General features: G+C 54.5%; 5 protein-coding genes across 5 annotated transcripts in view; 3 read left to right on the top strand and 2 right to left on the bottom strand.

Moving 5' to 3' along the window:
* LOC119102485 (retinoic acid receptor RXR-like) overlaps positions 1 to 6,057 on the top strand; it is a 25,626-nt gene extending 19,569 nt beyond the window's left edge. Inside the window, 7 exon segments of the mRNA XM_037225855.1 lie at positions 423 to 575; positions 2,170 to 2,335; positions 3,448 to 3,594; positions 4,597 to 4,806; positions 5,176 to 5,317; positions 5,663 to 5,829; positions 5,831 to 6,057. Coding sequence (XP_037081750.1) covers positions 423 to 575; positions 2,170 to 2,335; positions 3,448 to 3,594; positions 4,597 to 4,806; positions 5,176 to 5,317; positions 5,663 to 5,829; positions 5,831 to 5,926 — 1,081 coding nt within the window. The 3' untranslated portion in view covers positions 5,927 to 6,057.
* Positions 6,058 to 37,581: 31,524 nt separating this feature from the next.
* LOC119103952 (sestrin homolog) lies at positions 37,582 to 68,957 on the top strand. Its single transcript, XM_037227663.1, has 8 exons — positions 37,582 to 37,740; positions 43,655 to 43,813; positions 59,970 to 60,152; positions 60,560 to 60,701; positions 66,270 to 66,571; positions 66,808 to 66,998; positions 67,689 to 67,833; positions 68,418 to 68,957. Exons 2-8 carry the CDS (start codon positions 43,706 to 43,708, stop codon positions 68,502 to 68,504), a joined length of 1,158 nt encoding a protein of 385 aa, XP_037083558.1. The 5' UTR covers positions 37,582 to 37,740; positions 43,655 to 43,705; the 3' UTR covers positions 68,505 to 68,957.
* A 2,500-nt stretch (positions 68,958 to 71,457) lies between these two features.
* On the bottom strand, positions 71,458 to 88,142 carry mal (molybdenum cofactor sulfurase). Its single transcript, XM_037226614.1, has 15 exons — positions 88,093 to 88,142; positions 86,646 to 86,741; positions 86,042 to 86,198; positions 84,951 to 85,495; positions 83,330 to 83,453; positions 82,818 to 82,894; positions 81,209 to 81,408; positions 80,823 to 80,939; positions 80,125 to 80,241; positions 79,508 to 79,889; positions 78,636 to 78,845; positions 77,406 to 77,524; positions 73,763 to 73,867; positions 72,467 to 72,593; positions 71,458 to 71,489 (listed from the first exon to the last, which is right to left on the bottom strand). Exons 2-15 carry the CDS (start codon positions 86,710 to 86,712, stop codon positions 71,458 to 71,460), a joined length of 2,379 nt encoding a protein of 792 aa, XP_037082509.1. The 5' UTR covers positions 86,713 to 86,741; positions 88,093 to 88,142.
* Positions 88,143 to 106,835: 18,693 nt separating this feature from the next.
* LOC119103773 (cytochrome P450 3A29) lies at positions 106,836 to 110,886 on the top strand. Its single transcript, XM_037227421.1, has 2 exons — positions 106,836 to 107,011; positions 108,022 to 110,886. The coding sequence occupies exons 1-2, from the start codon at positions 106,932 to 106,934 to the stop codon at positions 109,529 to 109,531; spliced, it is 1,590 nt and encodes a 529-aa protein (XP_037083316.1). The 5' UTR covers positions 106,836 to 106,931; the 3' UTR covers positions 109,532 to 110,886.
* Positions 110,887 to 117,528: 6,642 nt separating this feature from the next.
* LOC119103163 (protein krueppel-like) lies at positions 117,529 to 118,111 on the bottom strand. The gene is made up of 2 exons (XM_037226613.1): positions 117,780 to 118,111; positions 117,529 to 117,562 (listed from the first exon to the last, which is right to left on the bottom strand). The coding sequence occupies exons 1-2, from the start codon at positions 118,109 to 118,111 to the stop codon at positions 117,529 to 117,531; spliced, it is 366 nt and encodes a 121-aa protein (XP_037082508.1).
* Positions 118,112 to 142,621: the final 24,510 nt, after the last annotated feature.

Genomic DNA, 142,621 nt, shown 5'->3' with positions numbered 1-142,621 from the left:
ACGCCAGGTGGGCCGTGAACATTTGCAGCGTGCATGCTGCCTGCTGTGTGCCCGCGAGGCGCCCACGTGCAACCGGCGCCGGCGGGCGGGGGCCGCGTGACAAATCGAGATGAGTTTGGCGGAGAAGTAACGACTGCCGTGTTTCTTTACAACGCCGTTGACTGGAGGGAATGGAATTCAGTTAATTCATCCCGCCCATACACGTTTTCATTGCGTTCACCCCATGGCTCGTTGATGGGACGCTGTCTTGTCTCCGTGCGTGTGACGTTGTACATGATGGCCGGCCGGCTCGCCGGCGGCTGTGCGTTGGGTATGAGCACGGCCGCTGACCGGGGTGACGTTGGGTGTGAGCACGGCCGCTGACCGGGGTGACGTTGGGCGTGAGCACGGCCGCTGACCGGAGTGTCGGCTGTCTGTTCCAGCATGGCGGCCCAGTCATACTCGCTGCTTCCGCCGGCCTACCTGACCAACGCCCGGATGCCGCAGCTGCCGCCCAACCACCCGCTCTCCAACTCCAAGCACTTCTGCGCCATCTGCGAGGACAGGGCCAGCGGCAAGCATTACGGCGTGTACAGGTACCGAGTGTGGCGAGCGGCTGGCGTGTGCCGGTGCACCTCGGGGCCGAGTTGCCCTTTTCGCCCTTTACGGGCAGAAGCTGTCAGACGATCTCCAGTACGGCAATGTGACAGCTCTGGCGGCTGATGTGCTCTATCGCTGGCTGCCGACTCTTGTGCACCGCGGTACGGTGCGGACCTTATGAAACGCAGCGTCAGGCGCTGGAAGGACGGAAAATGGCTGTGGATGCCGGGCGCCCGAAAACCTCAACTATCGTTATCGCACGGACCGCGCGCGGTCACCTGCACACACTCCTGACAGACGTACTCGCTTTGTCCCCGCACTGTCCCACTGCCCGGGGGACAGCCACGGAACTCAGCTCTCTTTTTAGCTGGGTCACGCCGCAGGCCGGCGTCTCTCGGGTCCCCAGTAGGTCGTCAGCGGAGCGCGCCATGTCGGCCGTGACGTCAGCGAACGCGATGGTGCACCTGACCCAGATTGATCAGCTTGTGAATGTAATGTGAGTGGGGCAGGTTTTGCAGGGAGCCCGAAGGTTAGCACCCCGTCAAGAAGGTGGTTGCTAATGGTGCGGCTTCACACCATACGCGAGTTTTGTAAATCTTATTCTGGCCGGTGCCGGGACGTCATTGCAGCTCAGTGGATGCGACGTGGCGTTTTGCGTACGCCACCATCACAGTATATGGGTGTCCTGCGCGCGGGACGCCTGCGGCAGAAGCAGTCTGCGCCACTGCCGGTGCTCATGATGCCGTGGCGGCAGTTATGACACCAGCGAACATGTCTCGGTCGGCGCCCTGATGCTCTTCGGGGGCTGAGACAGTGGAGGTGTTGTTTTCCTCCCCGGCGCAGGGCTCGGGCGGCCCCACGGCCGGGATGGCATCCGCCGGCGCCGCGTGGGTGAACTCCCCGGCCGGGAAGCGACCGCCAACCTGTAGTTGTTGCGCAGCTGCACCTATGCTAAACACTGGAGTGTTTATGGCCTGACGCCGGCGGCGGCTGTCCTGGCTGGTGATCGGCGACAGGTCGCTAGCAGTGCCCGGCTGTTTACCAAGGCAGATATGGATGGCCGGGCTGCGTTCTGTTCGGAACCGGCCGGCGGTGTCATGGCTCAGTGTAGGTCGCAACTTTTCTGCTGAGCGGATCTGTTCTCACGCTCTGACCCAGTGCAGTGTAATCCTTGTTTTAGTGACGTCACGCTTCCAAACGTGACTTTCCTGAGGGTAGATATGTCGGCTTTGACAAGGTGGCGGACGCCTGTCCCTGCAAAATCAACTACCACCTGATGCAACGTAACAAGCATGGCCATATGGTTTGTGACGGTGGGTCGCTGTCGACTCCAGCCGCGGTTGATCGGCGCCGCGTCCGTCGGCGTGCGGCGAGACCGGGCAAGTGGCGGACCGGGGCGAGCCGGTCGAGCCCGGGGCCGACGCCGTGCGCCGCAGCGCTGCGAGGCAGCCCCGCCGACGCGCTGCCCTCGCCGAAACACTGTCCCGCTGTGGGCGCCTGCGACGGCCCAAATTCCGGAGCGTTTATGTGTTTTGACGGCCGTGGTAGTGAAGCCACGCTGGTGAGCAAGTGTATTTTTGCATCTTTCAGCTGTGAAGGCTGCAAGGGCTTCTTCAAGAGGACTGTGCGGAAGGACTTGAGCTATGCGTGCCGAGAGGACAAGAACTGCGTGATCGACAAACGGCAGCGGAACCGATGTCAGTACTGCCGCTACCAGAAGTGTCTGAAGATGGGAATGAAGAGGGAAGCAGTGCAGGTCAGGCGCTTGCGGTGTGTGGTCGAAAACGGTGCCGGCGCACCAGGCATCCCCATCGCGCAGTGTAATCTAAATTGCAAGTGGTGTTGCTGCCACTGGAGGTCATCTTGGTTGCATTGCATGCTCTCGACCTTGCCGGTCGTCCGCCGTGTGCTGCGCGGCGCGACCCGTCGGCTCGCTGCGGGGAGCACGGCATGCCCGTCTCCGATGAGGGTAGTGCGTGACCGGACCCACTCATGGCACGGACCTGGTCAGACTGACCAGGTCCTGATCAGGTCTGCGACCCCGTCGGCGCGCTGCGGGGAGCACGGCATGCCCGTCTCCGATGGGGGTAGTGTGTGACCGGACCCACCCATGGCACGGACCTGGTCAGACTGATGACTGGCCAGGTGGCTGGACGCTCTCTGCCCACTGTGTCACGTGACCTAACTCTGCTCGGTCACTGGGCTGTAGAACCGGAACCTAGCGGAGACGTTTGAACTGACGCTGTCTGCCCTTGGTTGCATCTCATCCGACCGCGTCCCCTTGCGGCGACATTTACCTAAACCGTTCGTTCATGATATTTAACCTGGCCCTCTGTGGACGTTGATATATTGATACCGACCATGCCTGCCCGTAGTGACATTTGGCCCGACCCTGTACACGCGAGCTATATTTGACATGACCGTGTGTGCTCGGGGTGGCGGTTCTTTAGCCTGTGTCCGTTTGCTTGTGGTCATTTGACCTGAACGTTGCTGTTGTGGTTGACGTGGTTGGCCCGGCTCTCCCCGCACATACGTCATTTTACCGGACTATTCGCTCGTGGTGCCATTTGACTGGAACCTTTTCGCTCGCGTAGACATTTGACCTGACCGCGCCGGCTTATAGTAACACGGACGCGACCCTGTCCGTGGTATCGGTAATATTTGACTGGACATTCCCCTTATCGATGGCTTTGACCACATTTATCTGCGTACGTGTGAGTTGTCTTACAATCGTCTGTTGTTGATGACGCTGGATTTGCCTGCTCGTGGTGGCACTCGCCGTGTCCCCGTCTCCTCCGATGGCACTTGACCCTGACTCGGTTCTCTCGCGTGGACATTTGAGCTGACCGCGCCCGCTGGCCGCGACAGGAGGAGCGGCAGCGGTCGCTGGCTCGGGGCGGCGAGGATCAGGTGGAGTCGACCTCCGGCCAAGCGTCCGACATGCCCGTGGAGCGGATCAGAGACGCCGAGGCGGCCGTCGAGGCGCGCGACAAGGAGCTTCCCTCCCCACACACGGTCAGTGGGGTGTGGGACAAGGAGCTGCCCTCCCCACACACGGTCAGTGGGGGTCTGGGACAGGGAGCTTCCCTCCCCACACACGGTCAGTGGGGGCCTGGGACAAGGAGCTGCCCCCTACACACGGTCAGTGGGGGTCTGGGACAGGGAGCTTCCCTCCCCACACACGGTCAGTGGGGGCCTGGGACAAGGAGCTTCCTTTTCCACACACGGTCAGTGGGGTGTGGGACAAGGAGCTGCCCTCCCCACACACGGTCAGTGGGGGTCTGGGACAGGGAGCTTCCCTCCCCACACACGGTCAGTGGGGGCCTGGGACAAGGAGCTGCCCCCTACACACGGTCAGTGGGGGTCTGGGACAGGGAGTTTCCCTCCCCACACACGGTCAGTGGGGGCCTGGGACAAGGAGCTTCCTTTCCCACACACGGTCAGTGGGGGCCTGGGACAAGGGGCTGCCCTCCCCACACACGGTTAGTGGGGGCCTGGGACAAGGGGCTTCCCTCCCTACACTCGGTCAGTGGGTGTCTGGGACAGGGAGCTGCCCTCCCCACACACGGTCAGTGGGGGCCTGAGACAAGGAGTTGCCCTCCCCTCACACGGTCAGTGGGGGTCTGGGACAAGGGGCTGCCCTCCCCACACACGGTCAGCGGGTGTCTAGGACAGGGAGCTGCCCTCCCCGCACACGGTCAGCGGGTGTCGGGGACAAGGGGCTGCCCTCCCCACACACGGTCAGTGGGGGTCTGGGACAGGGAGCTTCCCTCCCCGCACACGGTCAGCGGGTGTCTGGGACAAGGTCTCAGCTCCCCTTGGGGGGTGTTCTCGGTCGTCCACTGACTGCCAGTCCGGCCGCGGCCTGCTCCGTGTCTCAGCGTCTGACGGCGAGCAGCCGGGCTGGACGCCGCGGCGTGCTGCTGTATCGCCACTCGGCCGACCGGCCGTGTCATACCGGTCTGCCTGCACTCGTGCCGCCCGGCGGTGACCCGTGCGCGCGTGTCGGGCCGGTAGGACATGCCGCACCAGCAGGTGCGCGCCGCCATGGACCACCAGCTGCGCCAGCTGATCGAGTGGGCCAAGCGGATCCCGCACTTCCTGGAGCTGCACCGTGCCGACCAGGTGGCGCTGCTGAGCGCCGGCTGGAACGAGCTCATCATCGCCAGCCTGTCGTACCGCTCCGTCCAGCACCCCAACACTATCCGGCTGGGTAACGACCTCAACGTGAGTGCGCCGCGCCCGTCCGGCGGCGCTGGAGACTGCTGCGCGACGGCGGTCCGCCGCCAGCTACCTGGATGACCGGCTGTTGTCTCTGGGGGACAAACTGAAACGCTCGGTGGGCTATTTTACCTGCGAATGTGACGCTTGTATTGATGCAGGTTTTTCAGCTTGTTCTGAATGTGTGAAATGAGCAGACTTCCAAACCATCTCCTCAAGTCAACGCGTTTGTCTTGTATTCAGCTTCCCTCCCAGACGTGCTGTACGTATCTGTATAGAAATGTACCGGCACGCCATATAGGTGGCGTTTCGTTACGCCTAGCTGGTCAGCGGCAGTCGCAGCGTGACATGCGAGCGTGCTCGCCGTGTTCGCAGGTAGGGCAAGACCTGGCCGACTCGGTGGGCCTGAAGGACATCTTCGAGCGCATGCTGGTCGAGCTGGTGACCAAGATGCGCGACATGAAGATGGACCTGGTGGAGCTCGGCTGCCTGCGCACCATCGTCCTCTTCAACCCCGGTGCGTGCGCTGAGGGAGACAGTGGCGGGACGTATCGAAACGCCAGCTGAAAGTGCACGTGTGTTGTTCACGGTGTTACAAATGGCGCATTACTGCGCGGATTTCTTTGACTTGCGTGATACGTTACTGACCAGTGTACTTAACTTTTACCTATCGCATGGTCCTCAGTCGCTGCCGTCTCGAATATTTCCCGACTTGTCCCGCGTTGGCCCGTCTTAACCATGTGTAGCGTTTGTCAGTCATTACCGGCACTGTCCGTTGTCTGGACTATCGGTTTCCTTGTTTCGTCGAGAGATGGCGCGCGGCGAGGCGGCGCCCGACTGACTCGCACCCCCTGCTCCCCAGACGCCAAGGGCCTGAAGTCCGTGGAGCTGGTGGAGCGCCTGCGGGAGCATGTGTACGCGACGCTGGAGGACTACGTGCGCCAGGAGTACCCGCGCGAGCAGGGCCGCTTCGCCAAGCTGCTGTTGCGGCTGCCGGCGCTCCGCTCCATCGGCCTCAAGTGCCGGGAGAAAGATCCTGTTCCTCGACCTGCTCGGCTACGGCCAGTCGATCGAGTCGTACGTCTCGAGCGTGCTCGACAGCGGCTACGTGCGGCCGGATGCATGAGCCGCTCGGCCCTGCTCAACGGGTGCCGGCGTCGGCGCTCGCACCCGCGTCCGCGCCCGCCCGCGCCGCCCGGTCCCTGTCCCTGTACAGCATACTTCCGTCTAAACGTCTCTCCCTTCGTCAGACTCGGTGGTGTGGGCTATCCACTGGTGACGTCACCGGACCGCGTCGGCTGATATTACGCGACGTCTAGAGGTACCTGTGCGGTGTGTGTCGGCTGCCGCTCCCCCTCCCCCGCCGCCCCCGGACGCCAGTGAAATCGGTTAGGTTTTTTACTTAGATATTGGGCCGACTTTTCGTCTTAGTTTGTTTGCGTAAGTTAGGTAGCTGTGTTCAGTGGATGCCGACACACGTCTGGGGCGACTTGCTGTGTGTTGTGTGCTTGACTTGGCGGTAGCCAGCCGTCGGCGCCCGTGCGGGCCCCACGGTGCGCCGTGGCAGGCCGGCTAGACGCCACGAGGGGCGCCCCAGCCCTGCATTGCGTGTGTCGCGTGCGCCGCGCGTGATGCGTGCCTTTTGAGAGCCGGAGCTCTGCGCTGTTGTCTGATGCCGACTCGGGTAGTGAGGGCATCTTAGTTGGGTCGAGGGGTGTGCCGTTCGCCTGCGTTTGCCGAATGTCGGATGAGCTCTGACGTCACCAAGCTGTCGGCGTTGGCTCGCCGACAAACCTGATTCGCGCACGAGTTCAGTTGTTTTTAGCCCTCATGGTGTGTTGGCCGTTTTTACCAAAGTGCAACGTGTTTAGGGTTCTGTGAGTGCTTCCTTTCTGCGCTGTCTTTGTGGGGATGATCGCTGTCCGTCGGCCGGATTTTGAGCAGGTACTGACGACGTAGAGGTTGTTGATGTAAGTATGTGGTTCATAGATCAGCGACACCAGGGCGGTGTCCTTGGAGCCAACATCGAAACGTTGACGTGTTTACAGTCGTTTTGTTTTTAACGTTGACCACGATCTGAAACTTTTTGGAAATGCGGAATATTTCCAGCAGATGAAATTTGATTTGGTTTGTCGATCTTATGTTCAACCGATTTGGTATGGTTCTCATTAAATGTGTTTGAGTGGATCGGTGTGTTTTTGATCGTACATTCAATATCGCTCGACTAAGGTATCGTGAATAGCATGTAAATGATGACTGGTGTTTCATTTTCAGTAGATATCTAGATGATAAATACATGGCAGTTTATATACCGGCTTTGATCGAAAATGTTGCCACTGTATACAGATCACTGGTAACATAGCCACGTTACCAAATCATATTTCCGATGTCGCGAAATCGGCGCTGAGTTTCGAGCATCGCCAATCATTGCTGATTGTGAGCGAGCCGCAGCCAAGCGAGTCTGACTTGAACAGTGGGAACACCTACAACTGTAGAGGCCCCCGTCCCGACAGCAGGCTTTCTGGAAGCTGATATCTTATCCTCCGCGCCACTTATCGCACCTGCGAACAGGTTTCAGCAGTCAGGAGCGCAACTCTAAAAAGCTGCGGTAGATCAACCTCGAGGTGCTTGCACAAGCATGGTTCTTCAGCCACGTCCATGCGTGAGGAAAATATATTTCCTTTTTCTATCAACGTTGGAACCCTGAAAGCTGTTATTTGCAAAGGAACCACGTGACCCGGGTCCACATCGCGCCAAACCGCGCTGCGCCCAAACGCTAGCGGCACATTTGAGTTTCGAAAAAGAGAAATTCCGTGGCGGAAGTGCAGGTCAAAGCATCGCCGGGGCTGCCGCGCGTGCCCCAACTATGCAACCGTCCGGCCTCGGCTGATGTAAGGATTGGTGTTGGATCTCGGCAAACGGAACAAGCAAAGACGGAACCAGCGGTTTGGTGCAGACACATGCACCGTGCTTTCCTCCCAGAGCGGTCTCAGGACCGCCCGACCCACAGCCGCACCACCAATTGACCGGAAGGCGATTAGTCACCCCTTTCAAGGCAAGTCTCGAATGTCGCCCCCCCCCCCCCCCCCCACCCTGCTCCGATGTGCCCTAAACCGAGATATATTTGACTATGAAGTCTGCACAAGCGCGCAGTTTTCTATGACCAATGCTCACCCAACACTTTTACGTTTCTTGCAATGCTTTGCCCATTCACCAAAAACGTTGGTCAATACGAATGCATTGTTCATTGGACGGAAAACGCCCAGCCTGGTCAGACGCCTAGACTGCAGGGTTTTAAGCAGTGGCCATTCTGAATGAGTCTCCGAAAGCCACGTTCCTTTTTTTGCCTCGAAATAAAAGACGACCACCGTCACTAGTAATTGTTTCGCAACCCGAGACGTGCTCCCCAATAACGTTCTGTAATTAACTGGCCACGAAAAATAGCCACGACCAGCTTTCAACGTTACATGGAGGCAGATTTGTGCATGCAAAACAAGATGCCGAAATATATTTTCCCACAATGCCGGCTATGCAGATGGTGCTTTCATAAAGGGGGGCGCAGCACCCGTGTTGTTAAGCACAAGCTCATCCAATGATGCGAACGGCCGGATAATGTTTTTGTCCCTATTAACTGCATAGAAATCGACTGTCGTGAAGGGTATTCCATTTGACAAGATTTCGTAAATATTCACCAGTGTATTGCCTGCCCTCATACCTTTTGCAGTTTGTCCATATTTATGAATTTTGATGACAGATCAGTTGGTATTGATGTTGAACATGAATGCTGGTACAGCACGAAGCATGAAAATACACAATTTTCAGTGTCGTCAAAGGTGTAGCCACTCCGAAATTTGCAGCGCTCAAAGCACTAGCTCATAAAAATGTTTACGTATCGCCGAAATGTTTCGAATTATTAATATTAATATCGTGTATTAATGCTATTAATTCATGAATCCTTTGATATGGGTTGCTAAAAGTATCTGACTCCATTCGCTCAACTAAATGTGCTCCATTCCGCAGGAGCTCAGTACTCAACTTACATGCCAACTTGGCTACCATTTGAGCGAAAGGCCTCTTTATTGCGTAGTGACAACTGTTTGCTTGTTATCGTTGGATCTTCGGCGCGCGTAGGCTGAATTAGCGTGGTTGGAGTGTACCGAGAAAAACAGCTGCTTTGCTGAAAACTGGGCACATTTCAGCGAACGTTGACGCTGCCGCTGTTGCACCTGTCATGCTGCATTCACTACCTACGCATAAGGGTTACTATTGTCAGCGGCATGGCGGCAGGCCCGGTCGAGCCGTGGTCTGTGCGGACTCAGCTGCACAGCGTCTGCTGCGGGGTCTGACTCGGTACACAGCGATGATCAGCAGGCCCGAACCGTTGACCTGGACCATGCGACGAGCGCTCCAAACCTCCAACAGGCTGAAAAGGCATCCCCTTTGCCGCCTGCGCCGGGGTGGACATTGTGCCCAATAGCTCGGTATCGAATATAGCGAAAATAAAACGAGACAGCTAGAATTAGACCGAATGTGTACATCATTTGGTGGTGCCACCATGACGTTACCCGAGAAGATCACGCAATGGTTGTGACGCTGAGTCCTAAAGCTCCCGACAAGCTGTCATGCCTGACACCGCATGATGACATCCAAGCTGTAAATGACAGACCACTATGGAGGGATCTGTCATTAACGATAGCGACACATGTCGTTACGAGTGGCCCGGACTCGCCGACCGCCCGGCGGGTTCCCTGTGGGGCCAGTTCCGTGCTGTCGGGCCCTGGAGCACCCCCTCCCCCCTCCCCCACTCGCGATGACTCGCCCGCGGTGTGCACGCGTCACTCGGCGACGCGTGAGGGCGTTCCCGGCGGGGGAGTGGCGTTTCCACGCACGCGGTGGGAGCAGGTCGGCGGCAGGAGTGGTCACGGTGTGACTAATGAGCACGTGTGGGTTCGTGGTGAGGCACCGCGTGAGATTAGCGGGCTGCCGACAACCGGTAACTCACGGCCGCGCAGGGGCGGCGCCACCAGCCTATTGGCGGTGGCTGACATTTCGCGTGCGGTACTCCGCCAGATCAAGGGCCTCCGCCAATCAAAGGGGATTCCTTTTACAGAGCGATCTATCACACATGCAATGGCGTGATAACTCTGCTAATGCGGTGCATGTCGTATATTATTTTTGTAGAGTGCACGGGCAGCACCTCGAACTTTTTTGGCAGACCAATATGCATTCGTGGATATCCGTCGTAAAGACCGCAGGATAAGACGTTCCCAATGCAACAGTCTTCCTATGTATGGAACCATTTCGCAACTCAGGACCTATTATGCGTGTGATGAATTTATAGCAACACTGACTATGACGCAGTTAATCACGTTTCCTGGTATGAAAAGCATCCATCGGTGCCTTAAAGCACGGGAGAATTTTTGCAGGTCGATATCAAAACCAAGGCGCATCTAAGAAGGAGGAACAAATGACACATTTTTAAACGCTGAAGGAAATCCAAGCATTTCTGACAGGGAGAAACTGGCTTTAGAATCCCGCTTGAGGCAAAATGTAACAATATCTGATCAGCTTTTTTGGAATCCGTACACTTTTTAGTTCCGTCCTCCCAGGTCGGGGTTACCCCTCCCCTCTGCGACGTTTTGGATGCGCTCTTGTATGAAGTGATTAATTACTTTAGTGATTAATTAATAAAGTAATTACTTTACTTTAGTGATTAATTAATTAAGTGACGAATTACGTGCCTGATCCCACGATTTGAGTAAAATCCTGCACTCATGCTTATGTTCATCCCTGCTAAGTTTCACAAAAATCATCCATAGCGTTTGCATGGATGTTCCCCCTATTACTGTTACTTCTCAGAATCACAACAGGGGCCTCTTCTTAGTTGCGTCTGGAGCCATCTCCTGGTCATAAAAGGGCTTCCTCTTAGTTCAAAGCGGCCTGCTCCGTTACCGCGCCTTTTCGCCACCAAACTGTTGTGTATGATTTCGGAATCCGGTGATTAGGAACTATTTTGGTTTTGAATATTATGCACACTTCGTTGGGTAACAACGACCAGCAGCCTTAAGTTAGTAGGTCGCAAGACTAGCGGAAAGCCGAGTGAAAATGTACGGTGCACAACTGAAACAAATGGTGCATAACCGGTGCATACCAACAACGATAGCTCATTGATACGCTGGGTACCGCACCTATTAGCGTGTGTGGGACCTGTTAGTCTGTTCGCAGTGCATGGGTTCTGTCAACAGGCTGGAACTTGCTCTCGAAAAGATAGCCTCCCGTCGCAAATCATGCCCCTCCCGCGTCGCAAAGCCTGGCTGGCACAATAAACCCGCTTCAAACAACATCTTTGTAGCATGGGACATGGACTTCTCTCCGTCGTGACAGGGGCCCCCTACTGTGCCGTGGCCTTCAACCACGTAAGATCCTCACAGCAATGAGGAATTATCCCATCCATGATAGGAGATATTTCATGATACCTCTTTCAGCAGCGATCACTCCCAAATCCCGACCACACTCGGTCTGTAACTGGTGATAATGCAGGGGCCTCCTATCGGGATGGCATCACGTTGCTGGCCGTGGCCGGACCTCCTAAACTTATTTTTGTCACCAACCAGGCGCATTGGACCACTCACGGCGTTCGAAGGGCCCCATAATGCCAACCGGACAAAAAGTCAAAAGCCAAGAAATCAAAGGACAAAAAGCCAAATGAGTCGAGGTTTAATCGCAAAAAGTCAAACAGGATAAAAGTCAACTGCCAAATAGGCAAACAGGCAAAAAGTCCAGAGGGCAAAAAGTCAACTGGCAAAAGTCAAAAACATAAAAGGCGAATGTAAAAAGTCAAAAGGGATAAAAGTCAAACTGCAAAAAATCAAGAGCACATCAAGCCAAACAACAAAAAGTCACCTGCTTAGAAGTCGAAATATAAAAGTAAATTGCAAGAAGTCAAAAAAATGAGCACAATGTAAAATATCACAGGGGTGAGACCCAAAAGGGATAAGGATTATGTCAATACTAGGCTTCTCACTTGTCTCCCATTTCCCTTGTAGCCTTCCCCACTCGTATGTAAATGGGGAAAAGACGAGTCTAGGAAATCCAAGTCAAAATGAAAGAGGTGCCTGGGAGCCCTGAAGCAAGAAAGATTAAAAACGCTTGTCCACTGCGCGGGGCATTTCCAGCTCAAATCCAGGGAACTCCCTGCGCTATGCACAGCGGCGAGGCCCGCGCGTCTCTTTACGTTCATTCTGGGCTATGCACAGCCGCGAGGCCCGTGCGTCTCTTTACGTTCACCCTGGGTTCTGCGCGGCCGCGAGGCCTGTGTGTCTCTTAACGTTCACTCTGGGCTCTGCACAACCGCGAGGCCTGTGCGTCTCTTTACGTTCACTCTGGGCTATGCACAGCGGCGAGGCCTGTGCGTCTCTTTACGTTCACCCTGGGCTCTGCACAGCCGCGAGGCCTGTGCGTCCCTTTACGTTCACTCTGGGCTCTGCACAGCGGCGAGGCCTGTGTGTTTCTTTACGTTCACTCTGGGCTCTGCACAGCCGCGAGGCCTGTGCGTCTCTTTACGTTCACTCTGAGCTCTGCACAGCGGCGGGGCCTGTGCGTCTCTTTACGTTCACCCTGGGCTCTGCACAGCCGCGGGGCCTGCGTGTCTCTTTACGTTCACTCTGGGCTCTGCACAGCCGTGAGGCCCGTGCGTCTCTTTACGTTCAGGCTGGGGCTCCTTGATGTCAGCACGGCTCCTTGCACGCCTGCAGTCTTTGCACGCCTGAGCACGCCTTGCACGCCTTTTTGTCATGGGTGTGGTCAGGGACGGCGCAACAGAGAGGGAGCAAGGGACTTTTACCATCCAGATATTTGAGCTAGTAGATCCAAATTTGTGCTTCTGACCCTTTTTGCATTAATTCATAGATTTGACTGAGGCTTTCACTAGATGCGCCTTCTTACAGAGTCCATGGAAGACTGTTGCTCATCTCATCTCAATATCTGGCTATACGATTATTAAGACCTTATCACTTTCTCGGACACCTTGATAAAACCAGCCGAACACTTTTAGCAGTAATTGTTGCTTTTTGCTGCTTAACATGCGCTCGGGTGGGGGTCAAACTGTCCCTCACCCCAAAGGTTTTTTCAGAATGGTTTCCGAACGGCGCGGCGTAGCCGCGCCAAAATTTGCATAGCTGTAGGCAATTGAACAGCGGATCGTTTGAAATACAAAATTGAGATGTACCTTGTAAGGTCCTCTGACCTATGGCAGGTAAAATTCAGGTCATGGTTTCAGCGAAGGCAATTTCTAGGGAATCGTCCAATCTGATACAACAACGGAGTGTTTGACAAGGCCATAAGTCCTCTGAGATGGTTTCTTGGGCACGAAAAATATTGAATGAGCAAATTTTGTTGACCTAAGGTCATCTATGAGAGTCAGACCAAGGCCAAAACCAACCTGATTTATTTCTTTAGGGCTTGCTGTATGGGATAGTTTGTGGTGCTCATTTCGAATTTGTTGACAGTAGGAACCGCACTGTATATCTTCCATTGACTTATTGGAGGACAGAACAGGTCATTGACCTAAGATGACCCGGCTGACACTTTGTTTTAGAAACATGCTGCCTAGCGTAATCTTTGTCGCTTATTCAAATGCAAAACTCCGAGCAGTCTCGTACGATTTTGATCACCGTGACCTTCAAAAGGTCAAACAAGGTCACTGACCTCAAATGGGTTTGTGGCCTTTTGCTTAGAAACAGTTGCCTAGGTTCTGGGGGCACTTTGGATATAAACCTAGAATTTGACCTTGTTTGACCTTATTCAGCCTGAATGTCATGACCTAGGAACCTTAAACTTTGACTTAAGTGAGTTCACGCACAGGTCAAAAGACCCTGTAGATTTGGTGTCTCTAGCTTTCTTAGTTTCCGAGATATCAGGGGGTCAAACTGACCCCCCCCCACCCGAGCGAAGGGTATCTAGCCGGCCACCCGGGCGCGTGTTAAACCTTTTCAGTCACAAAACTGGCTGCTAACAAACAACAAGGTACCTTTAAAAATTTTAGCTGACACCTGATGCGTATTTTTTTCTTTCATTGGTCTCAATAATCCAACAAATGAGGTTACCTGCACCTCTCCAAGACCCGAAATCACTGAGAAACGTGGCATACACTTTATCCAAATGAAGGAAAGTAGGACACTTTTCTGAGGGGATGGAATAGAGAATGGTGATAAAGTTATAGTGCGGGTTCCTTTATCTTCTTCCCATCAAAGTTCAAAAGACCCATTAGATAGCCTCGCCCAGGAGGATTCCTTGTGAGGAGACTCCATTTTGTCTAGAGTGCCCGAAACCGCCTGAAAAGTTCTTCCATAGCTAAAAATCCGTGGCACTGCTCGTCGGAGAACAATGTTCTTTGAGGGTCATGGTCTTCTTTGTTTGAAGAGATCTAAAGCAGTTAAGCCAAAAAGCATCCCGCATGGATATCCCGAGAAAATCAAAGCATCCCGCAAAAAGCATCCCGAGAAAATCATCGGAAGCTACACCCTTATCCAAGGGTGTAGCTTCCTATTCAGTTGCTACAAGACATCACATCGCGAAAAATAATCGTGAGTTAACGCGCTTACTCAAGGGTGTGGTTTCATATTCAGTTGAGGAGGGGTCTTCAGCCTCCCCCCCCCCTGACTTGGGCTTCAGTCCCCCAAAACTTTGCGTAGAAAGTGGAACAAGTCTGAGGATAAACCTAAAGGCATGTTTCGGGGTAAGTTGGATCACTTTTCACAGTTCAGTCCCCGCAATCATTTTGAGAAACTACGCCTCCACACCTCCATCACGCGAGGGGTCTTCTTTCATCCAAAGCTGGGGCCCGGCCTATGCTTCTTTTGCGGAGTTACAGAGTCGATAAATGGCTTATTGCAACTGGCTAAGCGGGGCGGCCTCTTCAAATTCTGCCATCCGTCCCTTAGCCCTCCCCGCAAACGCTTAACCGAAGGCCCGCGGTGTGTTTTGGAGCCCTGCTAAATTCAGGGAAGTGATTTTTATAGCCTGTTCGGCCGCTGTCAATTTTACACTCAACCGTTTTGACTTTTTGGTAATTGACTTTTGATTTGGACTTCAACAATTTTTGACTTTTATTCGTTTGGCTTTTTGCCCGTTTGGATTTTATCTTGACTTTTGTGTTTTTGATTTTTATGTTTTTGACATTAATCCACTTTTACTTTTTGCATTTGACTTTTATCGTTTCGACTTTTTGCCATTTGACTTTTTGTCGTTGTGACTTTTTGGCTTTTTGCCATTTCTGCATTTGACTTTTATCCTATTTGACCTTTTGCCATTTGACTTCTACCCATTTGATTTTTTGTCCTTTGACTTTTTGTTTTTGACTTTTTGCCTTGTAACCGCCGTAACATGTCAGGGAGCGTATGAAGACAAGTTCGGCCGCCAGGTCTGGCGGCAGGGTAGGCGGCTGCGCGTCTCGCTCCCCTGCCGCCGCCGCCCCTGCTGCGTGCGTGCAAATACTGCTGCTCGAGGAAAGACTGGTGCCTGGAGGGCAGCCTCGACTCGTCTCTTTGGCATGCGGAGGGTAGCCTCAACTCGTCTCTGTAGCATGTGGAGTGGCAGCGCAGAACTAACTTGCAAAGCCTGTATCCAGAAACATTTCCGACGGTGCTCTAGATCACTCGATCGCACACGCTGGTTTGTGTTCCCGTGTTAAGCTGGACTCCTTGTTTAAGGCAGGCCCGGGTGCGATATCTGTGTGCAGCAGTGACCCCTGTGCGCAGGAGTGACTGCACCTCCCGATGGTGGACCGTGGCAAAGGCCCACTTGCACCGCAAAGAAGAAATGCGGCGCCGTTTCATTTTTGATAGGTCGTTATGGATAAGGATAAGGGGCTGAGGGGTACCTTGTCATTGAAGAGGCTCTATCTGGATGTCTCAGATGGAAAAGACCCCGCCTTAAACCTCGTTAGGCCACTCCTCTTGCATATCGTCAACGCTACAGATATGACTATCTACGACTGTCTATCTTTGACTATGGCATGACTGACCGCTGCTTTTTAGTCAAGAACTCGGTCACATTCGTTGGTGCTATTTAGCGAATCAAGAACCGTGTCAGTCTATGGTCAACCATCCGTTGAACCTCCCGAGCCGGTGCCCGTCAGCCACCACAGTGGACTCTCCCGCGGTCATATCTGCCTCCCCTGGCCGGGCCGCCGGGGGAGCACGGCAAAGTCACCGCGGACATCAGCTGACTGGCCGCCCACCGTCAGCTGACGCCGTTGCTAGGCCGGCTCGGCAACCGCAGGGCCGGGCTGGGACGGTGCAGGGGCTGAGTCACGGGGGCGGGTGGGGAACGACCGCCCGGCCGGACGAACGCTCCCGCTCGCTGGCTGTAACGTCCGATGCCTTTGTTTGCCGCCCCACGACCCACGGAGCTGCTTAATTGCCTGCCACTTCGGCCGGCGTCCCCGCTGCCGGAGGATGGGTGCCTGGGGCCGTTACCGCCCGCGCGCAGCCGGCGACGCGCGGGACGTAATGACACACCTGCGGTTAACGCGCCTGGTGCTCTACCTCGCTCGCTCGCTCTCTCGCTCTTTGTCTCTGTCAGTTTGCCTGTCGGGGACAGTGAGATGTGGAGGGGAGAGAGAGCAAGGGAAAAATATGCAAAGCCTTTCCTCCTCTCCCTCCCGCCTAACCTACCAATGTTTCTGCTGTTTTTCTGCCCGTTTCCCCACCTTCCCCGCTCTCTTCCTCCTCTCTCCGTCTCTTTGTTCCCTGCGTGCTGCGGCTGCCGTGAGCCGTCGCGCGGGAGCGTATGTCTGTCTGTGCCTGCCTCTGTATGTTCCATTGTTCGCGGCGCCGGACGGTTGGCAACAGAGCAGGTGGACGCCGCCGGCGCCCGGCCGGTTCACCGTGCCGACGGCCTACTGACCGGCCACCCCACGGCCAGCGCAGTCCGGCTGGTGCTCAGCTGGTCCGAGGGCCGTTCAGGCACGGCGTGGGGGAGTGAGGATGATGGCAGTGGTGGGCGCCGGGGCGTGGCGCCGCCGCCGGGCATCACGTTAGCATGCTGAAGGCCAAATGCATGTACTTGTGTCGGAGAAGGGCGACATAAGCTGTGCATGGTGTGTGTAGACTGTGGAAATCTGGTGTGATTATCTCAGATTTTGCTGGAATAGGTCTCTGTCCCACTAATTCTGGTCCTAAAATCAACATTTTTTTTCGCATTCCCGCCAAAACACGACTTGGGTGACATCGTTACCCCAGATCCGCACACATACAGGCCCCTGCCTCTACCTTGGGTCGGGGTTACGCTCTTAGAGCTGTTTGGCCCAGATGCGGGTGCAGGCCGGCCTAAAGTTCAGCACTGAACGCTGGGAAACAGCGTTAATAAAGGGTGTCAGTTAAGCTGGTGTCAAGAAGATCACACAAAACCGGAATCGTGTTCGGCGCCAATGTATTTTTGACCAGATGGCAATTGTATTCATGCGTCCAGAAATAACCCCTGCAGCGCATGTCGATTAGCGCTATCACCATGCGTCTAAATCTGGCCTAAATCTTATTCAACAATTATTACTAATCATTCAATATGTTCGCGATGGGCGTGGCGGACGGTGTTCCCACGACTCCACCCACTCCAGCTCCAGAACCATGCGATGATCTATTCACCGCCGAATTATGATTTCTCGTTCGCCGTCATCTGGAGGCCGCCTAGCCAAGCCGAGCCGCTCGTGCGTCACGAGTCCCGCTGCACCGCGGAGTGGCGACCCTCGAGGACAACTCGCAGTTGCTTGTTGGGAGCCGTAGCGGTGAGCAGTGCGATGATGGCGAAAACTGAAGTGCACACACGTTGCGCTAATAATGGCGCAATAAAGGGTGAAGGGCAAAATGCACGGTGTTTCAGTGATAGCTTTGTGACGAAATTAGCACGCCAAGCTGGAAAGGTTCTCAGCATGCGTCACGAACAGATCAGATTTCAGTTATCAGTTTAGACAAAGTCCAACGTGAAAAGCGCAGGCCTATTTGAACACTGTGGAAAAGAGAGAAACGGGATCTGGCACGAAAGCACGGCCTGCTTTTTTAAACGGGGACGCGACAGCGAACGGGATTCGGTGTTGGTAGGTAGGTTGCTCCACACCATTCATGTTTGGTTTGAATGTCTCTGCAATCGAGTGAGACGATTGCGAAAGCATAGAACGACAATACGACGTAAAGATCATGTTGGGTCTTTCTCATGGCGTTCCTGTACTGGAGTAACGCCATGATGTGTTTGAGTATGGGTATGGTGTCGTGGATGGGATGGAGGAATTTGAACAATGGGAGCCTGAGGAAGTTGAACAATGGAAGCCTGAGGAAGTTGAACAGTGGAAGCCTGAGGAAGGTGAACAATGGGAGCCTGAGGAAATGAACAATGGGAGCCTGAGGAAGGTGAACAAAGTCAGGTGTTCGTCATATTATATACTGTAACAGCCCAATGACATCGTCATGTACCCACGAAAAGCATATGTCGTTGGTAATGTTTTAATGCAATTGAAACATCTCTATCGGGCAGAGCGAACCCAGCGCGATACCAGTTCTTGTGATCAAAACGGTGATATGTTCCTGCAGCTGCAACCCGGTGGGAACGTCAGCCGAAGCGTGCGCGTGTGTTTTGGTGTTTGAAATTGGCTGACATTCAAACGGGATGGGGAAGCTCATTCGCCACTTGTCCGACTGAAAGCACTTGGCAACGCAAGCAATCTTCGGATACTTGGGCAGCACCGGCAAGAGGCATCACCAAACACCTCAGCTTCTCGGAGACCGGTAAACTCGGGGTTTCTAATTCTATCTCGTTTCTAATTATGGAACTTACAACATGGTAAATCCGTCAGTTCACGAACATCCGATTGGATGGCATTGTTTCGCTGCGCTATCCAAAATAGCTGCCTTAACTCCCTTGCGCACTTGCAGGCTAAGCCATAGCTTTCGTTCCAACAAACGTTCATGATCCCATGACCGATAGCTTGAACACAGTTTGGCCATGACATGTTTATTTTACCTTTCTTGGAACAGTCAGCCCGCTAACATTGTCACATCTGCTGACTTCTGAATCAGGTGCAGTTTTTTTTAGCATCGGCCGTCCTTTCGCCCGCACGATTCCCGTCCGGGCCAGGTGCAGCAGGGCGGTGCGACCGCTGCGGCCACCGATGTGGGTCACAAGCAACCGACGGATGCGGTCCAGACGTGTTCAGTACCGCCCGACTAATCCACAGAAAAATTCAGAATAAAAGCCGTCGTAATGTTTCAGCGGATCAGCGACACGAAGCAACGCCATTGCAATGTTCGCACCTTGTGACGCTTTCAAGAACGCGCCCATCACATGACGGACGGAATGATTGTTCGGAATATTGTCCTCGTCTGGTGTGTTGACGTACATTTAGGCACATCGGGCTTTACTACACATCGCCAGCAGGTAAAGGAACGGCTAAAATATCACGAGAGTAAGACGGCCATTCAAAGACAAACGCTGTGAAACACACGCACAGGCACACCAGTCGCACAACAGGCACGTGGCATCGTGGCTTTTCGGAGGCATCGCATGTGCTTACGTCGCACAAACAGGTCATGGTATGCTGAGCTGTCCTACGAGATGCCGCTTTAACTACGCTGGGAAAGAGACTGCCGGGAGTGGTCGAAGGTGGTCCGGAAGTTCGTTATACACCTTATAGTTATAGCTATAGTTATAGGAAGTTCGTGTTACACCTTATAGGTATAGTTATAGGAAGTTTGTTACACACCTTGGGTGCGCGAATAGAAAAACGTCGCTTTCCCATCTCAGTACGCCACCGAGTATTAACAGTCCCGTGGGTCGACCGAGCACTTCGAGCACACGAGCACAATAGGATGTCAATTTATCACTGAATTTGGTTATGACAATGGATCGGACAGATTGGACTCTATATAACATTTTCTTTCTTGGCGACCCGACATTTTGAACATCAGTCATTTGCAGCGTAATTGTTCAAAATCCCCAAACTGACAGTGACATACCAGTTTACGCTGCTGGAATATTCCCTGGTCAGCGGAAGTGTGATCCCTCACAACTCGCGAGTTAAGTTTTGGCAGTGGCTGGCTATGACTCGTCTAAACAGAAATGTCACTGCGTTGGCAGAGTGACAAAATTACTCTGCACGGGCTGTCTGGACCCAGCTTGGCACGGCACGTCGGCACGTCACGTCAGAACACCACACATGTTCTGGACCCAACTGAATGGACCCTCCAAGGGCTAAGATTTGAGGTATTTGGCACGCAGTCCGTCCCAAAGATTTGCTTATTGTCCCATTCGTCGCTTTGCTTATTGTCCCATTCGTCGCTTTGCTTATTGTCCCATTCGTCGCTTTGCTTATTGTCCCATTCGTCGCTTTGCTTATTGTCCCATTCGTCGCTTTGCTTATTGTCCCATTCGTCGCTTTGCTTATTGTCCCATTCGTCGCTGCCCCAAGTGTGGGAAATGGAAGCATCCTCAAAGTGGAAAGAAAGTTAAACTTAATGTAAATATATCCCGTGCATCACCACAGGTTTTATGTTGTTTAACATTTTTGCAAACCGCAGACCATGGCCCACCACCCCAGCTGCAAGGCTCTGCATCATACCATTGACTTGACGCTCTTTTTCTGATGACGCCCAGCTTTTTTGCCTGTTTTTGCCTGGTGGAGACATGGACGTGCTGTTGGGTGTGATATGGTAGGCTCGATGGGCATAGACGTGCCGTGGGGACGTACTCGGTGGGCATATACGTGCTGTGGGAACGTACTCGGTGGGCACTGACGTGCGGCGGGGACGTAATCGGTGAGCATGACAATATTAATGCGATCACATGAGCGTGAGTGTAAATGCTAAACCACATTTTCAGATCACGTCTTTCTACAGTAAGAATGATAGAAAGAAGAGTTAAAAGTTGAGTTATTCTTTGTTAAACCAAATCCAAAACCATTAAAAGGCTGCACTTGGTGAAAAGCGAGTGATCCGGTTTCACATACGCGCCTCCTCGCCAGCTGCTTTGCCCAAGGAATTGAAACAGCACAACGTGTGACAACAAACAAAGAGGTGAACTAGGTCGGCATCTTATCATCGCCACAATCGCGTGGCTCGGTGAGGTGCCGTGCCCAGTTGAGGATGCATGCGAGTTGCTGGCATGGGTTCATGGATTGATATGGATTGCTAAGGCGGCATGGGCAGATGTAAAATGGCCGCCACTGGTGTTTGGACAGCTGACGACAGCATGGAAAGCGATATGAGTCGAATACGAGACATCCTTGTGCCAACACTTGGATCAACAGACAAGTATAGCACCGCTGGCGGGCATAATCGCCGCTATCAGCAGGGCGAGGGCGGCAGCTACCTAGCGGGGGCGGCCGTCGAGGACGTTCACTGGAGATATAACGGCACCGGAAATGGTCGGTGACGTATTTTAATCGGGGCGAGCCCTCCGTTTATGCTCCGACCATATCTGGTTCGTAAATATGTGCCACCAAGCCGCATTAAGCTGCATGAAGGCACTCATCCAAAGTTGACCCTGGGATACAAATCTAATGACGTTGCCCTTGAGGTTTTTTTCCCAACGCATGGGAGCAAGGTGATGTATCGTTTGTTTCGTAAATATGTTGTTTTTGCGTGACAATCCATCAATTTTTTGCTGCTTTGACAGGCTACTTGCTTTTTTGCCGTCCGTTTGCTCAGTATGTAACGTTGGCTTCCATGCTGTGCTGCTCCGGGTATGTACATTACCTTGTCTATCATAATGGTTTTCACAGAGAGGCCCTGACCGTCATGTGCTAGCGCATTGTCACACAGGTCCAAAATACAAAGGCTGAAGGCTGGATGACTGGGACAGAGGCTGGATGACTCACATCCGACGTTGACTGGAAAGACGGTTTTTGATTAGTTTTTAAGAGTTCGGATTGTTCATCTAAAATGACGATTCCTGCAGAATCCATGATCAAACTCTTTGTTTATTATACGATGTCAATGTGAATATCTTGTCCGGTTTGGAAAGAAGTGCTCCAATTTTACCCAGTCTCTGCGAAGCATGCTTGTTCACAAGGCGGTGCGACCAAATTGTTTGTGCATGAAATCGTATGACGTACAATACATTGTGTCGATAACATTGCGCTATTCAAACATTACAATCTAGCGGGATCGAGATGCAGTAAGGCTCAGGTGCCTTCATAGCTAACTTGGTTGCGACTCGGCTAGCATGTGTAATGTATTAGCAGTACCTGCAGAGCCCAGATCAGACGCATTGCGGCGCACTGAATGGGGCCGTTCAAATGTCCGTTCCGTGATTTGGTTACTGTGCTTAACTCCTTGGCACATTCACTGCACATCGCGACCATTCTTTTGTCGGTCGCTACGAGCATAATCAATCAGGGTGCCATATAATCTTTCATACATGTAATCTTCCATACATAGAATCTTCCATACATATAATCTTCCATACATATAACCTTCCATATAAGATCACAGGAAGGAAAGGTCACAAGGATAAACATTTAGAGATGTTAGTATATGGCTGGAATGGGATGAGCAGGCATGTGGAAAAACCCAGAAATAAGTATGAGCTCAAGCCAGAGATTCAGCAAGAACCAGAACCCAGCACCCAATTCTGCTAGGAGTACCAGTAAGAACCAGGATTGAACTCAACGGTAAGCCGAAAGATCTAGCAGGAACTAGGATCCAGCTTGGAATATGCGACAATTCAGCAAGAACCAATGCTCAGCCTTAGTTCAAACACGGCCAGGGGTTTAACAAGAGCCAAGATTCAGACCAAAATTTGGACGGAAATCCAGAATAAGTCAAGGTCCAGTCTGGCATTGTGCCGAAGTCTCATAATCCAGCAAGAACCAAGTTCCAGTAGAAAGCCAAAGGAACTAGCGAGAACTAGGACCTTACCTGGAATTTCTGTCAGAAATCCGTACGCAACCGCATGCGTAGCGTGCACTTACGCAAGCACGTACTTCATTTGCACGCACGTTGTGCAAGTAAATGTTGAAAACATGCGCATGATATCTAGTATGTCAGACAAGAAACTTGTCTTGGTAGATTGCACAAAGGTTTGTTGATCTGTGGACTTTTATTCCGAATCGTAAAGATTTTCTTCGTGGGAACTCGCGTGTCATGATGGCAGGTATTTTCAATACTCGTTCACTTGTTAGAGCAGCTTCAATTAGCTTGGGCCCAAACTTTACTCATTAACATGCGCTCGGGTAGGGGATGAAGCTGCTCCCCCCACCGCCCCGAGTTTTTTCCCGGAATGGTTTCCGAACGACACGGCACAGCTGCGCCAAATTTTGTATAGTTAAAAGATATAAATAGCGGATCGTGAAGTATCAAAAAATTGAATGCACCTCGCAAGGTCGCTGACCTACGGCAGGTCAAAGTCAGGTCATGGATTCGGCGAAGTCAATTTCAAAGGAATCTTTCAATCTCATGAAACGTCGGGGTGTTAGACGAAGCCATAAATCTCTGAGATACTTTCTTTAGCAAGACGATAATTGGATGGCCAAATTCCATTGACCTGGGGTCAGATATGAAGTTCAGACCAAGGTTAAGACCAACCCGTTTTATTACTCGAGGGCTTGCTGTGTGAGATAGTTTCTGGCGCGCATTTCGCATTCATTGATGACAGTAACAGCATTAGACATATTTCATGGACATCCTATAGGCTAAAATAGGTCACTGACCTTAAAAGACCCAGGTCAGCATCTCGTGTTTAGGAACATACCGCCTAGCATAATCTTTGTTACTTATTCAATGCAGAGCTCAAAGCAGACTTCTATCATTTTGATCACCATGACCTTAGAACGATCAATCAAGGTTAATGACCCTGAATGAGCATATAAACTTTTGCTTAGAACAAGTATCTAGGTTCTGAGGACACTTTGAAAACCAACTTGGAGTTTGACCCTGTTTGACCTTATTTGACCCGACGATCATGACCTAGGGAACCTCAAACTTTGACTTAGTGAGTTCACGTTCAGGCCAATGCACCATGTGAATTTGGTGTTTCTAGCCCTCTTAATTCCTGAGATCTCAGAGAGGTCAAATTGACCCTCACCTGAGCCAAGGGCATCCAACCGGCCACCCTGGCGCGTGTTAATGTATCGGTTGACTTAAATATTGCCAACACATCAAAACCACTGCGCTAATCATTCCAATCATATTTCCAGAAAGTCTTTCACTCTCGATTGCGACCGTGGCCGTTCTAGGACGGGGTTCAGTACTTATTAGGCCTACAACAGCATGACACACGGCACCTCCTGCAGTGAGCCTCGCACTGATGCGTTTTCACAACAGAATTAATCGCTTTTCCGTTCTGCCCGTATGAAGAAGGTTGGTTTCATGCTTGAAAACAATATTACATAAATTATTTTTTTAATACACAAGTCTATACACAACAAGGCGTTGAGTTGAACCCTGTTCGCGTAGACGCGCGAGGCGTCCGCGCGAGAATCTTCGTCTTGGTGTACGCCGTGAACTAATCTGCATATTCGGCTCTGTGGGTTTTCATGGGATCCGCTGGTCACAATCCTCCCCCCCCCCCCCCCCCCCCGGTTGCCGTCCAACCTGCGCCCCACAGACCGGTTCAAGTGATCAAGCCCGTGTGTCTGATACCAGCGAGGACCTGACCATTCTGACCGGCGTCCGGCCCTACAGACCATTCTGACCGGCGCCCGGCCCTATAGACCATTCTGACCAGCGTCCGGTCCTGCAGACCGTCCTGACCAGCGTCCGGCCCTACAGACCATTCTGACCGGCGTCCGACCCTACAGACCATTCTGACCAGCGTCCGGTCCCGCAGACCGTCCTGACCAGCGTCCGGTCCTACAGACCGTCCTGACCAGCGTCCGGCCCTACAGACCGTCCTGACCAACGTTCGGCCCTACAGACCGTCCTGACCAGCGTCCGGCCCCACAGACCGTCCTGAACAACGTTCGGCCCTACAGACCGTCCTGACTAGCTTCCGGCCCTACAGACCGTCCTGACCAACGTTCGGCCCTATAGACCGTCCTGACCAGCGTCCGGCCCTACAGACCGTCCTGACCAACGTTCGGCCCTATAGACCGTCCTGACCAGCGTCCGGCCCTGCAGACCGTCCTGACCAGCGTCCGGTCCTGCAGACCGTCCTGGCCAGCGTCCGGTCCTGCAGACCGTCCTGGCCAGCGTCCGGCCCTACTGAGCGCCCCGACCAGCGGCCGAGACGGCCGATGTCGCCGCGCCCAGCCCGCCCAGCCCCAGCATGCAGCACTAATATTTGTTCGATCGGACGAGATGCTGGATGTGACGCAGGCTGTGGCGTGACAAGCTGTATATTTGCTGATGATTCGGTGGCGCCTGTCAGCAAGAAGGGTGGCCGCTCGTGTTCCCCGGCATCAGCCGCCTAGAGGACTCCTCGAGCGTCACCTGGGCCGTCCGCAGTCCTCAGGGGTAACCATTGGGGTGCTCGGTAGTGACCGCCTGGTCAACCCACCGATGCAACCGTCAGCTCAGGTATGCGTGGCTTCGAGTTGCTTTAAGCTTCATAGGCTTCACGCCTTTTGTGACGTGATATTTTCTCTAGCAGTCTGCATTGTTTAGTTTTTGGCTCATTCTGTACGTTTTGGAATCCTCGTCAACACTGACGCAGGCGAAGAAAAGAGAAAGGGAAGGGCAAGCCATTTGTTTTTTGCTGTGCGTTCTTTTTTGTTTTTAAATAAAAAATTCTAGGCAAATCATCGTGCACCAACGTAAACGATGTGCACCAAAAGCAGCTAAGCCTGTTTTGACGATCAGCCAACGTCGCTAACCGCCGTTTGACGCCACCAAAACGCTCCATGGCTTTGTTTCATTGCTCTGCAGCACACTGCCTGTATAAAATGATTCACAGTCCGCAGAAGTGCATGATTCAGCCGGCGGCGTGGATGTGGATCACCGCTGTGGGTGACGTGGTACGAGGCCAGCAGACAGGCCCGGCCTGTTTACCGGGCACATAGCCTCGGTTTGCCCCGGCGGTCCCGTGAGCCTCTGCGGAACTGGACCCAGAGCCCGACCCAGCCACACGTCGGCGGCAGCGAGCTCGGTGCCCGCCACGTGCGTGGGTGGAAGACGCGGTGTGGCAGGTGTGGCAGCGGCCACACCAACTTTCCTTGAATGTGGCCCATTGTAAAGGCGTGCCATTGAATCATACTTGCTCGTGCAGCGTTACCGCACCCTTCTTCTCGCCATGCTACGTACCCTTCTTCTCGCCATGCTCCAGCAGTGCTGCATGTTTTCTCACAAACACGATGACATAATTGAAGCTTTTGCAGGCTCCGGCTGATGCAGTTAACTGTCAAACGTGATCTCATGCTCTTAACTTGATGTTCCCGCCAACAGGGCCTACGCCATGGAAATATCTACGCAGGAACATCGGTTGTTCATTCTCGGGGTTGACACAAGAAGCACACTCCCTGTTGTTTTTTGTATTTACTCCCTGAGCTCAGTGACATTAAGTTCGAATCAGTCTAGCTTAAATCAGGTTGCACCCAGACTGCATGTTTCGAGTTCATATCATGTCAGGACTCCAACTTATGATCGCGTTTTCAAGGCTTTGACCGGCGAATGTTCGGCGAGTCTTCAATGCCAACGCATTTTTAGCTCCATGCACACCACTGTGTTTTTTGTCCAGTGGTTCTGAAGGTGTGAAGTGGTCACACCATGCACGTATTGAATACCAATAACGTTTTTTCCAGGCTGTTCTAGGGTAGCAGTGGTAGCAGGTAAGTGGTAGCAGGTAAAGCCTAAGAGATTATGTCAAATCGGCCTTTGAACCGAATATCACGAACCAAAGTGACGGAGGCGCATCACTGGTGATATCAAGGCCGTTCAACGTCAAGATCACCTCAGGTCAAGTTTTCAAAATCGACCAAGTTGTGTCAGGTAAATCTTTCGCAGCATGCTGCTGCCATCATCGTGCATGGTGATAGCGCGCGCGGACTTGTGCTGCAGCGAAGCCCGTGGCCTGTTCAAATGTCGGTGTTAAATTACGCCTGGCGATTCATTGATGATATTAGAATAGGGCATGATAATCCTCTTGCGTAAGGCTGATTCTAGCCACTTGGTGTTTTGTCCCTCGGCCGACACTGACGGCAGTTTAACACACTTTTTTCGTGCTGCAGTTGCCTCCTCCTTTAACTTCCGCGGCCGCCAGATTCCACGCCCATGCCGACGTCATGTGCGTGACAGCCAGTGTGCGTGTCAGTCGATGTCGCGAACACATCGCGCAGGAGATACCCGCGCTCAAAACCTCGCATGAGATGCCCGCGTTAAAAACCTCGTGTGAGATGCCCACGTTAAAACCTCTCGTGAGATACCCGCGTTGCAAACCTCGGAGTGTTTTTCGTAAAAGACGTCATCCAGTGCCCTCACTGCTTGCCATAGTCAAAAACGCATCAAAAATGCTTATAAAGGCTTGAATTATGCGCGTCATCCTATCTTCACCCTCCTGGCTATCGGAACCCAGTTGGTCCACATCTCGCCAGCTTTACAAGCCACATCCGCTTAGCGCTCAACTTTCTCTTTCAGATTCGCGCTACCGGGGACTTACAGACTGTCGCCTCTTGCCTCCGTGTCCACGCTGTACTCTGCTCTCTATGTGCTCGTGGGAACGCCGATTTAGCTCTCTCGCGCGTCAGGACCGAAGCTGGAAACCGAGGCTTTTATGTAATGCCGTGGAGCCACACGACCATTTTCCTTTAAGATTGTCGCAGCATGATGTCGGCTTTCTCGCTGAAACGAACATTATGGGCAGTTTTAGATTATGACGTGATTGACTTAGTGGTGTGCGCGGGTATGCGGTGTGTTGGGGGAGGGGGAGCATGCACTGATTGTGGATTTCACGCGTGTTTACATTTCAACCTGGGCGAGAAACACGAACCAGTCCTTTTGTGTGTGTGTGTGTGTGTGTGTGTGTGTGTGTGTGTGTGTGTGTGTGTGTGTGTGTGTGTGTGTGTGTGTGTGTGTGTGTGTGTGTGTGTGTGTGTGTGTGTGTGTGTGTGTGTGTGTGTGTGTGTCATTGGGGCTTTACGACGCACTCAGCTGCTGAGGCTATATGGCGTCGCCTGCCTTTCACCCTGGCAGGAAGGGCGGGCACCGCGGGGAATCGAACCCCGTACCCCCGGTTTCCCAGACGCGCAGTGGTTAACGCAGACGCGCTGACCGCTACACTACCGGCACCCCCGACCAGTCCTTTTGGTATTGGAGTTTGGGTACTGTCAAGTGCAACACAATAGAACTTTGCCCAGGTCCTCAAATCTCCAGCTCCTTGTCGCTCATGCAGAGGCGCATCCATAGGGAGGGGCCCCTGAAAGAGTTCATCTGGTTGATTTTTAACAGAACGAGAAATGCATATTGTCAAGTGCATTTGGGAGGAACATTATGCACTTAGATAAGACAGCAATTGTGTGAAGGTTTCCATTTTGGATTTGCTTCTGCTATTCGTCTCAACAAAGACGTACTGTCGGAATATCAACGCACTCATATCTCCCTTCTTCTGGCTTTTCTACGAGGAATACAACTATTACTACTGCGTTGTCTAAGAACCACAAGCGCCCGAAGCCAAAGGCTTGAGCTGATCGGGAGACAACCGGGACCCGAAAATGGGTCATTGGGCTTGGGTCGCACGTGGGCCCTGAAATGTGCAGGGGCCGTGTGCGCCGGTTAGGGGCACTTCGAGAACTCCTCGAGCCCGCTGTGACCGGATGCGCTTCTCCTGGAACGTACCAGAGACTCACTGTGGCCGCCAAGGGCTTCCAATGACTGTCAGGGTCGTGTGCAACGGGTAAAAGGCGCCTTGTGTGTGGTCAACACCTCCCAAGAACTGGGGAGTAAGGGCTTAGGAATCATGATTATTAAAGCCCTTTGGGGCTGTCCTGAGCACCCTGAACAGCGCGCCCTGACAGTGGCGCCTTGAACAGCCAAGGTGTCCATGGGACCGATAGACGTTTGTAACTTTTCAAAGATGTACGTGTCACTCACACCAAGCAGAATACGTGTGACCTTTCGTAAGGTCCCTTTAAAATTGCCAAGTACGCACTGAGGCCAGCAAGGTCCCCTGATTATTGCCAGGGGCACTCTACGACGGGTCAGTGGCCCTTAGGAACTGCTAGCGGCCCTTGGTGACTAGCAGAGGCCCCATTTGGTCTGCAAGAGGTCGTTTGCACTGGCCAAGACCCTGGGGGGGTTTGCTGGGGACTCTGTGACAAGCCAAGAGCCCTTTAGGGACCCTCAAAGGCGCTCTAACCACTCAGGACCCTAAGGACTGCTAATAGTCTTGTTTCTGGTCAAGGGTCACTTGATAATACTTCGTCCAGGAACACTCTCGTAATTGCCACCGTCCCTCAGACACCATGGAAACCCGCGAATGTGATGCTAACATGACTTTAACTATATTAGGGGAAAGCACTAAAGGGTTCCTTAAGATAAGATGGCACAAATTAGGAAAACGTATTAAGCTTATGCTGGGATGTGGTCCTGACTTCGTGTTCCTCTGGGCCAAATCCCGGTTCAGGCAATTACTTGATTCGTGGCCACGTGCTTTGAATAAAAGCTCGTTTGGTGAAACTGGTATTATGTCAGTCAATGCCGAATGCGTGATTCTGTTCAATTTGCTTCAGTATTTTCCAAACTTTTGATTTTGTTTTTTTCAATCTTTCCACATTGTGCGTTTGAGAGGGGATTTTGGTCCGAACACAAGACAGCACATATTTGTTCACTGAAGAGGGCGGGGAAAAACATGACCCCACGGCATATCGCGAAATATGACACCGAGCTTGGGGCATTGCATGACAGGACATCCCTTAAAGCACCAATGATGCTTCCCAACCTTTGAACCGTTGAACAGATGTAATGGTTTAGAGGCTTCAGAGATTCATACGAAACCGCGGAGACGGCGTCCCCGAAAACGCGTGCAGAATCCATGCACTCTTTTACTAAGACGTTTTTCCAACCGGAAAGCTGCAACATGTAAAAATGAGGCAAGTTCCATGCGTCAGAAAGCATCAGAGATACGTTTCCAAGAGTTTTGGAATGGTCTTGCCGGCGTTTGAAAGCGTTTATTTTTTACCAGAAGAGCACGATGGGACGCACCAGCCCCGCCTCGCTTTCTGTTGTTGGTGGTCTTTCCAAACCGCCTGGAAGGAGCTTATCGCTGCACCAACCAGTTTTAGCCGCCGGTGTTCAGCGATTCCGCGAATTGTTTGCTGTGAATCCACAAAAATGCCATTTTAGGTCAGCACAGACCGCAAATCTAACCCCAGACCAGTGTGCCACGCAATCTGTATACCTGAGCAGATGCCGCTCAAAGCTTCCTGCACGGGGTACTGAAACAAATATCCATCATACATAACCTAACCAAATGTCTTTCCCCATTAAAGAAGTCCACTTCGTGTGCCGCGGTTGTCACCGTCACAAACTGCATTTTGACGCAGAGGTCCGAGAGAGAGAGAGAGAGAGAGAGAGAGAGAGAGAGAGAGAGAGAGAGAGAGAGAGAGAGAGAGAGAGAGAGAGAGAGAGAGAGAGAGAGAGAGAGAGAGAGAGAGAGAGAGAGAGAGAGAGAGAGAGAGAGAGAGAGAGAGAGAGAGAGAGAGAGAGAGACCGTCTCCTCCGCACAGATATTGATGGTTTTGGACTTCAACGTGAGAAAGGCAGATCATCTGTGCCGCCACTGATGTGGTCCGGTTCACGATCGTCTGAGTCCCTTTGTTGTCAGTGTTCATTCCACAGCACGACCAAACCCACCATCCGCGCTCCTGCTGTGGGATGTGGCGAAAACTGCCAGCCACTCGGGATTTCCCAGGCTGCATGACATGGTACGGCATCAAAACAATTGTAAGTTTGTTGTATGTGGCTGCGCTCCTATCAGAAAAGCTATCCCGTGTTGCTCAAGGTCGGTGCCTGTCTGTGTAGTTCAGGACTGGGGCGCCTCAAATTCGAACATTCGAGCTGGCGTTGTGTTTGGTTAATTGGAAACAAATGGTATCTCTGGTGATGCCATTCTGTGTCGTTCTCACAGCAAAATACAATGCAAGGAACACATCACAGTGCATGTAAAGTGTATCACCTTACAAACTTTTTACACTTGATACACTTTATACACTTAGATACAATACATTCAAAGTCAATGCAGACTTACCCCCCCCCCCCCCCCCCATTAATATTAGCGAAGCATGAAAGCTGAACAAAAAAGCAGGACATTCTCTTGCATTTCCATCAATTGCCGGTACCCTAGTTATCCTGACTACATCACTATTAGTTTAATAATTATGTTGCACCAGAAAACACCCTGCAGGTGCCTTATATGCGTCTATTATTCCAACTCCCTCATACCTTACACCAGTCTGCAAATATTATCAGATTTTGATAAGATGTTACCTGAATCTGGGGAAGAAACGAGCTGCAACTTTTGGCGGTTTTTAAGTATAATAGGGTGTCTGGTCTTAAAGAAAATTATTTACATTTGAAGATATTGAAGCCAGCATCAGATATTATGAAACAAGCTCACTTCTAACTATTGGTATGCTTTTTAAGTGAAACGATTGCTCTCGATAGCACATTACCGTGCTTGATAAATATGCTTCTCAATGCGTCATGGTTTGATTACGTCATAATACCTTGCACAATATCGATTGAGAGCCAATTGACGGCCGTTATATCTGGAAATCGCCCTCACGAGCGCCAGATATGAACATGTTTTTCTTGGCCTTGATCACCACATGGCTTATGGAATGACAGGATTGAAATGATGTCATCATGGTGTCATGAATGTCAAGGTGAGCATGTAACTGTGCGATGCTGCGCTAAGAGCGTGCCTAGTTTTTTTTATAACCTAAGCGTAAAAGCGCCGAAGACCCAAGACGACGTTTGCATGTTCAGCTTTGAGAAAAGACCAGGACTGTGCAACAGTTCTTACATCATGAGATTTGTGTGATATTTTGCTGCTGTTAAAATTCCCGCTTTCAAGTTGGTGTTTGTTGCACTGCGCCTCGCTGTCGAGTATCAGGCCACGATACGTTTGCTAAGTGGGTACGCGCTTTCCGTACCGCGCGCTTCCAATATGTTCGAAAAGCTTCATCGCAAACCTGATATGTTGTTAACCAGGGGCGCACGCAAGATTTGTTTCGAGTGTATGAGGGAGAAGTGCGACTGGATACCTTCCATGATCGATAAGCGAAGCCTTTTTCCGGTGACCATATCGGATCTTTTACTGAGCTATTTTCTTTGAATTGCACCCATTTGTAAGGTTCTCACTCACATGGGCCTGAAATGGGAGGCAATTCGTCCGTAAGGCAATCTTGTATCGGCCGTCTTTGTTGCAAGAACTTTGTATCATTGCCACCGGAAACGCAAATAAAGATTTAAGAGGCCGAAATCGAGGTAGAAATCAGGTTTTGGGGGTAGATTGGGTCAACCTTAATGGCTGAGCCTCCAAGCCATTTTAGAAGTTGGCACTCCTGTGCCAGCGTAATCTCTGGGACTTCCTCTCGAGCCATAAATAAATGATGTTTTAAAAAAAACCACCGACGAACACTGCCTTTCATGTGGTATTCAGGCCTTCTTGCTATGTTAAGGAAGTCTTCCACATTTGCATGGGGTTTTGAACTGAAGTAGCCATCTTGAAGATCTTTCCGCACCGTTCACAGCCCTGCCCTCCTTAAGATCTAGGATCCTCTAGTTTCCGAACCACACGCCCGCGAAGATGTGCGCACTATTTCGTGCGGACTATTTTAAGGTCACTTAGGCATGCATGACACACTTAAATACTGCCATCTCATTGATCATGCGACGTTCAAGGCCAAGAAGAAAATAATGGTTGGGTCGCACATATCTGACTTTCGTGAGGACGATCTCCAGATATAACGGACGTCCACTGGCTCTTAATCAATGTTGTACAGGTAATCCCGTTTTGAGCTACATAGTGCAAGAGGCCGGGCATGGATACTAGTTATTACGGAAATAAGACTTGTAAGCACATAGGTTAAAAATAGCGCCATAGCCGAGTATGTGAATGGAAGTTAATAAATCAAACTCAGACAATATGCTAGGACACCTCGAGAAGGAGCCAAAACACGAACCCATAAAAAGTATTTGCTTCAGCAAATGCGTCCAGCACCGCCGCTGTCAACTCTCAGTGAGTTAAAGTATTAATAGTGAGTGCTGGAGTGTCAATCTCGCACGGCCAATTTGGCGGCACCTCTAACGTCATACGAACGTTCCATAACGCAATCAAAGAATGACGTTTTGGTGCCCATATTCACAACATAGAAAAAATTGGTTGTCGTTGTCTACAGCAATCGTTTCCCCTCTAAAGTATACCAATAGTTATAAGTGAGCTTTTTCTGATAATTGCTTCATTAGCCTCAAATGTGGAACATTCCTTTTAAATAGATGCTTTGCCCATCAGCCGCATGGTGATATTTCGAGAGCTGAGACATATTTGTGCTCAGTCTAGCCGGAAACTCCGTACGAAACTAATCCATATTAACTATCGTGCAGTGATCTGTACTGATGCACTGTTGGCATCTCATCTCACTGTCAAAATCTTCCCCGTCTTTCACATTCCTGGTCATCGAGATTCCTCGTCCCTACCGGTAGATTTTCCACTGGCGCCGGGCGTAGGAAGGAGAAAGCTTCCTCTTCCTTCAGTGTGCATACAAACGTCTCCAGCAGTCCTCAGTCACAGATGCCCATGCCGCTGACATATGTGAGCTCTTTATCCCTATGGCATTTGCGACTTTGCGCCTGACATCTGTGATCCCTACATCCGGCATGGCGCACGTGATCTTGCTGACCTGCCTGCTGGAAGGCCTCTGTCCTCGCTCTCCCTGGCTTGCTTGTTTTGTCATGCTTCGTTCGCTGGCTGCGACCGCGATCGCTTGTTGGTTTTGTGGGGAGGTGGCATCACATCTTCCTCATTTCTATGGGAAGTGCCCTCAGGTCGAACGGGGATCCCAAATATAGATCGTGCGAGCCCTACTAAAAGGGCGAATGTCCCCGCAGGTAATTTTGGTACGTTAGAAAACCTGTAACGAGTTTCACATCGACCGGTCAAAACTCGAGCCTAACGAGAGAAACGTTCCGTTTGGCTGCGTTCGAATTGCCGTCAGCACCTTTGTCAGTACCGGTCACAGTCCAATATTCGCCCTACGTCACATCATGAGACTACAAACTCACATGATCTGTGACATCACGTGCCAGCTGACGATGATACCAGATTTTTTGTCAGTCCGTCAGCATGGACAGAAAACGTTATCAAATTTTAAAAACCGTTCTGGCAAAGAAGCGTGTGTTTGATTTGATAGCTTTTGCGTTGGCGAGTACGCTAGGTGAGGTGAGGGCACTCGTATCTAATTTTGAGAGAATGCACCATATGATAGAATAGAAGGCAGGTGAACAGCCAAGAGTAGCCATGAAAAGGTGAGTGGCGGTGATTGGTGCGGTGTATGGTTACGTTCCCCAGAAGATTAATAGTGATGGAGCGATCGCAAAAGATGGAGAACAGTAACGAAACGCCACCGGTTTCGAACTGGGCTTTACTAGTACAAACTGGAGTTCAATGAAAGGATGCAAACACAAGTAGCAGTGAAGGATCGATAGACCGGTTCTACACAAAAATGAGTGAACAGTTAAAATGAGAAGGGAAGAAATTGAAATGAGATGGGGATGGGAAGAAGCAGTCATTTTACAGCTGAGATGGATGATGGGAATATCAGAACAGAATCCACACTTCCAAACACCACTTTACAGAAAGTGTGTTATGGTCGGCGGTAGGCCGGAGTTAGTTGTGGTCTGAAGTAGTTAAGATGTAAGGGGAAAGGTATGTAGAGTTAAAAAACTTTCCCGTCAGCCCACACATCGAATGCTCAATCAGCACGCATGAAGTCACGGATTCTACCTAGCAATCGCGCTGACGACAAATCGAACGGGGCACCAATCATGGCCCAGCATTCGCGCTACATCACGTCACGTGACCTCAGAGTTACGTGGCTTTTGAAGTCACTCACCGGCTGACGATGTTGCTGGGATTTTTTTTTTAGCCCATCAGCATGCAGGGAAAGCGCCACCAGATTACAAAATCTCTGTGACTGAAGCGGGAGTTTGATTTGGTAGCTCTTGTGTTTGCGGGTACGTCAGGCGGAGTGTGAGCACTTGTTTCTAGTTTGGGGTAAAATGCGACGTAGGATAGATGAGAGGAAATCAAAATGCCAAAAGTAGCCATGAAAAAGTGAGTGACAGTAATTGGTGTGATGTGTGGTTGCATTACCCGGCTAAATTAATACGTTATAGGTAAACATCTAAAGCGAGACGGAAGAAACTGAAATGAATTCGAATTGGGAACAAGCATTCAACACACGTATGGGAAAGATGGTGGTAATACCGGAAAAGAAGCCACACTTCCAAACACCGCTTTGTACGTAAAGTGACATGTTCGGCCGGAAAGCCAGAGTTAGTGTGTGGACTGAAGTAAAAGGTAAAAGAAGAATAGAAACTCAAGTTTAAAAAACTTTCCAGTCAACTCACACATCGAACGCTCCGTTGGCACGCATGACGTCACGCTTACTGACGTTGCGTCCGATGTGTGGGATGACGGTAAAGTTTTCTTACTTTCCTCTCCCTTCTTCCTTTATTTTTACTTCAGAGCACACACTAAATCTGGCTTGCCGCCGACACACTACCTGCAAAGTAGTGTATGGAAGTGTGGCTTCTGCTCCGGTATTGCCACCATCTATCCCATTCGTATGTTGAGCGTTTCTTCCCATCTCTAGTTCATTTCAATTTCTTTCCTCTCATTTAAGTGTTTAACTAACGCTTTTAACTTACTAGGGAACGCAACCACACACCATACCATTCACCATCAAACTTTTAATGGCTTTTCTTAATGTTGCAATTCCCTCCTTATCTATCTCACGTCGCATTTACCCCAAAATTAGAGACAAGTGCCGCCACCCCACCTAACGTACTCACCAACGGAAGAGCTACCAAATAAACTCCCGCTTCAGTCAGAGGGATTTTGTGATATGGTGACACTTTCTCTCCGTACCGATGGTGAACAAAAAATCCTGGCATCATCGTCAGCCAACGCGTGACGTCACAGGCCAGGTGTTTTTTTGGTTACGTGACGTGACGGTCGGCGAGTACTGGTTCATGATTGGTGCTGATTAACGTGCTGACCAACGTGCTGACGGTAGATCGAACGCGGCCTTTGTCAGCCCGTCAGCATGGAAAGGAAGCGCTACCAGATTAAGAGTCACTCTGACAAAGAAGCGGAAGATTGATTTGGTATTCCCTGCATTGGCGAGTACGTTAGGTGGGGTGGAGCACTTGTCACCAATTTGGGGGGGGGGGGATGCAGCGTAGGATAGATAAGAGAGGAATTCAAGCACCAAGAGAAGTCATCAAAAGGTGAGTAACAGTGATTGGTGTGGTGTGTGGTGGCGTTCGCCAGCAAATTAATGACGTTGGAGTGATGTTAAAAGATGGAGAACAGGAACGAAACGCCGCGGGCCTCGAACATCGGCTTTGTCAGTACAAACTGCAATTCAACGAAAGGATGGGCTTAATGCCGGCACAAGTAGCAGCGAAGGATCGATGGACCGGTTCCACACAAATATGAGCGACACTCGAAATGAGAAAAGAAGAAATTGAAATGAGATAGAAATGGGAGGAACCACTCAATTTACGGACAGCATAGATTATTTAATATCAGAGCAGGATACACGCTTCCGAACACCACTTTATAGGTAGTGTGTAACGGTTGGCAGAAAGCCAGAGTTAGCGTATAGTCTGAAGTGGTTAAAAGGTAAAGGAAAAACGGAAGGCAAGGTTAAAAACTTTCCATCAGCCCACGCATCGTACGCTCCGTCAGCACGCATGACGTCACGCATTCCAGCTGACAATCGTATTGACAACAAATCGAAGGGGACCTCCATGATTTCCTGCGCTGCCATTGGTCCCTCTGCTCCCCTCCCACATCACGTCCCATTGGTTTCCACTTCCATCAGAGATATAGCGAACTCGCTCTGGCGATCCGCACCCGGACTTCGGCTCTCGCGCCGGCCAGCTTCACGTCCCGAGCCGTCTGTGTCTGGGCGGCGGTTTTACTGCCGGGGCTTCGATCTCGGTCTCACCACCGATGTTCGGAGTTCGGCCGGGCGGCTGGCGCCCATGCCGCAGCCTCTGCTGCCAGCGGCCGGATGATGCTCCTGTTCCGCTTGCGAGCCGGTCCTTCTCCCAACGCCCGCACTCTTGGACACAGATACTAGATCGATAGAGGCAACGGTCGACGAAAACAGACTACTTTTCACCGCACGTGGTAGCTCAAGTAATTAGCGTGGCAGCTTCTGCGTCCGACGCTGGTGGTCGCGATAGCGCCAACGAACCAGGACGTAACTCACTGGCTCTGGACTGAGGGCGCGAGTTCCGGAGAGGAGGGCGCCCCTTTCGACCCTGCCGCCATCCCATCCGGCTTCCTGGCGCGCCTCGCACTGCCGGCTTCTGAATCACCCCCTTCCCCATCGGAACCCGGATCCGGCTAGACCCTTCGTATCCGGATCCGCCGGCGTCCGGATCCAGCCCCCTTTGTTCGCCGCCTCCGCCTGCTCAATACGGGCGCCGGCCGCGCATGTGGCACCTGCGCCGCCTGACGAAATGTGGCCGCCCGGCCGACTCAGACCGGCGGCGGCGGCGGCGGGCGGGCGCGCGGCCGGCGCCCGGCGCCCAGCGCCGAGCGCCGAGCGCCAGTCGGGCGGCGGGAGGCGCGGGGGTAGGGCACGGCGCACGGCTCTAGCCATGGTCGTGGACCCGGAGGTGGCGCCGTGCGCGGGCACGCTGCCCGAGTCGGCGGACTCGGGCGCCGCGATCGGCGCGTGCGAGGTGATGGACGAGCCGACCTGCCGTACGACTTCTGTATGACGTGAGTGCCCGGTCAGCTGACACGGAAACACCAACGTGCTAGACGGCTCACCGGTACAGTTGTGGCAAAGGCGATGGATGACGGTAGGTTTTGATGAAAGCTGAGGGTGATGAAAGCAGGAATCTGTAGAGATCCCTCAGGTTTTCGAGAGGGAGGAGATTTTTTCCGAGAGGAAGGAAGGAGTCTGTCCCCAATATACCCCCTGGAATATCGAGATGCGACGCTTCCTGGTCTCCCGACCTCCATCTTCTATAGCAAAGTTGTATACTTGCTCGGTCTAATCCTCTATTAAACACATTTGCAGGGCTTGCGGAAAATACAACCTTAGTATGCCATATGCTTTGCATAATATTCACAGGAAAATAAATACACCATGACTATGTGGTTTGAAACTGGTCTGATAAACTTCGATCTGGTGATCTCGGTGGTCTAGGCCGCCACATCAGCAGTGCGATGCTCGGAATATCGGTTTTGTGCAGCATTTAACTTTCAGCACACGCCTGAGTTTGTGAAAGACGTGATCAATAAGGCATGGATAACATCATTGTTCACATTGATAGGAGGCTCCCGGCGCCGTGCTGCACTGTATCGGATGTTTGCGCCTTAAGTCAGAACCTTCAGGCTTGGACGGCCCCAGACCAGTCAGTCAGTAATGCATGTTAGATGTCCTAGTCTGCGGGTGCGCCATGCAGACGTGCATGCGCTCTGGACTCTCGCTTCGTTCGTGATTACTTGCTTCAGTCAAGGAACGTTTTTGCATTGCTTTTGCACGGTTGCTTAGAGCATTTTAAAAGGTCTAAGTCTAGCACAATCAGCCCCGCAGAACGTGGTGGCTGCTTCACATAAATGAATCGGCCAAATTCCTTTTCTTAGAGAAGTTTGTGGCCACAATTTGGCCCATAGTGGTGCGCTGTGTCGCCTTTTGTTTTTTCTCATGGCCAATATTCTCTCAAGAACCGCCCGGACGTTCAGCACCTCAAACGTCAGGGAAGAATGCATATTGGGCGCTTTTGTCGTCTTGGACATAGAAACAAGAAACGATGGATGTGAGCGCAGAGCTGCGTGAGCGTAAGTGAAAACAGTATCCCGTTTTTTAATGAAAGGTATCGACAAATGGGGGTCACTTGACTGAAATCCGCTAAACACATATGACAAGATGGTCGCCTGGCCCTGGCCGACTTTGGGCCACAGACAGGGTGTGATTGACTCCCCATGGCTGAGCAGAGCTCCGTTACCGGTGTCTCCCAGCGGAGCTCGGCAGTTCGCATCAGGCCCCAGTCAGGCCCCCAGTCAGGCGCTCAGGCCGCACATCCACTCGAGTCGCGCCGGCGAAAACATGTTTTGTCTTGCCGTGACTCGCAATCTGCTGGCTCCCGAGCGGCCCGCGGCCGTGGAGACCCGAGATAGTCCTGGCCAGTCCGAAGTCCAGTCCCGACTCGTCAAAAGTTCCAATAAGCCTCGGCCAACTCTGGCGCTCGCAGCTCTTGACCAGAAGGAGCCGCAGACACCTGAGGTATTTCGGGCTTGACCGCGCGCGAGTCTGCTCGGAGTGACACGGGGCGACGGCGGCTTCCGCTGACGAACGCGGCGGTCCACCGGACATCGCGGACGGGTCCGAGCGGCGACGAGCGCGGACAAGGCGGTGGGACGCCGCGACGTCGTGCCACAGCCGACCGCGTCCGCCGGACATGGCTGACACACCCAGGGGTGACACACCCAGGGGTGACACACCCTGGGCGGCGGTCGCCGTGTCAGCGTGCCCGTCCGCCCTCGTGTCAGCCTGGTCATGCCAGGCCTCAGGTTGACATGGGCAGCTGGCACCGGTTACCGGCAGCGGGTGGAGCTCCGCAGCGGCTTGAGCTTTAGGATTCAGTCTACCCTAGCGGGCAACACAGAATCTGATCCGCCAGTTCATCGCCTTTTTATCTTTCTGAATGTAGCAATGCACCTTTATGCCCTGATCGCTTCAAACAGCGCGACGGCTCGTTTCGTGTCAAGTAAATTTTTTCCCAGATGGAACCGTATACCGCGTCGGTACCTGACACCATAGTTTCATGTCCTGCCTGCTCAGGCCTTTCTTCCTGTGCACCGTCGCAGGCTTTATGCTGAACTTAAATTATTGGGGACCACTCCGTATGAGCATGAACATTAGTACCGCTCCTACCTCACATAGTTTCTCGAGTCGACCTATCAGGTTCTCCAAAAGTTATTTGGCACGAAATCGTTCATACCAGCAATGCTCTTTTAAAAGAAATCGATGATAAACGACCAATTAAAGGGTAGGATGTTCCCTGAGCATGGGCTCGAGCTTCCGAAGCCTTCAGTCACAAACGGCCAGCCTTGGATGCGCTGCGATACCATTTACAGCGTCAGCATGTATCACTCCGTGAAAAATCTACCGGCACTCGTCCGGCGAGTGTTGGTTTTCTTTATTGCATGGATCCGTACGGCCTTGCCTGGCGTCGAGCGTCCCCGGGCTGTTCGGGCACGCGTGTCAGCGCCTCGCGCGGCCGTCGCAGCCAGTGAAAAGCGCTCCAGCTGCATGCGTCGGGCTATGTCGGGTTATGATTGGCAGATTCTTAATGTTTTTTTCCGCCTGCGGAGCATCTGGCCGCCCAGATGGTCAATTGACCCTGGCCCGGGCGGCCACGGCATGGCCAGGCGAAGGCATGCACAATAAATGCGCTTCCAGGTGCGAAGGAAGGACCGCCGTATGCCGGAGCCATTACGTTGACATATGTCGGCTGACATGAAAAGGACCCCATCGCATTGCGTAATTGGGCACGTGTGCACAACGTTATTGAATGTTTGTGTCGGGGAGGCGAGGAAGATATAACTTCGGCATGCACATCAGTGACTCATGTCATGCCCAGGCGTGCCAGATGCGCCGAGTTCCCGCGCTAGCTACAGGACTCAGCATCACCCACTAATCCCGTTACGCTAATGGCTTACGATGCGTGGTGATATTCGTGTGGCTCTATTACGTTCCCAACAATGAAGCAATTCAGCATCTCTGAACCCCATTGTTGAAACTGTTGCCAGATTCCATTGTGTTCCCTGTACCGGCGCCGTGTTCCCTGTACCGGTGCCGTGTTCCCTGTACCGGTGCCGTATAAGAAAATGATAATCACTGACATAGCTAGCTGCACGTTGATTGCTGGTTAAAATCGACATGGAATGTATTCAAGGGACAACTACCTTGACCTTGTCTGTCGAGTGCGATGTGTTGAATAACATATGTATTGTCGCGATTATCGCACTTGAGGAGTATGATAAATTTGTCATCAGGCAAACTCTAAAACGATGTGTATGTCGTTCATCGTCAGCTTTTTGTCTTAACGACTCGTGTACCAGGGGAGCACATCTTGTAGCAACGTTGAGTGCCCATTTTCATAATTTGCTTTCGTTAGCTGAATTGACCCACTTGTTTGCTATGTCTCTATTTATCAACTGCCAAGGACTTTGGTGATTGCTGTTTGCATTATCTTCTTACGGGAAGCATGTAAAACCTAATCTTACTGGGACGGTCTCCGCACCCTATTTTAGCTGCATAGCTTTTAACGTATCCTCCTACACGGGGAGGAATTGCAGTAACCCACGTAATGATTACTTTCAGCCCGTGCGAGTTTGATGGAAGGCTGACTGGAAGGCAATGCCGAGTAGTAGTGTTACCCTGACCCAGCGCTGGAGCAATAAATGTCTGCGCAATGGCGCAATTTTTGCATGGTGCAGGCAGCCGTTTATATTAAGGGAACAATACTGAACCGGAATATTGCCCTATTAGATCAAAGTAACTTGCTGCGATATGAGAGCCAGCCTAATCCTTGGACAAACAGCCCGCTATCGGCGGATTTCTCCAGCCGACAGAGAGATGCAGCACGCAGCTGTTTCCCGCACCCCGACAGCCGTGGCCGTACCGGGCAGGCCTGCCGGCCGGCACTCCAGCTGCACACGGCGCCAATACATGGCCGCCGCCGGCCGCCGGGAATCTCGGCAGCATCGATCGCTAGGCCCCGGCGACGGGCCGAGCCGAGCCGAGCCGAGCCGAGCTGAGCTGAGCTGAGCCGAGCCGAGCCGAGCCGAGCCGAGCCGAGCCGAGCTGAGCCGAGCTGAGCTGATCTGAGTTGAGTTAAGTTGAACTGATCCGATCAAACTCGGCACAGCTCAGAGCTGCTGCAGTCGCTCGGCACAGCTCAGGGGTCCGGCAGGCACAGCGTCAGAGCGCTGAGTGAAGTCATGCTGCGATTTTGGCCGAGCTCAATGCCCGCCGCGCATCACGAGCCTGACATTGAAACGGACCTATCCGCCCGGCACTGCCCTCGTTAGCTGGTTCCCGTTCCTGGTCGACTGATCTCGGCCAGATCGTGCGGCCCTGTCTGTGGCCGCGATGGGCCTCCGTCGATGACCGCCGGTGACCTCCGGTGACCTCCGGTGACCTCCGCCACCATCGCGGCCCGGCCGGCTGATGACCTTGACCGTGATGACGTCGCCCGCCGTGGAACTGGGCCGGACGGCGCCGGCCGGCTCGCGCACCTGTTGCAGCTGTCTTTGTGCCGGCCGGGGCCTGTCGAATCCGGCCGGCCGGCTGAAGCGCACGTGCGGTGCAGGTTGTGGCCGCCGCGGGCGGGGCCGCCGAAGCGCGGCCGATGACAAGCCGCGCCTGGCGCGCCACATTTGCGCGCGCTTTTTCGGACGCTGAGTTCATCGGCCGCGACGGCGCGAATGCCTTTGCGGTGATGCAAGCAGGCGGCATACTCTCCTGTTGCCGCTGCGGTTGCGTATGACGCACAATGGGGGAGCGAGGAACTTGAAAACTCAACACCAGTGGTAAAAACCGAGCTGGAAGATCGGTAGCGTGCATACGCAGACACCACTTGCAACACCGAGTTGTTTATAATTGCTGCAATGCCGCCTTCGACGTTGCGTCATCACGTCCCAAGCGATACTTCCCTGTGCGCTGACATTATGCCTATCACTGTTTAACTGGCTCAACGTGTTTTTGGTTTCGCAAGTGTTGGTGGCTTGGACCTCAGTGAATTGAGTCGCATATCATTTTTGCGCAGCTGTTGCTCCAGACATGCTGGGAACAAGTGTTCTTCGTACACCCCCCGGCATAGCTAATAACATCACTGCTTATGTTCCAGCATTATTGGAATAGCGCCGATCGATTATCAGAAATTTCTCGGTACATCCGCTTCCAAGGGCTGCGCCAGTCTCCGTGTGTACGTTGCCGGCGCGGTTGTGTTTGTGCACCTGGCGTTTGTGGGGAGCGCCTCGCTCGCGGAGCCTCGCGCAACATTACCCGTCCGGCCTCCTGCGCTCTTTGTCGAGCTGCATCGATGCCGCCGTATGAAGGTGTTTGCTCCGATCGAGTCGGTCACCATGCTGAGGGAGTGGCAGGACGCCGCGTGAGTCTGTGGTTATTTGCACAAACACGCGCAGTTGAAGTTGCGCCATAATGCCAGTTTGGAGCCGCTCTTGGGTAGCTTTTGCTGATGTTTTTAGTGTCACGTGACTGGTGCTCTTCAATCGTGGACTTGGGCTGAGTGCATTCAGCGATTTGGCAGCTGGACTGCATCAGTCGTACCGGTTGGCTGTTCACCCGTCCGGTGTCGTCGGCCGACACCCTCTCCATGTGGTGACCTGGCTTTCCTCTTGACTGTGATCTGTCCCTCATCGTAACCTATCCTCCGTCCGATCTGGCCGTGGCGTTCTGCACTAAAAAATAAACCCAATCTCACGTCTCGATCCGTTCCTTCCTCCCAAGCCAACCATTTGCAGCCGACGCGCCTTAAACTCCCCACAGCCACCCCAGCCTGTCTCGTGACCCGGCCCGGCCCGGCCCGGCCCGAGCCCGGCCTGCAGCAGCTGGCCGACGGCCCCTCAAGTGACCGGCGCCACCCCCGTTCCGCAGGTGTCGGTGCTGAGCGACGTCGGCGTCTCGCAGGACCCGGCGCTACGTCACATGTGCTGCCATGCCGAGTACCTGGCCGTCTTCACGCGCACGCAGCACTTTATCATGCGCGGCGACGGGCCGCTACCGTTCGACGTACGCCACTACATCGCCATCATGGTGAGCGCCGCCGGACGCTGCCGGGGGTCATCCTACGCGCCGCGCGACGGATGGCGGATGCGAACACGAACGGGGAGGGGGCGGGTGGGGGTGGAGAGGGAGCTCAGCGCTGTGTGCGGTCGTCGTGTCTGTTAGCCCGGAAGTGTGAGAGCTCCTCAAGTCGGGACCGAGCTCGGCGGCGACGGGCTGCGGCCGGCCGTCTCAGGGTGACCTGCCCGACCCACCGATGGGACGGCACGGCTGGGCGCGGCTGCCGAGCCGGCCCGTGGTCCGGCCGAGCCAGCCGACTTCGACGTGCACGTTCTCGCGCGCTCCATGACGCCGGCTGTGCCGTCTGCTGTGGTGGTATCCAGGGCAACAAATAGAGGCATTTACAGAGAGGCCGTCTCACGCGGGGTTCCGACAGCCGCGGCCGGAAGTCTGCGTCGAGGCAGCCACCTCGCCCGTCTGGGCCGGGCGGGTGGCCGGACAGACTCTGACCCCTCCGCCGCGCAGTGCCGCCGCGCAGTGCCACCCGAGCCCGCGCAAGCGGTATACAGCTGGCAATGAGGAAGTGAGCTCGGTGGCGGCTGTTGCCGCCAGCGTTCCGCTACCGCTGCGTAAGCGCCGTCGTCTCCCTCATGAACCGTCCAGATCCGTCCAAGGTCGCTGGTTCGCGCGGGGGAGCGGCACCGGGGCAGCCGTCCTCTTCATTAACAGCAGGCGACAGCAGACAGTGGCTCTGGCCGTCGCGCGACCGCAATTTGTCCGTTTTGGTGCTTGCTGCACAATGGGCTGTTCTTTAATCCGGGCCAGCGGTGGGAAAAGAGCTGCACAGCTGATTGGATGATCTAAGAAGCGGTGGGAAACTTTTGCATGGTGGATTTGTTCGCCTTTGTGCCACGCGCCTTTTAAAACCGCGCGCATTATCCAAATGTGGTACTCCAGCCTCTCTTTGTAAACCGTTGGCTGCAGTCAGCACCCAGCCCCTGCCCCAGTCTCCTTCTGTGAGACGCTGGCTGTACCCAGCACCCAGCACCCAGCTCCCGGCCAGCGCGCCGGCTTGACCCACATGTCGGCGCCTCCTTCCGTATGTTTCCAGACGGCCGCCCGCTGGGTTGGGGCCGGCGCCGCGGCCGCTGATGGGTCGTCACCTCGCAGGCGGGGCCCGGGCTCTTTTCCACATAATCATCTTCGTCATCATCATCATATCATCATCATGTCTCACTGCGCCGCCGGCCGGAAGACGGCCAGGCGTGCTCGAAAGCCGGCCTAGTTACCAGAGGGCTAATGCCGGCGGACGCTCTCATCACCCGCTCGAACGGGGGATCCTTTGAAGGGTTATGGCGGACGAAAGCGCGGGTAGGGGCGAATGTGATTTGTATATCATGTCATTTCATGCAGCGCCATACGATTGGTGTTGATTTTGGAGTGATATGGGGTGAGGCACAGGCGCGGGCGCTGGGTCCCACTGCCCCCATTAACCCGCCGCCACTGACTGGCCGTCAAGGTCATGCCGACACCTCGCGCTGCAGCGCGGCCATTGACCCCCACCCGGGCCCCGCCTGTCGTACGAATAAAGGCCACGGACGCGAGAGCGCTGCCGCCTGACCGCCCCGCTGCAGCAGCCGGGCAGAGGGTGACGGACGGGTCGCCGGCTCCCCAGCGCGCCGGCCGCTCGGCGCGCCGCCGGAGCAGGCAGCACGCCACCCTCCAGCGGCCTTCACTGAGAGAGCGAGCCGACGGAGGCCGCTTGGCGCCGGCCCCACAGAACGGCTCCGGGCCGACCTCCACCTGAAGTCGCTTCGACAGCGGCGCGCAGGCGGCCCGCATTCATCGTGCGCCACGCCACCACGCCGCTCTCTTCTGGAGCCAGTGACGCGCGCTGGCAGCGCCGGGCGCCAGCGCTGGCGCCAGCATCAACAGCCGCGTCGGCACGGCGGCGATGCCGGCGAAAACACACCTCGGCCTGCAGCAGACACGTGCGGGCAGCGCCGTTAGAGGTCCAGCGACCTTGACCCGGCCGGCCGCCGCCGGCGCCGGGGTTACGGGCGCCGCCGGGTGCCCAGGGTCCGCACCGAGTGCCCAGGGGCCACCGTAAAGGTCGATGAGGCAGATGGGGCCATCAGCCGCCCGCGAGGATCAGGGGTGGCAGGTCAGGAACGCGTCATTGGCTGGCAACGCCGTGGGACGTGAACTGGGCCGCTTTCTGATGAAAATGGCAATTGTTTGTTGCTTATGCCCGAACTTTTCCACACGTTGGCATTTCCTGCCTGATGCCTTCGTCATTTCGAGGCAATTGACTGCATTGTCGGTTCACTGCGGCGGTCAGCGAAATTGCGCTCATCATCTTTCATCGCCGGAGTCCAATTCTTGCGCGCCTGGCTGCGACTGTCGGCGGTGACAGCCGCTGTCGCGACGGCGCTCGACGCTTCACTCGGCCACAGGGAGGGCTGCTGATAATGCCAGGCAGGCTGGAGTGATGCCGGCTGATTGTGACCGGGCTGCTGATAATGCCAGGCAGGCTGGAGTGATGCCGGCTGGTTGTGACCGGTCGGTCGCCTCAGCAGAACTGGTTGGAGCGTCTGCCGGCTCGAGTGGGCCCGGTCACGGCGCCTGGCTCCAGCGAGGACAATTGGACGGACTCCTTGGACTCTCAGCTGTTATTGACTGCGCTCAACCTGTTGCTTTGAGCCGTCAGCTCTGCTAGCTTAGGTCGCGTGCCTCCTCAGGTAGCTGGGATTATACACTCCTGCGGGCTAGATGGATTTACTCCTGCTGGTCGGGGTCGGTTGCGCCCGCTGGCCGGAGTCGCGCTCTCCCGCTGGCAGTGCTCGTTTGCTCCCGATGGCTGAGGTCGTTCGCCGCTCGTAGCCGGAGTCATTTTTCCCTGTCCTGGGGTCGGACGCTGAGGCGGGACGCGGTGGCGCGCGCCCCACAGGAGACGGACCGGGCTGGCTCGTCGGCGCCGCCGCTGGTGGAAATTTCCACTGGTGCCGGGTCGGTGCGGCCCGACCGATGCGGCCTGACCGGGCGGCCGGCCCGTACAGCTTGGGAGCTGAGCTCTATCAGATGCCGTGCGGCTCTATTCAAAGTCAGCTGTCAGGAACGCACGGGGCGATCGAGCCGGCGCAGCAGGCTCGCCGGCTGCGGGTCCGGCCGCCGGAGACGGCTCAGCGGGCGGGTCCGGCCGCCAGAGACGGCTCAGCGACGGGCTCGCCGGCTGCGGGTCCGGCCGCCAGAGACGGCTCAGCGACAGGATCGCCGGCTGCGGGTCCGGCCGCTAGAGACGGCGCAGCGCGCGGGTTTGGTCTGCCCGCCGGCCGCAGGGCGCTTCAGGCTAATTGCTGTTTGCGAGCATTCGCAATTGGGATAGTTTGGGGTGCGGGTGAATCATTAGGCTTATTTGCCGCTCCAGGATTGGGAGGGGAGTACCGGGGAACAAAGGGCGGTGATGCCAGCCACAGACGGTGGCGCACGTTTGTGAAACAACGGCGATCGCAGCTCTCTGACATGATTTTTTTTAGAATTCATCCCTGATGCTGTCCATCCTCCATCTTGTTTCAGTAGATATCAATCGTGTATTCAGACACGGATCTGTCAGGGGAACGTGCTGCCTTTCAAATATAGGACTTCCTGGAGATCAGGAGGGGGGGGGGGGAGAATAAGAGGGTCTTAGGTCCTGAATGTCAATCCTGAAGGCACCATGCCTACCTATGGGGGCCGATGCTAAAATTCAAAAACATCAATGACCCCATTCGCCCCCCCCCCCAAGGTCAGTGGTCGCCAACTTGCCAAGTATCTTGCCAACGGCAGCCTCCGCTATCTGACATGCTGGAAAAACATCCTGAAATATCTCCGACATGTTGACAAACAGGAATTTTGCCAGACGATAGACAGAAACATTTATTTCGACGCGTAAACAAATCAGGTGCAGCGCGTTGCATGGACTGGTGGCACCTGGATGTTATCCATATATCAAAATTCATTTACATGCTGTTTTTACACGATTATGAGGCATTATAAGATGCAAGTGCTTTATGTGATTTGATATCAAATGGCTGAAAAAAACATTGAGCTTGACGGTGCGGGCAGAATGACACTACAACGCTTGCGCTACAAAATAGTGCCATAACCACTTTTTCCCCGCCATCTTGATGCCATGGATGGACTTAAATGCAGCCATACACTCACAACCCTGCACATCGCCGGGCAGGATCTCACTGCCCTGCATACCGCCGAACAGGGCCTCACCACCCTGCATACCGCCAAACAGGGTCTCGCTGCCCAGTATGCCGCCGATCAGGGCTTATGGTCGCCCTATGAGTCGACTGTATGGGATTGACTCCCGGCGCGTGCCCGTGGTGCCAGGTCCGCCACCTGTCACTTAGCGCCGCAGCTGAACGCGATCCGGGCTGGTTTCCCGCTTTTGTTTGGTCTGACCTGGTCTAGTCTGGGTTGTTCTGATCTGGTCTGGTCTGGTCTGGCCCGGTCTGGTCTAGTCTAGTCTGGTCTCGTCCGATCTGATCTGGTCTGGCCCGATCTGGTCTGGTCTGGTGTGGTCTGATCTAGTCTGACCTGGTCTGACCCGGTAATCGGTCAGTCCTGCGGGCCGCCCGCCAGCGTCCCGCGAGCCGCCTTCATGGCCAGCCGTCATGCTACTCTGCGCACCAGTGCGGCTTTCTCCCCATATCACCCGTTCCAGCTGCTCAGGACAGCCGTGCAAAACTGGTTATTTCGCAGTTTCCCGGGATGCCGGGAGTGGTTTGGCACGTCGGCCGACACCCGGGCAGGCGGGGCCGACTGCAGCCGCTGCAGTGCTGGCCGCAGCGGCCGGGCCGGGCCCAGGCTGCACGCGCCGCCACAGCGCCGGTATCGCCGAGTCCTCCCCGTGCCATCCGCATCGGGGTCCTGTTTATGACCAGCGGACGGCGGGCCGGCTGGTGGCATGCGGGGGCACCGCTGAGCCCCCATGCAAATAGCGCACCACATCACCGCACCTAGTACACCGCATCATGCAGTCCACGGACAGCATAGGCCTGGGGCCTCGCAGCTGAGGCTGGCGGAACGGGCTGTTGCCGGGGCCCCTCCAAAGTCGACAGCGACGAACGCGGACGGGTGGGTAGGCGAGCGGGAGGAGTTCGGTCCGCGACGAACGATGTGGGGTGTGGAGGCGAGCGGGAGGAGTTCGGTCAGCTGTGGTGTGCCTCCGCGCCGTGACCGCTGGCTTATGGGCATGTAACCTGACGACCACAGCACGAATGGCCGTGGTGAGCGCATGACGTCACGAACAAACTACCGCGCAGAAGTAATTCAGGTTGATTGGGAAGGACGAAGCGGTTGGACTCAGTTCCCTCTGTTTTAATTTGTACGTCGTCATGCGTCTCGTGACTGAGGTTGGATGGACCCGATGCTCGTAGTCCCATTTTGGATGGAGCCTTCATAATGGACACCTTGAGTGACGTTTGGCACGACTTGCCCCGTCGTGGTCTGATTTGGTCAGGATCGCGTGCTGAGTGCGGCCGTGGGCCTGCCTGTTGGCGTCGGCCTGGTGTTCACCCCGAGCTCGGCGCGTCCCCACTCCCGCCGACGTCAGCGCTTCAGTCCGACCGTCTGGTCGTGCCGTGTGCCTACGATGGACGCTCGGGCGAAGGACTTGCGACCCGCGCCTGGCGACTGCCAACGCCACCCGGCTGACCCGCGTCGCGGCCGCCGCAGGGCGATGTGGTCTTTACCATGGCCGTGCGGACTGGTGCACGGCGCCGGCTGCGACCACAGGCATGGGTCAGGGGTCAGAGGGTCCGCCGGCGGACGGCTCGACGGCGGCGCCCTAAAGTAGCCCACCAGTCGATGGTCCGTCGCCATTCTGCGGAAAAGTCCCGTCCTGTCACGAACCGCCAAGCAAACAAACGTCACTGAAGGCTTATCGGCGTTTCCGGCGAGCCCTGTCGACATGCAGCGCGCACTGCATCGCTGTGCGATAGACGATTCATCGGCCAGAGCGGCCAACGCCGCGGCTCGGCACTATCGCGCCGGGCGAAGCGCCGGGCCGTATTTCCATCGGTCGTCGCGGCTAAAGGTCGCCCGTCTTCCACCCCGTTCGCAGGTGGTCGACTTTGGCGCGTTCGCCGGCCAGCCCGCCGCCCAGCCCACCGTCCGCTGTCGCAGATGGCCAACTCTGGCTGTTGGGGAGCTCGCGTCAGCGCCGGCCGCCCCGCTGAGCGCAGCGGAACGGCGCGGAATAGTTGTCCGCCTGCCAGCAGGGTCAGGAGCGGCCGGCGACCTTGCTCGCTCACGGCCGGCGTGTCGGCTCCGGGGAGGGAAGGGGGGGGGGGGGGACGGGGAGTGAAGCGCCGACGCGCGATACTCCAGGCTGAGGTGCAGTAGTGCCCTCTGCTGACGTGGAAGATTCTGGGCGGACGCGGGTCAGGCGCCGCTCCCCCCTCGCACCCATCTGTTTGCCCGGTTTGCTCGTCGAGCAGCTGGCTCTGCGGGCGCATGTGACGGTGTGTGCGTGCGCGTGTGCGTGTCTGCGGCCTGGGAGGGGACGCTGTTGCCAGGCGGAGGTTTCAGCGCGCACCACCCGCCTCGCCCGACTCGGGGGAGGGGACGCACACCAGGAGGGCGCGTGAGCTGGCACGCAGCTGGCGGTCGGCCATGCTATCCACCGGCTTAGCTGGGCAGCGCAGAGGCGCGGCCGCAGCGTGGCTCAGTCTGGCACACCGGACGTGGGTTGGATGAACGCCTGGGTGCGCAGGACAGACGCCGGCCTATGACGAAGACGTATTGGCCGCATTCGACCGACAAATAATAGCCGATAATTGTCACCATTTATGTCATGTTCGTGGACGCCATTTCAAATAATTGTACAGTATTCCGAATAGTCTTCCGAAATTACCAATCGGCCGAATGCGGTCCTAGACCCATAACAACACACACACACACACACACACACACACACACACACACACACACACACACACACACACACACACACACACACACACACACACACACACACACACACACACACACACACACGCACGCACGCACGCACGCACGCACGCACGCACGCACGCACGCACGCACACGCACGCACGCACGCACGCACGCACGCACGCACGCACGCACGCACGCACGCACGCACGCACGCACGCACGCCGGATAATGACAGTAGCTGACACGGACAGGGCGACACCAGACGCTTTCTAGGCCACAGAAGGCACCGACCTGTACCGATCGGAGCTGAGGCTGGCGGCGGAGGCTACATGGGCACGGACGTTGTGACAGAGTAAGCGGACGCAGACGGGACCGTGGGCCAGACCACTGGCGGAAAAGAAATACATGTGATGGCGTCAACAGCCAAGTCAGAGCGACGAGGTCGACGAAAGATCGCCGCAGGTGGGACAGCGTGCGCGGGGAAGGCATCAGAGGACGTGCGGGGAAGGCATCGGGGAGATCGCGGAAGAGTCGAGCCCCCATTCCCTGTATTGTTCCGCAGGTGTGTGAAGGACTTCATACAATCTTGCGCTCATCAGCTGAGGAAAAGTGTCGTAGTAATTCCTAATCCGCTCTACAGCTTGCGATAGGGGCTCAGCGGCTGGATTTTCTAAGGGGGAGGGGTATAGCGGCTAGGTCGCTCGGCTCTGGACCTTGTCGGTCCGTGGTTGAGCCCCTGCCACGCAACGACCGCAGCCTTCAGGATACCTGAGGAAGGCACCCCGTCTCGAGATGGCCCTGGCAGTTGGTGACACGTAAAGGCCCAATCATGAGTGCAATTCTCCTGTGACGCTCTTGCGAGACAGCGGTGCGGAGGGTTTAGCGTTCCGTACGTTACCATAACATGACCATCCCGGACCAGATCGGTCTTCTTCGGCTAGGTGTGAGCTGATTTCTCCTTGCTGGTTGGGCCAAACAATGCCCCCGTTCTGGGATACGTACTAAGCGTCTCTGAACTGTCTCTCCAGCTCCTGTCCCCTGGACCAGAGAGGCGGCAGACAGTGCGAAAATTATGTGCGTGATGCATTAACAGGTTGTTGTAGACGCTGCAATTAGCGTTGCGTATGGTGTGCGAGTCTTCCAGAAACACGTCTTGATGGTGGATCTGAGATGTCTCACCAATCTGCCATGCTCAAAGCATTGCTTCTTTCCCGCCCTGTGAATGGTGACGACAAAAATAGCTGACGCGAGTTTTGCCAGCAACGCAAGGGATTTAAACAACTGCACTTGCATCATGCTCTCCTCTCTGAGCCAACAGTTAAGTAAGTCACAAGTCGCAACTGCTGTCAACTCGCGACTGAGTTTCGCTTCGTCTCTTCCGTTCTGCTCACGCTGCAGCCGCCGGCCAAATTTAGCGGTCACGACTGCAGCGCGATGGATCGGGCGCCGGCCGAGGACGCCAGCTGGGCGCCGGCCAGCTGGCCACCAGCGGCGGCCGTGAGCGGCATGTATCCGCGCTCGGAATAGACGCGGCGAGGCCCAGCGGGCAGCTTCCAGGTCGGGGGCTCTTCCGGGCTGACCGGTGGCAATGACCCCTCCAGCCGTCCTGGAACGAGACGGCTCGCGGCCAGGGAGCAGGCGACAAGCGGGACACGGGACATGGGCAAGCGGCAAGAGGGCACGAGAGAGGGCACGGGGCAGGGAGGAGGGGGCAGGCGGCAAAGCGTAGGGGGCAAGGACAGGGAGCAGGGAATGACGGGCCCGCGTTGTGTCATGTGGGAAAACACCGTGCCAACTTCCGCGGCATCTCATGCGGTGTTGTTCCGGAGGTTGCGGTGCTGGTGGCGCGTGTCGGCCGCCCCGCCGCGGTGCTGGTGGCGCGGGTCGGCCGCCCTGCCGCGGTGCTGGTGGCGGGGTCGGCCGGCTTGCCGCGGTGCTGGTGGCGCGGGTGGGCCGCCCTGCCGCGGTGCGGCGCGCGGTGCGACTGTTCGCGTCGGCGTCGGCCTACCTGAGCGCGCAGCGGCTATCGCGTGCGGCCGCCGCCGACCGCGCCGCCGCTCGCAACTCCACGTGCCTCGCACGTGATCTGGGCTCGGGCTGGGTGCGCGCCCTCCCCGATCGCTGCGGTGTGGGGAGAGGACGGACTATGAGTAATGGAACACCCGCTGAGCCGCTGCACTTTGCACGCTGCATGGCTTGGAGGTCATGTTTTGCATTTGGCAGCAGAATGGCCGCCAAAAACAATAGAACACTGGCGCACGATAATAGAATGGCCCTGCGCCAACTATGCAGCCACAAAGCTCACACCTACGCAGCTACGCTCGCTGCGCTTACACAACTCAACGCTCACATTGTGCGAGGACTTCATCGCAGAGGTTCGAAACCCGGCGGCGCTATGGGCTGGCAGCACCAGCATGACATTCGTCGTATTCCCTTCATTAAAAAAGAAATAAAACGCTCCTCACGTGATGTTTACAATCACAAGTGTCCTGTTGATGACTCAGCAGCGCGGCATTTTGGAGCGGCGCGCTGTTTTCGCGAAACCTCCGCGCCGAAGGCCCGCGCCGCAGCAGGGCACAGTTGACCTGACTCCCCTCGGCCGTGCTGCACCTGGCCGCGTCGTTCCGTGGCCCGACGGCGCTGACGGCGGCGTGGGCAGGCGTCCCCTGAGTCGTCGGCGGAGGGACCAGGGAGCACAGCCGCCGCCCGCCGCCCGCCGCCCGCCGCCCGCCGCGACGACCCGCGAGCCGCGCCCGTCAGCGCTGTCGGCGCAGCTCAGCTATCGGGGCCGACCTCACTCCGGTGTCATCGCCCCCACCCCCGGTGTCATCGGTGTCAGGAGAGCGAGAGGCGAGCGTCGCTGGGGAGGTGTCGCCCGTGCCTCTCGAGGGTGCTGGCGCCTGTGACGGTGTCGGGGCGCCCGCCGCGTGGCGCTCGCGCCGACATACTTGGCGCCGCTTGTGCCGGTCGGCCGAGCCTCGACAGCAGAGCCGGATCATCGCCGCCTCCATCGCCACCAGATCTCGCACCGAGCCCGGTCGTCCGTCACGTGACACGGTCTGCTGACGTCACTGTGGTGCGCTGAGCGACTGCCGACGCCGGCCCGGGAGTGCCTGCTGACGCGCGGCGGTCTCCGAGCGCCGATACGGTGTGTCGGAGGTATGACGTGACGCCCGGTGCGGACCCGGCGGCGGACCCGGCGGGAGGCCTCTCACGAGTGCCGCACCGCTCCAAGTCAGGCCACACAATGACTGCCGGTCGCAAGCGGTCTGTTATTGGACAGCGGTGGATTCTGCGAAGTCAGCGCCGGCCTCCCAAGAGGCTTCGGGTGTCGGGTGAGAGGTCAGGGCGGCCCGCCGCCAAACGAGGGCGGGGTCGGGCGAGAGGTCGGGGCGGTCCACCACCGGACGGGAGTGGAGTCGGGTGAGAGGTCGGGGCGGTACGCCACCGGACGGGAGTGGGGTCGGGTGAGAGGTCGGGGCGGTCCACCACCGGACGTGACTGGGGTCGGGTGAGAGGTCGGGGCGGTCCGCCACCGGACGGGAGTGGGGTCGGGTGATAGGTCGGGGCGGTCCGCCACCGGACGGGAGTGTGGTCCGGTGATAGGTCGGGGCGGTCCTCCACCACACGGGAGTGGGTCGGGTGAGAGGTCGGGGCGGTTCGCCACCGGAAGAGAGTGGGGTCAGGTCACCAGGCGCCCCTGCTGGCGCAAAGCACGGAGCACTAGAGATACTCAGGCGTCAGGGTCTTGTGCTGTACCGAACCCGAGCCTGTATAATTGCTTTCGTATAATAACGTCGTGCGTGCGTCTCTGCAACGACATTGTGCCTTTGCTTGAAGGGGCGGGACCTATGGAAACGCTATTATAATGCTGTTCATGATGCAGCGAGTTGAAAATCCAGAGTTCAGAGAGCGGCTTTTCAGCTGTGATAAATATCGGGCAATGAAGTATTGCCTCTTCCATGCGGTGTTTTTGACCACGACACTATGACTTCTGCACAGAACTCTGAGAATTTTAAGTACCACACAAAATGTGCCCGCTTTCCCGGATAAGACCAAACGTCACGTAATGCTTACGCTGTGGCGTTGTAATAAAGCTTCTTGCAAAAAGAATGTCAATCTCGTGGGCTGCTGCTTTCCCTAATCCTTTTTGTTGTCCTTGTTGTCTGTCGGTGTCACAAGACAACGCCATGAGCGGGAATTGTGACTCAAGCTATCACAAAACGAAAACTGACTTCGAGTCGAGCGACCTTGGACAGACATCCAAAATGTGTTAATGCAGCCATCCTCTTTCTATGCCAGCTTATGAGCTTATGTAAAAGGAATGCACCACAGTTGAAGATATTGGCGCAAGCATCAGATATGACGCAATAAGCTCAATGGTAACTATTGGCATTCTTTTAAGTAGAAAGGGCTTTTCCAGACAACACAATTTCTCTGTTTAGTAAATATGCTCAACGCGTCGTTGTTTGATAACGTCATCGGTACCTGGCACATTGCTCGAGTCAGATGATGGTCGTTTTGTCTGGAAATGATGCTCATGAATGCCAGGTATGAGCGATTGGACAATTGTATTTTTATTGGTCTTGATTGCCGCATGGCCATAGGTATGACAGGATTTGAATGATATTATAGCGTCATGGATACCTGGATGGCCTTAAAATAGTCTCCTCGAAATGGTGTGCACATCTTTAAGGGCTGATGGCTCACAAGCTAGAAGGGCTTATATCTAAAGAAAAGCACAGCTGTGAACTGCACCGAATAATCTGCAGGATGGCTGTTTCATTTCAAAACCGCATACACATATGGAACACTCCCTTTAAGCAGCCTTTCGAAAAGATAGGGGTCCGCCCCCCCCCCCCCCCCGCCTCTCTTCCTGACACTGCATCGCATTAACGGCCGGATGGGACGAGGTCGTCGGAGCACAAACGCGGAAAGGACGGCGAGTCAGAACGGAACAATAACGGGTGGGGGCCTCACCAGAGTGGCCCTACAGGAAATGGGGGGAGAGGGGGAATCCTCGACAAAAGCCACACCGTATCGAGAGATCCCGTCCACAGGGAGCAGACAAAGCCTGGCCCCGGGCCGCGGCCGCCGCCCCGCCGCACCGTCACGGAAGCGGCTGGGGAGGCGCCCCCTGACCAGCGGCGGCGGCTCGCTCGCCGCGGCGGTCGACCGGACTCGCCTCGCCTCGGCCTCGGCTCGCGCCCGGGTGCCGCCAGCAGCCCGTCTCCGGCGCTCTCCGAAGCGACCGGCACGCAGCCCGGCGGCGCGCCAGCGAGTCGCACGCTGGGGCGCGGCTGTCACGCGGCGAGCAGGCCATCGGTCCATGGCCAAACGGCTGGCCTGGCCGTCTCTAGACCTAAGGCTGTCATCGTTCCACGCGTGGACGGCAGGCGGCGACGGAGACAAGGATTTATTGCGTGCATGAATTGTCGTCAGTCGTGCTTCCAACGGGGATGGAGGCGGGTTGGAGGCAGCGGCGTCGTTTCACAAGGAGGGCGAGGCTGAACAATGTAAAATAACCCAAGCTACCTCAGATTATGCCAACGAACAGGGTTTTCCACAGATTTGACCTGGCCCACCTTCCCAAAGTTGCAAGGAGGGGGGTGGGTGGGGTGGGCGGAGGCCAGGATGGGGAGCTGAAGCCCTAAACTGAGCAGGACAATGCTCCCTTGGTTGGGGGGGGGGGTCTTGAGAGCTTCTATGAGGGGCGGCGGGGTCTCATAGCCAGTTGTGGCATCCCGTACGTCTTCGTTCTCGTTCCAAACTTAACTCGAGACTACACGCGTTCTCGGCATTTAGTTCGGCGACAAGAAAGCTGTTTGTACGGCGGACCTTGGCCGGCGTAGCTGTCTCGTATGCCCCCTTTTCATCAGCAACGACCCGTCCGCCCTGTCTAAACACTGCCGCTATGAAACTCCGATCTCTTGAGCCGCCTGGTCACGTGATGAGGCACTGGCGGCAGCCAACCAGCAGCGGTCGCGCCTCCGCCCGGCGTGCGTTGATTGGCGGAGCCGCCGGGTGGCGCGACTCGTGTCAATGTCAGCAGGCGCGTGGCATTGTTGGTCCGTCGCCAGCCCGCTCACGCGCGTCCCGTGTCCCCCCCCCCCCCTCCCCTGGGGGCCCGGCTCGTCCTTTGAGTGACCTGCTGACGGGCCCCGGCACTGTATTCTCAGACGGCGAGCTTGTCGCGCAGTTTGTCGACGTCCGCGATGCCGCGTTCGATGGCTCCTACCAGCCCCTCCCCGCGAGCCGCGCGGACCTCTGCCGGTCCCACCGATCCGGCTCCAGTCCCACCGCAGCCGGGCTCCGGTCCCATCGCAGCCGGGTTCCTGTCCCACCGAGCCGGGCTCCGGTCCCACCGAGCCGGGCTTCGGTCCCATCGACCCTGGCTCCGGTCCCACAGAGCCGGGTTCCGGGCCCACCGAGCCGGCATCACTGATCCGGACCGAGATGCCAGCTGTTCCAGCGGTCCCCACCGCCGGCGAGCCCGTCCGCTCCGTGCCCGATAGAACAGAATTTGACGGGATGGTTTGCTGCATATGAGCTGGGAAGAGTCTGCCACAGATGACCCCATTCGGACCTAAGTGTCGTCCCTGACCCATTATATCTTGTGCCGTTTAAAAATACTTTTCAAAACTCACGCGGGCGACCATGTCAGCCCCACTTTTTTCGTCTGCGCCAGATTCGAAGAACATGCAAGCAGACAGCGGCTTGCGTGCGCGCGCAGCGCTTAAGTGAGCATGCACGGTGCAGCTTCGCCTGATGATGGCCGTTTCTGGAATGAAATCCGGTTTGACTTGTGTACCATGACCCATTTATTTTAAATGCGGCTTCGCAGATCTTTTCGGAGTAGCGGAAGACCCTGTAGGACCGACATCAGCTAGGGAGTCGCTGTGAGTGGTCTTTTCTCGGAGTATATGGCTAGACATATATTCTGGTACACTTCAGCCCGCGCATATCTCGTCATTACTTTTGTATACATAGTTTGGATAACGCCAAAATTATTTCCGATTCTTGTCAGTGACATGGACAGGCTGCATGGCGTCAGCGTATTCTGGTCTGGTGTTGTCCATAGCGACATCGATCTTCTCCCAACCCAGCGATGAACGCGCCGCTACCGCAGTCAGATGTGTATAATGCCGCCGGCGTCTCGTTCGAGCGGCCTCCGCCAGAGGCGCCAGTGCGCCACCCGACCCGAATGTAAACACGTATGACCTACAGCGAACCCGGACGGCTGGCGGTCGCAGGGCGCGCTTCCGTGCCGCCTGCTTCCTGGAGCTCAGGCGGCAACCGACACCGCCGTCTGAGCCATGACAGTGGCCGGTCTGTCCAGCCCCGGCCCGAGCCCACGCGCCTCGCACCTCAGGGACACAGGCGACTTCGGCCGGGGGCGGCCGGCCGGCTGTTGCGGCCGGGCGCGCACCACGTACGCCCATTGAGAACTGGACGGGGCGGGGTGACTGCAATAACTTGGCGACAATTAGCATAAGCCTTTCGGAGCGCTGGAGGCTGCGCCGCAAACGAGCGGGGCGTACCGTGCGCCCTGTCCCACCCTCTGTGAGATGTGCCTACTGCGCCATTGCTGTAGCTCCATGGTCCTTCAGAGGCGCCTTATCGGGCTGGCCAAACACAGCTGTGCGGGGAGCGGCGGGGCCAGGCCTGCCCGTTGCTGGGCGGTGACATGCCGCGGTCCAGTCCCGTTGAGTAACGCGCAATTCTCCAGGAGACCCGCTCTTCTGAGAACGACGAATTCACTTCCACGGCCTTTCCGTACACAGAGATCGGCACTTCAACGCGGGAATCGCTAATTACCGGCAGAGTTGTTTCAAACTTCAGTTTGCTGTCATAATCCTCGCCTTTCTTTTGACAAGCGCCATTGCCTTCATCTCATAAGAGCGTTGGCAATGAACTGCATTGTCTGGTTGCGTGCTTTTCACATTGATAATGGTGTCTCCAAGCGCTGGTCTCGAATGGTACGCTGTCCCACGCCAGGGTGTTGTTTCCGATCTTTCCGAATAGCCCGAAGCTTGATGCCGCCAGACAAAAACTAGAACAAGGTAGTCCAGGGTAGTATTTCTGCCCTCTTCCACTAATGAGCCTTGCTTGTGCGGTGGTAGGGGATATTTTGATGGACAGAACATTCGCCGCGGCCACTATTTTCAATTCTTCTTCATTTGAAGTCAAAAGTTTATTCTTGGTATTGCCAGGTCCACTGTCATGAGATCTTCACCACCACCACAATTGAAATAGTGGCGGCAGGCCCCGTGAAGAAATCCGGCTCACCTATCTCCTCTGACGATGCATTAAGACGCCACATGATATTGATGTCACGTGATATGGGTTTACTCCTTTTGTTTCTACGCAACGTCATATTTCTATGCAACGTCAATAGGGTGAATGCTTGTTTTCCAGGGGATGGGGGTGCGGACGGCGGCCCCTCTGCCCCCCCCCCCCCCCCCGCTTCCGCTGACCATGAACCGACAATGTGTTCCGTTACCTGCACACATGTATTTGACACAAGGGAAACATAGCGCATAATATGTAATTTGTTTCGCCGCGTTGTCGGGGGTGTGACTGCATCCCCCGTTAGCAACCGTTTGTCCGCCCAGGGTGTTTATTTCCACCGGTCGCCGAAACGTCCATCCAGTTTGATCCGATTCCCAATGTCCCATTCTTCGTGATCGATATCGATCGCCGTCCCAGACACGGAAGATTTCAGTGGTTGTCTTGCCTCACTTAACTCCTGTACCGGTTCCCTCGCAGTAGCTTCCAAGGATCGAAAATCCCGCCGCATTACTGGTGGGTGAGCGTTTCCGCCCTTTGCAAAATACATTGGATGACGAGCCCTGGCTCATCACCAGTAAAACTCATTGCTTTCGTGCAGTGGGAAAAGAAGCCGCTTTTAAAGGGCAGCGAAATGGTAAACAATGGCATAACGTGCCGAGGCTACCGCAGCGCAAGGCTTAAAGGCATCAAAAGGAAAAAGAAACGATGGTCGTGAAAGTTTATCTGTTAACGAGAAACATGACAGGAAGAGCACCGCTAACATTTGGAGCGCCCCTCGCGTGCCCCGGGCGCAGGGTCCGGCGGTGGTCTGACCACCTCCCCCCCCCCGTGCCGCTGACGTCCAGCGGAGGAAGCGGACGCCCCGCCGTCACCCCGTGGGGGGCGGGGTCGGTCCAGTTCCCGAGCTTGCGGACCGCTGAGCTTAGGTCCCCGTGTGCCCCGACAGGCGGCCGGCCGGCACCAGAGCTCCGTCGTCGTGGACCAGCTCAAGGACGAGTTCCTGACGAACGGCGGCCAGGCTCAGTGGCTGGACGGCATCCACCTGGCACCGAAGAAACTGCGCGACCTCAACGAGGTCAACAAGATCCTGGCCCACCGGCCGTGGCTGCTGAACAAGGCGCACATCGAGGTGAGGAGTCACACTGTCCTGTTGTGGCCGGCCAGGTGTCCGCTGACGCGCCGCAAATGTGCAAGAAAGGACACTTGGAAACCCTAGTGTCTGGCGTCAAGCGCCATAGATGCCGGGCCGGTTATTTATGCCAGCATCGTGGCTCGCGGCCTTCCTGTGAAGGTGCGTCTGAAGCCGGTAGGGCAAAACCTGGCAGGCTGGGTATCTTCTTTGTTGTTTATCTGTGTTGTACGGCGCGTCGCCTACAATGATCATTTGCGCCCATAGATTAGGCATCTCCGTGAACTCTGATCAGAATGAATCACTGAACTCTGCAAGTCATGCAACATGTTCCCTGTGAGCGGCTCCAGCTGAGCCCGGGTGGCGTCGTGCCGAGACCGTAACACCGCTCGCCGCGTGTGTCGCAGCGCCTGGTCAGAGGGCGCGACAACTGGAGTCTGGGCGAGCTGCTGCAGGCGCTCACCATCCTGGCCCACTATCACGCCGTCTGCTCGTTCGTCCACGGCTGCCGCGTGTTCAGCGACGCCCCGGAGGCGTCGACATCACCCGGTGAGTGCGACAGCACTGGTGCAGTGGTTAGCCCAGCCGACACGAGCGGGCGGACCTCGGTCCGGCCTGGCCGCCAGCCGGCCGCGCCGCGCCCTGCCGCAGCCGCCGCTGACACGAGGTCGGGCACGGGCCGGCTCCGCGCCCCGCTCCGCCCTGCCCGCCACGGCCAGTGCTCGGGGCGGCGCGCTGATTGGTCGACAAGGCCCTGTGTTTGGCCGGCTACGCCGGCGGCTCGTAAGTCAGCGGGCTGAGGTCAGTGCCGGGGGGCTCCGCGGACGCAGGAGTCGGACGCAGGAGTCAGCGGCGAGCGTCGGCTCGGGCCGCTGCGGCCGCACGCGACCCGCTGAGCCCCCCCCCCCCCCCCCCCGGTGACGGCCGCCTGCCACGGCTGCCGGGCTCGGCCGTCCGGGTGCAACGCCTGCACGTACGGGGACGCCGGAATTCGAGTCACGTTTCTGAAAAGAACGCGTGCCTCTCTGTTCCCATTGTCAAGTTATTTTATATTATTTATTGGACTACACTAGGCGGCAGAACCAGAAGGCGACAGACATGTGCTGACTAGAAAGGCTGTGAATCAGCGGAGGCCGCAGCATTTGCACCGCCCGATGTACCAAATGACCGGCCGCCGCGGCGCACTTTAGCTCGTATCGCCGCCCTGATCACCATTAGCAATGCCGCCTCGGCGGTACGCCGCTGCAGCCATGCCGTTACTATTGATAGCTTCAGTGCCGCATCGACCTTCAGTTCGGTCCGATTGCGCTTGCCATTCGTTCGTGCCAGTCAGCAAAAGCCGCTGGATCGGCTCCTGGTAACACGGCGTGGATTCCCGGTGTTAGCAGCGCGCAGGGTGGCGCCAGGGCCGCACGAAACCGGTGGCTGCTGAACCCGGCTGGGCGCGAGGGCAAAACAAGGCAGCATTGGAAGCCGTCTCTCCACGCGACGCCACGCGGCTAGTGCTGGTCTTTTCTCAAAGTTAGGGTGGCCTTGCCTCGGCACTCGCGTATTCCTTCGCCGTTGCGCAGAACACCCCACGACCAGCCCTTGCTTCGCCGTCACGAGCGCGGCTCACGCCAGGGCGCTTTGAGCCCAGAGCGGCGGACTCCCCCGTCCGAGTCCGACGGCCCGGACAGGGGACACGAGCGGCGGGCTTTCCGTCCCGGTCCGACGGCCCGGGCAGGGGACAGAAACGGCGGGCTTTCCGTCCTGGTCTGACGGCCCGGGCAAAGGACAGAAACGGCGGGCTTTCCGCCCCGGTTCGACGGTCCGAGCAGGGGACAGGAGCGGCGGATTCCCGTCAGAATGCGACGGCCCGGGTCACCCTCAAACCGGGCGTCGCTGCACTCGCCCCTGGCGTTGGGAGCCGCGGCCGGGCATCAGCAAGGCGAATCAGGCGTCACCTCTGTGGTGGCGCTCTGCAGCACGTCTGTGCAGCGATGGACCCCCTCCCTCGCGGTTAGTCACTCTGTATCCACCCGGGCTTTTCATGGCGGCCCATGCTGACAACGTGCTAGGATGTAAGCCGCATGCTGGTGCGAAGGGCGCCGCTGTCGATCCTCGGCTCTCGTGATTCGCACAGGATCCGTCGGACGCGGCTTTCGCTTCGACTTTCTCTCCATGTTTTCCGTCATGGCAGTAACGAGCAGAAGCCTCAAGCATATCTATCAACTGTCACCATCCGGCGGCAGAGTTCCGCGGCTCCCGACCTGTCGCTGTGCGAGGCCCCTGTGCCTCAACCCTGCGGAGCCCTGGAGAGGGGAGGGGGGGCACCCCCTCCGGTGCGTCGCGGCGCAGTTCCGTCGCCCGCCAACTTGTGGCACCATCTGCCGCCGGCGGCTGGGCACGGGCGGTCATTTTTCGCGCGCGGCCCGCGTCTGGCGCCGCCCCGCCGGCGGCCGTTTTTTGTCGAGGCGTGTTTGTTTGTTCCGCCGCGCGGTAATTAGACTGGCCCCGCCGGGCTGCCGGGAAGGGGAAGGGGAGGGGGAGGGGGAAGGGGCGGGCTCCGCAGGACACGACGCGACTTGGGTCGGCGCCACCGGCATGGCCTGCTCGGAATATCTCGGTCGGAATATTTCGGCCATGACGTGTACGCTAGACATATGCAAGATGGGGGTGTGCACCCGCGGTCTGGGGGAGGGCGTCGACGTTCGTCGTGCTTTTCGGAAAATCTTGCTTTGGTTGATGTTTCTTCGGGTAAATTGAGACTGGAAGTTCTGGTGGATTGGTTCTCGTGATGCTGCCGCTTGCTTACGTTTTACGGAGACAAGGGTTTATGCACTACGTAGGTTCCTGGCGGGGAAGGTGGCCTCATGAAGGGCATCCTTGACCACGCGCATACGGGGGCTGTGGGTGCTTCTGCCTATTCTTGGTTGCTTATCCGCTGGGGGCGCCGGGGCTTGTCCGTAAGCCACACCCTTTGTCCCCACGGGCGGATTTCCGTATTTGCCCTCGCCGACTGTACGGACGTGGAGGCAGTACCGCACGGGTCTGTCCTCGCTAGGGTCACGAGACCGCAAATCCGTACAGCGGGCCTGCGTCGTGTAAATGGGTTATCAAATGTGTGGGCTCGAAGCCGCCGTAATATCGTTAATTCATGTCCTGGCTGCGTCAGGTCCGAGCTCTCCTCTGTCTGTTTCAAGAACCGCTGTGTTATGTTTACGTGGTTCATGGCCCGCTGATGGAGCATGTGGAAGTCTGAGATGACTTACCCGTCAGCCATGTTTTACGATATGACAGACACGATCTAGATGGAAACATTGCTGAAAAACAAGCCCATAGCGTATGCGTCCTAACCGCAGTGACTGATCGTCCTCGTCCTGACACGCTCCCGCATTTCAAACAGGACGGAAGCTTTCAGCTGCGATTGTTTGTGGTCCAATCAGCATGATCACACTGTGACGGCTGCACCGCCAAAAACCTTGGCAGCTAATCGGGCTCATGTACAGGGCTTAAGTCTATGCCTGATTCAACTGCGCAGCTTATGCGCACTGTGCAATATGAGGGGCTTCCCGCTTCATTGCGCATCGTTAAGGCCGGCCGGCTGGTTACCAGGCCAGCCTCGCACGCAAGTGTGCCGGTTCCCGGCCAACCACTGGGCGTGATCGCTCAGCTTAGCGCCTTGTTCTCGATTCTACCGAAGCGTTATCGCGTTAAATATGCAATAGGAAGGGATGGGCTCTGAACTGGAATTGCCATCTTGAAGACCTTTCGGTGCTGTTCATCATCCTATGCTTCTTTAGACCTAATCCCCTCTAGTTTTTTAGCTAAACGCCCGCGAAAATGGGGATAGGTATACAGGAGGGAGGGGGGGGGGGTAAGGGTATTTCAGTCACCTTGACATTCATGACGTCATGATGACGTCATTCAAATCATGCCATTCCATAAACCATACGGCGCTCAAGGTCAAGAACAGCATAATTGTCGAGGCGCTCATATCTGGTGTTTGTGAGCGGGATTTCCACACATAGCGGCCATCAACTGGCTCTCAGTCAATGGTGTGCAAGGTATAATGACGTAGCCACATAATGATGTATCGACTGAGCATGTACTAAACAGAGAATTCTGCTGTTAAGAGCAGTTTTTGCACTAAAAATCATTCCAATGGTCATAAGTGAGCTTGTTCCATCACATCTGATACTTGTTTCAGCACCTTGAAATGTGAAGCATGCCCTCTAACCAATATCATTAATGTCATTCCCAACCTTGGCTGGCTTGTGTCCCGGGACAATGGTGCCCCGACTGCTCAGGCTATGTCGGGCTACAGGCGTCGCAGTCAGGGCTTCGCCGAGTGAGAAAGGATGGGGAATGCCCGGCTGGAGGCTTGCGTGCGCTCGTCAAGGTAGATCGATAGTACACATTCAGATTCGCGTGTTACATTGGATGTACTCACCAGTTACAATGAAATTTAGATCACAGATGGAGCTGATTACACCGTTGATGAATATATGAGTCACTAAGTGTGAGATCCAAACACAACGGTGTTATTAAAGGTCAAGGTTCAAGGTCGTTCAAGGCGATTACTCACTGAACATTCTTGGACTTCACAGATTTCAACACAATTTGGCTTGTTGATAGGACAAAGCATCAAAATAATAAAATCACACCTCCCAAATGTGGCAATCGAAACCACGTCCGTGAAGAACCGTAGAAGTTCAAGGTCGCTCAAAATCGGACAATTTTGATGACTTTGAAATTTCACACAAGCATTCATATCGTATGGCTCCAACTAGCTTCCAAGTATTAGTGTGGCATTCAAACGTTCGGCTTCCAAACGCTTTCAAATCTGGGAAACTACAGCCTCGCACGTGTTAACATATATACGTTGCATGTCAGCTAAATAGCAGAGAAACTCCTTCGATTACCTTAAAATTTGGCACGAATATGCACCATGTACGCGTACAGTTTTTCACCAAGTGGCAAGTTCTGACATTTGAATTCACGCATTCCAAAGGCTTTCAAACTATGGGATATATGAAATATCTCTAAAACGACACAAACAGCGTCGTAGCATGCCACCAATACCAAGACATGCTTAACAACAGATCTTCAAGAATGTAATTAGGCGTTGCCTCACACATTATGTGAGAGACAACACCCAATTGCATATGTCTTAGAGATACCACATGTCTTTTTAGAGATATATCACATCTCTCATTGTTTGAGAGCCTCTAGAATGCGCAAATTTAAATGTCACAACTTGACACCTGGTGAAAAACTGCACACGTATATGATACGTTTGTACTAAATTTCAAGGTGATCGCGGGAGTCCCTTGGTCTTTTAGCTGGCGTTTTAATGTCACGATCTGATATTTGGAGGTTAGGTGGAGCCATGTGATGTGGATGTTTTTGTGAAATCTCAAAGCAACAAATGTCCGATTTTGAGTGGCCTTGATTTTTCATGGTTGTTTAGGATGTGGTTTTGAATGTCACATTTAGAGAGTGCGATTTTGTTATGTTTGGATGCATTGTTATATCAACAAGCTAAATTGGTTCGAAATCTGTTAAGTCCAGGAATGCTCACTAAGGAATGACCTCGAATGACCTTGAACATCGATTTTAAATAACTCCGTCATTTTTCGATGTCACACTTAGCGACTTATATAATCGTGAATGGTGTAATTAGCTCCATCTGTGAGCTAAGTTTCATTGCAATTGGTGAGTAGGTCGAATGTGACACGCGAATGTGAATGTGTAATATCGCTCTAACTTGAACGTAAAATTATGCCTCCTAACGACAGCGATGGTCGTATGTTTTAGTCGTCCGGCTCTCTCCCTTCAAATCAGTGGTTCACCCTCCCCAGAGAACCACTTAGCAGCAGCCAGGTCACCGGTTGACCCTGCGTGTGACGAGCCCGGTGACGCTCCTGGTTGAAAATGTGTACCCATTTACCATATCGCTTAGGTTTGCCTGAAAGCGATGCTCAATTAATGGCACTACGGAACCTTTAAAAGCGGCGCTCGTGAGTCTTCTGTCGTTTGCGCCTCATGCACTCTGAGATTTAATCACCGCACGTTAGCACTACAATACCATCGACATTCAGCTCAACGACTGTGACTTTTCCTCGTCCGCAGCGTTGGGGACGCCTAACGGCGTGAGGCCACACTCCAAGTGCGTGAGCTCGCCACCGCGCGGCGTGCCTGTCGGCGAGCTGATGCAGAAGATGCAGACGCTGAGCCAGCAGCAGAGCTCGGCGGCGGCGCTGACGGCGGCCGAGCGCAGCGTCAGCTACGACCGGCTGGACGCGGACACGGCGATGCTGCAACCGCGCCTCGTCGGCGGCGACGACACACGCCTTGCCATCGACGCCGACAATGTATGCGAGGACTTCTCGCGGCGTGGCGAGACCAGCGCCGCCGCCACCTTCAGGGTGCAGGTGCGTCCGCCTTCCTCCTCCGACGTGGCGGCCGAAGGATTTGGATCGGAAGGTGGCGGTTCGCTGTTATGTCACGTGCATTGAATGTCAAAAGTGGGATGTTTACCCAGCGGTCATGTGCCGACACATCATATGTTATTTTGACCTATCTCTGCAACGGGACTACCAACATGCCATGCACCATCGGTGCACGCGGCTGGTTCCGGTGGCATGACGCCGCCGCTGGGCCGCCGCAGGACTACAACTGGGAGGACCACGGCTTCTCGCTGGTCAATCGACTGTACTCGGACGTGGGCGAGCTGCTCGACGAGAAGTTCCGCACGGCCTACAACCTGACGTATCAGACGATGGGCTCCTTCCGCGCGGTGGACACCAGCCTGTTCAGAAGAGCTGTCTGGTGCCACATTCAGTGCCTCTTCGGCATCAGGTGAGGGTGCTGCACGCTGCTCGGTGCGGTGCATGTCCAGCACCCAGTTCAGCATCGGCAGCATTCCGTATTCAGCAGGGTACGGCAGTGGCACGAGTGCCCCGTCGCGGTACGATGCCTTTCGTGTGAAGATGCATACGGTTGATCAGGTATTCTGTAAATTACATTTCGTTCCCGTGGGAAATCCCATGGATGTTAACTCAAACGCCACACACCTCCGAAAAGATGTTTGGACTATTTTGAGAAGGTCCCGCTCCATCTAATGTGTTTCTTTATGCGTATAATGTGTGACAAACATTCGTTTTTCACCAAACGTCTACTACAAATACCGAAGTCGCCCGCGTCTCTCCCGTGCCTCATGCGAAGGACGCCTTCACAAGAGTTGCGTGGGCAGCGTGTCGGGCCGGCCTGGCTGCGTCCCTGCCTGTCTCAGGGACACGGGACGTGGGTGTCGCACTTCGCCTCTTGCAGGCGCTCCTAATGGGTGCAGCGCGCAAACGGGCGGGTCATTTGTGTAAGCGATGCCAGCTGGCTGGCTGGGATCGATTGCCTGATGCCGGCTGGGTGTGATCGATTGCCTGCCGCCTGACCGAACTGCCCTGACGCGAGGGGGCGGGCGCCCGGTGGGCGGCACCGCACCTGCGCCGGGGCTGACACCGCTGACCTTGACTGTGACCCTTCCGCCGGCAGGCACGACGACTACGACTACACCGTGGTGAACCAGCTGCTGGACCGCAGCCTGAAGGCATTCATCAAGACGGTGTGCGTGTGTCCGGAGCGGCTCGAGCCGGCAAAGCTTCGGCGGGTTATGGACGGCTTCCAGCTCTCAGAGAAGGTACTAACTCGAATCGGAGCGGGCGGCTGAGTCCCTCAGGGCGGGCAGGGGGTCTGGGTCGGCCTCTCTCAGGGAGGGCTGGTGGTCTGAGCCAACTTCACAGGGTGGGCTAAGGGTCTGGGCCGGCCTTTCAGGGCGGGTTACGCTGGGGTCTGGGCCGGCTTCTCAGGGCGGGCTGGGCTGGGGTCTGGGCCGGCCTCTCCCAGGGCGGGCTGGGAGTTTGACTCTCAGGGCGGGCTGCACAAATGGTTCGGCGCCGCGCGGGCGCGGGCCATGGGACGAGCGCGGAAGGGGAAGCTCGCTGGCGGCGTTAATGGAGGGCTGGGAACGTATGCAGTCCAGATATATCCGGGTTGAAACGACGGTGGAGCCATTGCTTCTGTAATCTAACCGCCATGCTAATCTCGCCCGTGATATATGGCGATAGTCGCCGGATATTAAATTCAGCATCCGCTCATAATTAGCATCCAGACAAGTACTGAGCGAAATTGTACTTTGTCACCGTCAGCCATTCATCAGTGATAGTCTCGCCCGTGCTCGGGCTGTCCCCAGTTGCCGCAGCTGACCGCCTGGCCGTCCGGCAGGTTCATGTGGCAATCCTGTGTCTGGAGGCGCGCCTGCAGTCGGAGCTGCTTTACGCCCTGAGGGCGGTGATGTGCTACACCACGTGATCCAGCGGCCGGCGCGCCCAACCGGGACCGCAAGCTTTAGAGGACGCGGCGGCGGACCCGCCCTCCCGCAGGCCCCGATGTCCCCCAGCCTCTCCTCGGGGCCTCCTGCGTTCCCTCCCACCGCTTCTCGGCATCGGGAGACGGTGGCCAGCACGCCGGGCGAGCTGGCACGGACGACCGTACCGGGGCGGCCAAGCGTCGGTCTGGCAGCCAGCGGTGACCCTGCCCCAGCCGGCGCCGCCGCCGGACCAGGCTGGTCGCCGTCCGAGCAGGAGCCCCTCCCTCCCCTCCCCCGCACCGTGCTGCTCGCTGTGATGCTCCGTTCTAGGCCTGTGATGCTGTGAGGCCAACTGCGGACGGGGCGTGGCCGGCGCGGCCGGCGGCCCCGGCCCGGGCCGTGCTGACAATAGTCGGATAGGAGCCGGGCCGGAGCGGGCGGGACCGGCCGCGAGCGGACGTCCCGGCCCGGCCCGCTCCGCCGGCGACGGCCGTGCTGGACACTGTGCGGCGTGCTGACGCCGCGCCGGCGTGATGTCGCGGGAACGGCGCGGCGGCGCGAGTCAGGGTAGCGCGCGCGCGTTGCAAATGTTCTCAGACGGTTGGACCGCAGGCCGCGGGTGTGGCGCGCGCTGTCTGGAGATCGTGGGTTTGCCGTGGTGCGGTCCAGAGATCGGAGAGCCGTCACGAGAGGAACCCCAGGCCATGTGACGGCTGACCCAAAGATCACGGGTCTTGCATGTCAGGTCATCTAGGGACTACAAGTCTCCTGTGACGGGTATGCCGGCGTTGGCAGGTCTTGTGTGACGGGTAATCCAGAGATCGCGTGTCTGCTTTTTGGCGGATGATACGTCTTTCATGTTAATGTGGCATTGGAGTCTGTCTAGCCGGCTGGTACGAGAGAAATACACGACATGTAACGATCGACTTTAAATAACCAAAGAGAGGGTAAAGGATGGCGACACGTATTAACCGAACCAAACGCATCCCGCATACCGTTCGAGAGAACACATCTCAATCCTGTGAACAACATTGGACAAACACGTTTTATTCGTACACTCACAAATGGGTTACGTTCCCCAGATAACACTCCTTATCCAGAGCAAAAGGCAATGGAGGAGTACAAAATGGCCAGAAATTGCGGGTTAAATATGTCACACTTATATATGGTTTAAATATGCAAATATGCGTCGCTCGCTAACACATTATGATTGCGGAATAACTCAATCATGTACACGTTTAGCAATCTCGCCCGTCTCCCAAAACCATGGGATTCACCGCATACGTGCCGATGAGCGCTATCAGCCGCTGCCAGTCACATTCCTCTCAGGCGGATATATGTGAGGAACGCTATCAGCGGGCCCTGCCTAGCAGACCGACGTCCAGGGACACATGCCCTAAAACATACCCAAATACCTACAGTGACAGAAGGCGACACACTGCGGGGTCTCGCCCCCTGGGGCATCGGCGCGAGGAATCTCTCATTGCCGGAACATGGCGTGACGCCAAAGGATCCGATCCACAGCCATCCGCGCGCGACAGTTCACTGTCCTGTAACATGGTACGACAAGAGAGGATATCGCCCCGGAGCCATCAGTGCCATCGGCACGAGGAAGTACGGCACGAGCTCTCCGACGGCTCCGATTCCTGGCCTACTCGCCGGCGTGAAGTTCGACCGGGCGGCCCTGGAATTTCACACGGCCCAGGCCGCCGCCTGGCCGGTGGCATTCCGGGAGGAAAGGGGCGCCGGTCGTCCGCGCCCGAGCCGCATCGGCGCCTCGGCCGGAGGCGGACTGGATCGATCAGCGGCGGACTCGGCGCGCGAGGCGGCCGGCGCCAGCCCGGACCGCATGCTCGCGCCGAGTCGGCGAGGTGCGCCGCCCGCCTGGTGACGCGGCGGTGATCGGTCGGGGGCCAGGCCGGCGAGCATGAGGTCAACTGACGCGGCCGGCACCGGCGGGCTCGGCAGAAGACGGGGCGTCCAGGCTGTGCACAACACCCGCGCAGCTGCGCTGTGACCCGCCGCAGACGTCCGACGCTCGCACCGTGCGCCGCCCGTCGTCAGCGTCGCCCGTCGCATCCGGCAGCTCGCAAGGCTCCGGTCTTTGGGTACGCTCGTCTGCCGTCGGGATGATGCAAAATCCGTGCATGCCAGGGGGCGATTAATGTCTGGGTTTCAGCGAAACGCAACCATTCCAATTCGATCGACGTCCGACACAGCTATCGTGGATCAAAGGCTCCAGACCTGTCCGTTTCCATGCGTACAGATACACCGCAGACAGAGGAGCACACTGCAGAACATTACTGAAGCCCCGATGTTCCGCCCGATTGGCTGGGCTGGCACCGTCGGCAACATCTGACGATAACCTTCCACAGACGATTCAGACCCGCGCCGACACGTTTGATCGATGATAAAGCGCATCCTTCACATCCATGCTTCACCACGCTGGCCCGTTCATGACTCGTCAGCCCCGAGATAGAAAGAAGCCGCCAGTGGTACATGATCCCAAATGAGCGCTGCTTAGGTCAAGCCTGCCCTTTGTGACGGCGTCAGGAGAACTCGGCCGTCCGGCTATCTTATCGCGCAGATGACCGAGAGCATACAGAGGCCCTGACATACAAACGAGTGGGTCAAAAGAAGCGGCGATGATAACCTAGAAATTGAGCCACATTTCTGGGAAGACACCAGGCAGCAATGCCCACGGGTGGTGTGCTTCACCATATCGGCCTAGACGGCATTGCTTAATGTTCGCCAAGACGAACTGTCATCTAAAAGGACAACTTTCCATTGACAGCCTGCACAAACACCAAAGACATTTAACCACGAAACCATTTTCCACACGCGCGCGCGCGCGCACGCAAACGCACACGCACACCTACACGCACCCAAACCCACACCCACACCGACACACACACACCGACACCCACACCGACACACACAAAGCCTGCGTTTGCACTAGGAGCTGTCCACCATTTCGAAACCGATCACTGCAAAGTCACGAGACGTTTGCACGGCGCTGAGGCATGCAGCCCTGCCGACAGAGCCGGAGCGCAGTCACCGAACATGCCGGAACATGCGACATGCCGACCTCCCGGCACCCCCACGTCCGCGGCCGCCTGGCGCCGCCGGCGGCGCTACCGTCGAGCCCTCTCCCCCTGTTCCGTCCGCACCGGCGGCGGCGGCGGCGGCGGCGGCGGCGGTGGGCGGCAGGTCAGCTTAGGCAGGGCTGAGACACGGCCGCCGGCCCGCCGAGGGTCGGAACACAGCCCCGCCGCCGACGCCCAGCATCGATCGCATCGCGACAAAAATGCCGCGGCGCTGGAGTGACGCTCGCTCGGCGCGTGCCACGTGCACGCGACTGACGGCCTCGCTGGCATGCCCGCTGCGCAATAATTCCGGTAAGCGACGCTTCCGGAGCCCGGAATACCCCGCACTGTACACTCCGCAGACGGGTGACGAGCACGAGGTGGCGGCACGGCACGCGCCGCTGCCGCCAGCCCTGGCCCGCCGCCGCCACACTGCCGCCCGGCGCGTCGACTGGCGCCTCTCTCGAAATACCGGCCGGCATGGCCTCGGTCAAGGGGGCGACGGCGAGGTCGGCCGGCGGTGCCGCGGGCTGGACTGGACGGCAGGGGGACGGCTCAGACGGCCGCACGGGACAAGGCGGACGACGGAGCCACGGGCGGACAACATAGAAACAGACGGGACCATCGGGGCCACCAAAGGAGCAACACAAGAACAGTCATGAGCGGGCCGACCGGCGGCTGAGGTTGAGGTCTCCCGCTGTCGAGGGTAGCAGTCTCCCGCTGCCGAGGGTAGCAGTCCCTGCCGCGCAGTCCCTCCCCCTCCGCTCGCACCGCCGGCGCCCTTCACCGTTCGCCATCGGCCGCCGCGCTGACCGTCCAGCTGACTGTCTGCCCGACGGCGAGCAGGGCGTTGGACGGCGGCGGGCCGGCCGGCAGACCGAGGTGCACGCCAAACGGCATGCGGCGGCCGCGCGCCGCGCTCAGCGTCAGCAGCGGCTCGCGCGACCGCTCGCCGGTCGCCTGGTCGACGCAGATCATCTGGCAGCGACTGCAGTCACCCAGCATCTGCCGGAGGCCGGCGGCGCGGTCAGAGGGACGCGCCGCTCAGACGGGGACGGCGGAAAGTCGGGCCGACTCGACGCCGGCTGCCGGCCTGAGCGCACGCCGCTCCAGCTGGCTGGGCTGCGGAGGGGACGTGGGCACGGGCAGGGCCGAGCGGAGGAGGATGAGGTGGGATTGGTGAAGCCCTGTGGCGGATCACTCAGCGCCTCTCGGCAGGACGCGGTCGGTCAGGCACCGTCGCCGCCAGGGTCAGGGGACGGAACGTGACCTGTTCCGGTACTGCCAGCTGTCAGGAAACGCTGCCAGGAGACGGCGTTCTGGTGAACCGAACGTGACCTGTTCCCGACGCGTCATTAGTCAGAAGACGCTGCGCTGATGACCGACACATGCCCTGTGCCGGCCACCGCCGGCCGTCCCCGCCAGCTGGACACCCTGTCGCCGAGGCACGGCGCCACCGAGCTGCGTCCCCTGGTGCGACGGAGCCCGCCCCGACGTCAAGTGCAGCCGCGGGCCCAGCCTGGGGCGCCGCCGGGTCGTCCCTGCACGGCAGCAGCGACCGTGTCATCTAGACACGGCGCAGGTGGCACCGAGCTGCATCCCCTGGTGAGACAGAGCCCGCCCCGACGTCAAGTGCAGCCGTGGGCCCAGCCTGGGGCGCCGCCGGGTCGTCCCTGCACGGCAGCAGCGACCGTGTCGTCTAGACACGGCGCAGGTGGCACCGTGCCGAGTGGCGGCGGTGTAACTCTAGCCACCTCTCAGCCATGACAGGCCTACGGCTGAACGCCCCCGCCACCGTGGCTAATGACGTGCCCAGAGAGGTAACGAAGCCTCAAAGCATTCGTTAAGGCTATGAAAAAAGAGGAGTTCACTTATTCTGCGCAGTTTTGGTTACAACGTAGGAATGCATACACAGCGGTGGTGATAAAAATAGCGCTGAAAAAACCACCTCGATAACAGCAACAGCATGACCGGGCCCCGGCTAGCAGCAGCGGCATGGCGGCACATGTCAACACGGGCATCTGCTATCAATTAAATACGGCACGCTAATCGATAGACTTCAAGAGCGCTGTTCAAACCTCATCAGCTTCCACATATTGCTTCCACCTTCACAGCTACACACACGGCGCCGTTTTGGGCGCCGCCGCCGTGCGGCTCGTCCTGGACGCCCTCACCCTGAGTGTGGTGTCGCCCAAGGTGACGAGCTCCATCCGCTCCTCCTCGTAAGGCGGCAGGCCGGCCACCACCAGGTTGGCCCGAAATCGGTCAGTCAGCTCCGCCTGGAATGTCGACCATTGATCGTCAGTCCGATCTCCCTCCCCCGCCCCTCTCCCCCAACCCCCGCCGGTCGCCCATGCATTTCATCACCCCGGTGGAAGGAATTTCGTTATTTCATTCCAGTATTTCACAGGATTTTTCCAGGTTTGGTGCCGACGCCAAAGCCCAGCTCAGGCGAGCCGCATGAGAGCAGCCAATGAGAAAAGCTCCTTATCCTCAGATACGTTCTGCGCGAGCTGCTTCAGGCACAGCACACTGCCAATTCGGCTGCTTCATTGGGCCGAAATGGAAGGCGCTTGGGCGCAATGTCAGTTCGTGGCCAAACGTCGCTGATTCACAGAGAGAGAACAGAGGCTCCTTTGAGTTGAGAGTTGAGAGGGCGGCAAGCAGTCTTCTTTGTTTGCGCTTTATCTTTACCTGATAACACTTCTTTACTCAGGAAATCAGACAACTCCAAGACTGCCCAGCAACGCGAACAAACTCCAGAGGTGATCCGCGCTTCAATGCCTTCTCTGTAGATAATTTGTATTATTTGGCCGCAGCACCGACCCCAAAAGCCAGTGCAACAGGCGTGCGTTGGCCTTCACTCTGTAAACAACCGGATTCCGAATAACTGAGCGTATCTCGCCTTATTGGGAAAGACTAGAGCATGCTCCATCTTACGGGGAGCTCAGCAGCATAACAGATTACATAGCACGTCGGCGCACTGGCGATGTTCATACCGCAGTGAAATAGTTCTAATACTTCAAGATTATCCTTTTTTGCCAGGCAGTCAGGAATATATGACGTCAACAGCACGACACGTTGCTCTTGTAACGTCGTGGGTTATTACGATGGGTGCGCTTGACGTCTCAAGTGAGTCCGGTGACGTCACATCCATAGTTATTTTGGTCACTCTCGACGCTGCTCGATGATGGAGTGGACAGAGCACCTCAAACGCATATCTTCGCAAACACATCGCTTTGGCTTTTCTTTGACTTTTGAGCAGGTGATCGTAGATGTGTTTTTATAAAGCGATTCGAGTACACTTGTACATCGGCTATTTTGATACTAAAATAAGATTAAGATGAAAAACATGTTGTTATTGGCAGTGCCCTTCAAATCCAGGGCGAAGTACCACCTTGCTAGCAATGGCACTCGTGACGTAAAGTCGTTCTTTTACACATGCCTATAATGACATTCCAAGATCGACCCCAGAAGAGATGAGCCTGTGGCTTCAAGCTCAAGAAATGCTACGCCTATCTTGAAGATAAGGTTAGCCACAGGATTATCTCCAGGCTTATCTAAAAAGCAACGCCCCAAGCTTTTGGGATAACTTCCGACCCGCTCCAGGCACGTCCATCAAGTTTCAAGGATCTCCCGAACGATCAGCCTGACGCATCTTAAAAACCAAACTACGATGCCGGGTCACATCACAGAGTTAAGACGTCCTTGGTAAATTCTTACAAGAACATTTTTATTTCCACCGATAGTAATTTACGACATCCTTCCTGTCCCGTATGCCCTCGATTTTAAGCATCGACTGCTGCCAGTTGACTAAGCGCCAGTCGGCATGGTCATTCTGAATCGGTCAAATAGACGAGGTGACGCCAGACCACCCAGAGGTCAGCTCAGGTCATCTTATCAGAGCCGCTGTGACTTGTGCCACTCATTGGCGACAAAAAAGGCCGGTATAGCCAACCAGTTGCCAAATCGCTGACATCTACACGTCACATGAACTGGAAGCGCGCCAATGCGAACACGACGGACTGATATGACCTTGATGTGATATTGATCTTACCTTGTCCATTGAACTTTGTTGGCGCTGTGGCTTGATAATGGTTTGCAAAAAAAGCATTCTTTGGGTGAAGCAAACAACGAATACGATGCTATTACGGGTGCTACAGGACTCCGACATTCTACAAATTCTGTTACCTTTAGCGATGTTCTGCATAACCAGTAGTTAGCCACATGCAAATGTCGACTTAACGCTTACTTGGTAAAATCAACCAACGACATCATTCACCCTTTTATTTATCCGGTTCGACAATGACATCTAAGATAACGAGAAGAGGCTGGAGGCAAACTCTCAGGCGGCCGCGGCCAGGCGAAATCCCGCAGGCGATGCCACGTACCGGAACAAGGCCGGCATAATGAGTTTTTTTTTAAACTCGCATAACCTTGCCGGAGATTTCCTACGCATAGTCGGTTAGGTTGAAAATAACCGATCCTGCATAAACCGGGAGGTAAGGGTCAAACAACGTTAACGAGCGAGCAGTACAGCTGTCTGCCACAAATTGACGTTTCAAAGCGGTGCTTATGGTAAATGAATTCATGGTAAACGCGAGAACGTGGTTAAGCCACGGTTCATATAGATAAGCACATGTTAAGAATACAACACCTAAGGCACGCGAGCCAGAACATGTCCCCAATCTGTGCAAACTACCTATATAAAGATATCAAAATAACAAATGACATGAGCTCACATATCCTAACACCCGATACGCAGTGCAATGTTAAGCGCTGCGCTTCGAGTTTTCTAAACAAATACCAATGCCTGCCTGATAGCGTCGTTTACACCACACCCTTCACAAATCGAAGGTCGGTTATTTCCGTCACATTAACTCATTAAGTCCATGGAGCAAACGCCAAAGGCAGCCAGACGTCGGCAAGTATGGCGGCTCCCTAGCTGCACTGGGGGCAGCAACGTCCTGCGGTGTGCTCGACATGGCCTCACAGGATGTTTATGCACCCGACGGGCGGTTTTCAGCCAAATAGGTGACGTTCACAAGCGCAAGTTTTTTCCGGTGAAGCTCAAGCAACCAAGTCAGAGAAATGGAGATGTGTGTCCTGCAGGCGCGCGTCCCTGATGGCGGCGCGATCGACACGTGTCTCTCCCCAAGCCCTGTCATTCCTAACCGCTGGGCCTCCACAAGACGCGCGTCACGCGCCGACCGGACCTGTACGCCATATTAGCGGGTCACCACCACCGCGCCAAGTCACGTGACAGCGACGGCGTGGGCCCAAGATGCCGCGACCCTCGTTAGCAGAGAGACGCCCGAGGCCACCTGGCAGCATTACGACCCACAGTCACCGGGCCTCGTGTGCCGGACACGCCACCGCGGCGCCCTGCCGCTCAATGATCCGAGGGCGGCGGCGCGGCGCCTCCAGGGTCGCGCAGTTGGCGCTGGCGCCGCGGGGCCTCACGGCGACCCAGTTGGGCGCCACTCCGGCCCAACTGAACGGGCCTCAGTCAGCGACCCCGGGGCGTCGCCCGGGCGGGAGGGCCGAGCGAGAGCCGGCCGCGCAGGGTCGCGTCGCGGGAGCCACTGCAGCGAGCCATCGCGCCAGAGAACACGCAGCTCGAACACTGTGAGCTGGGTCCCGTCGAAGGGCACGGCGGCCGCTGGCCACGCCTCCTGGCCTGCCGGCGGGCTGCGCGGCTAACAGCACCCGGCAGTCGTCAGCAGGCCCATCTCCCCGGACCTGACGTCCACGGCACGGGCCCAGCATGTGTCCAGCTCTGACCGCCCGCCGCCCGCCCGTCCGTCACCCACTGACCTCCGAGACGCCGTCGTCGACGCCGCGCTCCTGCATGGCGGACCGCAGCGCCGCCACGCTGGACCGGCTGACCAGCACGTACGGCGACTCGTTCGAGAGCGAGAGGAGGCCGGACGATCCTGTCGACAGCATGGGTGTCATGGGTCGGCCTGACTCACACCGGCCACCACGTGGAGTAACTGGACATTACCGCTGACAGCTGAAATGCTCCGCATCACCACCGGCGCTCCATGTCGTGAACGAGCCCACAGTGGGCCATATGCACCGGGTTGGCGCTGTTCCGTCTGACGTCCACGCTTGCAGCGCGGCGTGGCCGTGTTTACAGAGGACCCAGGGAAGCTATCGGCACCGTCCGGGCGCCGGCTCCGCTGGGAACCCCTCCCCAGCAACGGCCGCCGGCGCGGTCACGGCGAGCAAGGCCAACTGGGCGGGGCCTGAGCCGCTCCACCAGCAGCAGATACCAAACCAACACGGCTGCGAACCGCCACGGCGGAGAATGTCTGCACGCGCTGCACGAGTCGTCAGGGTTGAGCTCCGACGAAACGAGCAGAGTTAGCAGGAACGGCAGCCTACGGCCCGGCCCGTATTGACAAACACGGCCAGTGTTTACCTTCACGAGGCCTCACACCCACCAATCCGTGACCCGGGTTCCTGTTTGGAGCCTATGTCACAAGATATTTAGTTCTGACGCAATCAGGCACCATTCGTTGCCAACTGTCTGAGGTCAAACCAGGGACATGACTTTGGCGGGCGGTGTAAGCTGCTTACTTTCAACCGCGAGCAGCAACAGCGGCGTCAAACACTTAAGCGGTTGCTTTGTGCCAGTGCACCGACCTATGGCGCAGCAAGAAATGAAATACTAACTTCGTGTGCCATTTATCGGAAAAACGTCGCTTTATAGTACCACTGCAGGCTTCCTTTGGCAATAAATATTTGTCACGCTACGAGTATCAATTGGAGGAGACATCGTCAGCTTATCAAGAGACGCACAGGCACACACGCATATGCAATTTCGCATACCAGGTTCAACGACATGGCGTAGAACCCCACCACGTTCAAGGAATCCGCATCTGGAACATGAATAACAGGCCTCCCACCCGCCGTGCGAGCTCCAGAGAGCGTCACACAGGGCATGCCAGATTTACAGGAGCACACCTGAGCCGGGCATGTGGGCACACGCGTCCGGCCGTGCAGGCTCGCGGCCGCCAGACAGCCCGCAGCGTCACCTACCGTTGACCTTGGAGCTGCGCGCCGAGGCGGGGTTCTGGCGGACCAGCCGCACACCCTCCAGGTCGAGCACCTGGCTCAGCCAATCAGCGGCCGCGTCGCCGCAGTCGAGCCCGCCCACGCGGTCGCCGCAGACGCGTGATTCGCAGAGCGTCAGTGACGTCACGGAGAGGGCGGGGTCGGGCGCCAGAGGCACGGCCACGCTACCGAAGCCTAGGGTCAACGGTAACGGATTATCGACCTAGCCACACCTCCCGTGCTTCAGTATACACCATAGCTACACTTGCATACCGAACAGCACAAACACTGCGATAACTGTGGCGAGTGAGTTCAAATGCTACCGGTCCCAAAAATAACGGACTGAATGAGTACGAACATACTGTATTCATAGCATGCCTGCAACATATGTAGATATGCATACAAACTAATGCAAGCCGCTGCTACGCGCACGGCAACATGGCTTAGACAGCGACGAGATAGATCTTTCTAAACATCTACAGATGCAAATGCAACTTTTGGATCCAACCCCTCCATGCAACGCAATAGACATCACGCTTATTCTTGGAGATATCAGCGTGCAGCTGAATCCCAATTATCAGCACTAACGGAGCATGCAAACTAACCGTTAGAACGGCGCCGCTGCCCGCCGCCCACCGTCTGCGCGCAGCAGAGGGCCGCCTCAGACCGCAGACACGTCTGATGACCGTCCGGTCCGCTCTGCGTGCTGAGCGACCCCTGGCCTGACCCCGTGCCGTCTCAAAATCGTCCCCTCCCCTCCACGTGGTGACCCACGTGAGCTGGGGTACCCTTTAATACCGCCCTCAGACTTCCCGGGTCGGACCCGCCAGCACCGCCGCCCGCCGCCCACCACTCACCGTCGGCATGCAGCAGCAGCCGGCCCGTGTGCAGGCTGACCTCTGGTCGCACGCGGCAGAGGCTCGGCTGGCGCTTTTGCGTCAGAGCCGAACCACCGGCGGCCACCACCATCCAGTGGCGGTCGTAGAGCAGGCCGCGGGGCCCCAGCGGCCACCAGGGCACCGAGAAGCCCGCACACGACTTGACCGGGAACACGACCACCTCGGTCAGCCGCGGGCCGACCTCGGCCGCCGCTGGTCGGGCCGACGGGCCGTTCTGCATGGCGAGTGGCGCCCCCTGGTCCCGTACGCCAGAGGCCGGCGCCACCAGGCGGCCGCCCGAAGGCTCCACTTGCTGACCGCCACCACCACCGGCGGCGCCGGCGGCCGAGGAAGCGGCCCTCTCTCAGGGGCGAGGGGCTGTCGTCCGGCGCCGTCGTCCCGTCCCCGGCAGCGTGCGCTCGTCCCGAGCCGGTTCGGCTCCCGTGCCCCGCCTCCGTCTGCTGACCCGGACTCTCCACGACCATCCGCCGGAGCCGCGCGCGCTGCAGCCGGCCGGACACGTCGTCGGGGTCGGCGGCGGTGGCGACGGCGGCGGCAGCAGGGGCGGCGGCGGCGCAGACGAAGCACTCGCGCACCATGAGCAGCAGCCGGTCGGCGTCGGCGCGGCGGGACATGTAGCCAAAGCTGGCGCGCACGGCGCCCGTCGGCCGGCCGTCGATCAGGTCCGTCTCGTCCCCGCACACGTGGCCCGCCTGCCAGGTCAGCCCGAGGTCACCGTCAGGTCGGGCAAGGTCAGGGCGGGACTAGAATCGAGGGAGGGTGAGGTCAGAGTGAGGTTTATGTGAGGCCGTTACGGGAGCCGCACCATGTATGACAGGTTGGGAGGCGTTACGGAGATAACTGGTTCAAGCCAGACTGATGCTGTCAGCTGGTGGTCGTGAGGCGAGGCCGGGAAGCGTCATGCTGCAGGACAGATAATCAGGACACTTACAGGTGAGCTCCGCTCGAGTCAATCATGATAGAGCGGCAGAAGAGGAAGGTGGCGTGAATAGTACAGAACGGCATGCCACGGCACGTATTGGCATTGGCACGACAGTTTTACAAGTAATGTCGAAATATACGAGTATAGCACCCAATACACAGTACATTCATTGGGTATCCACATGCATCAGACAACAGTCATTCCACGACTGCGGTGGTTGACAAGGACGTACAACGTCAACAGCTAACTGAATGAGCTTGCGCCTTAAGCATGACTGGCAGATTTTGATGCGACATAGATCACGCCGAGTCCGTCTTCTGACCGTGGCCTGGTCTATAACGGACTACAGACCTGGAAGTGCTCTTTGACAGTTTCCGTGCTGAGGCCCAGAAAACGCTGACAGGCGCCGGGGTTACAGAAGCAGCCGGTGCGCAGGTCGATGTCGTACACGCCGGCAAACTTCTCCACCTGCCGGCAGTGAGACGAACCAATACATTTGCACTGCAACAACAAGGTCTCTGCATTTGACTTCTGAGTTTCCATAACCCTGCTGCTGTGTAATCGTGCAATTGCCGTTACACAAAATCCTTACCTGGCAACCACTCAAAAATGACAACTGTTTCGGGGGTAGCTTGCTCATCACTCTCGTGTTCTCCGACGAGGCTGGTATGTGACACTCAGTTCCAGGATATATCGGTAGCGCCACATTAACGCGGATACACCGACAACAGACTAACCTCCGTGGAGCCGAAGAAAGCACCGTCTGGCCGGAGCAGGTTAAAGCTGATGATCCCTCCCTGCGTCTCAATGTCATCGTACTCGGTATCGGAGTAAATGCGGACGACCGGAGAACCGTTGCTGTGCCTCAGTGCCGAGAGATGGCGGTAGGTGTACTGGGCCAGTCCGAACACATGAGCACTCACAGCCTTCATGGGACCTACGAGAGGGAAGGCAGCAGTGACAAATCCTGAACATGTGAAGCAGCTTCGGTGCTGACGACACCAATACGATTATTCTGATAATATTCATTGCGAAAAAAGAGCAAGCACATGCCGCTTCAAACCATTCCCGTTAAAGTTTGTTTCTCTTGAAGACCGTTTAGCGCACGTCATGGTGGATCTTTCTAAAGAGCACCAGCGACAGCAGTAATGCCCAGGTATCACAGCGCCGGATGAAAGTCTAACGCGCGCACTGCGCGTGCGACGCTGCACCGTTGGCTGCTGGGCTACCGTCCCAACATACAACATGATGGGATTCACGATCTGGCAGACAAGACTGTGAACAATCAAAGAATAAAGTACTTTGGATACTGCTCTACTCACAAATACACGTGCAGCTCGCCTCCGCAGCAAAACTTTGCCACAGTCGCCCACCTCCCCCCCAATTCTTCTTTTCCATCGCGTCAAGCGGGGTGCCAAGCAGGGCCAGGAGCATTCCATGCGAAGCGGCTGGTGTCCAAGACGCCACCATTCGTACACTAGCATCTGATCCCGCCCCACCCTGCCCACGCTCTGCTACAGTCTTCAGCATGCCGCGCCGGCGTCCGTGACCGGATCGCCGAGCCCTAGTTTGGGCGTTCCATCACAAATCGGCGCTGGGGGTCGCACACCAGTGTAGTTTGCCCGGCCGGTGTCTGAGTGTCGGCGTATCAGTGACCGGTGCCCACTGACTGAGTCCGGCACACCAGCGACCGGTAAGTAGTGCCGCTCTCGTATTCCACAATCCCCAGCATGCCGTCCTTGGTCTCCCCGCATCCTCTCCAGTCGGAGGATGTCCCCGCGTTCTGCGCGGATGCCTGAGGTCACCATGTGGACGCCCGAGGTCCCCGTGCGGGCCCCCGAGGTCCCCGTGCGGGCCCCCGAGGTCCCCGTGCGGGCCCCCGAGGTCCCCGTGCGGGCCCCCGAGGTCCCCGTGCGGGCGCCAGAGGTCCCCGTGCGGACGCCCGAGGCCCCTGTGCGAGCGCCCGAGGTCCCCGTGCGGGCGCCCGAGGTCCCCGTGCGGACGCCCGAGATCCCCGTGCGGGCGCCCGAGGTCCCCGTGCGGGCGCCCGAGGTCCCCGTGCGGGCGCCCGAGGTCCCCGTGCGGACGCCCGAGGTCCCCATGCGGGCGCCCGAGGTCCCCGTGCGGACGCCCGAGGTCCCCGTGCCGGACGCCCGAGGTCCCCTGTGCGGGACGCCGAGATGCCCCAGTGCGGGCGCCCGAGGTCCCCGTGCGGACGCCCGAGGTCCCCATGCGGGCGCCCGAGGTCCCCGTGCGGGCGCCCGAGGTCCCCGTGTCAGAGGGCGTGTGCCCGATGACCGGTACCGCCGGCCGTGCGCGGGCGAGGTGGGGCACGGGATGCGGTACCGGCCAGCCGTCGGACGGTGTCCAGGCCGTGGGTGACGGCGGCGATCGCCAGAAAGGGCAGCGTGCCGTCCTCCAGCCTGCCGGCCGCCCGCCGCAGCGGACACACAGCCGTCAGAAGCGCGAGGCACGCCCCGAGGCACGCCAGGCAGAGTACCAACACACTCACTCCGCGCGCGACAACGGTGCGGCGCCGGTGTGAGACTATGTACAGTCAGGTGAACGCAATAGTGGAAGGAAGAACGCCTTTCACAACGGGTGCTACAGATACACAGAAGAACAGAAAGTTTCCGTTCTAAATACAACTTATACCTGTGTCGCAGTGAGTACGTATATAATACGGGTCACACTTGTGTGCGTGCCATTACCCGTCCAGACATACTACTCAGGATCATAAAAAGCGTCTATTTGTCGCCAGCATCAAAGCCATGCACTTGACAGCGAAACAATTCATGCTAGAAGCGAGGAACACCAGAGCATCCTAGCACTACTCTAAGAGGCGCCCGCTGTTTCACCTTTCGTGAAGCTCGGACCGCGCCACGTGGAAGTCTTCGCCGGCCAGCGAGACCTGGACGGTTCCGCCGCCAAAGTACGCCTTCTGCAGCGTGTGCTGCGCCCGCCGGTGCACCAACAGCGCCCCTATCGGCAACCAGTCGGTGAAGGGTCAGCGATCGGCAGATGACGGGTCGATGATGGGTCGGTGACGGGTCGATGAAGGGTCGGTGATCGGTCGTGATGGGTCGGTGATGGGTCGGTGACGGGTCGATGAAGGGTCGGTGATCGGTCGGTGACGGTCGGTGATTGGTCGGTGACGGGTCGTTGCCGGGTCGGTGATCGGTCGATGACGGGTCGGTGATCGACCGATGACGGGTCGGCGATCGGCCGGTGACGGGTCGGTGATCGGTCGATGACGGGTCGGTGGTTGGTTGACGACGGGTCAGCGAATGCTCGGTGACAGGCGATCGGACGGTGTGACGGCGTGATATCATGAAATGACGCAGTGACGGCGTGACAACGGACCAAGCCAGCGAAACCGGCCGTTAAACTAACAATCCGCAAGCTCTTCACCTGAAGCAGACGGATCAGCGCGGTATCAACAGCGTAGCGCCAACGAACCAGCGACAAAGAGATGGTGGAGAAGCGGCTGGTCAGTGATATATGGGAAAGGGAATAACGGACTAGTGATGGATGAGCGGGAAGGCTGGATGTAGCCGCAGCGGCTGAGTGATATCCAGTAGCGGTAGAAATTGGGGCTTTAGGGCGCTTCGTGAGTGATCTACACACATGAGGTCAATTATAACCCAAAGGTGCACCAATAGTGGATCGATACGGGGATAAATGGTGGTTTATCTAGCGGCAAATCAGAGCGGAATCGACAGCAGCAAAGCCGAATCAGCGGCAGATGGCAGACCCACATAAAGCAACGAGGGGCCGTCGATAGAGCAGGCGCGTTCACCATCAGTCCGTGATAGATCGCTGACAAAGCAGCTTGAGAGGACATCAGGAATGCAGGCTGGGCGCGATTCAATGAACAAAACAGAGACGACTTTGTCATCACGCCGGACGTCTGAAACCAGTGCGGGCGGCAACAGAGCGTGGAAAGACCGTAACGAGTTCAAGCGCATAGAGAACAGAACACAAGTGTACAGTTGAGCGGCAACAAAGAAATAAGAAGAGGGAATCGGAGAAATATTTCAAAGGAAAAAATATAATAAAAAGCAAATGAAGCATATGTGCGCAAGAGGCTGGATGGCCGAAAACGATAAGCAGAAAGAAAAAAACCGCCCAGAAGAGCAAAAGTGGGATACCATTAAGATGACAAAATGAAAGAATATGCACTGAAACGAGGATGAAAAAGGGGGCAAAGATTGAACCGATGAAAACAGGAACCGAGGAGACACAAAGAGAATGTCGTCGAGCAGCTATTCAAACCGCCAGCAGTTTGCGGAGAAGTACTGCGGCACCCCAGGGCCGCCGGCCGCCTTCCGCGTCATGTGTTGACTCACGCCCAAAGTGATGATTCATCGAGCTCAACACCGGCCCCGGCCTCGCCGCGCCCGAGTCGCCTCCCCACCGTCACGTGACTGCCGCGTCACCGTGACTGACGGACCGTCCCCAGCCCGGCCTCGCACTCACCCAGCCCGGTCGGATAGCCGAACATTTTGTAGAACGACAGGCACACGAAGTCAGGCTGCGCCCGGCTCAGGTCAAGGTCGTTAGTGCCCACGTGACCGGCGGCGTCCAGCAGGCAGTACCAGCGGCAGCCGGCCACGTGACCGCGTCCGCGCAGCCGGCGGCCAGCGGTCAGGCCATCGAGCGCGCCGCGCCGTGCCTGCGTCACCCACTCCAGCGGGTACTTGCGGCCGGAGAAGTTACACAGCGCCGGAAAGGCAAACAGCCCGCGACGCGTGTCGTCGCTCTGCTGGTCGGCGGCGGCGGCGGAGAAGGCGGCGGCGGCGGCGGCCGGCGCCAGCGCGGAGACGGTCACCGGCCGGCCGGCCAGGCGTCCGCGCACGCCCAACACCGACGTGTGGCTCTCCTGCAGGTAGACGAACGAGCCAGGCGCAGCGGCGTCGCCGCCGAACTGGAAGGCGTCGGCGAGCAGCGCCAGCGCCGCCGTGGCGCCAGAGGTGAACACCACGGCATAGTCATCGCCACTGGTGTTGAAGTGCTGCAGCAGCCTGGCCAAGTGTCGGAGGAAGCCCGTCAGCTGGCGCATCCCGCGCGCTGGCCGGCGCCAAGACTCAGGACTCAAGATCATGACGTTTGTAGTAAAAGCCACCGATGACTGACGCTCCAGGGAGGGTGAGGGAGCGCGGAACAACAAGACGTGACAAACTGGCAATATCGGGGAGTTCTCTGACAATGCGCGCACACGCCACATCCCATAAACACAACAGCATTCAAATTCTGCACCAAACACCATCACGTCGGCGTTGACATCGCCGTGGTGGGCTGCGACAATGGTGGACTCCGAACCGCTAGGCTTCGGAACTTGGTACCAGCTCGGCCAAGGATGCCCTAACGTAATTGGCGCGAGATTACCACGTTCCACTTCAGGGTTCAACTTCAAAATAGCAAATGGAAATGGGGTGAGAGAGAGAGGGGGGGGGGGCTAGCGCTCAGTACAGGCATGTTCCACCCTCTGCCCAAATCGGACGTCCGGCAGCAGCTGCCCTCCGCCCCGCACCGGGGCTGCCCGAGCGGGCCGAGCGCCCCGACCGCACCTGAAGCGCGCCTGGTCGACGGCGTCGGTGCTGTGGCGGCTGGCCAGGCTGCGTGTGTGCGGGTTGCCGTATAGGTGTCGGCCCAGGGCGGCGTGCACCGTCGCCAGCTGGGAGCGACTGTACAGCGTGGCGCCCGCGTGGTCCAGGTACGCCCGACCTGCCAAGCGCGAGGGCTCGCGTACACACACCGCACACCGGCCGCACCACAGCAGAGTGGCAGCAGCATGCCTGGCGTTGGACAGGCATGATGGGCATGATACTCGAATGCGCCACAACACCGGGGAACGTGTGTGCGCGGCACGGAGAGACCCGACACCGTACACAGAGACACCGGTGTGGTCGCCCGGCGCTGATTGGATGGCTTCACAATGACCTAAATCAGAGTCAGGTAAGCATATAACATGCAGCATTAACACACATATAAACCTGGACCTCTTTTACTGCAGTCTTTCCGGCAGGTGCTCAGCTATTTTTTGCACTATTCACTCTTTATTTTATGGATATATTCACTTTGCCACAGATAACCTGCATAATGCAACATGCTATAGAGCACACAGCAGCATGAAAAACACAACAAAGAATAAGAAGGAAAATTACTGTTCACCTGCCAGGGCTCCAAACTCCTCTTCGAAATTCTCCACCAGACATGGCTTTCCTTGGAAATAGTCCATATTTTGACTGGATGGATGTCGAAAGAAGCCTAAAATGTAAACATTCAAACATCAATTGGAAGCAAGGTACCCCACTAAGCCATTCAAACAATGCTATGTGAGCATTAATAAACTAGCTACATTTGTCAATGATCCGTGAAAAGGTATACATCTGAGGATTATTGAGTTGAAAAAGACTGATGCTTAGACCTACATCGGTCGTAATCTTTGGGGGTTCTGCAACCAGACACACTGGGCAAGACAGGGGGATGTCTAAACCAGAAGGAATGTGACCTGATTGAGCTGGAATGACCTGGATAAGGCTGGTAAGCATGGCCTGGTAGGGACTCGTTCCCACCCTACACATTTCCGGTTTCTTCAATATTTCCAATGCTTTTTGGTCCAGTTCAGTCTGGACCAGCCCTGCCCTTGCAGCCCAGTGCAGTGGATCAAAGTCCGGAGCAAGGTCGGGATCTGATCACCATTGGTGTCAGGCCAGCCAAAATTCTTTGTGTGATCTGCACACCACCCTGGTCTCTTCTAGTCCATCTCAGTCATTTGAGGTATTCAACAGTTTATTGCCTCAATTAACAGAATCTGGTCAAGTGCAGCACAGCCAAATCTCATCTGGTCAAATGAAGTTCATTCCAGCCCAGTGCACCAAAGTATGATGCAGTGGATTTCTGTCTAGTCAGGTGCTGCACAATTAAATTCTTTTAAACTGATCAGACAGATCTGTGTCACACCTAGGGAACCAGGGCCACACAGAACTAACTGCCTTGGCCAGACCAGGCAAGATCAAACCTAACTGGACAGAAAAGCTCCAAAGGACCTGAGGTGGCATGGAAAACCTGCACTGAGCTGCAATGGACTAAATGGACTGAATGGAACTAGAACAAGCTTGAAAAGGGCAGATGGGAACAGACAAGGAAGACTGGACCAAAGGGGGTCCAAAGGACAAAACAGGAAAATTAGATATCAAAATGTACCACACTGACCAACTTTCAAGAGCTGATGGTTAAAGGGAGTGTTTTGCATTTAAAAGTTTAAAAAAAATGGAAATAGCAGTCTCGAAGACCTTTTAGTGCTGTTCACAATCATGCCCTTCTTCAGACCAAAGCCCCTCAAGTTTCTGAGCCACACACAACCCAAAATGGAGAAAAGTAAATTGGAGAGTATTTCAAAGTCACCATGGCATTCATGACATGATACAATCATTCACATTCCGTCATTCAATAAGCCAGGCAGCAATCAAGGCAAACAGATGTTGAGGCATTCACATCTCTGAGGTCAGGGTGTACTTTCCTACCTAACATTAAAAAAATCATTGTACACCATTTGTTGTGTTTAAGGCAGGACATATCATAAATAATCACAAAACAGGTAGATTCATGCTCTTGCCTTCGAATTTTTTATAATTACGACGGCGAGCTCCCTAGCGCCACACACACACAACAGCCGCGACACCGGCGCCGTTACTGCGCGCGGTCACAACATTCCAGCTTTTTTTACTTGGGTACCTGCATTGCCGACGGTGGGGAGAGAGCTACGCTCGCTGCAGGGTTCCTGTACTGCCGTGATGGAGAAATGCTGTTAGGTATGAGCCGACGTAGTGACGTCACTGAAAATGGGTTTGCATCGATCGGGGTTCTTTTGGGCCGACTGAAGGCTACAAGGCATTTGCTAGCGATATGATGTCACTGGTATTCGACTGGATATGTGACGTCACTGGTTGTGAGGCTTTAGGGATCTTTTGGGTGCAATGAATGCCGTAAAGCATCACCTGACGACATGTCGTCGCTGGTATTCAATGAAACATCAGGCGCAACAGGCCTTATTCTATCTTTACCTTTCGTACCTGTCTGCTGCAAGCATTTGCGTGCCGAATAAAAGCTTGACCGAATCACCTGAATGTGTGACGTCACTAATCATCACTTGATACGAGTGCACTTAGGCCCCACGGCCGCGGTGTATCATGTTCCGTGAAATATCACCGGGTGTCGTGACGTCACTGATATTCGACTAAATATTGGTCGCAACAGGTCATGCTTCATTTTTACCTTCGTACCTGTCTACTGCAAGCACTGGCGTGATGAATAAAAGCTACCAAATCACGTGAGTGTGTGACGTCACTGGTCATGCATTTTTATGGATCTTTGGGGGCCAACTGAGGGCCGTAAAGCATAACCTTATGATGTGACGTCACTGGCATTCGACTGTGTGTGATGTCACTTGTGATCAGATTTTACGGCCTCTTTTGGGCCGACGAAAGGTCATACGACATTAACTGAAGATGTGACGTCACTGGTATACGAATAAAATTCAGGCGGGACAGGCCATGCTTCATCTTTACCTTTGGTACCTGTCCATTGCAAGCATTTGAATGCTGAAGGAAGGCTCTGCCGAATTACCTGAGTGTGTAACGTCACTAACCATTAATTTATATAGACTGCTTTGAACCCACCGTAAGCCACACCACATCAGCTGACCATATGACGTCACCGGCTTTCGTCTAGATGTCATGCGCAACAGGCCATGCTCTATCTTTGCCTTTCGCACCTGTTTACTGCAAGCATTCGCGTGCTATATCAAGGTGATGCCGAACCATCTGAGTGCGTGACGTCACTGGTCATGAGTTTATACAGGCTCACTTGGGCAGCCCAATGCAACAAAGCATCATATCCTGTGAAGCATCGCGGGATGATATGACGTCACTGGTATTCGACTCAACATCAAGCGCAACAGGCCATGTTCCATCTTTACCTTTCGTACCTGCCTACTGCAAGCATTCGCGTGTTATATCACGTCGATGGTTAAGAGTTCTTACGGGCTCTTTTCAACCCCCTATATGGTATAATGCTTCAGCTGACGATATGACGTCACTGGTGTTCGACTTAACATCAGGCACAACATGTCATGTTCCATCTTTGCCTTTCGCACCTGTTAAAGTATTGGCGAGCCTAATGATGGCTCTGTCGAATCACCTGAGTGCGTCGTCATGAGTTTTTACAGGCTATTGTTGGCCGAGTGAAAGCCATAAGGCATCATCTAACGATATGTCGTCACTGGTAATCCACTAAGTGTGTGACGCCATTGGTCATGAGTTTTCCCGGGCCTTTTTGGGCCGACTTAAGGCCATTAGGCATCAGGTAACGATATGACGTCACTGGTATTCAATTAAGCATCAGATACAATATGTCAAGTTTCATCTTTACCTTCCGCACCTATCTACTGCAAGTATTCGCGCGCCACATAAAGGCTCTGCCCAATCACCTGAGCGTGTGGTGTGACTGGTTATGAGTTTACGCGGGTTTACTCGGGCTGACTGAAGGACATCAAGCATCATCTGGCGATGTGAAGTCACTGGTATTCAACTTAACACCAGGCGCGACAGGCCATGTTCGTCTTTACCTTTCGTACCTGTCTATTGTAAGCATTGACATGCTTAAGGAAAGCTCTGTGAAATCTCCTGAGTGTGTAATGTCACTGGTCATGAGTTCTTTATGGGCTGCTTTTTTGTACCTATAGGGTACAAGACATCAGTTGACGATATGACGTCACTGGTATTTGACCTAATCTCAGGCGCAACAGGCCATGTTCCATCTTTGCCTTCCGCACCTCTATACTGCAAGTATTCGCGCGCTACATAAAGGCTCTGCCGAATCACCTGAGCATGTGGTGTAACTGGTCATGAGTTTACGCGGGCTTACTCGGGCTGGCTAAAGGACATCAAGCATCACCTGACCATATGACGTCACTGATATTCGGGCTGTGGCCCAGACTTATGATCGCTAGGCGGCGCCCTTGATTATTATTTAGCCATTAGGGTATTCCGGACCGTAGCTGCTCAGAGGCGCATCCTGTGCTGTCGGGCGGAATAGCTTTGCATATACGTCGGTTTGTGGGCTGGGATCACCTTTGTTTTGTGTTCACGTTTGTTCAAAATTTTAGTCGTTGAAACAGCCCGTTGCGTTTGAAGTTGCTACTTAATGGTGCGCACAATAAAATTAGTGTGCTTAACTATGGTGCATCTCCCACCTCTGCTGCGGAATTTCGTAGCCATAGGTGGCCAAGTGACCTCCTACCAACTGATGATCAGTGACGTCACATACTCAGGTGATTCGGCGGAGCCTTCATATAGCACGCGAATATTTGCAGCAGCCAGGTACGAAGGGCAAATATGGAACGTGACCTGTTGCGCCTGATGTTGAGTCGAGCACCAGTAACGCCATGTCGTCAGCTGATGCATTATAACCTATAATGGGTTCAAAAGAGCCCATAAAAACTCGTGACCAGTGACGTCACACTCAGGAGATTCGACGGAGCCTTCATTCAGCACGTCAATACCTTTAATAGACAGGTACGAAAGGCAAAGAAAGTACGTGGCATGTTGGACCTGATGTTAAGTCGAATAACAGTGACGACGCCAAAGGCCTGTGATGCTTCACGGGCCTTTGTGGCCTTGGGCGGCCCAAGTGAATCCGTATAAACTCATGACCAGCGACGTCACCCAATCAGATGATTCGTCTGGAGTTTAGTCGATTACCAGTGACGTCATATCGTCAGCTGATGCTTGATGTCCTTCAGTCAGCCCGAGTAAACCTGCACAAACTCATGACCAGTTACACCACACGCTCAGGCGAATCGACAGAGCCTTTTTGTAGCGCACGAATACCTGCAGTAGGCAGATGCGAAAGGTAAAGATGAAACATGGCTTATTGCAACTGATGTTAATTCGAATACAAGTGACGCCATAACGTTTTCTGATGCCTAATGGCCTGGACTCGGCCAAAAAAGGCCCGTAAAAGCTCATGACCAGTGACGTCACACACGCAGTGGATTACCAGTGACGTCATTTCGTTAGCTGACGTCTTATGGCTTTCGCTCAGCCAAAAATAGTCGTAAAAATTCATGACCAGTGACATCGCACACTCAGGTGACTCGGCAGAGCCATCATTTAACGCACCAATACTTTACAGGTACGAAAGGCAAAGATGGAACATGACCTGTTACGCCTCATGTTAAGTCGAACACCATTGACATCACGTCGTCAACTGTTATGCATTTTTCCCTATAGAGGGTTCCAAGGAGCCAGAAAAACTCATGACCAGTAACGTTACACACCCAGGGGACTCGACAGAGCCTTCATTCAGCACGTCAATACTTGTAATAGACGGGTACGAAAGGTAAAGATAGAACATGGCCTGTCGCGCCTGATTTTAAGTCGGACACCAGTGACGTCATATCGTCATCTGATGCATTATACCGTTTGGGGGTACAAAAGGTCCCGTAAAAAGCTCTTGACCAGTGACGTTACTTACTCAGGAGACTCGGCAGAGCCTTCATTCAGCACGCCAATACTTCCAAGAGACAGGTACGAAAGGTAAAGATGGAACATGGCCTGTCGCGCCTGGAGTTTAGTCGAATACCAGTGACGTCATATCGTCAGCTGATGCTTGATGTCCTTCGGTCAGCCAGAGTAAACCCGCGTAAACTCATAACTAGTTACACCACACGCTCAGGTAATTCGGCAGAGCCCCTATGTGTCGCGCGAATACTTGCAGTATAGGTGCGAAAGGTACAGGCGAAACATGGCTTAGATAGAGCATGGCCTGTTGCGCATGATGTCTAGTCGAGACCTAGTGACATCATATCGTCAGCTGATGCCTTGTGGCCTATAGTAGGTTCAGAAGAGTATACAAATTAATGGTCAGTGACGTACACACTCAGGTAATTTGGCAGAGCCTTCCACAGCAATGCTTGCAATGGATAGGTACCAAAGATAAAGGTGGAATATGGCCTGTCGCGACCGAAGTTCATTCGAATACCAGTGACGTCACATCGTCAGTCAGTGCCGCATGACCTTTCGTCGGCCCAAAAGAGGCCGCAAAATCTCATGACCAGCGACACGCACAGTCGAATGCCAGTGACGTCACATCGCTAGCTGATGCTTTATGGCCTTCAGTTGGCCGTAAAAAATCCGCCAATACTTGCAGCAGACATGTACGAAAGGTATAAATGGAGCATGACCTGTTGGCTGATGTTCAGCCAAATACCAGTGACGTCATGTCGCCAGCTGATGCCTTACGGCATTTCGTCGGTCCTAAAGAACACGTGGAAACCCACGACCATTGACGTCTTACAATCAGTCGTATAGCAGTGACGGCGTTAGCTGACACCTTGTGGTCTTCAGTTGGCCGAAAAGCACCGGTGGAACTCGTGACCAGTGACGTCACACACTCAGGTGGTTTGGCAGCTTTCATCCAGCACGCCAATGCTTGCAGTAGACAGATACAAAGGTAAAAATAAAGCACGGCCTGTTGCACCCAGTATTTATTCGAATACCAGTGACGTCACGCTATCCGGTGATACTTCGCAGACCATGACACACCGTGGTCGTGGGGCCTAAGTGCACTCGTATGAAGTGATGATTAGGGACGTCACACATTGAGGTGATTCGGTCAAACCTTTATGCGGCACGCAAATGCTTGCAGCAGACAGGTACGAAAAGTAAAGATGGAACGAGGCCGGTCGCGCCTGATGTTAAATCAAATACCAGTGACGACACATGGCCAGCTGATGCATTACGGCATTCAGTGGACCCAAAAGAGCCTTAAAAACTCACGACCAGTGACGTCACATACCCAGCCGAATACCAGTGACATCACATCACAATCAAAAGCCTTATGGCCTTCAGTCGGCCCGAAAGAACCCCCATCCCGATCGATGCAAAACCATTTTCAGTGACGTCACAATGTCAGCCGATGCCTCACAGCTTTTCCCCCGCACGGCAATACTCGAAACCCTACAGCTAGCGTAGCTCTTCCATCCGTCGGCCATACAGGTACCAAAGTAAAAAATCACTAACATTCCTGCGCATCAAGCAGCATCGAGAACTATAAAAATGTAACGGGCCAAGGTAACAAGAATCCATGAAATTTTATCCTCGACGCCAGCGGGACGATGGATGGCAGGGGGGTTGGGTGGGGAATATAAAGCAAAATGAGAACGTGGCGGCTAAATAAAAGCTAACTTAACGATACCTATATATGGCATGGAACATGAACGCCAGTGGGACGCTGGGCTGATGTAAATATGGGGCTATCATACCGCGAATTTAGCGAAACGTTCAACATTCTGCTGTAACTTTGATTTGTCCACCATGGCGTTTACCACAGTGGCTCTTTTCGAAGCGCACTTTGTCGTTTGAAACGGAGCATTGCATTTTCTTAAGTCACGCACTGGTTTAAACACCAACCAATGCGCTTTTCGGTAACTGGTCCTTGCTGCCGGCTGTGCCAATCACAAATTTTCATTTGCACTGATTTTATCCATACCAACAGAGGTCTCACTTTTAAAGGGAGAATTCCACATGCGTGTGGGACTTTACACTTAAATAGCCTTCTTGGAGATCATTTGGTGAGCGCACAGCCCTGGCCTTCTTTAGATCTAAGCCACCCCCACCGATATTGAATTGTTGGTACGCCATCGCCGACGCCATCGCACACTGGCTAGTGGAAATGTGGTTACCTACGTGTGAATGCACTTGGCTGACACTTGGCCGGTACAGACTGCCAATTGTCAGGTTGAGTGCAGTCTAGTCCACATTGTATGCTATATGTCTAGTGGGTCTGGGTAGTAGGCGCGAGGTAGAATGTGCTAGCCTATACGTGAGACTTGAGAGAGTTGCATGGTAACAGGTTACAAGAAAGGTGTTACGACAAATAGTTCACGAGCCATAAGACAACAAGCCAGAACCGAGTTAGCTCTTTCATTTTGCAAGCTGTGTGAGTCATGAATCAAATGATTCAATGCAAGCAATGAGTCTAAAGTAGGCTGAATAAAAAATGGAACGGCTTTGAGTCATGAGCTGAATGGGACCTCAGGAAATGTGAGCTAGTCCTGAGCCGGCCTGACAAATTTGAGTCGAGCGCAAGTCTGCTTAAAATGTGTTTACATCAGCCATTTGCTTAAGACCTTTCTCCTTCACAAATTTTGTCTTGATGATCTTCATTTTTAAGATGTTTTTGTTACCATATTTGGGATCAAAATTTCTTAGTACGATATTTTGATAAACACTATTTTGTCCTTAAACCTGCTCCTTACGACCATTTCCTAAACGGTTCGTCGCCCCAAGATCGTTCGCCTTGTAACCCTGCAATGCAACTTATTGGCCAACACCACAAACTCCCCAAACGCCAGGGGCGGATCCAGAGGGGAGCCATGGGGTCATGATCCCCCCTTGGGCCCCGAAGGGGCCCATGGATTCGGAGGGGGGCAATAGCCGGCCGAACAGACGCAGTTTGTTTACACGGAACGCAACAATATTGGACGTCTTTGGCCTTCCAGGCGACCAATACCAGTTGCAAGCGAAAGTGAAAGGCCCACGAACAGACAAAAACCATTCTTCACTGATTGAGAGGGTGGTGATTGAGAGGTCTTAAGACTGCTTACGCTGTCCAGAGGCCCTACGTTGTTTCCGGGTGCCCTGATTGTCCGCTTGCTGGGTTAACCTGATCGTTAAAGGGCGTTCTACGCTGCCCTTGATTTCTTTGCACTTGCGCGGAGGGCCCTGCGCCCTCGCTGGGGCCCTTCTTGCTAGCGTGCGTGCCAGGGCACTCTTTGTCAGTCAGGAACCTTCCACGTATTCTTCCCATTAGCCCGAAAGGCTCTATATGTTCGGGCCCCATATGCCGGGATATTCTTGTTTGCTCAGGGGCCCTTCACGTTGGTCACGGTTAACTCACCGGCACAATCGCGATATACTCATGGGCGCTCTGCATTGGTCTAGGGAAGTGACAATGTTCTGTCACTTGCTTAGGGCCCTATGCTCTTGTCTTACGCTCACCCGTTAACCCACTTGGACTCACTCGGTCGTTCGGAGCCGTCCAAATCGGGTTTTGGATGCTTCCTATTTCAATGAAGGGCCCTATGCATTTGTCGGGGCCGCTATCTGTTAGCCTGCTCGGGCGCACTGGATTGTTCGGGGGTCCTGCACATTGGGATTTGGCATTTGAGTGTGGGGTCTACGCTCCTGTCAGGGCCATCTGATAGCCTGCTTAGGCACACTCTATCTTTCGGGGGCCCTCCACACTGGGTTTTGGGTACTTCTCATTTGAATGGAGGGCACTGCACTCTCGTCGGAGCTCCATTCGATAACCTGCTTGGGCACACTCGATCGTTTGTGGGCTCTCTTCATTGGGTCTCGTGTACTTCCAATTTGGATGGAGGGCTCTACGCTCTTGTCGGGATCCCTATCTGTTAAACTGCTCTGACCCACTTGATTGTTTAGAGGCCCCCTACACTGTGTCGTGGATATTTCTTATTTGAGTGGAGGGCCCCATGCACTTGTCGGGGGCCTCATCTGTTACCCTGCTCGGGCACACTCGATCGCTCGGGGACCTTCCAAATTGTGTCTCGGGTACTTTCTATTTGAATGGATGACCCCACGCTCTTATCGGGAACCATATCTGTAAACATGCTCGGGTGCACTCGATCATTACTGGGCCCTCTATGTTGTACCGTTGGAACTTCTTATTTGAATAGATGGCACTATGTACTTGTCGGGGCACCAACTATTAAACTGCTCGGCGAATGGCGGATCCGGAGGAGGGGGATACCAAACTGTGCTCACCCCTCGCGCCCCCTGGGGACCCATAGGCTTTGAAAAGGGCCATGACCAGGCGAACGAATGCAGGTTTCAAACACAGAACACAACAAAATTGGACGTCTTTAAGCCTCCAGGGCAACCAAGAACAGTCGCAAGTGAAAGTGAAGACTGAGCAGACAAACTCATTACGCTGCTCAGAAGCGTTACTATCGTTCAGGGGCATATCACGTTGGTCTTGCGTTCTTCTCGTTTGCTTTGAGGACCTCATACCAGTTGACGGAAGCCTCTTCGTTGGGTCTGCCGACACCCATGATCGTACAGATTTAGTCGCTGTTTGTCTTGGTGCCTGAACCTTAGAGCGGTAGTTGGATACGCGCCGATGAATTCTTGCGCGCAACTGTCGAACAGGATTTTACGTGACGCCGATGTCGCATGTGATATTTAGGTTGGTTACTGAGTTTGCTACACCTTTTATACTTGTACGTCACATTCTTATCCATCTAAGATGATGCATGTTAATGCTAGGATATGTTGTACCCTCATAACAAACAAAATAAAAGCTCCGCATTTGCTATCGGCCATCAGCTGGTCACATCGGCCAGCCGGCTAGCTGTAAATATATGTGGGATCATGTTCGCGCTAAATTTTAATGGTATCTAGTTGCCAACTTTAGCATTTTTGCTATCTTTCCGAAAAAACTTAGCCTCAAAATGACGGGATTCACCATGACCTGAAGAAAACGAGTAAGTTCCGAGTATGTACATGCGTAGCACGCCTAGTTTTCTAGGCATGCGCACAGTAAGTTGGGTTTCCGTATAAAAATAGTGTGCTAAGAATCTTATTATTTGATGGCCGGACTTTGAGGATTTCTTTGGGGGGGGGGGGGCTTAACTCTATGGGGCCTCACAATCTTGGGTATCCCCCTTGGCGAAATCCTGGATCCGCCCCTGCCAAACGCGTACTGCTGCGCGCACTTACATGCACAGAAGGACAATCCCTCCTGCGACGAACGTCAGAAGCGTCAGCCACGACACGGCGCCGAGCACCAGGATCGCCATCTGGTGACCGTCTGGCGCGTCAGCCCGAGCGAGCGACAACCGCTGCAAGCCACGGCCCCCCCCCCCCTCACCCCCCCCCCCCTATGTTCAGTGGCGCCGCATCGCAGAGACTTATGACGACCAAAGCTGCGGTCGCCATTGCCAAACGCCGTCCACAAGTCGCAACCTATAACGTCATGCGTAAGTGCGTCACAGCAATTCCTACGGCTTGGATGATGGTCGCTTATGTATGACGTAAACATTTGCGACGTCAAAGATAGCAACTCAGGAGGCACATTGCCGATGCCACCAAACCTTCACCATTTCACACCACTTGGTTGGTGACCTTCCCTGCGAAGAGGATGCTGACCTTGGACCACGCCAAATGTCACCAAAAATGCACAAGAAAAAAGATAAAAAGAAGACTGCGATCAGCCAATGCTTCGAGTGTATGCTTCAGACCGCCGCAAAACCTTGACTAGCCCATACACCTGGCGAGGAACGTAGATTTACAAACGAGTTGGCGGGCTGAATAGTGAAAAATGATCTAACCTGCCCCCCCCCCCCCCACAAACATGCCAACAAGTAGGGCTCCCCTCGGATTTTGCCCACTTTCTTCCTAAGTATGAGTGAAAGGGGGATGAAGCCCAGATTTGGGGGAGGGGCGAAGCCTTACAACTGAATAGGACACGATGCTCCAAGCCATAGTCAATGCCCTGTCATTTCCGGAAAATTGCGACCCTGGATTAAGTCAAAAGGCGTCAAAAATTCGCAAATTCACCTCACAAATACCTGCAGATAGCCCGTGCTCCGACCCTTCGAAGCGAAACCTTCACTACGTCATGTGCAATGGGAAAATTAGCTAACAGACGGCCCCATGTTCCGAGCCTAAGCGACCAATCACCTCAAAACCTTCACCAGCCGACGGGAATTGGTCGATAATCTTTCCTTCCGACGAGCTCGGGAAAGTCAAAGGTTACAAAAACGCAAAACCGTCAAAATTGGCTGCATGCAACTCATGCTCTGAGCCTATGGGACTTAACGGCACGAAAACCTTTATCAATCGATGCCACTTCTTCGATATCATGTCCTTTTTGGAACATGGTGATCCGCGGACAGGTCAAAAGTGACCAAAAAACCGAAACCACCGGAAATTAGTCTGCGCACAACCCCATGCTCCAATCCTACGACACGGATCGGAACGAAAACTGACCAATTGGTGCGCTATGGTCGATAGCTTCTCCTTTCCAAAAGATACAGCGATCTTGGGTCATGTCAAAAGTCACCAAAGATGCCTTAAACAAACAAAAAACAGGTTTTAGATGACTCCATGCTCTGAGCGCACGGTACCAATCACCACAAAACCTTCACCAGCCGACAGGCATCGTCGATATACTGTCCCTTCCAGAAACGCGGTGAACTCGGGCCAGGACAAAGACATGTCCGTAAAGTTAGTGATTTATTTAGCAATTTTTTTCAGTGACGAGTTCCGACTTCCCTGATAAAGGGTCCCAAGGTCAATTGTGGCATAAGGCCACAAAAATTGACACTTATTTTGCAACATCATGTGACCTTCATGTGATGCGATGTACGGAGGCGTGTTATGTATGTATAGCACAGTGCATGTGGTGCGGTCCAGGACGGGGTCAGCGGCCGTCGCGGAGCCGGTGCCAGCCCGTCCCCACTGAAGCCTGACGCCGGGGAGGCGATGGGCGGGTGGACGCTCGGCGCGGCGGCGCCATGCCACCCCCGGGGACAGGGGTGAGAGAGAGCTGAGGCGGGGCGGTGCGCTGCGAAGTGTCGAGCGGTGGGGACATTTCGTTCTTGTGTTGGCGAGCTGAGACGGGAAAGACAGTGGGTGGAGAGACAGCAATTGTGTGAAGAGACGTAATTGTGTGTGCAAGGACAGTGAATACGAACATTTGAACATCAAACGGTGTTTACTACGGCAAAGAGAGACAAGAGCTGAGACTGGCTAGTGGACATTTCTAACCTCTATACTTCACTTCAAGGTCAAAGGCTGGATTAAGGACGGGGAACTCGATATCACCCAAAAACTACCGGCCGATTTGAAAACTGTGAGCATCAAAATATTCACAAGCGCAAGAGCTAACGTTCGTCAAAAAGTTCTCACCTTTCAAGGTCACCTCTCAAGGTCAAACGCCGGCTCAAAGGACGGGGAACTTCATATCACCCAAAAAATACCAGCCTTCTTTAAACTCATGAACATCAGAACTTTTCCCACAAAAAACTAGCATCCGTCAAGAAGTCCTGACCTCTCAACGTCACCCTTCAAGGTCAAACGCAGGCTCCAATGCCGGAGAACTCCATATCACCCAAAAATCACGGACCGATATTAAACTTGCAAACATCAGATGATTTTCCCAAGCAAGAACTAGGGTCAATCAAAAAGTCCTGACCTCTCAAGGTCACTCTTAAAGGTCAAACGCGGGCTCAAAGACGGGGAACTCCAAATCATCCAAAAACTACCGCCCGATTTTTAACTTACAAACTTCAAAATATTCACCACAGAAAAAGCGGGCGTCTGTCAAAAAATCCTGACCTCTCAAGGTCGCCCTTCAAGGTCAAACACTGGCTCAAAGCGCGGGGAACTCTACACCACCAAAAAATACCGATCAATTTTTAGCTTACAAACATCAGAATATTCACCACAGAAAGAGCCAGCGTCCGTCAAAGAGTCCTGAACTCACGAGGTCACCCTTCAAAGTCAAACGCGGGCTCAGAAGACGGGGAACTCCATATCACCCCAAAATTACTGGCTGATTTCAAACATAAAAACATCAGGATATTCACCACAAAAGGAACTGGCGTTCATCAAAAAGTCCAGACCTCTCAAGGTCATCCCTCAAGGTCAAACGCGGGATCAAAGGGTGGAGGCCTCCATATCACCCAAAAATTACCGGGCAATTTCTAACTTACAAACATAATATTCACCACACAAAGAAACGTCCAAAAGTCCTGACATCTCATTGTCACCCTTCAAGGTAAAACACGGGCTCAAAGGACGGGGAATTCCACATCACCCAAAAATTACCGGCCGATTTTTGACGTACAAACATCAGAATATTCACCATAAGAACAACTGCCGTCCATCAAAAAGTCCTGATCTCTAAAGGTCATCCCTCGAGATTAAACTCCGGTTCAGAAGACGGGAACTCCATATCACCCAAAAATTACCGGCCGATTTTTAACTCACAAACATTAGAACACTCACCACAGAAAGAACTAGCGTCAGTCAAAAAGTCCTGACCTCTCAAGGTCACCTTTCAAGGTCAATCGCGGGCTCAAAGACGGGAACTCCATATCGCCCAAAAAATACCGGCCGATTTGTAACTTACAAACATTAGAATATTCACCACAGAAAGAGCTAGCTGCTATCAAAAAGTTATGAGTCCTCAATGTCACTCTTCAAGGTCAAACACGGACTCAAAGGACGGGGAACTCAATATCACTCAAAAATTATCGGTCGATTTGGAGACTGTCAGCATCAAAATATTGACAAGCGCAAAAGCTAACGTCCGTCAAAAAGTCCGGACATCTCAAGGGCAACCTTTCGAGGTCAAATGCGGGCTCAAGGGATTAGGAACTCGATAGCATCCAAAAATTACTGGTCGATTTTCAACTCAAAAGCATCACAATATTCGACACGGATAGAATTAGCGTCCGTAAAAAATGCTGACCTCTCAAGGTCATTCTTCAGGGTCAAACATGGAATCAAAGAACAAGGAACTTAATATCACCCAAAAATTACCGATCGATTTCTAACTTCCGAAAGTCAGAATATTCCTCACAAAACGTGAAAATGTTCTGACCTCGCAGGGACATTCTTCAAGGTCAATCGTGGGCTTCAAACACATAACTTTAAATCACCCAAAAACTACTGGTCGATTTTAAACTTTCAACTATCAGCATATGCATCACAAGAAGAAATGCCGTCCGTGAAAAAGTCCTGACCTCTCAAAGTCATTATTCAAGGTCGAACGCGAACTTAAAGGACGGGGAACTCCATATCACCCAAAAATTACCGGCAGATTGAAAATGTCAGAACATTCACCACAGACAGAGCTAGCGTCCGTCAATAACTCTTGACCTCTCATTGTCATTCTTAATGGTAAGACGCGGATTCACAGACGAGGAACTCCAATCACTCAAAAATTGCCAGCCGATTTTAAACCCGTCACTGTCAGAATATTTCCCATAGAAAGAGCTAGCGTCCGTGAAAAATACCTGACATTTTAAAGCCGTTCTCTCATGATCATTCCTCAAGGCCAAACACGGGCTCAAAGGACGCGGAACTCCGTATCACCAAAAATTACCGGCTGATTTAAACTTGTAAACTTCAGAATATTTCACTTAGATATTGACCTTAAGAAAATGCTAAAATACTAACCTTGAAGGGTGACCTTCAGAGGTCAAGACTTTCTGATGGACGCTAGTTCTTCCTGTGGTGAATACTCTGACAAATTGGAAGTTGAAAATCAGCCAGTAAATTTTGGGTGATATAGAGTTCCCCATTCTTTGAGACCGCTTTTGACCTTAAAGGGTAACCTTAAGGTGTCAGGACTTTGGACGGACGCAGAGCGCGCTTGGGGTCCGCCCCCCCCCCCCCACCGGCGCTGCTTGCAGTGGCGAACGTCGTTCGGTTTTGCGAAAATTATGACCAAGCCATCGCTTCCCTTGTTTCACGAGATTACGAGCGAATCAATTGGACTATATGACGCACTTATCTGTTTAAGCTATATGGCGCCGCCAGCTTCTCACCCTGGCGGGAAGAGCAGACATCGTGGAAAATCTAACCTCGTACCCGTGGCTTTTCAGATGCGGTGTGGTTAACGCGGGCATTTTAATCACTACACTAGAGGCACCTGGCGCGCAGGCTCCAACGTTTTGATAGCATTTGTTTTACTAGTTGATTCTGCAAAATAATGAACGTTCTCAACAAAACATGGGATGGCCTTGTGCATTTGGAACTCATTTCGACCCACTCCATCCAACACTAAGGAGATCCCTTATCTCCATTCGGTAAAGGGGTCCCCTTAAGTACAACACTACGGAGCACATTGTTGTTCTCGGTCAAGGGCTGTAGGGCCACTCTGTCCCACCGCGGTGTGTTTTCTGGCCGCCATTCTGGCGACACAGGGCGGCACCCCCCGGCCGATCCGGAGGCCCTTAGATAGATACATCATATCGTATCGTTCCGCTCCCTGACGTGATAAACCCTCTGACCCGCGCAGTTGACCCAGGATCGACGCGTGAACCGTCATTAATGCATCAACACCCCTACTCGCCGCAGGTGGTCAAATAATTGGCACATAGACTCCAGTTAGGACTAAACGGGCCCATGCTTGAATAGGGAGGGAGCGCCCACCGTTTGTTACTGGGGGCCCTGACTGGCAAAGGATTCTTCTTTTACCTCAGTGTGAGCACTCATTATAAGCTCTTATGTTTTCTTCAATTGTCGGAGGACCCCGACCAACGCAAGAGTCCCTCTGCTATTCGGGCTCTCGTCCCCATCCCTGTTGAGCAAATCTTCTCCTTACCGAATCGAGGCCCGTTGTTGGCACAGAATGTCCTGTTAGGCATTGTGGGTCCCTGAACGATACAGGAAAAAATACAGTACATCGTGGGCTGATCTCTGGTCGAAATAGAGAAACGCTCTGTCTCATGGGTTCCTTTCTGTGCAAGAGGGGCTGGGTTCTTAGTGTGACCTACAGTCAGCCCTTCGGACCTTTCAGCCAGCCCATCGGGCCCTTGATCTTTTGGTCTCGAGAGGCCCACCGGTCCCTCTTCGGGCCCCCCCAAACGCCGCTCCGACTCGGGGGCCACTTGCCGCCACAGGACCCCTGTTCGGCACTGTGGCCCCTAACCAACGCAGGAGCCCTTCATTGTGTTATGCACTCCGAACATTGCAAATCGCGGACCCCGGCTTCATTTCTGTTCGGAAAATGGGTCTCAAGGGCCCAGACGGACATGGAGCCGACTGTTCGGCGTTCGTGGTTTCTGACCGACGTAGACACTCGCATTGTCTCAGGGGTTCCTGAAACAGCGCAAGAAGACCTCTGACAGGTATATCAGGTTACGACCCTACAGGCCACGATTCTTTATGTGACCTACAGCCGGTCTTTCGGGTCGTCATGCCCTCCAACCGAGCCTTTGATCGTCGGTTCCGGTGGGCCGCCCGGGCCCTTCTTCGGACCTCATCGAACACTTCCCTTGGTCGGCTCTGGGCCCTTGCGAGCACAGGGCCTTCTGTTTGGCGCTGTGGGCCCTTGACAGATACAAGGCTCCAGATCAGCGTAAATCACTGGCCCCAGTCTTATGGGTGATTGGGAAGTGGGTCCTTAGGCCTACACGGAGCCGACTATGTGGTACGGTGGTACCTGGCCGGCATATAGGCCCATATGGGCCCAGGAGGCTTTCTCAGGGGGCTCAGGGGGCGACATTTCCCGCTTTTGTTGTTGTCATATTTGCCCTTTTTCTTCTCAGGGCTACAAAGCTGAGATTTCAGATGACATCGGACTTCGTGCGGTGTTATTTGACGACGGTCACCCTGAGAGTCGGAGTGCACTGAAGTTGCTATGCCTTCGAAGCATACCGACTTCTCACAACTGCTCCAGGGTTAATCAATAAATCGTTATCCTTTCCTTTGCACGGGAAAAACTATTGATTCATTTCTCTTTCATTTCTCCTCATTGTATCGTGCCGTGAAAAACTGGCAGGTAATTAACAACGTGTATTCTTGCGACACCGCTGATCTACCGAGGTGCCTAATAGCACAACCTGTCACCAACGGACCCTGTGGTGTTGGACCCGTTACTGCACGTTTCAGTAACTGCATCCGCTTCAAAAAAGCCACGTCGCGTCCTTCCCGGTAACACCTTCTGAGCACTACAAACATATTTTATCTGATCCGGAGTATTTTCCTATTGCGTTTTCTTTTCGTTGCTTCTTTTTCGTTCTACTTTAGCTTTTTCTGATTTTACAAGGCGTCGAGCGCTTTTACCGCTGAGCCTTCTCCTCCAGTCGTCTTTTTGCAGGGTGGTTGCTCATTATGAGGGATGTGCCTCTCGCTTCCGATAACTTTTTTTGGGGGGGGGGGGCGGGTGGTACGAAGACTATTGGAAGAGGGAGTACGCCATCTGTTGGATTCTTGGGTGACGGTGTAGCCGGGATGATTTGATGTGCCAGCTGCCATGGTTGCGTGTCGCGGCTGTGCCACCGGTGTGCCGTGCTGTGGCTGTGCTGTCGGAGTACCGTGCTGTGGCTGTGCCACCGGTGTGCCGTGCTGTGGCTGTGCCACCGGTGTGCCGTGCTGTGGCTGTGCCGCCGGAGTACCGTGCTGTGGCTGTGCTGCCGGGTGTCGTGCTGCGGCTGTGCCCCCTGAGTACCGTGCTGTGGATGTGTCGATGCTGCCAGGGTGCCGGTATGCCAGGTTGCTGTGCTGCGGCTGCGCCGCCAAAAAATGGAACCATAGAATGGAGAATGGAAGCATAGAAAGTTAATACAAAACTGGCGTCGCTCCGCTCCGCCGCTTTTTTCCTAAGCAATGGATACGTTATACAGAATGACTTCTATAACCCTTGCCCAGCCTAGCTCAGACCATGTCTTCTGTTGTAGTCAAAACAATTACCTCAAACTGTTAAAAGACGCTTTTTCACAGATATAATATGCACGTTGGTATCATCATGATATCAAAATACACATCAACATGTCATCGAATGACGCCCTCACGCGAGACCCTTAGAAACAAAGTGCTTCAAGGTGCGAATGAATAGAAAAGATACGCAACATTGCAGAGCCGTATTTATTTACGTTCTAAAGCTACTGCGAAAACCCGACATTGGAAGTGGCGATGATACGTGATGGGCATTGACAGCAGCGAACGAAAACAGAGGCCGTACCAAGAGAATTGAGAATTGTATGGTAGTACATTTACTACCATGCTATGTCAGTTTTCACGTTTCCATTCAAAAATGTCTTATACGCATAGGCTGCAAGCACGCGATGCTTCAACAACCTCTCAATCCGGGTTTAAACTTGATGTAATGACTTGACACTGCCTTGTCGTCTTCTGTGAGCGAAAAGTTCTTGCTATCAATATCACAGTATGCAAAGATAAAGGCTCCAGCATCAGATTAAACCGGAGCGTCCCGGTCCCTTTTCTTCATCTTCGGCGTCACGGTCGAAGAGGGCCGTCAGCTCCTCCTGTGCAGTACCAAATATTCATTGTATTGAGATGAGTGGTGTTCCCCAAATGACAGTGTTTCCCTTTCCTTCCCTACACTGTTCCGAGGCACATAAATTTATAAATATCTATCGACGATGCATGAGCCTACACGAACTACGAATATAGGTGAAATAAGCACGTTTGTAAAAAGTGTCCATGGCGCTCGAATGACCACAACCAACTTTATTAAACCATACTTGACCGTCCCTGTGATGTCGTAAATCTCTTTTATGTCGAAGAAATGACTTCAGCGTCTCCGCTCCGGCTAAACCCGCTCCGCACAACATTGTAAAGAGTTCACACTGTGGTCAAAAGTAACCCTGTTCTTTCGAAAACAACACAGTACTGTAGTAAAGAACTTTAGCTTTACTAAATCCAGGTAAGTCGCACATTCCCCACCCCTTGCATGATTACACAAAGCAATGTTGTGAGGGTGATGTCTCCCGTCAGGATGATGGGAAGCCACCCGACTCTCACAAACAGTTCCATACTAGCAGTAGTGCGCGTAGTGCGCTATAGGAGAAAACGCTATCATATGATTACGGACAAGGCTGGCCACTCTGTAGGCCACTCACACTCACACAAGTTTGGCCACTCCGTACTCCGTACGGCCACCCCATACGGCCACTTCGTAAGGCGTGCACCTCAGCCACCAGAATACGGTAAACCCGGCGCCACCAGGATCCGATAAACCCGGGGACACGGGCGAGGCGGCACGACGTGCCGATAAGAACAGGACAAGAGGTTGTGAGACAGCAGGATGTGGGCGCACGCGTGATGGCGAGAGAGGGGCGGGACAGGGAGCGGGGCGGGCTCATGTACCGACCCGATCGCTGAGTCCGGAAATGATCAGCTTGTCCTGTCCATCCGTTACATGGGCTGGAAGCCGGAGAAGCGATACTACCATATAACAGCCAGACCCGGTATTCTTGAGGGGCAGATTATTTGTTAGAAGGCTCGATAAATATAAATTGAGGTACAAGGTATGGATTTAAAAAACCGCATCAAAAGTCTCGAAAATCCACGTTAAACAGGGTCCATAGAAGGCCCTACATATCCTGACATTCACGAATCACAAGGGGGCTCAGTTGTCGTAGCCTCCTCGTTCCTACGTGGTTCTCCAACACCACACAGAACACTTGAGAACGAGGCACTTCGGACAGGTGCGTGCGATAGGATGAGATACCGTCACGCTGCTCACGTAGGCCCCTATCCACCTCCCGCATGACAGTCACACGGTGTCAGCGGCGCGGCGCGGTCGACCAGTCGATGGTCGGAGCGCCCGCGCAGTGAAGGCGCACAGTAGGTGCTGCCCGCCCGGGCTTGCGTGTCAGACAGCAGCCAGATGGCGCTCCTGGTACCGAGCACCGTGCCGTGGCTGGCTCTTTTGACGCTCGTCGCAGGAGGAATTGTCGTTCTGTTCATGTAAGTGCGCGCAGCAACGTGCGTTTGTGGGAAACGTGCAACCTTAGCTGGGATAGACCTACAATTGTGACAAACTCTTCTCATGCTGCCATGACAAGACGCCAGGAGAAGCAAGTTGGATTTAGCTGCGCTTCGTCAGCTTAGGTCGGATTAAGATAATTTGGGTAGGTTGGGTTGTTCCGCTTTTTTGTGCTGGGTCAGATTATCATGGCTTGCAGCGCACCGTTATTTCCATTGCTTAAGAGCTATTTCTTCTGCAATACACACACACACACACGCACAAACACACACCTTATAAATACATACACTATATATACACTCGTATTTAGACATATATATATATATATATATATATATATATATATACATGTATAAGTGTATGTGTGCCTCTGTATGCATAAATAAATAAATAAATAAATATATATATATATCCACGCATAAACATACACCTGTTCACGTTCTTTACACTTACCTTCCACAATGTGCATCCCCACGGCGTCGCACAATAACAATGAACTTCAAATTGCAATCTTTCTCAAGGCCCGGGAATGAGGGCCGGATCTTACGAACCTATCGGAAAACGAGATCTCCTCCGGCGGTGTAATTAGATGAACTGTGACTTGGTATCGATCACAAGATGGTTAGACCCAGGCCCGGGACGCTGACTTGGTATCGGTCACAAGAATCGTCAGACTCAGGCCCGGGACGCTGACTTCGTATCGGTCACAAGATCATTAGACCCTGGCCCGGGACACTGACTTCGTATCGGTCATAAGATCGTCAGACTCAGGCCCGGGACGCTGACCCACTTATGCGGGCGGGGTTAACTCGGCTCCGGGACTTGGGCTCAAGACGCCAGACCTCAGACTTTGACTCAAACTCAAGGCTTTGAACCCAGACCGTTGCCAGACCCCCGTTAACGATCCAGATGATGAATCTTCTAATCTAGCGGTGGGTTATGCTGCTATGTATCTTCTTGTATGCGCTCACCGCATTCTTTGTATTTGCAGAAGGAGGCTGTACAAGTTTCAGACGCTCCAGAGATTTGGACATACCGTGCCACCATATACTTTGCTTCGAGGAAACTCTGCCAAACTCGTCGGTCCCACTGGCCCACAGGAGCTTCGACGCTTGTTCAATGAGTACGGAGTGCAGTACGGAAGCCGAGGCAAGACGTTAGCGCTGTACATGGGCACGAGGCCACTGTTGTATACCACAGACCCGGACCTAGTCCGTGAGGTGCTTACTGAGCGATGCGATATCTTCCCCGACCGTCATGGGGCCTTCAAGAGTCCGGTGCTGACTATCCCAGACAACAGTCTGCTAAGGCTGAGGGGCGAGCGCTGGAAGCATGTCCGACGCGTGCTCAGTCCGACTTTCACCACCAACAAGCTGAAGGGAATGTCGCCGGCTATAAACAGGTCCATCCAAACATTTCTAGACGTACTGGAGAGCAACAGACTCCAGGGCCAGCCGACCAATGTATACGTCGCCTTCCGCCGCCTGACACTGGAAGTGATCGGCAAGTGTGCTCTGGCCATGGACGTGCACTGCCAGACGGACCAGCACGACCCGCTGATGGTCATGATGACTACAATTCTCGGCTCTATCCCACTGATGAACTTCCTGCACGGTCTCCAGCCGCTAACGCGCCTGCTGCAGCCCTTGCTGCGCACCTTCGGGCCTGCCTCTCGTGTCTACCGTGTGGACCAGCAGCTGCAGCGCTGGCTCCGCGGCGTCATCCAGCACCGCCTGCAGAGCGGTACAGTAACTACCGACGTCCTGCAGTTGTTGCTGGCGGCGCAGCGCGCCGACAGCAGCAACCAAGCCCTCACCGAAGAAGAGCTGCTCTCCAACGCTTACGTCTTTATCGGCGCCGGCTATGAGACGACGAGTACGGCGTTAGCATTCACATCTTACCTGCTGGCGCGGCACCAGGCCGTGCAGAGCCGTCTGTACGACGAGATCGCGGCTAACGTGCCGGCTAGCGGCGACCTCGACTACGAGGCCGTGCTCGGCTTGCCCTATCTGGAGATGGTGATCCAGGAGTCACTGCGTCTCTACCCACCCGTGGAGAAGTTCGGTCGGCAGTCGAACGCCACGACGGAGGTACAGGGCGTACGCATCCCACGCGGCACATTCCTGGCTGTGGTGCCACTCCGCATGCACTACGACCCGGACCTGTGGCCCGACCCGGAGCGGTTCGACCCGGAGCGGTTTAGCGCCGAAAACAAGCCGCGTATCGTGCCCTGCAGCTACATGCCGTTCGGCGCTGGGCCGCGCCACTGCATCGGCAAGCGGTTCGCCCTGATGGAGATCAAGCTGGCGCTGTGTCACATGCTGCGCCGGTACCGTCTGCTGCCGACCAGCGAGCCGCTGGAGCTGGCTGTGGTGCCGCCGTCTCTTGCGCCCGCCTCCGGCCAGATCAACTTGCGGGTCGAACTGCGAAGGTGCTATGGCGATGGGGCCGCGGAGGAGTGTAGAAAGGGTGAGAATGAAGGGGAAGGGAGTAAGGGATGAGGAGAGGAGGTAAAAAGCGAGTGATAAAGGATGGACGGGAGGGAACCAATGAGGCTCAGGTGATGAGGGGAGAGATTGGTGGATGGGAGGATTGGTGATATAAGGAAGTGATGAATGGGACGTAAGGTGAAGCGAGGTTCTCAGGGGGAGACGTGATGGATGCGGTGAGAATGGAAAAGAGTGGAAAAGCTGTTCAGGAATCCATTGCAAATAATTCGACTCTTCAAACGCTGCCTTATTCAGTATCATCAATCACATTTCGGGAGATACGATGTGTGCTTCGAATGCAGATCTGTACGGATATAATTGGATACAATACCGCATGACTGTGCCTTGTGATAATTGGGACCAGGCTGCAACTTCAGTGACGTCGAACGGCCTTCTTGTTTGCCCATGCTGGAAAGAAAAACGATCCCATAATTGATCTGGCTGGAGCTAAGCCAGGAAAGCATGCATTCGCGCGGAAAATGTAGGCATTGCAAGCGATTTTTTTAGTTTAGTGTATTAACATTGCTTTCACGACTGAATGGTTTTGTCGCGCAAGGTGCCTCATAACATCTATAGTGCATTTGCACCAATCTCCATTAGAAACGACTTTTGGTTGCCTCTGTTGGACAGTATATGCCCCAACTGATGTCTTGACTAATCAGAATCAAAGCACTGACTAAGCGGAGCTTGTTGCGTGCGCTCAGACATAAAACAGGACCCAAAGCCCGTATTAGGCGATCTAGTCCAGCGCATAGTATTACCTCCGGTCTCCCTCGTAAACAGAAATATTTTTGCAGAGGGTCTATGCGTTGTGCAGCGCTGCAACACGGCCGCCCCGGACCGAGGACCCTCTTTGGCTGGTTATCAGTTGATCCCTCTTGGTCAAAGCAACGCGCCGAGTACGAAGCTCGCACACCCGTTTTCGACGGATAATGACTCCGGCGACTTTCGTCTGCACCACGGGAACGGCAAATATCCGACACCTGACATTGCTTATACTGCAGCACTGTCCCTGCCCCAAGACTAGCAATGTGAGCAGACCGAACAATGTTGGCGTTTCCTGAGCCACTTATGAATTCATGAAATCCTAGTGCGTTTACACTATTGTTATTGGTTACAATCAAGCAGCCCTCCCAGATGAATACTGACCACTGTTTCTCGCCAATCAGACGAGCATCTCCGGCGTACACAATGAGCGATGTCGTCTCAGGCTGCGCTACGTGCCGTGGTAGGTTTAGTATTGCGCCTTATGCGTGGACTGTCGTCCCCAATAAAAACATCCGTGATCTACCTATCTTAGTTTGTGCTAACCGTCTGAATCTATCCACTCTCACAGCGTATTGCACATGCGAGAGGATAGTAGCACTAATTTGTGTCATCCAGAAATCATAGCAGAATGACATGTGGACTAATACATGACTAATGACATGACTAGTACAACATTTAAAATGTCATCTCGCATTCGGCGCACTTCGGTTCAGTTTCGCCCGTTAGTGGTCGGGTCGGGTCGGGTAGTGGTCATCGAATTTGCCACCGCGGCCACCTTTTGGTCGTATCGCCACGCTCGGAGGCGTGACCATAGATCCCCCTCTCCTTGAAACCGTTCTAATAGCCATGGCGACACGATCCCATTTGCCAGAATAGTTACGACCTCAAAGATGAATCGCTGGACAGATGTTGTGCCAAAGTGATAGGTCATGCGCATAAGCGCGCGCGAGACGTAGCGCGTTGCACGTAGTGCAAGCGCGTTGCACGACGTAGCGACCCGAAAACACGATTTGTTTGCCTGGAAGGCGTGCTTATAAATGCATGTGCACGGCTTTCGGCGGGTGTAGAAAGAAAGGCAGGAAATGGGCCGACCAGCACCTTTCGGCAGACACCGTTTTACCAGCAGATAATTTTCATCTATTTTCCATGCTTAAGATACAAAATATCTGTCCGGGATAACTTTCCTCGAAAAGGATCTGGGTGCGTGCTGATGCATCGTTGCCTGTGCTGGAGGGAACTGGGGCAATAGCACAAGATGTCCGCAACAATGATTGCGGAAGCGCAACTTGTTGCATACTCAGAAACCTAGCATGCGTCTCATGGAAACACGTCGGCCACGTATGGGGAGTGTGGCGTGATGTCTGGGCTGAAATTTCGAAAACGAGGTTGTGTCGTTATGACAGCGGCGTGTGTCCTGGCGGTGCTAACAGCCTTATCAGTTTGGTATGCCCGAAGGTATTGAACGACTATGGGGTTATCGGTGATGATGAACAGCTGTGTTATGTCACGTTTTTCATTTACCTTGAACAGCCGTATGTTTTCTCCCCGTGTTGACGTTTTGTCTTTACCGCAGTTTAGAGATGTTCTGCGTCAGCTGTGTGACGTTGGCGACTGAGAAGTGCGGAGAGCACGAGCTGCGGAGGCTGTCGAAAGTCCGCGAGGATCTGCGAGGGATGGCCTTGAAGGGCGCCGAAAACACGGAGGCCATCAAAATCAAACGATCGACCACGCTCGATCTCTATAGACAAGCGTACAACGTCCTTGCGGCCGCCGCCAAATCCGTTGGTAGAACTATAGAATATTATGATATGGACTTACAACTAGATGATGATATTTTGCGAGAATTGGAGAGGAAACGGGAAGCTATTGAGTTCCTCCCGAATGAAGATCTCTCGGACACTTACAAAAATGTGGAATCGCATATATTCCACTCCATGACGAGCTTGGAAGAAACTTCCAGTCTGGCACGTAGATGTGAGAATTTACTCGACTCCAATGCAGAGGTGTCCTTACGGACCAACGGCTCACGCACCACGTTTGCCGTTGGTGATTGGATGCGCGATGAAGATGTTGTGAAAGCGTTGATGGGCGCAAGCATTGTCCTGTATTCTTTGGATCATATGGCATCGTCTGATGATAACGAAAAGGCGGAGGCAATTGGAAGCCAAGAATCCAACAACGTAACCCGTGGTAATACTGCTAGTGCACAGGGCGGCGCTGTAAAAGCCCCCAGTGGCATTAGCAAAGCTGCAAGCGCCTCCGGCGACACTGGTAAAACTGACAATGTATCCTATGTTGCCGGCAAATCGGTCACCATAGCCAAGGATAAAGCCAACGGTAAAACCAGCACCACACCCGGGGACACAGCCGGCAAGACCGCCAACGGCAAAACGGCAAACTGTAAAGCCGCCACCAAAGTGAACAGTGTAGCATCTGATAGAGCAACTGCTACAGCCAATGATAGCAAGATCACCAGCAGCATCGCAGCTTCGCCCAATCGCTCCGTTAAAGGTAACGACACCACCACGTCTAATGGGCCCGCGAATGATAAAGCCGTCGGAAAAGCCACCTTGACGAATAAGAGCGCAAGCGCTGTCGAAGCTGCCAAGTCCAGTGGAACGGCTAGTGGAAAACGTGCCGTCGTCTTACCCGATGGACGAGCCACTGGCACGGTAACGGTCACGTCCGTGTCCAGCCATGGTGCGAATGTCCATCGCATTCACGTCATCGACCCGGTCACTGGAAAGGCCGTCTCTCCGGCCACCGGCGCCGTGTCGAGCGGGCCGGCGGCCCGTAAGATGACGTTCTCCGACGTGTTGAAGCAGGCGAGCGCGCCGGTGGAGCCGGCGCCGGCGTGTGCCGCGGCCGTGCCGCGGGCACTACGCGGCGACGGCCGCCCGTACTACCGCCTGCAGGTCACGACCGGCACGGACACGGGTGACGTCATCATCGAGCTGCGGCCCGACATGGCGCCCATCATGTGCAAGAATTTCATCTCGCTGTGCGACGCTGGATTGTACAACAACACGAGTGAGTGGCGCGTGCCGACCCCACGTGCTGACTGTCGAGAGGACGAGGGCGCTGCGTATGCATCACGGATTGATGAAAGGGGACCCGCGATCCTTTCCAGTGTGAGGTCATGATTTGACCCGTGGGAATTTACCACACCATGTTATCCGAGCCATTTAACAAAACAGAAAGAAACGACAAACGGCCCGTGCAGTCGAAACATCCGAAACAGACACTAGACGAGCGGTGACAAAAGTACGTGACAATAGAAGGTGGCCGCCTGTGTCCGCCGAGCACGGCCGGCCGCCGCCGTACCCCGCCCCGCCCGAGTTGCGCCCCTCCGCGGTCCGCCTGACGCCGCCGAGCGCCGCCCCGCTCGAGCTGCGCCCCTCCGCGGTCCGCCTGACGCCGCCGAACGCCGCCCCGCCCGAGCTGTGCCCCTCCGTGGCCCGCCTGACGCCGCCGAGCGCCGCCCCGCTCGAGCTGTGCCCCTCCGTGGCCCGCCTGACGCCGCCGAACGCCACCCTTCCGTAGGGTTTCACTTCGCCAACGACTACCTGCTCGGCGGCCGGGTGGACGACGACGGGGGTTTCTCTCTGCTGGCCGACTCCGGCAAGAAGTTCATCGCCGCCGACATGTGTCCGCTGCAGGACGAGTGCGGCGCCATAGGCATGAAGGGCATGGGTGCGTGGCGAGATCGGCCGGCCTGGCGACGGCAGGCTGTCTCCGATGGGCCTCCGCTGCCGTCCGCGAAATACACTGCTCATGTACTGAGATGGGTAGGATGCCTTACAGAGCTGTGGAACCCGAAGTGCCTTAATTTCACAGCTATACATCGTATTTCGTATCTACATAGCTATATGAATATATACATCTTACATGCATATATTCACAGCCATACCAGATGTGCAAAACATGCACATCTTGCTTTGTAGGCAATCATGCTGTGCTGATTTTATATTTTGATATGCTTTGTCAATATTATGTAGTGATTGCTGTTTGATGGTGCGCTAGCATGGTATGTTTATGCTAGTTTAAAAGTATGCTATGATAATTTGGTGACTCGGTCAGCAGACTGCACGTGCCCAAATAATCGAATTACTCTTGTGACTCGAACTGCGTGTTGACGATGTTCGGTTTGTGGTGCTGGATGTCTGCGCACCCGTGTTTTATCCGCTGGGGCACCTGGCGAATGGCAAGCGGTGTGTTGTCAGGCACCGTCGAAGCAGAGGCAGCAAATGCATGTGCAGACATGCAGCTTCGGAGTGGCTGGATGCCCTGCCACTGTTGACTGGCCGTATTGTGGCTGTCTTGGTGAGTGATGCCTCAGTGGGCTCGTGTCCCAGCGGTGGTGGTGGTTTGTCGGCATGACTGACGCTGTGTGACGGCTCATTGCAGGCACGGTGATCGTCGACGGCAACAAGCGCGGTCAGATCGTCAGATCGATCAGATCAGATCAGGTCAGATCGGCTCGCAGTTCATGATCTGGGTCTCCGAGGAGCGCGACTACCGCCCGTACCGCTACACGCTGGTGTTCGGCTACGTGCGCCAGGGGTTGGACCTGGTGCGTAAGATCTAGACCATGGACGGGCCGTCTATCTGGCGCCAGGTTCGGCTCATTTCCGCCAAGCGGCACACCCAGTAGCGGCCGCACGGCACTGATGTTGTCGTCGCTGCCGGGCGGGGCGGCACGCGGCGCCAGCTGCGCTGGGCGCTGACGGCACGCGGCGCCAGCTGCGCCAGGCGCTGACGGCACGCCGCGCCAGCTGCGCCAGGCGCTGACTACATGCGGCGCCAGCTGCGCCGGGCGCTGACTACATACGGCGCCAGACGCTGACGGTGACGACGCGACCCGGCCAAGCCGAGGCTGTTTGTGTGATTGTGATGCCGATGGACTGCACGGCGTCGGATAAGATAGGATTTTGGGTGGGCGATAATGCTAATCTGGAGTGGGAACAATGGCTATGTTATGATAAGCAGCTCGCGTTAGAAAAGCTGATATTTTTGGTGGCTCCCACCTGGCAGAGCCGTGTGGTATGCTTTATGGGTGGCGCCCGTTCATATCGGAAAACGCTTTGCGAAAGACCGTGTCCTGCACGTGGCAGTTTGTTCGTCAGATTGCATTATATGGAACGCGGCACAACCAGCAACCCAGGGCCTTACAGTTTCGGGTGGCCTTTCTGATGTGTCCTGTGCACACGACGTATGCTGCTTAGGTCTAGTAAGCGCTGGCTGTATGCTATATGTCTTGGACCACGAGATGTGATCCAACCAGTAGGGTCTTTGTATTTGACTGTGTTCCGCCAAGCATATGGTGTGTTGCTACCTGGCGGATTTTGTTTTGTCACATTGTGCTGTGACTGCTTTGGCCGAGAATATTTCGGCGTGCGCTTTTTGTATGCTTATATATAGTGGCGAGTTGTAACGCTGAAGACGGTGATTCTTTTGCACATTGGTTTTCCCTGTTAATCATAGCCTGCCATGTTTCGCAGTGCTTATGGTATCGTTAATCCGAGCGGGGCATGCTCCACCATTAAGCTGAAGTCTGCCACGTTCTATGTGCGTTATGTTTTGTACTCGCTGTTTGGCGTACCACTCGCTTTGCCTTTTTCTAAGACCACCTAGAGCACGACAGGTGCGATGTGATTGAACAGTACAGTACGGCGCCCTCGGCGGTCCGTTGTGGGCGGATTCGGGCAGCGGCTGCCTGTCGACTAAACATGGTAGACAGCGCTTGGTTCTCAGCGCGGCTGTCTCCGCTGCCGCGATGCCCGTGGTGGAGGTGCCGGGCGCAGAACTGGCGTCAATGCAGAGGTGCTCGGAAAGTGTGGGTTGATGCTGTTCTCTTTCGCGACTGATGACCGTCGTGCGGTACGTAAACGGCAAACAAGACCTGTCTCTGTTCGGATTCAGCGGCCGGCGCGATCCGTCCCGCGGCTGACCTTTGTGCGCTCGATCTTCCCAATACAGGCATAGAAGCTCGGCTCAGGTGTGCTCTTATTCAGCGGCCGGCGCGATCCGTCCCGCGGCTGACCCTTGTGCGCCCGATGTTCCCAATACAGGCATAGAAGCTCGGCTCAGGTGTGCTCTTTTGGTGGCTCTCCGCGCATGGCCCTGACTCGCACAGCTTCAGCACTCTGTTTCTGGGATGCGGTATACCCAGACATCACTAACGGTACATCACGCTATATGTCGAGCCGGTGTGGCAGCCAGCGCCGCCGCCTCCAAGCTCCACGGTGCCCATACAGTCCAGTATCCCTAGCGTGGCGAATGCAGTAGTTCGAACCACGCTTCGTCCTACGCCACCCATAAATCGCTCCATGATTCATCCAGGTGGCTGAGGTTATTCGTCGCCGTAGCGTGGTCGGCTTTCCGTTCGTCCGAGACGCTCTGAACGCTGCCGATGGATGGAACCAGTTGGTGCTATCGTCATCTGCTGGTGTGTTAGTATCTCACGACGTTTCGGCCAGCGAGCTCTGACCATCGCTAGGTGCTATTAATGAATTATAAGTACTCGTAAGACCCCAGTTGCAATCGCAGGAGTTCCAAGAGGGAAGACACTCCTGGATTGTGTTCTACCTGCAGCCGTGATCAGCCATTACAGCTGGAACTCTACTTGAAATTATTGGGTGTGAACAGAGGCCTTCTAACGAGGCCTTTTGACGAGTTAAGCGCTCTACCACTGGGCTAACCGGGAGGGACCCCGGTCCGAATCTCAGGAATCCAAAGTCGAAGATTCGGGTTGACGCTTACGTGGCTGAAAGCTGAATAATCTGTTTTACCCGTACAACTTTACTGTCGTATCAAACAACCCGTACAAATGTTTCCTAGAGCCCCTAAATGCTCTAGGGGCTTATGAGGTACGTTGCGTTGGATGTCGCGCGGACATCTTGCCGTGAGAGACATTTTAACATTTTGGCTGATGTCGGGGTCTTGGTCGTCATGGGAATCCACTGCTAAACATATTACAGTGTCCTCGCGTGGTAACCAGATGTGCTATGACGGTCAGTAATCTTGTGGCAATACGAAGCTGAGGTGAGGGGATACACAAACAGTCCAAGGATGCAACAAATACATAGGAATTTATTTTCAGAATCGGACAAGAAAATCACCGTTAAACAGCTCGAGAAGCGGGACACAAGGCATTCTTGCACATGCGAGGCCCGCCGAATCTGCTCCGCGTTAAGACGACACAGCAATGGAAAGGTCGCTGGTCGTGCAAAAAAGCCGGCTCAGGCTTGGGCGTGGCCGAGGAACGGCGACGACCTCGGAGAGTCACCGACATACACGAGCGGGCCGACACTCCTTCAAGCCACCCGCTCCCCAGTCGACAGCGCGCCGCGGGAACCCGCCGGCGCCGCGTGCCACGCAACTTCCAGCGCACCTGGCAATCGCGGCGCCCGCTTCTCACCGAAGGCTCGCGTGCGCCCGCCTGTTCACAGTCACCACGATCTCCGTCACCGGCGCGGCGCCCGCTTCTCACCGAAGGCTCGCGTGCGCCCGCCTGTTCACAGTCACCACGATCTCCGTCACCAGCGCGGCGGGCGCGTGCGAGCGCACGTGCTGGCTGAGCGCGTTGCGGCTCGTGTAGGCGCGCGCGCAGTGCGGGCAGCTGAACGGCCGCTCGCCGGTGTGGCGGCGCCGGTGCACGAGAAGGATGGCGCGCGTGGCGAAGTGGCGCTCGCACACGTGGCAGGCGTACGGCCGCTCGCCCGTGTGGCGGAAGCGCCGGTGCATGAACAGCGTCGAGGGGGAGGCGAAGGCGGCCGGACAGTCGGGGCAGCGGTGCGGCCGCTGGCCCGTGTGCCGGTTCATGTGGCCGCGCAACGTGGCGGCCGAGCGGAACGGCAGCCGGCAGACAGGACAGCGCGGGCCTGGCGCCGGCTCTGGGGGCGGCGGCCGCGGAGGTAACGGCGGTGGCACGAGACAGGGCCGGTCCGAACGGCGGACGGACGGCCCGGGGTAGCACGCGGCCGCCGCCCCGGTCGGCTTAAGGTCTCTTTCGTAATTAAAGAGACGAGCAGTCCCGTACCCGATGGCTTAGATATGAAAGGTACACCTGCTACATTGGCACGAAGGCCAGTCCAACATGAGATATACGTGGAATCATACTTCAAATCAGACGGCCGTACCACGCCCACTAGCCCCAAATTGACCTAACGAAAGGTCAGGTTGAACTTTTTGCTGGCTTGCGGTATAATTCCGTTGGTCCCCTGTGACTCGACAGTGCGCATGGAGGACATCACATTCCACCAACCAAGTGTTTTTTACTGCAGCAAAGAGGGCAGGTTTTCAGGGCCTCCCTCACATTTGTGCTTGTGACATCAGGCCCGGGAAGAAGACCTGGCATTAGGACTGACCACCAAACACGGCAAGGGGCAATACATGGAGCTCTAATATCATGGATCAGCCAATGCTCACCGGAGACGACCGGCGGCTGCAACGCCACCCCGTCAGCCGCAAGAGCCGTCCCCTGAAAACATGGGCTGCTTAGGACGGAGCGGGCCATAACCACAACACCACCATTCCGAGGAGAAGCAGGAGGAGATGGCAGGCACACGAACAAAATGTCACAGAAGGCAGTAGTGTGCTTGTTTGATCCTGTATGATTGCAGCTGATTGAGGCAGGTGGTCACACCTCCGAGCGTGGCGATACGACCAAAAGGTGACCGCGGTGGCAAATTCGATAACCATTCTAATCTTGTTCGAGCTGATACGGTTTCAACACGCGTCCATTCAAACCAAACACATGCAGGAACACCGGAAACTCCGTCACTTTGAAAACTTACATTCGGTTGACGGCACCAACACCATATTGGTGCGTCTTCACAATATAAAGCATTTTCCAGGCATGGTACCAATATGGTGTACTGCCCGCCCCAGGGATGCTAGAGATCTGGTGTTAGAGCCCGACCTTCCCAAAACTATACATGGTAAAGAGTAAAAGGTGGCTCATGGAAATATAGCATATCAGTCAGCAGCACATGTAACAATTGCGTACGCATGTGACTGACCGATAATGTTTTCGATGAGCCGAACCGCCATCAGATAGCGAAGCAAAATAGCAACGAAAATATCAAAGCATTAACAAAAAAACGACAATTGAATGTCCTAACGGATTCATCATAACAGCGTTGACCTCAAATACCAGCACTACTGACCGTTGATTGAGCTGAAGCAGCCTAGGCAGTTGCCTCAATCTGTGGCATCAGGTAGATGTTGTTCTTGAGGGAGTCGGCCGAGTGAGCGACGCGTGTCAGATCATGATGCCACTAATAGTCAGCTTCCGCAGACACTGCAGGCAGAATGTGTGCTGGATGCCGCCGCTGCACTTGAGGAACTTGGGCAGGCGCGAAGATGCATTGTATGCCTGGAAGCACATACCGCACTGGAGGTGGTCCGCCATCGCCCTGTAACAGCCAGTGCTCACATATTTCAAGATAACCATGGAGCGAGCCGTGCGTGTTGAAACGTCACACGTCGGAGCGTCGATGTCCATCCCCCTTTGCTTAACGTGGCCTTGTGGGGTCTAGCCCATCACTACCGTCAAGCAAATCTGCTCGCGACAGTTCAGTGTCAGGTCAGATACGGCAACCGGACTAAGAGGGCCCAAACACGCGTGAGTCAAACCATGTGCTAACTGCCGCATGCGTCGTGCGCGGCTCTCAAATTGCAGACATCGTTGGCGCGTCATCCAGTGTCATTGGCGAGCGTCTCGTGCAATTTAAGAGCCACACACGACTTGCACTAGCAAGCCCTTGTACTAGCATCTGCGCTACCTGGCTCATACCCATTTCATCTCCTCCGCTTAAATGTTTTCGCCGATGTTATTAACGGACTGGGGCAACGTAAGATAGTGAAACACTCGAGTGATAGGAGGCTCAAATCTCCTTCCCACTTTTGAGTTAACAAGCAGCTTATTAGCATTTAGGAATGCACCAAACCATGGCTACAATGGCTAGCTCCACCTTATCCCAGGTCACGTGACTGCGAATTAAGTTCCATTTAAATCACATGCCGGGTCATAGCCCATAGGTCATCTGCCCAGAAGTTCCAAGGCAGCCACACAACACGTGGTCTGAGCAAAGTCACGTACCTATTACATATTCCTTTCGTCAATTAGTGTGGGGAGACCATGTATGGTAACACCTTAAGAGAAACAACATCACCGCAGGTAACGGGCCCACGCATTCTGCACCATCGGATCACAACGGAACGGGAAGGCCCCCAGACTGAACCGCCTTCAATGTGCTAATGTGACCAGGGTTAGCGGCTACGACCTGGCGTGGCGGCTACGCGCGTCCGCCTGCACACCGTGGTCCCTACGCAGCCAGAAACGGATGGACAAATCGACACCTAGAACGCATGTTCGCCTCTGAAATACACCGGGGACAGAGCTCAATGCCGGAAGGCATTGGTACACGGGAGGTCCGGGTCGAATTCGGCGCAGCTCCCAAACCGAGGGCATGGTCACTGAATGGTTTGACGCCAACTAAGTACTCCTGTTGCCCCCATTAGAAGACGACGGTTCCGCAGCACCCGATCTCACTCCATCTGTATCAGTTCACGCACACCCTTACGTGACTGTCGATTCCCTGCCATGGTGGTGATGAGCTGGTACAGGCACAGGAGTGCAGGAAAGCAGCAGTGGGCAGCCTGCCCCGGGCTCAGCGTAACAACAGGTACAGAAGTGCAGGAGGGCAGCGATGGGCAGCCTGCCCCAGGCTCCGCATACCAAGAGGCAAAGGAGTGCAGGAGAGCAGCAGTGGGCAATCTGCCCCCAGCTCCGTGTACCAACAGGCATAGGAGTGCAGAAGGGTTGCCGGTGCGCAACCCGCCTCAAGCTCAGTGTACCAACAGGCACAGGGGTGCCAGATGGCAGCAGTGGGCAACCTGCCCCGGGCTCAGCATACCAACAGCCCATGCAAATCGCCAAATAAGCGTGTCATGGTTACATGCCCGGCAAACGAAGGCTTCTCTTACGGCTGAGTGGCGACGCGATGCTGCACCCAAGGCGACGCACATGGTGAAACATCCATCCTAGCCGATGGTCAAGGCCAACAGCGAAGACAACAACTTCTCAATATGCTGCGCGAAATCACCCACGAATGCACCTGAACTTCGAGGCACGGGCCATGTGGGGGGCGCCACAAGACGATCGTGATGGCGCCGCAGAGATACCACAAGAGGGGGGGGGGGGGGCATCTTCTAAAATCTTCAGAACGCATCAGTTCGCAATTGGTAGCCCAAGCACAAAACGAACCTTTAACACGCGCCCGGGTGGCCGGCTAGATACCCTTCGCTCTGGTGGGGGTGGGGGGGAGGGGCAATTTGACCCCCTGAGATCTCGGGAACTAAGAGAGCTAGAGGCACCAAATTTACAGGGTGTGTTGACCTGTACGTGAACTCAATTAGGTCAACGTTTGAGCTTGCTAGGTTACGTTCTTCAGGTCAAATAAGGTCAAACAAGGTCAAATTCTAGGTTGGCCTCCAAAGTGCCCCAAAAACCCAGATAACTATTTCTGAGCAAAAGGTCACCATCTCATTTAAATTACATATGTATTATATGTGTCATATGTATCTTATTAAATTACATATAAACATATGACAAGACACTTTGGAAGCAAACCAAGGCAAGACATCCAACCGACCGTCAAACTGTACTATCAAAATCAAATGACATCTGCTCACAAACAGGACAAAAAAGCTTTACGGGAAATTATCTCTCAACATGTTAAAGGCAAAAACGACCACAAAATAGACATTGTCATTTACTATTGTAATAGGAAAATATCGAACTTTCTTATGAGAAACAGCCCAGACAAACCCGACAAACTGAAATGCACCAATGTAGTGTATCAATTCCAATGCAACATCGAAGGCTGCAAACTTCGTCCCATACACTACATTGGTGTGACCACAACGACACTCTCACGACGCCTGACAATGCACTTACGTGACGGGGCACCTCTGGACCACATGCGACACGAACACAACATGACATTGACACGACAACAACTGATGGACGGCACTGACATTTTGCGGACGTGCAGTGACAGAAGACGCCTTCAAATTTGGGAAAGCATATTCATCAGCGAACTCTCTCCGGCCTTAAACAGACAGACAAATTCTTGCAGAACTTTTGAGCTACTAGGTGGTGGGCGGTGAGCACCTCTGATGTGATTGTGACAATAGTGTTCCCATTGTGTCTTTGTGATGTTCCCATTATGAGTGTTTCTTACATGTATGAAGATGAAAATAGCAATCCGTCTTACTTCAATTAGCTATGCTTCATTTATGTTCTCCGTACCAAAAGATGTTTTCCAACAGTAGTGCACAATTTTTCATCCTTTAAAACTCAAAACTTCTTTCTTGTGCAATTTAGTCTTCTCTGAAGATGAGATAAGATCTCGAAACGTTGGAATGGAAGGAGTGATGAATACATGAGTAATTTTGTGCGAACCATCTTTAATCTAAGTGATTACGCAAAGTCAAAGGCGCATCAAAAAGCTCGTCAAAAAGCAAAAAGCTCAAAAAGCTGAGTCAGCAGTTATTTTTAATCAAACATGTATATATATATATATATATATATATATATATATATATATATATATATATATACATTGCTGGTGTTAGCCGCATGCGAATAGCAGAACTGAGTTCTTAACTAAGTTGTTAATTATTAGATCGCGGCTTCCCTGTAATGATGTCAATCACGCAAATATCTATGTTAAGATAAACGTTGTGTTTCGATCGCTATTTTGATCTCTGGTCTTCCTAAGCCTTGTAAAAGCACTATGACAAACTTGTAAGCTGAGTTGCCAAAATACCACAACAGGTCTGCTGCAATACCTTGCATGTCCGAGGAACACCAATGTTAGAAGGATGAAATTCCCTTTAGCGTAGATATTTTCTGCTCTTGAAATAATTAAGAGATAACTGCGAGAAAATGACCATGTGCCCACGACAGCGCTGCACTATGTGAATAGTCTGGAGCGAAAAATTCTTACTAAGCTGGAAGTGCCATGAACGGGCATAGCACGATATAAATGAGTTGATCAGTGACGTTTCCATAAGGCCTGAGAAAAAATCTTGCTGAAAACACGATATGATTTTGCATTACAAAGACCTTGAATTCCATCCGATGTCGATCCATTTGACGCCACGTGTACAGCCTCAGACTTAGAACCAGTTTTCACTGCACACATGCCTGCCGAAACGCATGGCACTCGGTGTTTCGCGATCGACATGTTCACCGTATGTATTTCATGCTTCTTTATTTCAGACGCTTAATTTGAGTATTTACGAGTCGGATCAAAAACCACTTTACAATCATGTGTCTGTGTGTGGCAGTGTCAGTGTCAGTGTCAGTGTCTGACGCCGTGGTCCTACGTGGCGGTCGAAGGACATGAGGCACACGTTGGTCAGTATTGTGAGATTTGCCATTGCCCTTGTATCATGGACCAGCAGCGTCAAGGAGCAGGACTACGACACCGTAGGCGAAACCACCACCATAATCAACAACTTCATGCACAACTACCCGGAGTCGGTGTCTCCATCCTTTCGTCCGCAAAGCTGCGTGTTCTCCAACAGGGCATACGACTACCGCGGGATAATGCGTCAGGCACTGGGTGACGCACCGTGCCAGTCCTGGTCCATCGGCCAGGACGCGTGGTCCGCCCGGGCGAACCCTGGCTTCATGCACCGACTCAACCTGATAGATGGCCATGTTGGCGGCCAGGGTTACTGCCGGGTATCCCTCAACTCCATGACGCCACCGTCGTGCGTACCATTCTTCTCTCCGCGGGTGATCCCGTGCACTAAAACTCCGCCACCATTCTGCCCCGGGGTGGAGACGGCCGAGTGCCGGTACACAGGGAACGGCCAGGAGTACCAGGGCACTCTGAGTCGCACACAGTCCGGGCGTGTCTGCCTGCCCTGGAAACAAGCCTATGAGTACGTGAAGCAACTGATTGGCAAGGAGGCCTTGAAACAGCCGTTTCTACTCACAATGAACAGGTTTTATCAGCACTTCCCCGAGCTGCGAGAGTTCATGTACAAAGTGAACATCAACCAGAGCCTCTGGTGGTCAAAAGTGAACCATAACTACTGCCGTAACTGGTACCCCTGGTCCACCAACGGTCGCGACAATGGACCCTACTGCTTCGTGAAGACGGACCACGTCGATGGCAAGGGTCCGTGGGTCACAGTTGAGTCTTGTGACGTGCCGTTCTGTGACGATCGCCCCGATGCCTGCACTTACATCACTCGGGGTAGCAACAGCCGATTCGACTTCTTCATTCCTCTACCGTTCGTGAAGTCTACGGCCGACAACACGGTTCGTTTCTCCATCCGGTCGTGGACCATCGAGTACCCTGTGCACGCTCGCTTCAAATTCGTCGACAAGGTAGACATCGTGCAGCGCGGCTACTACTTCTATGTGGGGCCTGTCGACACGACCGCCTCGCGAATCCAGCCGCACACTCAGGCGGGCGAGTTCATCAAGTGGCGACAGTACTCGCCGAACAAGACCATGGCCGTCGAGTGGCGTCACGTTTATTTCCGCTTCAGCGGCGCAACGCGCTCGGTGGAGTTCGGCGACGTGCTCGACTCAGGCCTGCTGGAGCCGATCCTGCAGTTCGGCGACGTGCAGTTCGTCTCGCCACGCTTCGTGTCGTTTGCGGCCAGCCGCGAGGCGGCGGTGTTCTGTCCACAGACCATCACCGACGTCAACTATCAGTATAACGACTATTGGTTCCTCACCGCGTTCTACAAACGGTATGACATGCAGGTGCCGGCGCGCGACGTCGAGGCGTTTGAGTACCCGTCCGAGATCGCCATCCTCAAGGTGGTGGAGGTGGAGAACGACCACAGCATCATCTTCGACCACCAGCACCCGTACAAGGACTGTCGCTTCAACTACGTGCGCTCGCGCCTGCTCGTGCACGTGCCGCACATGTGCACCGGCTGCCAGGAGCTGACGGTGGACGGCGCGCCGTTCCTGCTGCACCGGATCCCGCGTCGCGTCGGCTCGTCGGCAAAGCGTCCCGTATACGAGATCACGTTCAGCCTGCGCGGCGGCGTGGTGCGCCGCGCCTCGCCGCGTCTGTTCCTGCTGCACCAGGCCGGCGCGTTCCCCGACTGGACGCAGGAGGCCAACGACACGGTCGACTGGAACTGGGAGGCTCGCTGGGGTCAGCACTACACCTCCGGTGGATACTTGAAGGCCGACTATCTGGGCAACGCTGACTTCCACGTGTCCGACCCCGGCTACATCATCGACTTTGCCATCAGCCGTTCGGGGGATCCGGAGCTGGTGGTGTTTCACAACATCATGGGGTTCACGCTCGCTTACGCGGACGGCAGACCTATGGCAGGATTCGCAATGCAAAACACGTCATTTTTCCGGTTAAACCAGGAGATGGTAGATGATTTAAATGCTCCCCTGCTGCGCAAGAAAATCAAGAGGGCGTTCCTGCCGACAAGACTGGAAAATAAACCATACAAGATTCGGGTCACCCGCACTGGCTTTCGATTTTTCTTCATAGACATGGCCAACGAAGCCGAAGTGGAGCTTCTGAAGTACAATTATCCTGCCATTGGAAAGGTGACAGAAATTCCTATCGACAAAGGAAAGAGCACGAAGAGGTTTCCTTACCCGTTGCAGAGTAACGTTGATCGCATATCTCGGTACTTCGGCATCACAAATTTCGCTGGGTTCAACAAGGGCCGTCGGTTCTACTACACGGTCCACTGCGTACCGGAGCAGCGGCAGAAAGTACCGACCTACCCGGACTGCGTCCTCACGCACGACGATCCGAAGTTCTCCGGACAATGGTCGCTGACGAAGAACGGATACCAATGCGCCCGCTGGGACGATCCGCTGGTTCAGGACTACAGCCCCAAGTCGGTCAAGGCCCTGTTCAAAGGTGCACCTGACATCAAAGACCAATACTTTGACTTGAAGAAGCATGGTTTCGAAGGCTATAAAATGCTGCGCAAGGAGTCCACCCATATATTTGACGGCGATAGCACGTTTGGCTTCGAATTCAGCAGCATGAACGGGGTTCTGAAACTTCAAGAGCTGGCACGCAACAAGGACAACTTTCCGGACGGCAGCATCGCATCGGCCGGCAACAACTGCCGCAACTTGGGCAGTAGTAGCGACACCGGCCCCTTCTGCTTCGCTTACGTGGCATTGATGGGCCGGCACTACCCGTTTCTTTGGCCGGTGCCGGAGCCGTGCACTGTGCCGCGCTGCCACTTCAGCACCTGTCGCGGCACGCTGGCGGGCCACGAGTACCGCGGCCCCGTCGACCACGACGCCATGTACCGGCCGTGCGCGCCTTGGAGCCGCAAGCGCGTGCGCAACGTCTACGGCCAGCTGAACAGCGGCGAAGGCGCCGACAAGCTGAACGCACTGATGGACGAGCTGGGCAACAGCCGGCGCTGTGCCAATCTTGTGCCGCAGCCGAGCACCAACGATCCCGGCGCCATTGAGTGCCTGAGTGGCGACGACCGGCGGCCGCGCGCCACCTGTCACGTGCCTATCTGCCAGATGGGCGCCTGTGCCGTGCTCGTGGCGTACGACGAGAGGCAGGACTATCAGAACTACGTGCGCGTGCTAGGCTCCGACCCGAAGATGCTGCTGTTTGGGCTGCGCTTCATGAGCGTGTCCCCGGAGCAGGGTGACGGCCGGCTGGTGGTGGAGTTCAGCGACCGACCGTCCAACAGTTCGAAGCGTGAGTCGCTCGAGATCGACATCGGTTTCCAGGTGGAGATCAGATACAAATCGAAAACGCAGCGCGCGCACTCCTCGCTCCTGTACAAGGTATTCCCGAACTTGATACGCATCCTTGGCCTGCAGTACGTGTGGATCGGAGTGGATGACAGCCAAGTCCGCTTCGGCAAGGACAAGGACTTCCGCAACCCGCTGATGACAGCGCCACTCAACCGCGACCCGAAGGGTGCCGGCGACGTCTTCCACTTCATCAACTTCCGCAGCGCCGACATCATGGCGCTGGACTGGGGCTGCGACCAGCGGTGCCCCATCTGGTACGTGGTCTCGCAGTCGCGCACGTACGAGCACTACCTGACGCCGCAGTCGCCAGGCGCCGGTCGGTGGCAGTTCGTACTGGGCGTCAGCGTGCGCTGGACAAACGACTTCGCGTCGGGCGATCCCGAGTGCCGCGGCCGCCGTCCGGTGCGCGGCGGACTGCGGGTGGTGTTCAGCGAGAGTCCCTACGACCTGACGTCGGCGTCGGCCGTTGAGTTCGACATCAGCCAGGGATCGGCCGTCTCGATACGGATTCGGAACTACCGGAAGGGCAGCTCTGGCTCGATCAAGTTCCATCGGCCGTTAAAGTTCACCGGGCCAGACAACGACTGCGGCGACTGCTGGACCCAGTACATTATCACGTTTGAGTCGAGCAAGTCGAAGCGCTTCATCCGATGGGGCATCGGCAACGCAGCGACCGGCAAGACTATCGGCTCGATCTCCACCAGGGCGTACGACGACCGCCAGACCGTCTTCCTGCCCAGCAGCTACCACGCGTCCGCGACGCGCCAGTGCCAGGTGCCGGCGAACGTGGCCTTCAACTGCACGCCGCCTGAGCGGTTCGCCGTGGAGCGCGTGGACGGCGGCTGGGACGACTGGTCGCCCTGGGAGTGCAGCGCGCCGTGCGATGGCGGCTTTGGCGTGCGCGACCGCCACTGCCGCAGCCCGCCGCCCAACTTCTGGGGCAGCTTCTGCGAGGGCGAGCCGTTCGAGATGGGCGTCTGCAACGACTTCAAGTGCGGCGAGTTCAACCCGGACATGGTGGACCGGCTGCGCGACTACCTGCGCACCACGGAGGCGGTGACTCTGACGCGCTACGTTGGCGGTGGCGTGCGACTCACTTGCGGCAACCGCGTGGCCATGATGGCGCGCAACGCCATGCCCGGCCTCGAGACGCGCTGGTACTTCAACCGCACCACGGTGGACAGCCGCCGCTGGCTGGACATGAGCCACGGCGACTTGTACCGGATGGGCCTGACCACGGCCGACAGCGGCGTCTACGTCTGCAACCTGGTGACGCCGGCGCCGGTGCGGGACGAGCGCACGGCGCAGCTCACGGCCCTCGTGGTGCGCTCGACCGAACCCACCATCCGCGTGCGTGAGGGCGAACGGCTCGAGTTCTCCTGCCACATCGACATGGTGGGCCTGGTGTACGCGGAGCTGTCGCAGCGCTGGCTGCTGGACGGGGTCATCTTCCAGGACCTGGGTGTCACGTCGCCGTCCGACACCGACCTGTTCTCAGAACGCGCCACGCCGCGGTTGGCCGGCGTCTGGGAGTGCAGTGTCAGCGCCGCCAGTCTCAACCTCAGCTGGACCACGGCCTGGCAGCGCGTGGTGGTGCTGCCGCGCCGCACCTGGCTCACCGACTTCCGCGACTCCATCTTCTACCGCAAGATGACGGAGATGCACGGCGCGCGGCTGTGGCTGACGCTGGCCGTGCTAGGCGTCTGTCTGGCCGGCTTCTGCGGCTGCTACCTATGGATGGCGAGGCGCACCATGCGCCGCGAGGCGGCCGAGGTCGCCGCCTACGTGAAAAAAGGCGACGTAGACGCCGAGGCGGTGCGTGCCGCCGGCCTCACGCTATCCGAGATCACGGGAGAGGGCGAGGAGGGCGAGGGGCAGGAGGAGGCGACGGCAGCGGCGGAGAGTGAAGGCCTCACATCTGACACGTCTGCCTGGGAGTCGGGTGACACGGACAGCGCGCCACCTCCGCCGCCGCCGCCACCACCTCCACCGCCGATGGACCCATGACGCGCACCGCTCTGGTGTAGTGACGTATTCTTCAGCTGGATCCCAAAGTGCAGAGCACGACCTGTAGAATCGCGGGTCCGTCAGATGCCAACATCGCATGGATGTCGCGTGCCTCATTAGTTAACGTCAGTGTGCCGCATCACCACCTGGCTTGTGCTGGGTGTGTTGTGCTCCTGTCTTGCTTGTGCTCATTCTGTCGCGTAATTGCTTCTTTTCTTTTATTGTGTCTCGCGCCAGTGATCCACTTCAGTGTAAGTCTGTTCCGTCAGTGCGCCACTGCTGTACAGTATGTCGCGCCAGCATCTCAGTTCTCTGTGTGTCACACCTATGATCTGTTCTTCCTGTGAGCGTAAATGTGCGCTGGATCTGAGTCGTTCAGCAAAATGCATCTACATGTTTTTCATGATGCTTCAGATGTGATCTTAGGCTTAAATGTGCCCAAATCATGCTTTTACGCACCACTTGTGGTGGACGCTGTGTATTGAAACACCGCACGGCGCTTAACCGCCCGAGGAATGAAAGCAAACATCCTAACCACATTCGGAACTATGAGCGGTGTGGGCGGCTGTATATCTATTTCAGTTCTCACCTCGAAGTCCGCTTACCACGCAACACCTGTCCTCAGGCTGACTCTCACCGAGTTTGTAGCGTACAACAGCCTCAAACAGCTGAATGACAGTTAATATAGCAACGTGTGCCTGAAAATGATCTTTAAGGGTCGTAACATCATGTAATCTGACGCAAGAAGCCTTGCAAGGCGTTTTGAGTCCCCTAGTACACACTTCTGACACAAGACCGTCTGTACGTGTGCTGGAGACGTTAACAGAGTTCAAAAATTGCTTTAATGATGTGTCTAGGATGTAAATATGAGCTAATTCTAGGAAATGCTGGTTCTCCAGCGGCCTCCACAGTCTGCACGCCATTCGTTGACGCTAATCCGTTGCCCTTCGACCCGGGACCCTGATATCTGACCTGCCCGTGCCCAGCCCACTTGTCAAGCCTGAGGCGCTTCGGTACTGGCTTGACCCACACCCGGTTCAATGCTGATGACCGATTTTGAGCAAGGGGAGGAGGAACAGGCAGCGGACACCAAGTCTGGGATGTAATAGCATGGAAACGCATTGAGATCCATGCCACCCAAATGGCCGAGTACTGAAACACTGGACATCAAGTAGTCTGTCACTCGGAACAGCTCAGTTGTCATGCGGTCGGTTGTAGGCAGTTAAGATGAGGCACCGCGTATCAGCATGCCCACATGCTTCGACAGCTCATCCCGACATCTTCTGCAACGAATGGTTCAGGCAGTGCCGCAACGGCGCCCGCTGCCTTTCCAGTATGATCCAGTGGCCGGCAGTTACCCGGGCAGCGTGCGGCCAATGGTGGAGACTGTGTACAGGTGACCATGGGCACGACTGGTGGGGTCAAGTTGCGAGCACGTCATCGAGTTCGGCCCTTTGTGATTCCGGTCCAGTCGGCTATTGTCGTCCGGCTGGAGGGTAGCCGAGCGATGCCTGCGCCTCCGCTGCCGCTATTGCTGCTGTTGCTGTTGCTGCTGCTGCTGCTGCTGCCGCCGCCCTTATGCGTGGCAGTCCGATCGATATACGGGTACGGCATTCGCCGGCAGAACCTGAAGATGACCGGTCAGACTCCACTGAAGGCGGCTTCGCTCAGCACCAGTCTGCAGTGTCTGCTCCTGTGTGCTGACCGCGCGTCATGCCGGGCCTTCAACTTCGGGCCGCCGGCCGCCCAGCAGCCCAGCTGCCAGCTGTTTGAACAGCAGGTATGCGCCAACCTCTCCGCCTACCGGCTGGAGCGGGCCCCGGGCGTGGTCTACAGCGACGTCGGCTTCCACCCGGTCCGCGAGAGCGACTCCGGCTTCTGGGACGACCCCATCTGCGTCGACAGCGGCTACTGCTCGCCCGGCTGCGCGGCCGAGGCCGTGGGGGAGCCGTGCGCCGGGGACGGCCACTGCCGCGCTCGCATGCAGCCGCACGACGCGTACCGGTGCGGCGCCGACAGCACCTGCCAGCTGGCTGACACATTTTGGGAGGCGAGGCCGGGTACAGCGCTGCCGAGGTGGCGTGAAATCGTCACAGACGGCACCACCTTCCCCCATGGCAGGTACAACTACAAGAGCATCGCCGCCGACCGGTGCCGACTGACATTCGACGCCTGGGTGGAGTCAACCAGCTCTGACCTCTCCGTCGGGATCCACTCCACCGACGGTTCAGATGGGTACCGGGTCTACTTCAGCTTTGGCATGGATGGTAACCTCATGACAAAACTCACCTTAGGGGAGGAAGGCGAAGGTTTAAATGTGCTGAAGACGGTTCACACACCGGACATCAACAGCGTGACGAATTGGAGACGATACGAGATCTCCTGGTGTGGAGGCGACTTAAAAGGCAAGGCACTAACGGCAGAAGTCCAAAAGCAGACAAACGCACTGGCTGACGTGACCATGACCCACGTATCGGTGCGCACGAGGGTAGGCGTGCTCGGCCACTTCCGCTTCGAGGAAGGCGTCACGGATCCGTGGAAGCTGCAAGCGCCCTCGAACGACCCCGTCTTCGATCTGGGTCAGGACGCCTACATCTGGCTCGAAGTGCCGGTCAGCCAGCAGGCCATGCTCGTGATGGACTGCTTGGGAGAGCAATGTTGCGTCGTGTTCAGAGAGCAGTATGCCCTCGGCCGGCAGGTGCGGGTGGCCTTTGGAAACAGTGACAATCCGTATTCGAGGATCACGCTGGAGGACATCAGGAGCTCGGACCGCCTGCTTACGGAGAGCCCCACCTCGTGGAGCAGTAGGGATGAGTTCAACAAGTTTCAAGTTGTCTACAGCGCCGGCAACATATCGGCGTACGCCCTGAGCGAGCGATCGGAGCCGGTTATAACGGCAACCATGCCGCAGCCATTCGCATCTGTCCGCTACATCGGCGTGGGCGGCCCCGGCCGACACCGGCTCCGGCTGGCCAGCTACGACTCGAGATGGCTCGACTCGACAATCAACTAGAAAGCTCGCACGCCAGCCTGCGCGGCGTGCAGCGGACTGGCATCCGAAGCCCTGTCACGCGGCTCTGCGCGAGCCAGGCGATGGCTGTCAGGCGGTTGTCCCCCATCTGGCCGTCCAGCGCCGTCCGCGTGGGAATGCGTCATCACGTCCGGACACCTCGTTCCAGAATGCAGTCGCACTGACGGAACAAGCTCAACGGACTCATATGCTCTGCAGGAGCCATGCCTTCTGCAAGGTGGTAAGGGCAGATCCATCCTCTCCCTTTCTTGGCTCAGTCCTTGACAAGTACTAGCGGCACGGGTCTTAGACAAAGGTACACGTCTCAGTCCGGTTCTATTCAGACCTGAAACCAGAGTCATGACATTTGGGGGCCGGGGGTAAGTAAATCGATCCATTCTGATATTTGTGGAACAAGGACACGCAGTCACCCAGTTAAAAACATAACAATAGATTCGCGTTCAAGTCAGACTCAAACCTTTGAAAATGCTCATCAGAATCAGACTGCGGTTGTAAAAACTTCGGATTTAAATTCGTCTCCTACGCAAATTGATGCGCCTAGATAACACTGGCGCTGATTCAGGCTCCACCATCGGGTATGAACATGCCAAATGGCGTAAGGAGAAGTTTTGCTTGTAGAGCAGACGTTGATAAGTATTGTGATAATGGGCTGGGCAGTGGCACAGCCAGGATTTCGGCCAGGAGGGGTTCGAATCGGGGTAGAGGGGACCTGCTCGGTCAAGGAGGGGGGGGGGGGGGGTCTCTTCGTCGCTTTAAGGAGCCAATTTAATTCGAGGGATCTTTTTAGGATTAGGAACTTATAGTGATGCGTGGAAGGCCCGCTTTGATGTTTTACAAGCACTGTGGACTGTTAAACTGTCAAAAGGCACCGGGGCCCCCATCTCCACGGAGGGGGGGGGGGGGCGGGGGCGGGGATTGGCCCCAAAAGTTGCCCTGCACCCGGTCACGCCATTTCGACTGGGTTGGGTGAGTGGAGTGAGTCGAGTTGGCCTCATCTGGGCCTGACTGCGTCTGGTTAGGCTGAATTAGTTTAAACCTGTGCTTCGTTAGCTTCGACGTTCCTAGGATCCCATAAACATGGAACACGGTGAAATCCTGCATCCACCCTTGGGATAAATTCACGTGTCTATCGAGACCCAAGAGGTATCTGAAACAAAGGAGCATGCTCACTTGATAGTATCGGCAATTGGAACTGAAGAAGCCATCCACAATTTCATGATGTACATATTCAGACAACTTCATAAATTCGAAACATTTTCGCGGTGGGCTATGTTACCCACGCCCAATCACGTATACATGACTGTTCTCTTTTGGCAATGAAGTCATTTTGCGCCCCTGTTGGCAAATGCGGCCACAAACCACACGAACCTGCGTTGCGATGACAACAAAATTCTATTGGACTTGTAGAGTGACCAGCTTTAACCCTCTTCATTGTTCATTACTCTTACAAGATACCATACTTTACGCAGCACGGGCACGATATTATTATATTAGTATATTTGTGGAATTCTACGTTTTCCTAGACACTTGTTTTATCTACATATATTTATTCAGTGAGCGTGTATTGTTTGTAAAGCCACATCACCATCACCATCACCAAAGGCCGGCAAAGACGAAAATGACACTCTCTCACTTAACGCTCGACTTTCACCACCTTTGCGGTGACTCGTAACCTGTCAGCTGTAAACCACCGATTTTACAAGATCAACAAAGTCGACACAATATATTGCTGTGAAACTGTAAGTTGTTGGCCGACTGCGTGCTGGAGGCCTGACTGCGTGCCAGACATTGGGAGTTTAACGAACTCTGCTTAAAATTTATAGTGCTGAGGCCCGATGCGGAGAAGGGCAGGAGCCCGCGGAGCTGACCATCGGAATCCCTGGGTGCGATACCTCGTGAGGCGACACCAGGGTCTGTCGGCACCGCCCACCACTCCGTCCCCCCCCCCTGTTCGTATTCAGCGTGCTACGGCCAACGCCCCTCTGTCGCTTTGTAATTTCTGTTTGCAGCACAGGTGGTTTCAAAATGTGTTCCTCTGTCCATATTGGCACCGAGAAGTGAGAGAACTTCTAAGGCAGCAGTTGAATGCCTGAGAGACTTGTGACAACTGATTTGAAAATGCAAGCGGTTGCAACGTTAGGTATAGTGATATATTTTAATCCACACTTATTTGACAGGGACTGACAATTTGTGTTTAACTCCCTCGCGTGTGCACCTTGTGTGCTGCTAACGAAAATAAAGATATATCACAACTATTGTTAAGTATCGACCAGGGAAATGTGCACCAAAGCACCGAAGCAATAACCCCGTGCATCACCTGCGCAGGGGGGGGGGGGGCATATGAGCTGCACTAAGATCACCGTCTTGGAACCAGGTGGCAAGACAGCCACGAAGAGGTCTGACTAAGGGTCTGACCAAACAAGAAGACTGTTATCCGCACGTCATTTTGTAAAAATCTAGCGGGTCTGTTGAAGTGAGGGCTCTCTGATATTTTATAAGATAACGTATACATTGATGGTGTATTATTTCAAAACTTCCAGAGTTGAGTGTACATTCTTATGCGTTACGTGAAGGTTGATAGATGTTGCCTCTCACAACTTCTTAGTAATGGCTTTTTCGGTGAGTCGATGTCGGCCGTATTTCGCATTCCGTAGCCCAATATCGTGCGTTTGCTGTACAATATGCATTCTAAAGCGGCGTCGGGTATTTCTTTACTCTACACCATCATACCCCATGATGATGCGACCATATCCAGTTCAATGGATATGGTCGCATCATATGGTACAAGGTCATTCTAGGTTAACCTGGATCAAAGAAGCCAACTGAAGGCATCTTTGGGGATAATCTTTGACATTCCATGACGTGGTTTGCCTAAGTCACATTTATCGACGCTTTGGAGCTCGACCCGTGTTATCAGGCGCATCTGGTTTCCTGTTGTACGATAAGCGGGGTCGCAAGGCATCGGTGTACTTACACACAAAGCTTGACCTGTTATACCTATTGACTAATCTGGTGAATCTGCAATCAATCCATGGGATGAACAGAAGAGAATCCAGATATTTGACGAGAAATCTGCCGAGAGGTTCATACCTTCTATATCCGTAAGATGCACAATGCAATCTGCACCTGCATCGCAAATGCAGAATCAGATTTTGGAGTATGGAAAAGTACGGAAAAACAGCACTGAAGGTGAATTTAGATTGAAACATATTATATCATTCGGTTGTCTGAACACGGAACAGATTGCAGAGTTAAACCGAATTTTTGGAGCACATGTGCCCGTGGTAGCGACATTCGGGTTCAGATGCTCAAGCTGCCTGACATACGACGCATCGCTACCGATTATTGCAGACAACTCACTTATCTTAATGGGCTGGGCTGCATGATCACGCGAACCGATTTGTGAAAAGGCTAGATTTACCGGCGGGTGCCATTCATCAAGATCAACGAAGTGATTTAACAGGACCCTGAAAATGCACTTGACGAAGAGCTCTAAATTATTCAGTACCTTCTGACTTACCATCACATTATGTATTACTCTTGAGGCGGAAGATCTCTATTTTTATCACATTGAACTGGTTGCCACATCAAAAGTTTTTGCACTGTTGTGTACTGACGTTCATCTGTTGAGCATTTTTTTGCAAACCATCCAATGCTGCTTTCTGATTGACTCTAGAAAGTCAACTTCCTGATGCAGCGAATATTTCGTTAGCCAATCCAGCGAGGGCGAAGAGAGTTAACAATGTACAAACCGACTCAAACCAGCAGCATTGCTTTACTGTGCGCGGCATCAGCCGGAGCCCACACCGGGCGCTGCTGGTGAGTCCGCACCGCGCGCTGCCGGCCACGGATCAGCGCGCGCCGCCGGCGCCCCAGCGATCGTCACCGTCCGCCATACATCAGCCGGCACGACCCGACTGCAGTGGCATTCAGCTGCCGTCACCAGAGGCCCGAACACGACACGGCTGCGGACGCTGACGTGTAATCACCGGCGGGGAGTGCAGGTCCGCGTCGGTCATCGGCTGAAAGGCGCGTGCAGGCCGGCTCATCAGGGGCGGTACACCCTGGCAGGCCATAAGTTCCAAATATCGGCGTGTCGGGCTAGCTTTACGTCCTGACCAGAGCTGCCCATGCAGTTTACATGTGAATGACTAATGTTATCGTTGGCTCCATTCAGCGTGAACTTTGCAGTTGGTGCGGGGCAAACAATGGGCATGTCCCAGTGGGCATGTACTCACGCCAACAGCTGGGGGAACCACATTTGCCGGACATGAGTTTGCTGGTTTTACGCATGAGCCCAACATTGATTGTAAGTCGACATCGTTGCGGGCATCCATCGACCGAAATGACCCATGGTCCATTCTGTTCGGTGCTCACTCATGCGCCCAGCATGGCTGCCAATTTCATTCAATGTTAGTAAAACAGCATTACATACGTGGCCTTTGGCATAGGGAACCCTTGAGCTGATAAGAACGGACAACACATACCATGAACACTGCTAAGCACTTGAGCATTTTCATAAAACATTGCGCTGATTGCTTCATACGTTCATTGGAGAAGAATATCGGCTGCCGTGTGCAACCGAATGTATATGTATTTGCCAGTTGAGAGCAGACCGACTAGAGTGAACGCCGGAATGCATCACCACCTTTTCACTGGCTTTCCCTGGCTTCCACTGTATCTCTCAACCAAATTCTGCCAAAGAAAGTATGTCAAATTGATCAGGTATTAGAGTGCACACATCCAAACACCAGATGCACAGTTCCTTGTTGAGGCTTGCTTGCACCACACGGTAAAATAAAGTCTTGACCGTATGCATGCTTTCGGGCAAGGGCGCCTGCATGACCTTCATTAAGAGAGTATTTCACGGTTTGATGGAGTTTGAACCGAAAAAAAACTGCACCGTATTCCCATCCGCGTAACGGTTATTAAATAAATGACTAAAGAGCCGCAGTGTTCAAACATATGAGTACCAAAGCAATTCCGAGCGCACTCACCCGAACGACGCCACTCAAAGCAAGTGCGGATACGGTCTTTGCACGCTTCAGCTGGAGTAAGCTACGGCTATCAATGATTGTGGTATCCCAATTCTTAAGGTCCGCTTGTTCTAGCTGTTGCCTTACTTCTGCCTTTAAGTTTGTTTAATATACGATACCCCCCTCCGCGAGTCCGTCTAACATGCACTGGTTAGCCATTTCTTACACTTGCTCCTCATGTTCCCACATATCCTTTTAGTAATGTGTATGCTTTCGTGCAAGTGTGCCTACGAGGCCCTCATTAAAGGACTGTTTCCCGCTTGCATGGGGTTTTGAAGCGAGACAGCCATTTCGAAGATCATTTAGTGTACTTCACAGCCATGCCTTTTCGAAGACCTTGTTTATGTCCCCAAAATCCCCTTCTTTATGAGCTTGACGCCCACGGCAGTCTGCAGTCCACTTCGAACGCCCTCTCGTGATTCTCACCAGTACCTACCATACAATATCCTGCTGGACACAGGTGTACAGGTAAACGATATCAGCGGCGAGGAAACGAAGTAAAGTCTCTTTTCACGCTTGTGTAATCACCTTCCCTGTCCCGTCTTAGTGATGGTTAACGTTATCAATTCATATTTTATCTCATCTGTTCAGCATGAGTGGAATTAAACGCATAACCTCCATCCAGTTAAACGCAGGTTGCAGTGCTGGCCGACAATGAATCAAAGTACCCACCTCAATGAATTTCTGTTTGCACCTCGCATAATAAACGCTAAATCATTTACCGTCGTCCTGTCGAGCGATCTCCTTTTTTGTCATTGTTGTGGCGCGTTGTTCACAATTGGTATAGCTTCCGCTATTTTTGGGATAATAGTAGCTTCTGACATTGTTTCGCAAAGGGCATGTTACCGAGATATCAGTGCATCTATATCTTCATTTTCCTGGCTTTTCTGCCAGGAATGAGGCTATTACTACCGTCTTATCGTGTAAACCATGTTGCTCGCACGTACTCTTAGCAATTTACTTGATATGTCTCTTCTCGCATGCTTTTTTACATCAAATACCTAGACAACCGCTGATGAACTAGGTCAGCCCCAACAGCCTTCAGTTTAATCACTATTCCCATCTTACTTCCCTTGGTAAAAATGGTACTGGTCTCATTCGCCGGTATTATCTTTTCTGTTCAAAGCATCGATTGAGAACGTATAGCTAACAGCAGCCGGCCTGCCCGTACAGTGATGCCCATAATGCGGTGGCCCGGGAAAAATACGTGAGGTAAAGGCCGAAGATTCCAACCTTGTACAGCCTATAGCGATGACCTGGGGCCATTAGCTGCCAGAACAATTAATCGAGTTTTGATTTCGATTTTATTTGATCAGCCCCTCAAACAGCCATCACTCAATGGTTGCGTGCCGGTGATTCGCACAAACATCGTATCCCATTGGAAATACCTTACTTTGTTCGCAAAAGACACAACCTTGTGCGCATGCCATTTTTAAAGCCACTTTAGGGTGGCACCGTAAATCTAAGATCGGCCGAGATGAACTTTTTTGTTCAAAGCTCCCTTGACAGCGGAGAGCTAACGGCGGCCGATCTGCCGTAGAGAGTGACGGTCATAACACGCCGGCCCGGGAATAAAAGTTATAATTAAGACCGAAGACTGTGCCTATGTGGATTACATAGGCATGGTATGTGGCTATTATCCCCTAGTACAACACGCTTGCCAGGTTCCAGTTTCGATTTTATGCGTTCGATCCCCGACAGCGTATCACTTAACGCTCGAGAGCCGGCTGGAGTGGTGACCTGCACAGGTACGGCGTCCAGTTTGAAAGAATTCTTTTTGTGCGCGAAATGTGTGACTTTTGTTTGGGGAAGGGGGCTTCCACCATCATGGGCCCTTGTCAACCGCTTGCCAATACTCTGGAGGCACCCCTAAGAACCTCTCTGCGCTCATATCCGTTTTTTGGCGATTTATTCAGCGATACACTCGGGGACGAGTTCCGGTTTCACTGAAAACACGACAGGTGGTCATTTATGACACAAAAATAACATTTTTGGAAAACACATTTAAGGTAGAATTCAGGTAAAATAAGATACAATTCAAGGTCAGAGAACGGGGAACTCCATATCGCCAAAACTTACCGGCCGAATTGAACTTTTTGACACGCGCCCGGGTGGCCGGCTAGATACGCTTCGCTCGGGAGTATCTAGCCGGCCCAAGCCGGCTAGATACCCCTGAGCGAAGCGCCTACGAAAATGGGAGAGGAGAGTCAAATCCTGCCTGGAAAGATTCTCCTCGTAATATTTGTCGCATATTCAGCTGCAAAACTCTGAGCAGTCTTGTATGATTTTGGTCACCATGACCTTTGAGAGGTTAAACAAGGCCACTGACATTACATGAGCGTGTACAATTTTGCTTAGAACAGCGGCATAGGTTCTGGGGGAAATTCGGAGACCAAGCTGGAGTTCTACCTTGTTTGGCCTTATTTGACCCAAAGGCCATGACACAGGCACCTCAAACTTCGACTCAAGTGAGTCCACGTACATGCCAGCACATCCTGTGAGTTCGGTGCTTCTAGCTTTCTCAGTTTCTATGACCTCAGGGGGTCAAAGTAACCCCCACCCGAGCGAAGGTTGTACAACCGGTCACCCGCGTGCGTGTTAAATGCCCCCAAACCGCTCACGAGTCATGTTTAGACAAATGGCGGCAAGGGAAAATGGCGGCATGCTAGAACGACGAAAAACCAAATGATGATATGAAAAACGAGAACCTCAAGTTGTAACAACAACAAAACGCGAGGTTCTCCAAGTCAACATGAAATGGGTGATTCCTATTCCATCTTTTTATGACGGCTTCGCCTACTGCGTAAGACTCCGGTTGCCAATCAACTGTTCCCGTTCTCTTCCTTCTGCGGGAGTAGAGGGTGGAGAGCGACTGATCTTTTGTCCAGATCTGGACCTCATAGAGCCACAGGCATACCTCATAGATATATCAACAGAATATTTTCACGACGTCGGCATCTGTTGTGTCCGGACAAAAAGTCGACTTGCAGTTTGCCGAATGCTTATTGCTGGCTGCCATATGACGACTGCCATATAAGCGACGTATAAAAAGTTGATGTGCCAAAGGGTCAAGTCGGCTAAATGGCCAATTGGAAAAAGGGCGGCATACCACAAAGTCGACAAAACAAAACGACGAACTGCAAAACGTTGACACATAAAAAAGACAACATGCCAACTGGCAAACGGCTAAAGCATGAGCTGATTGCAGAGAATGTTCCACATTTGAAAATGTTAAAGCATGCTCCAGATGTGATGAGTAAAAGCTCACTTGCATCTATTGGTATGATTCAAGGTGCAAAAGACTGCCATATACAAAAATTACTGTTAAGTAAATACGCCTCTCAACAGGCCATTGCCCAGTTATGTCATGAAACGGTTCTATGGCGTCAGAATCGCGTCAGACTGACCGCGTCAGAACCATCGCTGTATTTTATTTTCGGACCGCCCGTACAAAGCCGTTCCGCAGCAAACCGCAGACCGCAGCGGCTCACCAGCTGCCTGTAGAAAACGGCCGCAAGCGCCCGCGCGTCGTCTCCAAAATTCGCCATTCAGCGATCAGCCGTTCAGTCCGGGTACGACGCAATGGCATGGGGCAGACAGACATACAGACAGACGCAACCAAAGCAAATAGTACATGAATCTCAAATACCTACCAGGTTGCGGGCGCCTTCTGTAATCACGATTATTACCCCAGCTGCGTAACACACACACAAGCACACACACACACACACATGCATATATATATATATATATATATACATATATGCCATTTTCGGTTATTCTTGAGGTGCCCTTTATACAAGCTGACTGAGCAACGCACAAAATACTTTGGATTCCAATTTCATGTTTTTAAATTTCCTCACATCATCAACAACTGTTCATTTGGCTTTCGCCTCATAGGACAGAACCAATAAAAGCAGAACCAATAACAGCAGAACCGATAACCTCTCAGGTGTCGGGCATGCGGTTCTCAGTCATTGCAAGCGATTGGGCGATCGATCATTTCGGTGTTTGATTACCCATATGTTTATACTGACACTCTCCCCACTCTGGCAGGTCGTACGCACCTGAGGTTGGTTCCTAAGGCAGCACACACATACCCGCTTCGCTGCCCGCCAACTGGCACCTGGCAGATGCCAGTTGGTGGGCAGCGAGCGGGTCTTCATCACTGTTCGGCGTGACCGTGTCCAGGCACTAGGTGATGTGGAAGAGATTCCCCGGAGGGTGCGGGCAAAATTGTCGGACGAAATGGGAGAAGCGGAGGACGCATTCAGATATAGCCGCAAGCTGTTGGAACTTAACTAAAAAAGAAGAGACTAATGCATTTTTGTAAAACACTGTCAAGTATTTCATGGCTCAACACCAGCAGCACTCAATAACGGAAAGCGACAGGCTTTTTAGGGGAAGTGGGCGGAAAGGCAGGAATAGGGAGGGGAGGAAGGACAAAAGGCGGCGTAGGTGACGGGGAAGCTCCCAAACACCAAACCGATGTATGTTCCCGTTCACAAAGTCATCTGCATCACCTTGGTTTTGCTGTTTGAAATCGCGTTTATGACTGGCAGGTATCGGACCCTGTCGCGGCCAGCGATTTCAACTGTATTTCCGACACAGCGCACTTTCTGAATATGAGGTTGTTTCTTGTTCGCGGGTAGGCATGGGGCGGGGTCTTTGCAGTTACTGACGGCGGCAGTAACTCTCCATTACTGGTATGTGATACAGCTCCGGCAACAAAGAACCCCGGCCTCGAGGCGAGTTCTGCGGCGACACAGTCCTATGCAGTAGAGACGATTTTGGCGGCTCCACCGTCTGACGACTACAATGAACACCCTGGCCGTTGCAGGAGTTGCATGCACAGCATGAGCTGCAAACACGATCGCACATCAACCCTGCACACGGTTCATCTAGAGGATAGGCATATAACAATAGCTCCCAACGCAGATGTAGCTATAGTTGACTTGGTGTTATGACATGACTTTGATCTAGATTGACCTCAGTGACCGGACAGGATCATGACATCAAGTTTAAGCCGTCATGTATAAGGCATGCTGCCGTTATTATCGAAATGATGGCAGTGCTTCGCAAGTTGTCAAGTGCATTTGCTAGGAGCATTATGCATATAGACGAGACAGTATTAATAGTTTCATTCCTCGAAGAATAAACAGAAAAGTGGAGGCATTGTTGTGATATTTCGGCTGCATGCATTTATCGAGAAGAATATCAGTAGTAAATTCAAAATTGCCTGCCGATTCAACTCGCCAAACCACCAGCATGCAGGGGATTAAACAAGGAGCAATTGCTAGCCATTTCTGTGGTACAGTACACATCTAACTTAGAGTTAAAATACGCGGAAAATGCGTGTGCATGCAAAGGACTTAAAGTAAATAGACATCACGCATTACACACCATTTACTCAAGCAAGAGATTTCAAAGAAATGATTTCAAGTAAACAG

The sequence above is a fragment of the Pollicipes pollicipes genome, unplaced genomic scaffold, assembly GCF_011947565.3.
Source record: "Pollicipes pollicipes isolate AB1234 unplaced genomic scaffold, Ppol_2.1 Scaffold_5724;HRSCAF=6776_pilon_pilon_pilon, whole genome shotgun sequence".
Classification (NCBI taxonomy): domain Eukaryota; kingdom Metazoa; phylum Arthropoda; class Thecostraca; order Pollicipedomorpha; family Pollicipedidae; genus Pollicipes; species Pollicipes pollicipes.
This window is presented reverse-complemented; position numbering and strand designations above follow the sequence as displayed.

What these genes read in the sequence shown, in the direction of transcription:
- LOC119103952 (XM_037227663.1), top strand. Translation starts at nt 43,706, where the DNA reads ATGTGCTGCCATGCCGAGTACCTGGCCGTCTTCACGCGCACGCAGCAC. An exon ending in CCGCCACCTTCAGGGTGCAG is followed by an intron (nt 66,572 to 66,807) that starts GTGCGTCCGCCT and finishes GGGCCGCCGCAG; the next exon opens with GACTACAACTGGGAGGACCA. An exon ending in GCTTCCAGCTCTCAGAGAAG is followed by an intron (nt 67,834 to 68,417) that starts GTACTAACTCGA and finishes GCCGTCCGGCAG; the next exon opens with GTTCATGTGGCAATCCTGTG.
- mal (XM_037226614.1), bottom strand. Translation starts at nt 86,712, where the DNA reads ATGGACTATTTCCAAGGAAAGCCATGTCTGGTGGAGAATTTCGAAGAG. An exon ending in CTTTCTTCGGCTCCACGGAG is followed by an intron (nt 80,940 to 81,208) that starts GTTAGTCTGTTG and finishes CACTGCCGGCAG; the next exon opens with GTGGAGAAGTTTGCCGGCGT. An exon ending in CTGTCAAAGAGCACTTCCAG is followed by an intron (nt 80,242 to 80,822) that starts GTCTGTAGTCCG and finishes CTGACCTGGCAG; the next exon opens with GCGGGCCACGTGTGCGGGGA.
- LOC119103773 (XM_037227421.1), top strand. Translation starts at nt 106,932, where the DNA reads ATGGCGCTCCTGGTACCGAGCACCGTGCCGTGGCTGGCTCTTTTGACG. An exon ending in GGAATTGTCGTTCTGTTCAT is followed by an intron (nt 107,012 to 108,021) that starts GTAAGTGCGCGC and finishes TTGTATTTGCAG; the next exon opens with AAGGAGGCTGTACAAGTTTC.
- LOC119103163 (XM_037226613.1), bottom strand. Translation starts at nt 118,111, where the DNA reads ATGAACCGGCACACGGGCCAGCGGCCGCACCGCTGCCCCGACTGTCCG. An exon ending in CGGGCGCACGCGAGCCTTCG is followed by an intron (nt 117,563 to 117,779) that starts GTGAGAAGCGGG and finishes TGACTCTCCGAG; the next exon opens with GTCGTCGCCGTTCCTCGGCC.